The sequence below is a fragment of the Catharus ustulatus genome, chromosome 21 (genome assembly GCF_009819885.2).
Source record: "Catharus ustulatus isolate bCatUst1 chromosome 21, bCatUst1.pri.v2, whole genome shotgun sequence".
In the NCBI taxonomy this organism is placed as follows: Eukaryota; Metazoa; Chordata; class Aves; order Passeriformes; family Turdidae; genus Catharus; species Catharus ustulatus.
In genome coordinates this window covers 10,155,407-10,277,302 of record NC_046241.1, presented here as the reverse complement: position 1 = coordinate 10,277,302, position 121,896 = coordinate 10,155,407, and the positions used below count along the sequence as shown (strand labels likewise).

General features: G+C 48.1%; 2 protein-coding genes across 2 annotated transcripts; one reads left to right on the top strand and one right to left on the bottom strand.

The window, feature by feature from the left end:
• Positions 1-2,694: 2,694 nt before the first annotated feature.
• PSMB7 (proteasome 20S subunit beta 7) lies at positions 2,695-21,628 on the top strand. The gene is made up of 8 exons (XM_033077226.2): positions 2,695-2,807; positions 2,919-3,012; positions 3,137-3,234; positions 3,533-3,673; positions 4,168-4,283; positions 10,970-11,028; positions 20,826-20,977; positions 21,459-21,628. The coding sequence occupies exons 1-8, from the start codon at positions 2,746-2,748 to the stop codon at positions 21,568-21,570; spliced, it is 834 nt and encodes a 277-aa protein (XP_032933117.1). The 5' UTR covers positions 2,695-2,745; the 3' UTR covers positions 21,571-21,628.
• Positions 21,629-22,124: 496 nt separating this feature from the next.
• NEK6 (NIMA related kinase 6) lies at positions 22,125-69,856 on the bottom strand. Its single transcript, XM_033077225.1, has 10 exons — positions 69,777-69,856; positions 50,930-51,051; positions 43,943-44,083; positions 43,044-43,106; positions 41,835-41,945; positions 38,557-38,665; positions 37,209-37,316; positions 30,489-30,583; positions 26,800-26,913; positions 22,125-24,130 (listed from the first exon to the last, which is right to left on the bottom strand). The coding sequence occupies exons 2-10, from the start codon at positions 51,020-51,022 to the stop codon at positions 24,020-24,022; spliced, it is 945 nt and encodes a 314-aa protein (XP_032933116.1). The 5' UTR covers positions 51,023-51,051; positions 69,777-69,856; the 3' UTR covers positions 22,125-24,019.
• Between the last annotated feature and the right edge of the window lie 52,040 nt (positions 69,857-121,896).

The window sequence follows — 121,896 nt, the reverse complement described above, 5'->3', positions numbered from 1 at the left end:
TCTAGAAAGCAAAAAATTGCCTGGTGATTTCCTCTAGTTTCCCTGAAACAGCATGTTTGCCTCTCATACTGCAAGAGCAGGTGCAAGCTTCATAGAGGAAAACCAGACTGAAGATTCTGTTAAACATTCCAAGGTACCCAAAGTCTCATCAAAAGGTCCAAGAATTTCAGATGTCATTTGTCATTCACACTTTGAGAAAGCACTGAACACAAAACTGGGAAACCAGGCAGGTGTCAGCGCAGACACCAAAATACCTGGGAGTTTATACATTGCACACACACTCAGACAGACCTCAGCTCCTGTGCCCACCTGCTGAGATAACACTAAACATTCCTCCTATCCCAAGTAAGTTTCAAAAAATGTGTCTGGAGTGCTATTTAACTTCCCTGTCAGATGTCTTGTAGGATGACAAACCTGGATTGCAGCTTTGTTAAGGCTAAAAACAGATTTCAGGACTGCTTAAATAAAAAATAAAATAAAATAAAATAAAGAAAAGTTTGCATTTTTGAGGCTTGAGTGCAGTTCATCACAGCAAGTTAAGGTGAGCTGTTCCCAGATGTATAACAAGCACCTCTTTATAGAAGGGACCACAACCTTAACAATTAATTGAACCTGGCACTCTCTTCCCCAGTGTTCATTCTGCATACTTTTGGGCTCAGAACAGCTCCATCCTCCAACCCTGCAGGGTGACAGAGGGGGACACCTCCTGTTACAGGGTTTAGGGACACCAAAGGGCTCTAAGGACATCATCAGACCCTTGTGTCTACAGTGGGCACCAACCCAGGAGCAAAGTTCACAACATAACAGCAGTGAAAAAGCCGATGCCAGGTGATCACAGAAGATATTATTTATTAGACCACCAGCTGTATCTGCATCAATGGGACTGGAAACAGGTACCCAGAAAGCTGAGGGAGAAACAAGGATGGGTCTGACTCTCAGCCAGCCAGTACCCAGCAAGAGATGGAGCTGGTGGTGCACAGAGAGGGCTCTGAAGCGTGGGGATGGACCTGCACATCTGCAGAAGGGCCAGGCCTGTGTGCACCTGGGAGGGTGGGAAAAGGCACTCTGTTTCTAGAAGGTAAAACAATAATTGTAGGACATCTGCTTAGTTGTCAAGGACCAAAAGGGAAATAAAGCTGTTGTCCCCTCTAGCTAAAACCTGCTGTTTCCTTTTCCCCAGACTCCCCACCACCAACTGCTCCACAGTTTATATGCCAATCCAATTTTGATGGCTGCAATTCACCCCTGAGACTTCTTATTTTAACTTTATCAAGTGAAGAAAAAAACCAACTGTGTTAGAATGAAAAAAGAGCATCTGGCAGCAGGATATTCTGTCTCTCAGACAACTTCCCAGCTTTACTGGTGTGCAAGAACATGGGATTTCAGTTACCCAAGGGTTGAAAGAAGGGGACAAGAGCGTGCAGAGCGCAGGTTATCTGTGTGTTTACTTCAAGGGTGGTCTTGCCTGGTCTGGTGGCTTTTTCTGCAAGACTGGCACAATCAAGACAGACGATTTCTTCCCCATTGCTGTTTTTATTCTCTCCCATTAGCAAGTATTTTTGAGCATTGGAGGAAAAAGTAGACATTGTCCAGTAGCTTTGCCCACCCACCCCATTTTTGCAGTTCATCTGAACACCCCGATGCAGTAATTTTTCAATAATTAGGAGGGACAGTGCAGAACATGCAGCTCTGGTTGGACACAGGGGACCCCCAGGTTCATTTTCCTGCAAGAAAAAGGGTGTCAAGTAATTAATATTTAATGTTTGGAACAAATGACACTTGTTTTTGTTTTTTTTTTTTTAATCAAGAAGATTTTTAATTTCAGGCACTTATAATATCTCCGAAGCAGCTATGTGTGAACTTTGGAAAAACATCACAGTCTTGCTTTAAAGCACAGCCTGCGTGCAGGTGTGGCTGGAGGTTCTGTCCTTGGTGGGCACATTTGAGCGTTGGTTCGGGACAATGGAGGAAAAGTCAAACTGGAGGCTGAGTGTAGGTCACTCAGCAAGCACTGCATTCATTTTAGTGACACACAGCAGAACGCCTGCAACTTTGAAAATAGGTTATTCATGGGTTTATTTATTTATTTATTTATTTATTTAGACACAGAAGCATTCCATTGCTGTCTCGTCAGGGCCAGTTTGAGGTCAGTTTTGGGAGTGGCTTTGGATCAGTTTGGGGTCGGTTTTGGGTCTGTTTTGGGAGCGGCTTTGGGTCAATTTGGGGTCGGTTTTGGGTCTGTTTTGGGTCAGTTTTGGGTCAGTTTTGGGTCAGTGCTGGGTCGGTTTTGGGTCGGTTTTCGGTCAGTTTTGGGTCAGTTTTGGGTCAGTTTTCGGTTAGTTTTGGGTCGGTTTTCGGTCGGTTTTGGGTCAGTTTTGGGTCGGTTTTGGGTCGGTTTTCGGTCAGTTTTCGGTCAGTTTTGGGGCGGTTTTGGGAGCGGCTTTGGGTCAATTTGGGGTCAGTGTTGGGTCAGTTTTGGGGCGGTTTTCGGTCAGTTTTGGGGCTGTTCCCTCAATGCAGTTTCCCACCGCTTTTACAAGCTCAGCGCCCCCTGGCGGCCGCCCCACCCCTCTGCGCGGCCCCGCCCCTCTGCGCGATCCCGCCCCTCCGCACGACCACGCCCCCTGCGCGGCCCCACCCCTCAGCGCGGCCCCGCCCCTCATCGCCCCGCCCCTGAGCGCGCCGCCCCGCCGCCATTTCGCTGCCCCGGAAGCGCTCGCTCCCCCCGCCCGTGCCCGGCGGAACATGGCGGCCGTGTCCGTGCTGCGCGCGCCCGCCGGCGGCTTCAGCTTCGACAACTGCGCTCGGTGAGGCGGCGGGAGCGGGACAGGGCCGGGGGAGAGCGGAGCTGGGCCAGGCAGCGCCGGGGGGCGGCGGGGGGCCGTTCCGCCCGGCCTCACTCGCCGCCTGTGTTGCAGGAACTCGCTGCTGGAGGCCGAGCTCGCCCAGAAGGGGCTGCGGGTGCCCGCGCCGCGCAAGACCGGCACCACCATCGCCGGCGTCATCTTCAAGGTGAGGCGGGCGGGCCGGGCCGGGCCGGCGGCGGAGGCTCCGCGCTGCTGAGTCACCCCCGGTGTGCCCGGCCCCATCCCCGAGCTGCCCCTGCGGCTTTGGGAATAATTCTCCCTTCCTGCAGGATGGCATCGTCCTCGGAGCGGATACGAGAGCCACTGAGGGCATGGTTGTTGCCGACAAGAACTGTTCGAAAATACACTTCATTTCCCCTAATATCTAGTAAGTATTGCAGTTTTTTGTTGGGTAGTAAATTGTTTATTTTTTACGTTATTGCCTTATGATGCTGATGCTGGGTTTTTTGGCTGTGTTCTTTACTAACAGCAAATATTAAGCTCTGTTTCAAAATGGTATTTTATTAGCAAGGCTTGGGGGTTCATAGTATTCCATTTACACTGAAGCAGGCACTCTTGTTTCCTGCTCTCTGTGTGTCAGTTTTACAATGAGAAAATCTCTGCGTGTTGCATGAAGTATGGAGATTTCTGTCTCCTTTTCCTCATTTGCTCATCACATTCCTCAGCTGCTGCGGTGCTGGAACGGCTGCAGACACTGAGATGACAACTCAGCTCATCTCCTCCAACCTGGAGCTCCACTCCCTGTCCACAGGACGGCTCCCACGAGTTGTCACAGCCAATCGGATGCTCAAGCAGATGCTGTTCAGGTAACTGAGTTGGGTTTCTTTTTTATTAACAGTGCTGGTAAAAACACCAAATGATGCTGTCTCAGCCTGCTTGACCTTCATAACAAGACATCATTAAAGATTTAATAATTGCTCTTTGCTTCTTGGGCTTCTTAACTGGGTTTTAGAGAATTCAACAAAAATAGAAGGGTGTTAGTTTAATACATCATCACACCCATGAAAACCGCTGTGTATCCTTGGGTGAGAAGGCTGGACCAGTAGTAGAGCTTGTAGTGCAAGCTTGTGAATTTGGGAGTTTTCTGTTACTTGTAATAGAATCATTGCCTCAGAAAGTCTGCTGGACACTGAGGTAAACCATATTTTAGTGCTTTTCTGACTTTATTGCTGCCAGCTGGTAAAAGCAGCCTGTTTAGTACAGAGCTGTACCCAGGGGTTGCAGCACAGTTCCCAGAGGCCTGTGTTAAGCAGCCACAGCCGAGTTTTGAGCTGCAGACTCACACAGACGTTGCTCCCAGGTACCAAGGCTACATCGGTGCCGCGCTGGTGCTGGGGGGAGTGGATGTCACGGGCCCCCACCTGTACAGCATCCACCCCCACGGATCCACCGACAAGCTGCCCTACGTCACCATGGGTGAGTGCTGCTCTGCGGGCCAGGGGAGCGGTTACACTGCTGTTTAGAGTGGCTTTAGTTAAATCCTGGTGTTTGCTGGGAGCTGGGTGGGCATCACTACACACATAAAGCTGTACCTGTGTTTATAAGGCAGGTGCACTGTTCTGTTTCCTCAGAAATATAGGCTGGGATAAAACTCAGCTGATATTTGGAATGTTGCTCTGTGTGTTCCATATCTTAAAGCACAAGAATTGGGGGATTCCCAAAATCTTGCTGAAAGAAAAAAAATTCCTCCGAAACTTGATTTGCAGGTTTGTCCTAACTTGTGGTTTGTACAAATTTCACTTGGGGAACTTATGTTTTGTTTGGAAGACTTGGATTATTTTAAACAGAAGCTTGTGTTTGGTAGAGCCATGGAAGGGAAATTCAAATAAATACATAGGAAAACTGATCTGAAGTGTATCAGACTAGTAAACAGTCAGTGCCTGGTGCAGCTTTTATGCTGCTTCTGTGCTGGGAAAACACACATTTGTAGATTCTCATTAATATTTTCTGTTTCTGGCTGGCATCTTTGGCTGAAACACCTGCTCAGGCTGTTGCTGAGGTGGCGGGGGCTGCTGTTTTGCTGCTGGCTCTGGGTAGCGGTGTAGCGGGGCCGTGATGAGCGCCCGCAGTTAGCGGGGCCGGGCCGGGCCGGGCCGGGCGCTGCGGCGGCCGCTGGGTGGCGCCGGCGGCCCGGGCACGGCGGAGCGGGCACCTCACGGCAGCGTGGGGATGAGGGGGATGAGAGGGCTGTGAGGGGCCCGTGGGGGATTTTGAGGGGACTGTGAGGGCTATGAGGGGGCTGTGAGGGATGTGGGAGGGATGTGGGGGCTTTGAGGGAGCTGTGAGGGCCATGAGGGGCCCGTGGGGGATTTTGAGGGGGCTGTGAGGGCTGTGCGGGGGCTGTGGGGGCTATGAGGGATGTGGGGACTTTGGAGGCCTATGAGGGGGATGTGGGGGCTATGAGGGCTATGAGGGATGAGGGGGATGTGGGGGCTATGAGGGATGTGGGGACTTTGGGGGGCTATGAGGGGGATGTGGGGGCTGTGGGAGCTATGAGGGATGAGGGGGCTGTGGGGGCTATGAGGGATGAGGGGGCTGTGGGGGCTATGGCGGCTGTGAGGGGCCTGTGGGGGTTTTGAGGGGGCTGTGAGGGCTATGAGGGGGCTGTGTGGGAGCTGTGAGGGATGAGAGGGCTATAAGGAATGAGAGGGCTGTGGGGGCCATGGGAGGCTATGAGGGCTGTGGGGACAATGGGGTCTGTTAAGTATGAAGGGGATGTGGGGGCTATGGGACCTCTGAGGGCTGTGGGGCCCATGGGGGCTATGAGTGCTCATGAGGGCTGTGGGGACCTGTGGGGGCTATGGGACCTGTGGGGACCGTGGGGGCTATGAGGGCTGATGAGGGCTATGGGACCTGTGGGGGCTATGAGGGATGAGAGGGCTATAAGGAATGAGAGGGCCGTGGGGGCCATGGGAGGCTATGAGGGCTGTGGGGACAATGGGGTCTGTTAAGTATGAAGGGGATGTGGGGGCTATGGGAGGCTATGAGGGCTGTGGGGCCCATGGGGGCTATGAGTGCTCATGAGGGCTGTGGGGACCTGTGGGGACCGTGGGGGCTATGAGGGCTGATGAGGGCTGTGGGGGCTATGGGACCTATGGGGGCTCGTGAGGCCATGATGGCTATGGGAGCCATGGGGCCGGGGACCCGGCCCAAACGGGGCTGTGGGAGCCGTTCCCCTGCTCCACAACACGTGCTCTGCGCTCCGCACATGTTGGTTTTCCTGCCTCGGGTTTAAAAGCTTTAAAACACAGCCTGTCGGGAAATCCTGGCAGCTCTGCTTTCCCTCCTCAAAAATAGCGTGGTAGCAGAGCAAGTTCAAACGAGTGGGAAGTAGAATATCAGAGGATTAAGTTTCATGTAGCTTAAACTTTGGTTTGCTGCGGGCAGTACCAGGTGTGTGGCTGGTGCCCACACGTTCCTTTTAGCCACAGTTGGACAAAGCACTTCTGAGCATCAGGGTCCTTCAGCACACCTGTGACACTGACACTTCCTCCAGTGACTGGGATTTTTAGTAAGAAATTATCTAATGCATATAGGTGAAAGATAGAATCAAGACAGCAGAAAAGCTATGAAAAGTCAAATTGAAGGTAGCAGTTGGAATTTTATTTCAGTCTTACTTAGACTAATCTAGTGGTTTTTGGGGTATTTTATCCCAAATGTTCTAAAGACAGTTTATTTAAATCAAGGTAGGTATGTTTGGTCAGTTAACTTCTGGAAATTTAGCGTTAAATAGGAAAGGTGGTTGAGAAGTTTAGTTTGATTTTGGTGTGCTGGTCTATCTGGATGGACAGAGCAGTGTCCTGCCTTGCAAGAGATACTTAGAAGGTATACAGTGCTTACTCAGGAGTGAAAACATTAAATTAAACTGTTTATGCTGACAAAGGACAAAATTGGATTTCAGCAAACGATGCAAGATCGTCTGATTGCTTGGCTTGTCTAGGAAAGCTTCTGGCCAAGGCTTATAATGAAATGCATGCATAAAATTAAAGCACTCAGTGTGTAGTTGAGCTTTCGGGAGCAGGCAGAGTGTTCAGGAGTCTCTGGTGGCTGGAGCTGCTCCCCTGGTGCCAGTGGTGCTTCATATTCATAAATCAGCTCTTCATGCAGTGGCAGTGTCGTGCTGCAGAGCAAGAACTCCCACTGCTGGGAGCCAGCCCCCAGCCAGGAGCCACGCTGAAAAATGATCCCAGTCCGAGGGGCTGCCGAGATCACGGGATTCTTACCTGGGATGAGCAGCAAATTGAATAACAATGAGTGCGGGTGAATAAATGCCCTGTCAGGGAGCCCTGGCAGTGATGGATGAGGAAGTGCTAAATGTTGCTCTCAAGGCTCTGCACATCCTCTGGTGTGGCAGCAAACAGGTCCTTGGGTGAGGAGATGGACTGTGCTCGGCAGTGAGAACTTGTCTGCAGTGGAGGTTCTGCTGAAAGCACCCAGTGCCTCTGCTTTAGAAAAGCTCCCACAGTTGTAATTCACAGGGAAAATTTTTTGCTATCAATAATTATCTTTCACTTTAAATCAATACTGAAGTGGTACAACTGCTCAAGTGAGGACCAGATGGTATTTTTAAAGTCAGCTTATTACAGTTGCATGCAGAAAATTTAACAACTTGGTTGGGAAAATTCAGGAAATGACCGGTGTTAAAAAGGAGAGAACAGTAAATTCTCTTATCGTTTCATAACTTACCTGCTCCATGCTAATCAGGAGACTGAAAAGCATTTGCCTCTGAGTAGCTCAGCTCCTGTAGTTCTGTAGAATTTGTTTGCACATATTTTTATGTGTGTAGATATTAGATTAATGCTTCCTGAATATTTGGTTCTGAAGTGTAGCTTAGTAAAAATATACACAAAGCAAATCCTTTGGAATTGAGATGGCATTTTTAAAATTGATGTTAAGTGTAAGCATTCTTAGCAGTTAGTGGGTTTTAAAGATCTGAAAGGCTTTTTTCCTGAATGCCATATAATACAAATAAAGTATGACTTTGCCAATTATCCTTTGTTTTAATTATTCTTATTGCTCACATACAGAAGAGACACATGTGGAAAAAACAAATCCAACAAAGAAAATGTTCTATTTCTGCAGAGCTTGGTTTGAAATCTTATCTAAGATAAATACCTGGTGTGGTGTTACTTTGAGCTCAGGTAAAGAGACTATTTAATGACAATATCACAGGGCTTTCCTGGAGGTTTTGATGAATTTGAGGTGGAACTGCTGCTGAATCTGAGCTGGTAGTGACTTAAATCAGTTACCTTGTGTGTGAGGTGGGGAATGCACCCTAAGTTAACGGATGGTGTTTTGCCATTTTTGGATTTTATCCTTCTCCAGACATGATGTTTGGGAATTGTGATGCTTGTTTCTGCATAAAGGCAAAGCATGCTTGTTAAAAATGAATTATTGGTGGGACCGAGTGCACGGACAAGAGAGCAGCTGTTTCCCCACACACAAACAAGTTCTCCATAGACCCTTAATATCCAAGTTTGCTGGGTTTTTATAGGAGCTGCAGTAAGAAAACTGTGCTTGCAGTGTTTACTTAAGTTCCCGGTTTTATTGCCCGCTCTGCTGTGACAATGCAGCTTTCAGGAGGCAGCTGGAACACTGTGGGGGTGTCTGGGTGGCGAGTGCAGTTTGACCAGGAGAGGGAGGTGTGTGCAGCGGGACAGGGAAGTTCTCACCGTGCCCAGGCCGGTCCAGCAGTGCAGGTGGGCTTTGCTGAGCCCTGTGCCCAGGGATGGCTGCATGGGGAGGGTTTTCCACAGCAGGTCCTGCTGCTGTTGTCAAACACGCTTTGTTTTGGTGGAGACACTCAGATGTGTTCCTGAAAACACGGGGCTTGCATCTGCTGCTGGGAACAGTGAGGAATTTTCATTGTGCTATTTAACATCAGGAAAATCTGTTCTTTCAGAGAATGCCTTGCTGTGCTGGGAGGCTTTTGCTAAGTAAATTTTAAATGCAAGCTTGTTTAGGATTTATAAGCACTAGAGAAAAAATGAAGGCAGTCTATTCAGCTTTTCCAGCTTCCTGTTCTGCTAGAACCTCCTTAGGATCTTGGTTTTCAGATGTAGATGTCTACATTTAGGTTTCATTAAGATAAGACTTTAAACAACTCTTTGAAAATTTGCATTATAGGACTGTCTGGATTTATTTATTTAAGGTTGATAGTAGATTTGGCATTTATTTGTGTCTTGGTAACACAGTGAGATAAATAATTAAGTGTAATTTTTTATGTATAAAGGATTTCATGTACTGTAACATAAGATTCCCCCCGCCTCTTTCCTTTTTCTTTTTTTCTTCCTGCCCATAGATTCTTTTGGGAACTTCATTTTAAAAGGGGCTGGAGGAATTCAGCCTGAGCCATGTATGCAATTGTGTTATGGATAGTTTTTTGACTAAATAGCTAGTGTAGTAATTTTGGTCAGATATTACATTTTATGCTTTCTTTCTCGCACATTTCCTAGTCTGTGTACTCTGATTTTGTCAGCCTTTCCCCAGAAATAGGGTTGTTTTCCAACTTTGAGCTTCCCACTCGGCTCATGTGGGCTTCGTGTGGGTATAGCAGGAATGTGGGCTGTGTTTGAGACTACAGCCCAGATTTTTTCCCCTCTCATTAGAAATATTCCTATATAATTCCAGAAGAATTGTCATTTTATTGTTCAGGTTTCTTTATTTGTTTTGGCACACACTTTATTTTAACCTTGTTTGAAGGGTCACTAAAATTCCTTTTATTTGTGGTTTGTTCTGTGATATCAGCTGTCTGCATCAGCAGTTCAGTTTTGCTATTAGTTGCTTTAAAATCTTCTTTATTCTCAGTTTCAGCATTTAAAAAATGGAGTTGTGTATTGCTCCAAGGTGTAAATGAATAGTCATTGCCTGCAATGCAAGTACACACTTAGAGTGTCCTACTGCTTTTAGATGTGATGTATTTGGTACTGTAAAGGTAATGATCCTCAACCACAGCAATATTCTGTAACAGGAATATCTGTCATATTCATCAGGATTACCATGTTCATTGATTTGTGTCTGTAAATCTGCTGTTTCAACCCTTTAAATTTGATCTATAATTGGACCTCCTTAAATGGTTCAGCTAAGGTAGTCTGTATTTTCTCAACAGTGTCACTGTCAGCTTCTCCTTTTTCATTATACATTCAGCAGACTTGATAAAATCAGCAGGACACCTCATTTGAAACTGTTTAATCGCTGCCTTTTGCTTTCACTAAACCATTGAGGTGGTCAAGCGATATACACAAATCATTTTAAATAGGAAATATGGCTTTTTCTGTGACCCAGCTAAACAGATAGCACTATGCAAAACAAGTTAAAAAGTAATAAATGCCAAAAAATCTTCTAATTGGAGTAAAAAATTGCAGGTAACTTTATTCACTCCCCAAAAGTAGTGCTCTCTGAAATATGGGTAGGGCCACCGACAGACAAGAAAATCTTCCTGAAGGCTCACTCTTTCTGAACAAAGCAAGTTTACAGTTGCAAATAGTGCCATCCTGCTTTTTGTGTTAATTCCTGAAAAGCACATTTATAACCCTGCAGTCACAGTGCTCTGGGCTGAGATGGCTCCTGCTCCATCACTGCACTTGCACTTGGTCCTGAGCTCGTGGTTTCATCCCTGGCACTTTGTTCAGCTTTTGTTGTTCGTTATTGTAAAAACAATGGCACAAAGCAGGAGCACAGTGAAGTGTTTAACTACAGGGGACATCTGCTGCTGTTCCCACTGCTGGGCTGCTCATCCCAGGGCTGGGGCCATCTCCTCATTCCTGCTCCCCTCTAAGAGGGGCAGGCATGGAAGTGGGGTGGGAGGGATGGAGGAGCAGGGACTGCAAAGGGTGACATTCCCTTAACTCTTTGTTTCTAACCTCGTTTTTGTATCTGAAGTTCAAAATGGAAGAAGGAAGGGCTGTCAGGATGGGCCTGTGCACTCAGCTGTACCCCCAGGATTAAATCATTCTGACTCGGTGTAGACACTGTACAGTGCAGTGGGAGCTGTGGTGGGCTTCAGTTTGGGTTGTGCTGATGAGATGTACCAGATTTTTCTCTAAAAAAACTTCCACACCTAAATCCACTGGCTAAAGGGGTGTCCTGGTGTTGTCACACAGGTTCTGGATCGCTCGCGGCCATGGCAGTGTTTGAAGATAAATACAAACCCGACATGGAGGTAAGCCTTGGGTTTTAAACCTCCATGTTTCTTCCTTCAGCAATCCTCATGTTTGTAAGAGTTTAGGAGGTTTGAAACTCTCAAAGGTAAATCTAGTTTTGCTGCACTTAAAATGTACTAATGTCAACTTACTGCAAAGCTGTAAAAATTGATGGGTAAAACAAATGCTTCAGCATTAGTAATAAGCAGTTGTGTAATTATTCCTGGCCCCTCTCCTGTCACTATGTAAGCAAGAGGTGTAGGTGTGCAGAGCTAGGGACACGCAGTGGGATCAGGATTCCTGTGATTTGGACAGCATCTGAAGACATTGGACTTCTGGCCTCTGGTATATTTACAGTTGTTATCAGAAATATTGGAATGTGTTTAATAGGCTCCCAAGTGTCTCTGGGAAGGATCCTCACACCAGATGGCTGCTAGAGCCACGAGAGAGAGAGGAAGATTCTGTTTTTCCCTCTCCTCTCGTGCTGCTGTAAGAATGAGAGTCTCCTTTTCCAGCCTCCTGTGTGACTGTGCACTTGGCATGTGTGCCATTCCACTGAAAACACTGCAAATCCCTGCAAGCAACAGCTACAGCACAAAAGTCCTCTTTCCAAGATACAAATGGCAAAGAGCTGTGCTGTGCAACTACAATTCTCATTTATTCTCAGCTAGCTTTCAAACTTGGATTTTAAGTCATTTCTTGTGTAAGAGCAACCGAAAAAGGCACCAAAAACTGGTAAATCTCTAAATTTTCCTATTTAGAAAGGTCATCCTCATTAAACTGTCTTCACACACAACCATAAGTGGCAGCAGATAGTCACTTATAACAAGCATGTAGAAATGCAGCCTACCAATTTGTTGAAATAGATATTTAGATCTGTGAGACTTGCATGCACCTTAACCCTTCCTTTGGTTTTCCTGGATAATCTATTACCTCGTAACAGTTCAGGAATTGTATTAACCAAACCAGCAAGGTTTCATGTGATAAAGCTCAACTGCACTCCCAACCACTTCCTCATGTTCTGTTATGGCTGTAAGAATTTGTATTTACATTCTAAGTCAGACGTGGGGTTTTTTTTTCAGGAAATTATTAAAATAAGAAATATTTCCATTGAAATGAATCCAAATTAAATCTGAAGTATGCTATATATATTTTACATAAAACTTGCTGTGAAATGGCAATGAAGATAAAATTGCTGAAGATTAATTTAATAAAATACATAGAAAATTATTATTTTTCTGTCAAGATCAATGCTCCTTTCTTTTGCACTAATTGTCAGAATAGCTTGCTAGGGCTACTGGAGGGTAGTGGTGTGCTTCAAGACCATCACATCACAGAAAAATGATTCAAAGGCAAACTGTCCTGCACCCTCTGGTATCAACTTGCAAATTAGCATCTGGAATGTAATTAAACAAGCTTAATGAAAGTAGCAGCTGAATACTACTGGAAAAGACAATCAGCTTTTTTGCCTCTGATATATATTCTGTACTATTGAAGCTGATCACCAAACGCATCGTGTGAGCACAGTTAAAAAAAAATTAGCATTTATTTGAAGAATAGGAACTGTTTTTCATTCTGTTATGCTTTTGGCATGCACTGGTGTCCCAGGAGAGCCATGCCACAGCAGATAGTGCACAATATTTATAAATCCATGACAGGCAATAATAGCAACTTGAAAAATTCTTTTGCTAGAATTTCAAGTTGAGAGCTGCCAAAAGCTGAGAGGATCAAATCTGCAGTGGCAGCTGCTGTGCCCTACAGTTAGAATCATAGACTTTGAAGATGCTCAACTAAAAAAAAATAAAAAAATAATAAAATAAAAAAAGACTGCAGGCTTAGCCAATTTTTGCAGGTTTCTAGAGCCCTGGCTCTCTGCCTTTTGAAGATGAGTTGCTGAAGCTTCTCCCAGTGCCTGAGGCATGCTAACACCAGCAGGATGTGTTTTTTTCCATAGACTTAGTGTGTCTTCAGATTTAAGTAGCACATGCTTTATCAGTGCCAACTGTGATGGTCCTTTCCCTGGCTGCAGTGCTGGGAGATGATCTGTACCCAACATCCTTCAGAGGAGCTGTGGAGATGGATGGTGACGTCCCCGAGTGCCACTTGTGCAGCCTGATTTATGGAGGCAGGGTTTGTGGGGAAGGAGTGCTGGCCTCTAGAGGAACCATTATAGATCGCTGAGGATGGGAACACTTTCAGCCCTGAAGGCCTCTAGATGCTTCAAAAATGTAATGCCAAGCACCTAACTACTGTGGAACAATATTAATCTGTCATGTGGGCAGCTATAGATCTACTTTAAAAATCGTAAGTGGGAGAACAGCACATCTAATGGAGTGTTTCGAGCTTAGATCTTTCATTGCAACCAATTTTTCTTCCAATAGAGTCACCACAGGTTTTTAAACCTTACAGTCATTTTGTAAATGCGTTTGTGCCTTCTGGTGTTAAACAATAGCAAAGAAATACTCTGAGTCAGTGGATATGGAAAGCATTGTGAGCTGGGAAAAAAAATGTCTACAGTATTAAATGCTGGGATTCTGGGTTTATCTTTCCTGTGGTGGTTGAATTCCTCAGGAGATGGGGGAGAGGGGATATATTTTCTTCTGGTATTTGATTTCTGGTGTTTGAAAAGTAGAAGCATTTTGTCTGTAGAATTACTTGATGCACAGTGGGGCTGTGTTGTAGACTTCTTGTTTAAGAAAGGAAAGGCTGCTTGTAACTTCATTTCTTTTCTGTATTTCATCAAAACAGCCAGGTTTAATAAAAAGAGACTCCAAAAGGAGGAGAACCAGAAGGTACAGAAAACTGAACTTTTGCAGGGAAAAAATTGTAAATCTTGGAGTAGTGAGTTCAGGAGCAGAACATCTGGAATAAAGGAGATAGGAGATAGTCTGGCAGATAATTAATAATTATTTCTAGGAAAGATCACCACAAAAGTGTGAGATTATATTTACAGTCATTTATTGTACCATTTCTTAAGTGTGGCAGGAAATCAAGTGGTACTGAATGAAAACAAAAATACCCTGGAGGGTAAGAACAGATGAATAAGAAGAGGAGAGGATTGTTCAGAGTGTGTTCCACATGGAGCACAGCCCCTCTCGTGCTGCAGCAGCTGTGCTGTCCCAAAAGCTGCAGCTTGTGTCCCCCCAGAGGGGCTCCCCTGGTGTGCCCTGGTGACTGCTCTGCAGTGGGGGCTTTGGCTGGCCCTGCTGGTGGGACCAATCTGATGAGCAGTGTGGTGGTGTCTGAGGTATTTGAGTGCCCCTAATCCCTGAGTGAATCCCTGAGGCACAGAGTGCTTTCCTTGGGGTGCTCCCTGTGCTCTGGGTTCTTTGTGGTATGGAAATGCAAAGTAGCCTGAGTGCAGCTTTCACTGGGCACCTCTTATTTCAGTGACATAACGCATCAGGCACACTACAGAATATTATGAAAACATGTCACTTCCTTCCATTTGTAAGCAGCTGACACATAGATCCTTCAAATGTTCCTGTGCTCACATTTCCTACTGCCCCTCAATATGGTAGAATTATTTTTATTTATTAAGTACTGACAACAATAGTGAGCTATTTTTGGAATCTGTCACAAGTCTCTAATCTGAGCAGGAGTTGTGTGGCAGCGTTGCCGTGTGCCGGGCTGGGAGCAGTGACAGGCTGCAGATGAGCCCTGTGTTCATTAGTGATGGTGATCAGCTCTGGGCTCAGGTGTGGCAGCCGCGCTGATCCCCAGCTGACACCGCGCCTTTAATGACTCTGTGGGACGGTGACCACTTGCTGGGAGGTTTGTGGGCTCCTCTCTGGCAGCAGACAATGGAGATCAAGCCAGACTATGGGAGTTAGGCTGGAGAGCCTGCCTGAGATACTTGAACCCCTGTTGGTGTCAAACATGAAATTAAGTGAAATGGGGGGGGTGAAATCTGACTTGGTGAGCAAAAATCAGGACTTTGTGTTCCTGTGTGCTGTGTATCTGTGTATTTCATTATCCACTGACAGGAACTGAGGCTGCTGTTAGTGGCATATCTTCACTCCTTGCTGCCAGAGCTTGTGGCACTGCAGTTTTCAGCTTTCCTGACATAGCTGTGTTCGTGTCTCCTGCAGACATGGATTTCCATGGGTAAATATCAGGTATTAGTGCATACAGTCAGCCTGAAAATAAAGGCTTATCATACCTGTTTCTTATTCGTAGGTTAGATCACAATTATCCTGTGGCAGCCTGGTTTCTGCCTGACACGTTGGACAGTTTGTACTGTTTTCATCATCTTTCACAGGACTGTGCCCTGGATCGATTTCCTTTGTGGAGCTGGTGTTAAACAGGAGTTCTGGGCTGATTTGGAATGTGCCAGCTCGGTGTGCTGTGGCATGGCTGGGATTGCAGAGGGCTGTGTTGTGGGTGCTCTCTGAATGAAAGATTTGTGCTGAACTCGGTGGGACACTGCCGGCAGCACCACTCCGAGTTCCCAGAGATACCCAGCAGCACTGCCTTCCAGTTTGCTGTTTGCACACTGTATCAAGGGAAATGAATGTTACCTTTGTGTAAATTGGGCCCTGCTGCATGTCAAAGAGCAACCATTTCTTCACCTTTATGAAAGTAACACTTAAACTTTGTCCGTAATAATGTAGACAGGCTGGCCAGAAGCAGGGCTCTGTGTTAAGAGATCATTTCAGTGCACAGGGTAGGGGGAGGACAGGTAATTATTTTTGATGCATTTCTCAGGAGCAGGTGTTCCAGTTTAAATTGTTCCAGTTTGTATATCTCCCATAACTGCAGAACACAGACAAAATGTACTGGAAAATATTTCACATGGCACGAAGCCCGAGTGCTGCTCCCGCGGCGAGGGCCGGCGGGGCCAGGGGCAATTGCTGTGAGGGAAGGGGAGGAGGAGGAGGAGGGAGCCAGCCTGGGCTTTATGGAGCATTTTGGTGTATTAGGAAGGATATACTACCTGAGGGCCCAAGGCTTCTTTTCCAAATAAAATGCTGACCTTCATTCCCTTCCATTCTTCTGTCAGAGGTAAAGCAATAGTCAGATGAGCAGAGTTTGCTTTATTTGAAGCCAGACATGTTATTGCTTGATATTAATTTTTATATGCAGTAACAGAAAGTAACTTTAACCATAGTCTTTTGCAGGGTTTGCATATGTGGGTGGCTGAGGGTCGGTGTGTTACTGGAGAGCAGCACAGCAGGACCACAGGAGGAGCTGCAGCCTGGCAGGATTTACAGCTGGGTGCTGTTAAACCAGTTCCCATTTTGAGAATCAGTTCCCTAAAAACCCATGAACTTTACTAAGTGATGGATTGAATGAGTTTTTGTAATCATTCTTAGTTCAGAGAATGGGAATAGTATTAAAAGAAATCCCATAGTTGTGAGAAGAGCTTGTAATTTAATTCTGTGCTGTTGGAAATATGGATTGTACTAATCCCCGTGTAGGGAATGACACACAGCAACTAATGTTATTGAATAGTAGTTCCGAATCATATAAGTTTCTTGTCTTGGCAGGTAATTTGGCATAAATTGTTAATGTAAATCCAGGTTAGTGGGGAAGTCATTATTTTACTAAAAAAGATAAACTGCTGATTAATTCAGTATAGAACTCAATTACAAATTGAAAGTGTCTCTGCGGGACGCCGGTACCCTAAAGACAGCAGATGTTGAATTGATACTCCAGCATATTTCACCCTGGTATGAAATATTAACGTGGTTTATTATACTGGTGCTGTATGATATCAGAGAGGGGGTGGGGATGAGCCTGCGCTCACAGGCAGCTTCCTCAGAATGGCAAAAACTGTTTTCTGTGAGAATAATAATTAGGGACTCCTGAGCACTTTATTTGGAAAGTTCTTAGCAGAAAATGGTTAGAAAAATAAACATTTACTGACACTTCAGTCACAATGAACCTGAACACAGAACACATAGGTCTAATTAAAAAAATTAAAAGGAGACAAGTTGTGTCATTCCTTATCCTGAGGCAGCACTGGAAATGCACTTTTTGGGGGGGAGGCTTGTTAAACCTGAGTGGTTTAAATGACACGTGCCTGCCCCTTTCCTGACAGCCTGAGCAAATTGTTCTTGCTGCTGGAGTCTTCCAGCCTTCCCCTACAAGAAATACAAAACCCTTTGCATCTCAGGTTTGTTCTCTTTGGACTTAGAGCAGACTTCAGCATCTCTTCCAGTTACAGACTGATCTCCACCCCAGCCCCTCACTGCCCTGATTCTCTTCCAGACTCTGATTATGCTCCTGTAGGTGCTTATGTCCTTCAAGAGCTATTGCTTCTACCCCCAAATTCCCAACACTCCTTTATGGATTTATTTTTTTATTGTCATTGTCCTTCCTGAAGCTTCTGATTTTTTTCCCCTTCCCTTCTCTTCCCTCACAAGTCTTGGGGATTCTCACTTTTAGTATCAACTTTTTATCTGATAGTATTTGAACAAATCTCATTGTAAAAGACTGTTTATAAGTATTTGCATTTGTTTATTTGTCCATATTATACTGATTGTGCATTGCATTTCAAATCTTTCTAAGAATTGCTTTGGAGAACTGCACTGTGCGTTGCATCTCTAACAGCGTCCTGGTGACCTGCAGCAGAGATTAATTTTATTTTGGGAAGAGAAAAAAAAATCAGTAATTTCCAAAGTTTTAAAATCTGGAAAATACATCTCCTGTGTAACTTGCTCGTGAAGGTACAAAATGTGAGGAAATAATGTTAACAAACATTCCAGCTGCTCCCTTTGCTGCTGGAGCATAACGATGAACTTGTTTACAGGTTATTAGTGTAATACAATGTAGGAAGTAGCTTCATCTCCTGTAGGAAAGTCTCTTTTTTTCCTTCAGTAGCACTTGAAATTTGGAAATTGCTTAAGTGAGAAGAGAAAGTTGATCCAAGTCATATACAAGAATAATGTGTAAAAGTTGCTCCTCGGTGCTGTTTGGGACTCGTGGCAGAGCAGCTGTGAGAGGTAATCCATCAGCTCTGAGTGTCTGCAAACTGCAACTCTCCAGATAACAGGTTTAAAGTAAAGATTTAATACAGGCTCTATCTACTATGATGTTGCAGTGACAGTTTAAAACTCATTCTCTAAATCTCAGCAGACTTTATAGCCAGCAGTGGGCCCATATAAAGCTTAATGGCATTACAACACATAAATCATCTTTTAAAGATGCTACCAGTAGCGCCAATATTAAATGCAGACAATTGTCTGTGTTATAAATAATTTATCAAACAGTGTTTCAGATTAGCCTTCCATGCTGAGTTATTTATTTTAGCCTTTACTGCCCAATTGCTCAGGCAGGCTTTGGCAGCCGTGCTGTGGTCAGTGTAATGAAGGGGGCCGAGTCCCACAGCACAGCTGTGCTGACCATTACTGCGCCGGGCTCGGCCAAGCGCTGCCATTTGTCACCCGCAGGTAAATGGGGCTGCACATTGGAGTCCAGGGACACATTGAGGGCTGTGTGATGGGGACAGACAGATCGCTCCATAAAGCGCTGCCTGTCAGCGCCGCCGCGCCCCGCGCTTCATCACTCGCTGTAATCTCATTTAAGGAGCACTGGGGGCCCCACAGGAGGATATTCCCAGTTAGCTTGGTCTTTGCAACCATAAAGCAGGAAGTGCTCCTTTTATATACTCTGAACTTTAGGGTTTTTTAAGATTAATTATTGTAGTGACTCATTGAGGGCTCTGTACTTGAGACTGTGTCAGCACTTTGCTGCTGCCCCCTGTTTTGTGACTGTAAGTAGCAGTCCTTGCTGCACTCCATGCAGGATCTCTGTAAGCAGTACTTTGGTTTTTGTTGTGACTATTCTGTCCAGCTTTCTAAACAGTAAAAAGAAAGGCAGGGTTTGCTAATGACAGTTACTGTGTGTTCACAGACTGAGCTGCACTGTCAGTGAAGGAGCTGAGGCTGCAGCCTGGGCTCTGTGCAGTGGCTGCCTCAGTGCAGTTACAGCTCAGCTCTTCCCACTGCACTTCACTGGGTACTTTTGGAACTGTTTTGATAAACACTAGGGTGATACAGTACATTTTTAAAAGCAAGTGAGATTTAAATTAGAAGAGTCTGTGAGGTTTATTTGTTCATTTAAAAGGATGGTATTAAAAGGAAGAGTGGAACAAACTCCACCAATCTGCTGTAGTTTTCCTAAGCTGCTTTTCTTATACCTAACACTCACATAGCTTAAAATTGCTCTGGTTTTGCTAAGTTAGTTCTTAAAACAGATCTACACATACTTCTTTGGTTTATTTACTTTCACTATAGTACTAAAATAATCTTAGTCTGCAACAAATCATCAACAGTCTTCTGTCAGTTATGTGAGGAATTACTTATCAGCATTTTATTGCCCAAAACACTGAAGGAAGGGTACAGGAATTATTTTTGCAGCTTGGCTGTATTGTTCTAGTCAGCTTGGTAAGAAGTGTAATTCAGTTTATTTTTTTTATAAAGAGTAAAACTGGGAGTGAAGTTAAGAATTCTGCTGTTCCTGTAGTTGAGTGGAGGCTGTGCCCTGCTGTCATTCCCAGTGCTCAGAGGGGCACCAGGGAGTGCAGAGCAGCCCCAGGGTGGGGGGGAGCTGGGCTAATTCTGGGCTCCTCTTGAGCTGCACTCGGGGCTGGAGCAGCTGCAGGCAGGAGCTGCTGCTCCTGGCACAGACAGGCTGTGAAAATGAGGCACACTGGAAAAAGCTGCATTTATCAAATTCAGCATTGACCCTGTCTCTTGTTCTGGTGTCTGGTGGCAGATTATTCCAAGGTGTGAAATAGCAGCAAAGCAGTGAGCAGTGAGCCTGGGAGCCTCACTGTGCCAGCAGGATCTGCTGGGTGAGCTGAGCAGCCACTGCTGCACACACCTGGGGACAAAAGGGGTCCACACCTCTGTGGCCATGGATGTGTTCCAGTCTATTTCTGTGTGGGAACAGGCAGCTCCAGTCAGTGTTTTCAAATAAGTAACACATCTTTAACAGAAAGTGAGGGGTCTTACATTCTCTGGTTTGTACTTTCTAGGCTACTGAAAAGATTTGTGTATGTATATGATGTATTCATATGTCCATATATGTATTTATTTATAGGGACTCCATGTGTTTTCCTTGCAGTCTGACCCTCTGGCCAGGTGACAGGGGCACAGGCTCAGTGGAGCTGAGGGTGCAGGATGTGTCCTTGCTGCTCTGGGCTCTCCAGGTGCAGAGCATGGGCTGGACTGAGGGGCTCTGTCTGTGAAAACGTGTCCTTGGACACCGTTTAACATGACACATCACAGAAGTTTTGTGGCATTTCTTGGTGCTCCCCAGCCTGGGCTCCATCGGGAGCTGAGGCCCTGTCAGTTCCTGATGGTGCTGAGCTGAGTGTGGGTATTTTTTCCATCAGCTCAGTGTGGAACAGCCCCAGCCCTGTCTGGGAGCTGCAGAGGGAGCCAGTGCTGCTGGAATGACCTGGGGGCTGCCAGTCCCATCAGTTCACATTCCTGAGGCCCTCAGCAGCACCAGCCTGTTACTGGTGAGGGGGGGGAATGTGTTCTTACAGCTCTGGGGTGGTGTCCTAATGGATATTGTGATGAATTTTAATTGTTTCTGTGTAAAAGATACTCCCGAGTGCTGCTGTGTAACAGGGGCACTGTTGCTCTCTGTGTAACAGTAACTGTGCCTTAGTTACATCCATGACTGTGGCAGAAGTTCCCTCTTGTGTTTCACTGCAGTGATACAAACTTAACCCAGTGCAGCAGTGTGACGGCGGTACCTGGTGACTGTTTTATTGTTGGTGTATCATTTATTGTTCCAAGCTCAGAGCACACAGTGCTGGGGAATGCCAGCCCTGGGGCAGTGACAGTTTTCCCTTTGCCAGGAGGAGGAGGCCAAGCAGCTCGTGCGAGACGCCATCGCCGCCGGCATCTACAACGACCTGGGCTCCGGCAGCAACATCGACATCTGTGTCATCAGCAAGAACAAGCTGGATTTCCTCCGGCCCTACGATGTGGCCAACAAGAAGGGGGACAGGTGAGTGATCCTGAAGCTCCTGTGGGGGCTCTGCTCTGCCTGGCAAGGCCTGTTGTCAGTGATGCCAAGTTCTGTCAGTGACCTCCAGTCTGTAGCACTTTCAGTAAACAGTGCAAAGGAGCGGCTGCAGCAGCAGCTGAACAGGGGTGATTACATTGGTAGGATTATCCTGGAGTTGCAAAACCTAAGCAAATCACCTGTTTGGTTTTTAGCACAAATGTCCCCCACCACTTTGAGAGCCCACTGATTTCAATGAAAACCTTGCCAGTTACATGGCACTGTTTCTGTAAACAGTTTCCTGAAGTTGCTGCTTTATCTGAAAGTCTGTCAGTTATTGCAATCAGTACAGATTTTGCAGTAAACAGTTTCTTTACTTTGGACTTTTACAGGAAACCTCTGATGCTGACCAGTTTGAAAATTTTGAATGCAAGTTTTCCTATGCACCATGTTCCAGACTAACTTTCCCTCGTTTCTTTACCAGGGTGGGTAGGTACAAGTGTGAAAAAGGAACAACTGCTGTTCTCACAGAGAATGTGGCACACCTGGAGCTCGAGGTGTTGGATGAGACCGTGCAGACCATGGACACGTCCTGAGCCCTGTGGGTGCTCACACAGCAGCTGCTGCAGAATAAAGAGGCTCTGCCCAATCTCCTCTGTGTGTCTGTACCTGGTGCTGTTGTTGCTGTTTCTCTCTCCCTCCTTTAGAGCAGGTGAGGCCCAGGCAGCCCTGAAGGGCTTTGGCACTGACCCCAAGGGGTCTGAGCAGGTGAGAGCTGTGCTCCCCTCCAGGCACCACCTGGCACTGGGGGCACAAAAGGAGCTGCTTTGTTACCTCACTCCAGGAACAAAACAGCAGGAATGAAAGTGCTCTGCAGAAGTCTAATTTGCTAAGTTTTAATTTAACAGAATGTAAGAAAACAGTGAGCACTGGTGGTTCTGAATTGCTGCCCTTGCCCCCTGCAGCAGACACTGCTCTCCTGTACCTCACTGCAGGGTGTCACTGATCACAGGGGATGGTGATGTTACTGCTGCCCTGTTTGCTGTAGATACAGGGCAGAGCCAGCATCATTTCAAGTCTGAGTGTCTTGTTATTCACCTCCACTTGGACCTTTAATACTGGACTTTTTTTGTTTTTTTAAACAAAGGTATTTATTTTTGAAATATTTTTTTATTTATCTAAAAATGCACAATTGCAAAAAATTACCTTTTGAAATACATTTCTTTATAAGCACTAGGAAATTTTACGTAGCAAGAAAGTGACCAGACTTCTCCAGATACTCATCTTTGAGCTGAGCTTCCCTGGAAGCCATGGCTCCAAGGAAAGCTGCAGTGGAACCAGAGAGGTTCAGGCTGAACCCTGGGAAGTGCTAAAGAAGCTGGTATAAACAACCAAGCTAGGTGGTATGGAAATGGGGGAGCAGTTTGGTGCCCCCACAGCATTCTCCTGCTGATTTAAATTTCCCACAGCCCCCCGTGAGAGCAGCAGCCTCAACTTTCTGCTGAGAAGCCTCAGTAAAATGGCACCTTGCATTCATGATACCAACCATATTCACAGCAATTAATGGCTTTTCTTGGTACCCTATACAAATATTCCCAAATTTTACAGGAACTAGTTGAAGATGGCACTGCAGTTTTCCTTAAAGTAGAGAAAAGTAGGTTAAAAAAATCCACTAAAAGCATATATATGTATGTAACCCCCTAACCCTAATCTTAGTTCAAAAAAGTTAAGGATTGTAAAGCTTTCTTTAAGAAAAGAAAACAGGCACAGGCTGCATTTGAACTGTCACACACAAATCTATACATTTGCACAAGCCCCTGTCCCACGTGGAAGCGGCACCGGAGCAGCACAGGCTGAAGGGTTTCCTCTGGAGCAGCGAGGGCAGCCCTGCTCCTCCTGACAGGCACATGGAATGGAGACACTGGAACGTGAATCCACGGCTCTTCCTAAAGCAGTGAGTATTTCCATTGACAGTAATGAAACAAATCATTGATTCAATGAATGAATTTAGCTGGTTGACAATTTTCATGCAGTTAAAGACGATGACTCCTTCAGATCAGGTTGAGATTTTATAAACATTCACATTCTGTAATGAGCTTTCACAGTTTGAGAAGGGGCTGATCCTAGGCAGAATTCCATACACAAAGCATTTCATTTATTTTTAAAAAAATTTCCAAGTGTTTAAAACACTGCTAAAGTTCCACTGATAGTACCTGATGTACTATTGAACATGTAAAAGTCTCTGCACCAAAACTGAGTTGGCTTTGAAAAACACTGTTTTTAAACAAGAACCTGGAGGTGAAGAAGAACCATTCCAAAAGGGAAAAATGAGGGGAAGGAGCAATTCTCTGTAGGAGCAAGGCTGGTGGGGGTTTGCTTGGCATGTTTGTCTTCTTTTCCCCAGGCTCATGTTTAACCCATCTCTGACAGAGAAATGCATCAGCAAAATACTCTGAAGTTTTGAATTAAAAAAAAAAAAGAAATCATGAAACAAAAGGGTTTCCCACCCCCAACCCTTCCCAGCTCCTAAGTCTGAAGAGGAGGAAATTAATAAAAACATAAATGCCTGCTTTAAAATATACCAAGTAAAAACTGAATTTGCTATTAACCATTTGCAGAAGAGGCAAAGTAGCAGTTATACAAATTACACAAAATCTATGGTAATCCTTACATTAGTATAAAGTGATTTCACTGAAGGAATTATTTCAATATTTCACATTACAGTTAAGATAGAAGGTCTGGCAAACGCTGAGCCCTCGGTAATAGCTGCTATCCTAGATTACACACGACAGTTTTAAGAAAGGACCCTTAAATGATCTACATCCGTAACATTATTTGCCTTAAAAATAAAAAATAAAAAGAATCACTTGCAATACCTCACAGAATCTTCACGTTAAAGCACGACCACCTGTAAGTCCTTGTCAAATAACCTGCAAATGCTGGAGCCTCTGCTGCGAGTGCTCAACCTCCCACCTGTGTGAGCTGGCACCAGGCACGTTCAGCTGAGAAAAAGGATTCAAGTAAGACTGAGCTGTGCTGCTCCCCTCATGTGCTCGTAGTCCACACGTGCATTTGTTTGGCTATTTGGTGCACGTAACCGATGTCAGGCCTCTGGTCTGGGTCGGGGTATATGCACATGCTGACCAGCTCCCGCAGCTGCAACACAGGAAACAGAAAACAGGCACACGGAGTGAATCGCTGCTGCCTGCCTGGAACAGGCTCTGGGAATGGCTGCCCGAGCTCTGCAGCCGTGCCAGAGAGGGAACCTCTTCTGGGCAGAGTCCAGGCATGTGTCTGTGTGCCACCTCCAAAAGAGCCAGGAACAACCTTTGCACCAAATCTGCACTAAAGATTTTACATCCTGAAGGAGGAGCAGCCTGTGCACCCAGGGCAGGGGAGAGCATGGGACAGAAGGAGGCACCAGTGGCACAAGCAGGACACGGAGGGAAGGAAGGAAGAGAGGGAGGAAGGAAGGGATGGAGGGAAGGAAAGGAAGGAAAGGAAGGAAAGGAAGGAAAGGAAGGAAAGGAAGGAAGGAAAGGAAGGAAAGAGGGAGCTCAAGCAGAGCTCTCAGGAGCAGCAGCTGTGCTGCCCTCCCTGCACCAAACCTGCTCAAACCTTTCAGCGTAAGGAGTCTGAGCATCACTTGTGCATCTTAAGCTACTGGACACAGCTATGAGACCCTGGTGCTTCCTAAAAAACCTTTATGAGGAAGAGAAACTGGTCATTGATTATGTTTAATAAATAAAATGCAGAAGGGCTGGAGTCTCCCCACCTCCCAGCCCTCTTTATTGTGCACATGAAAGATTGTAGCTTTTAATTATACAGACACTGAAAGCTGCTCATACCCCTGAGGCACCAGGAAAAACAGCCCTGAGCCTCTGATCTTCTCACATCCTCCCAGTAGCCACAGTGCCAATTATTTTACCAGTAATTAAAAGCACGGCCATAGAGCTATCAAGCACACGGCTTCAGCTGCATTAACGAACGGGCCTGAGCTTTCTGCTCTGGCTGGGTGAGGCCCAGGCCTTGCTCCCAGCCCGGACCTGCTGCCTGGCCCTGCCCCTTTCCCTGGTGACTCTGACCAGCTCAGGGCAGAGACACTGCTGCCTCCATAACCCTGAGACCCCAAAGACTGAACACAGACCAAAACTGACCACAAAACTCCCACAAATAACTGAAAATGCTTCTAGAGCTCTGCCCAGGCCTGTGCTGCCAGTGCCATCTGTCCAAACAGTAGCTGTGCTCCCCCGTGCACGCAGCACTGAGCCACAGCCCGGGCAGTTCTGTCCTCACAGGCATTCACCAGCACCGACAGAACCAGCGGGCTGAGCCTGGGTCAGCACCCCCAGGCAGCATCTCCAGTTACCAGCAAATTTGTTCCCAATATAGAAAACTCATCCTGGCTGGATCCCAGCTGCTCCTCCTTCCAGCAGCGTGCAGTTGCTCACAGGGGGATCCGGACTGATGAGGCACAAAAGGCCACAGAGGAGAGGAACATCCCTGAAGGGAAACTCAAGCAGCAGCTCTGCCCCAAACACTCCCTTGGTTCCTCTTTCTTGTTCCAAGGAAGCACCACGCTGGATGCTGCTCTGTTTGTGCTGTTCCAGTGAGCACCAGCAGCAGCTGAGGAGCTGCAGCCACAGGCACAGCCTCTGCCAGCATCCTGTTAATAGTGCATGAACCATCTGCAGTTCTCTGGGACCCGGCGCCTTTGAGCTCTAAACCATCCTTCTCACCCCGCTTGTATCACTGCACTACACACACTCTTTAGCACTGCCAGAGGGAAGCAAACAGACAGTAATTGTAAAGACAGGAAACACATCTGTCAACTTACACTAATTCCTGCTGCCAACAGGCAGATCCTGAAACGCAAGCCGCAGCAGCACGGCAAAGGGACGCGCGGAGCCGGGCGCTGCTACGGAGCTTGGGGCAAAAAAATTTAACAATTCACTTCTACAGACCAGCTCTCAAAGCTTCGTTTTGCACGAGTTACTTGGCAAGGAAAAACGAAGCAAAAAGTCAAGTGTGGTGCAGGGTCCCTCCCAGGGCGGAGGCCAGGCCGGCTGTGCTCGGTATTTCCCGGCACCCTGCCTCCTCCTCAGGATGCTGAGGTGGAGTGAAACAAAAGAAAAACCCCATAGGATACAGTGAACATTCAGAATTCCATTAGCCATTTCCTTTCTAATACAAGGCAACCAAGGAATGAGGAGGTTAAGGAAAAGCAGCTGCTTTGTCTAGGTGAGGCAGAAAAGTCAAGCTCATCTCAAGAGGCCCTGAGGAAAGGCAGCACGTGTCTGCAGCTGGGCAAGCAGACCTGGGACATGGGGTCCATGCACTGGTTCAGATGCTGCCCCCATCCCTCGTGTTCAGACACACAAGCCTGGACTTTAAAAGCCCCTGTGCAGCTGCTGTAGAAGTGCCTAAATCACTTTTCTTCTTTTCTTAAAATGAATCCTTCCCCACTTTGTCACACACTGAAGACTTCATAAACAAACATATCAGTGCTCTTTTATGGAATGTTTTATGGGAAAGGAAACCAGGAGAGGGCTTTCCCACGGTTCACTGCTGGTTTCTGCCAGCATCACAGACTTTCAGTTTCACAATATTCCCCACATTAAGAAAACTTTTTTTTGCATCTTGATTTAGCTTGTCAGTACTCAGATACCACAAAAGTAATTTGCTCAGACAGGTATCCAGGACCTCCTGACCATCTCCTGTTCTTCCCTAGATGTTGGGGGTTCTCCTCCTGGGCTCCCTTTCCCTGTGCCTGGAGAAACTTCACTGCACCTCCCCATTCCCCTGCAACCACACTCCCAATTTACCTTTTCAGAATAATGTTCAGCTGGAAGAGGTGGGTAGTCACATTGCTCTATTTTTTGGCAAAGAGAAAACAGGTTCATTTTATCTCCATAGAAGGGACTTTGCAGAGCTGCCATCTGAAGAGAAAAAAACAGAAAATGTTTCAGAAATACAAAGGATTTGAGAGCCCTTGAATCTGCCAGTTTGCAAGAGCCAATTCTGCTCTCTGGCAGTGAGCAGAGCAAGGGATGCTGCTGCTCCCCAGCCCAGGCTGCTCCAGGACCCCAAGAGCTCTGCAGCCCCTGCAGGGCTGGGCCAGGCTCTGCCAGGCTTCCCAAGGAGAAAAACCCAAGGAACAGCACGCTCAGACCCCAGCTCATCAGCAAGAACTCAACTGGCTCTAAGACAACTCTGAAACCCTCTCAGACACAATCATCTCTCCCTATCTTTGGACATTTAGCTGCTTAGAATATGAAGAACCTTGTAAGCATGAGCAATGTACTTCATCTTCTAAAAAACCCCAAAACAACCTCGAAACAAATGGATCTCCTGCCAGAAATCTGCTGTTTAGAAAAGAGTATCCCAGGCAGATTTTGTAACAACACTACTGAAAGTGTCCTTCATCAATCTGATCCTTCTCCTCTCTCTGTTTCACCCCAAGGCCAGCTGAAGCTGATGCTTCTCACTGCACATTAAGGGGGTTATTTGATGATTCATGATCTGTTGCTCGTTACCTGTGCACTGAAAGTGTCTGGAGAACTCTGGAGCTCCCAGCAGAACTGAAGAGAGTCAATAACAAATCCTCCAATCTATTACCAAAACTGAAGGATTGTCAGTGATTTGGTGGCAGTTTTGTTTGGGCTGGGTTCCCAGAGGCACTGCAGGAAGGGGCTGCCAGGGGGTCTCACCAAAACCTCCCATCACTGACACAGCTCCAAGTGCTGAGCAGTGCAGGACACACCCTGGGTATAGAACACTCACCTGTCTTTTAAAGAACTTGAAGTTATGATGTTTATACCTCTCTCCCCACCACTACTATCAGGAGTAACACAAAGTTACTCCTCACAAACCCAGAGACCTGAGGGTGAAAAATCTCCTGCCAGGATCCCAGAGAACCCCAGCACTGGGTTTGGAAGATTTTTGAAGGCAAACAGTGAAGTGTCACTGTCACTCCATTACTGTCATGACAGTAGTGGGCAAATCAGGAGGAGAAAAATTACAGAGTCCAATTATAGACTCTCCTCCCAAAAAAGGAGAGATAGCAACCTGCTCTCAGTTTAAACAAACTGGAGAACCCAGCATGGACTGTTCCAGAGAGAGCACTAATGGGGCATTAGGGAAAACACAGCAAGCAAGGGTTAAACAGGGTCTCCAAGATCTCAATACAGGCATCAATAATGCCAGGGAGGTGGAGAGGGGTTTTCCAATTCCCATTGACTTTTCATTCCAGGTTTAGTTAAGTGCTCATGTGCAAGCAGGAAGGAATGAAAAGGACACACTGTGGGGTTTGGGATGGAAAATGCAGGGAATTAAAGTGGAAAGAGAAAGCAGCCAGTTGTCACTAGAGCAGTCAGGGCTGCAGGGCCATGACCACAGGCACTCCAAGTACCTCACTAACTGCAGTTTGTGATGCTACACTGGGGCTTGCTCCTGACATTTTGATTAGAGCAATTACCCCAGGCCAGGCAGATCTCCCTGGAAAACGCCCACCACGCAGCATGACTGGTTCAAACATCCAGAGATGGGAATCCCTGTTAGTGCTTAAATTGATCATCTTGCCAGAACTGCTGAAGTCATTGCTTGTAGCTACATTCTGGGAATTAACAACTTATTTTTATCCCCTCCAAGTTATCTTGCTGACAGATATCTACAGGAAGTGAGGGATGAAGACAGTTACTACTATATTGATAAGATTTAATAAAAATCACTGTATGATTATCAATGTCAAAGTTAAGTGGTGCTATGTGGCATCATGTCCCAAAGCCCTCAATGTTCCCTAAGTGGATTCCAGTGGACACACGTGTCTCTGAAGGCAATTTGTACATTAAATCTCTCTGCAGCTTATCTACACAATCTATCTGGAGAAATATCAGAAGTGACTCATACCCAAACAAGCATCCCTTCCTTACTTCTAAGCCAAATGGAAAAACCTTCTCCTTTCAAGACATTAGAGCAGATAAAACAGTTCCTGCAAAGACACGCAGACCTGATGCTTAATTTTCAAAATTCTAGGAAGTTTAAGAAGTCAAGTGGTTGTTTAACTACTGAACATTAAATTGGTACCTGTCCAGTCCTCCCTGGAATCTGCAATATCTCACAGCTCCTGTTCCCTAAGTTAAGGCTTACCTACGTAGGAAGGAAATTTAAAAACGCTTCACCTGCCAAATCTTTCAGATGTTACTGTAGTACTGCTACTCCTACCAGAGAATTATGTTTAGTGTGCAATTAATTCAGCTTCTTGAAATACAAGGAATACCAAGACTCCTGTGCCATAAGGGGACCATATTGCCTGCAACAAAAACATATCTTAGCACAACGCTAAATATTTCTCTCTGCATAAATCTGGAATCCCATCTCTGGGAGCTCAGCCTGGAGTGAGTCAGAGCAACCCAGCACTGCAGCAGCACCTAGACACTGGGCCCAACCCCAGGGCCAGGGCCCCAGCTCAGAGCCTCACAGATGTCCTGGGAGAATTCCCTGTTACCCACCATGTCCTACAGTGTTTGTTCCACCAGCTGAAGTACACGCTCAGCTACAGCAGCTTTCACATCTGATGTGCTCACAAAATCAATTACATTTCTGTTTATTCTCTAATTTCATGTGATTACCAGAAGTTGTGTTGAGAAGACAAATGTCATCAGTTCCCATAATTTGTTAACCAAAGACGATGTGAGCAATGTTCTTGACTAAATATCCCAGGGATTTTTAATTCTCTGGGTAGGGATAAAAGCTTTCTAAATGCTGGCATGCACTGTCACTTGAATTGGAAGAAGCATCCATCTACAAAAAGATTCTGATTAGATTATAAAGGAGCACAACACTATTTGATACCCTTTGATCCCTGCTAAAGATGAAATCACAAAACCAAAAGCACAGTTACAAAATTGTAACACTTATTTTCAAAATAATGTAATAGCTTTTAAGAAGCACTTGCACACTGGGCAGTTCATCCAAATGTGTCTGCTCTGAGTCTGTGCCTCAAGCTGTAAGACAATGTACAATTAGAGAAACTTCCAGCCATAATGTAACAGTTAGAGACACTGATTTCACATTACATAAAACCTCTGGTTTTCTTTACTGGAAGTTCCCAAAATTAAAATACCACAATTGGTCAGAATTCCATCTAAGAAACCAGTAACTTGCATTCAAATTAATTTGCTATTTTCTAAACAAATGCAGTCAGGAAAAACTCTGACTATGCTGCCCTAAGAGAGCTCCTCCAGCAGGAAGGAGGGATGCAGTGAGCTGGCTTTTCATGGCTTCATCCTCCTCATCTGCTGAATTCCCTTTAGCTGTGACCTAAATGAACTTTGTGTAGTGCTGGGTGGCACAACCCCTCTGTTCATGCTCAGAAGGTGCATGGTGAACACAAAACAAATCAGTTTTTTCCAGGGATTCTCAACAAGTTGAGTATAGGCAGTCTGACCTACCCAATTCCTGTCCCAAACTGTGTGGTTATGGAAAATCCAGGGAAAGAAGAGAAGATACTTGCCTCATACAATAAACAGCCCAAAGACCAGATATCAGACTTAAAGTTATAGCCATTCTCGTGGATTCGCTCTGGGGACATGTAGTAGGGAGTTCCCACTGCAAAAACAAACAAACAAAGCAGGGTTATTGTCTTACAAGTGACTCTGCAGCCTGGGTCCTACACACAGATTCACCAAAGGGCTGATTAGAACCAAATAGATTATCAGACACAGCACAGAATGGTGAACATACTTGAGAATATCTTTCGTGTTTCTGACATTTGGGAAATGTTTTGTTTCCCTTCCAGGCTCCCAAGAGCCTTCAGAGTGTCTTGGATGGACAGAGGCACTGGAAGGGACACCAGACTGCACTGGTGTCATCACTGTGGCTCCAGAGCAGGACCTGGGGGCCAGCACAGCCCTGTCAGAGTGAGCCAGGTCCCAGGGACACCTCTGACAGCTCAGCAGGCACTGCAGGGCCACACTGAGCCCAGCACCAGCCAGGAAAGCAAAACCTGCCTGAAAAAACCAAGATAATCATTCCAAACTCTGAAACTCTGCTCCAGCTTGCAGTTATCTCAGAAGCTGGGGGATTTCTATGTACTTCCACAAGTCTGTATTTTATCAAAAGAAATTTACTCAGTATTTTGGACTGAAGTTACAGGAAATTATTAATAAATTCCTTACCTCAAAAAGGTTCTTTTTTAAATCCTAAGTAAGTTTCAGCTGTGGTACTGAAAATACAAGACATCCTGGCAGTCTCAACTACATCAAATAATCCTCAGATACATCATTTATTAAAACATCCAAGGACTGTATATGCTCTTTTCTCCTGCTTCCACTGCTTGTCCGTCCCCTGTCAATTTTTTTTTTCACTTTGGCATTCCAGTGTATCCTTCTCCTAATTAAAGACCTTTCCTCACAAGATGGCAAATGTTTAATTTGCCTGTAACATTCAGTTTACAATTTCTCCATCTGAAATGCTGCCTGCAGACAGCTGCAGGACTAACAAGCTGAAGGATGTGCTGGAGGTGGAGGAGCAGCCACCACCTTCCCCAGTGCTCCTGCAGAGGGAACTGCACACTGTGGGAAACAAATGAGTTCTGGGGCACAAAGCAACAGCTTGAGAGGCAAAGCCCAGGCCCTGGCACCTGCACAGGTGCCCAGCACAGAGAAGGGAATTTATTTGGGCTCTCAAGATGTTCAGCAAAGATCTGAACTCAGCTCATGTTTTCAGGTCATTCCCTTTAGAAATTACTTCCCTTTCAATGTGAAGAGTACTCTAATGAGAAGTTACATTTGTGCAAATTCTAGAAAAACTACAACACAGGAAAAGTAACACAGGGAGATCACTTTTTTCCCATGCTCAGGAGGCACAGATCAGCCTGGCACAGCCCCAGAGCTGCCTGGGTTCAATCTCCTGTGGAGGAGCCCAGGGCCCTGGCAGGAGTCAAGGATTTTTACTGACTACACAGAGAAACTCCCAGGACAGCAGGAGCAGACAGGATCATTCAGAGGCTTTCCATGGCTCTGTCCCATGTGCATGCAGCATCCACACGATGGACAGTACAGCTCTCCAAGTAATTCCCACACATCTGCCAGCTTTCTGTACAAGAACTGACTTGGCTGGGACAGCACTGACTCATTTTCCTGCTTAAAAATAGGCAGCTGCAGAAGAAACAGTGATTCACTCCAGGAAGTTGTGGAAGACACTTCTGGAAGTCCCCACTGAGCAGCAGTGCAAGATTCTTCCCCTGCTGCTGCTCTGCCAGGAGCTCTGGGAGCTGTGCAGCTCGTGGCTGGCAGGAGGAGCACCAGTGCCAGCCCCACCTGTGCCCCTGAGCTGGGCAGTGCTGGTGCCAGGGACTGCAGCTGGGGCTGCTCAGCTCTTCCAGGTCACCTCACAGCAAATAACAACGTGGGGGCTCCAGAGCAGCTCTGCCCCTCTGTCACTGCAGATCATGCCACGAGCCGTGCCAGCAGTGACAGGGGCAGTGACAGGGGCAGTGACAGGGCAGTGACAGGGCTGTGGCACAGCTCAGTGACAGGGCAGTGACAGGGGCAGTGACACAGCTCTGACAGGGGCAGTGACACAGCTCCCAGCCCCACACTGGGGCACAGGGCTGCTCCAGCCCGTTAATGGCTCCGGGAGCACTCCACGCCTGAGCTCATTTTGTGGAGTCCACCTTGCACATTTACCTATCATTACTGCAGTCTTGTCAGCAAATGTACAAACAAGCAGGTCTCTCGTTTCAAAACTGATGCATTAATTTTTAAATAACTGTCATGATAAAAGACTGACAAGGCCAATTCTCTTTATGGCCTGTCCAACATTACGTGGGAATCTCCTGTAATGAGCATCTTCTAGAGAACTGCACAAGGCTTCCAGTGCAATCAGTCAGGGCTTGCCATTGCATCCCATTAGTCAATTTGACAAGAACAGTCTAATCTGAGACTATTAATCAGAAACTTTCTTCAGCATTTGCCCTGCTGAAAATACAAAATACTGCTCAGATTCAACACTACCCACCAGGTAGGAGAGTAATGCATTTGAAGTTATAAAGGTCACAAAACCATAGGGAAGCTTATGGATAAGGAAGGAGCTTCCTGCTCTGTTCCTGGCAGTTGGAGCCTTCACTTGAACAGGAGCCACTTCAGTGATGCCAGAGCATTCCTGCTCTCCCAGCACTGCCCACGGGCAGCTGCAACATCCAAGGCAGGGAAATGCCAATTATTCCCAGGTAAGATTAGGAGCAGAGTCTCTTATTTCACCAGGAAAACACAAAGGCAAAGGTGGCAAAGTTATTCCAGAAATGCAATTCAAATTCCATTCCTCTCACTTGTGCAAACATGGCTCAGGCTTCCTGAGAAACTCATCCCTAGCTGCTCCTGGGCAGCCAAATGTGATTCATGCTTTCAGGAGGCTCTCTCAGCCTCATTCACTGAGTTTGATGGAGCCCAGACAAGCCTTGCACAGCAGAGGCTCTCCCTCACCTTTGCACAGACTGCACTGGACTGAAATCAGTGCAGAATATTTCCAGATATTTTCACAGTCTATGTACATTGAGGCTTTTTAAATGCCTACATGCAAAACAAAAAGCTGCTCAGTTTTTCAAACAGTAATGAAGATTTTCCAGAACTATCAGTTTAGTGTTAGCATGAGCAACACGAGTGCATGTTCCATGAACACACACACAGCTGAGAAAAATATCTGAGTATGTTTTAGTGCTATCTGGCAGTGCAAACAGCAGGGAAGCAATTCTGCTGGAAAATTAGCCGGGATCTCACCTTGCTCACCCTCTCCATCCAAACTTGTAGGTCACCAAGAAAAACATCCAGCATTATTTAAAAGGAGTCAAGTTCTCAACTACCCCTTCCTAAACTTTTGCATTCTTTGGGGAACATTTCCAACAATGCTCAGGTCTTTTCCCAGGAGAATTTGGGAACTAGCTGAAGTAAAACTGTGGTCAGTGACACTCAAACAGAACTTAAATTCCTTCAAATCTCAGTGTGAGGTGCTCTCACTAATTTTCATGGAGGAAACAAAAAAGGCAGATGAACTCACTCTGCTTACTCTTAGAGAAAAACAATAAATATTTTATGCATGATATTGTAGTTGTTGTTACAAGACATGTTGCCTTAAATTCTTTATTTTTAAAAATTATTATTATTGAATCACACAATCCTACCAAACTCCTTTTAATTCTGTTAGGCTGGGTTGGGGTTTTTTGGTTGGCTGGTTGGGTTTTTCACATGTAAATAATACAATCTACCTGCAGCAATCCTGCATCTCTTTTCTTCCACAAATACTGAACCAGAGGCAAACCAAGAACTCCAAACACACAGGATACTGGCTGGTGACACTTTCACTGGATTCCTTGTGTCCATCTTTTTCTTACCAAGTCCTGATTATCAGCCCCTCCAAGCCCTGGGATTTTGTTTCAGAGGGCAAACTGGCTTGGTAGGCAAAAGAAAAAAAAAAAAAGGCAGACAAATGGTCCATTTATTGAAGAGCTCTTCAGTTCCTCCCTGCCCACCCTCACATCCAAGCAGGAACCAGAAGGAACATGTAACACCCCATGTCCTCCAATCCAGGCCTATTGGCATGTTCTGAACTGGGAAGATTTGATTTACGTGAATCTCCCAAAAGGAAAATCTGCTCCAAGTATATTCTTGTCCAAGAATAAATAATAAATCATCTGCTCCAAAACAAGACTATTCTGTGTAAAACTGGTTTCTTTTGGGGTTTGGTTGGTTGTTCTTCTTATTCTTTTTGTTTCTTCAAAATGCAAAGCCAGTCAGAAGCTCTGGATAATGTCAAGTTTATTTGGCTAAAAATGGACATTATACTAGTTCTCAAAAAAGTTATCCATTGTAGTATTAATGGAAATTCTCTGTATTTATTACAACTCCTATTAAAACAACATCTACCAGCTTCATGTTAAGTTTGCCAAAGTCTAAAAATCAGGGAAAGAAGGTGAACCACCACCATATTGTAAGAAGTAGTAAAATTCACCTCAGCTACACCCAGTACAGCTCTAAAACTGAATTTGCTGGTGAGGCTCGTACAGAAGAGCTCTCCCATGGAAAAGCATCCCTGTGCTCTCTCCAGGGAGAAGGGGCAGTGGCAGCTCAGGTGGTGCCTGTGAACTCCTGCAGCCCCAGCTGGCTCCTCTGCCCGTCCCAGCACCGTGAGAGGCTGGAGGTGTCCGTGCTGCCCCTGTGCCAGGTGTGCCCAAGGAGCTTTCCAGGGCCAGGGCTTTCCCTGCCCCTCGGTCTCTGCGGCGCGCGGAGCTCGGCGCTCGCCGGCATCTCACGAGCTGTGTACAGGCAAATCTTTCATTTTTCTTTCATTACCTCGGCATGTACTGTCACTTAATTTTTATGTATGCAATCCTTCCTGACAAATATGATCTGCTGCCTGGTAATTCATCTGACGTTCATTCTGTTCCTTGCTCTAATTACGGCTCCGTTGCCGCGGCGGCGCCGGGCGCTGCCGAGCCCCTGCTACACCTGTCAGCCGGGTCGGGACTGCCTGATGCCCTTTCATGCCAGTCTGCTGCTAGCAAATACAACCAAAGGCAGAAATGAGATGAATATATTTGCATAAGCTGCACATTCAATTCATGGGTCAGCAGCCAGAGAAATGATGGCTCAGGGCGGTTGCCAGGGCAACGCAGCACCGGGAGTGCCCGGCTCTGGTGCCCCGCTCCGGGCTGGGCTCTCCGTCCCTCACAGCTCCTCCAGCAAATGTCTTCATTAAACCAAACCCAACACCAGCCCATTTCCTGCTGCTACACAACCTCTGTCTCTGGCAAATTATCAAAAAAATAGAAAGAAGCTCCAGGTCTGCGTATTTTCTGATTTTAAAATATTCTTCCTCCCTTGGATCCAAGAACCGCTGGAAATGGTGATGTGTCCATCCCTCCCACACCTCCAGTCTCTCCCACTGCTGCTCCCTCGGTGTCCTGTGCCTCTCACCTGTTTGCAGGACGCTGGTGATGTGAGGAAGGGCAGGGTTTGTGCACCAGGGGCTGAGCTCTCCCTGCTCCAGCTTTCTCAATTAAGAGAGAGCAGCCCTGGTAAAGGTCACAAGCTTGGCTTACATGTGCAGCCAGTTTCCAAGCCCCAATTTATTCTTATTAATATAATAAGTGCAGCAGTCAAACTGGATAAGATCATATAATTAGACATGATCATATTTTGGCCTGTTCAGATGATGTGATTGTAACTTCCTGTGAAGAGGATTTATTTTCATCTATTAAATACAGTGGGATAAATCCTAGGACAGCTTTTGATACAAAGGGAAAGCTGAAATCTCCTATTTTAGGAAAGTAAGCTATAGAAATGACTCCTATTTTTTAAGCACACACAAACAAGGCAGGTATTTTCCTTCCTTGTGCACTGAGAAGCTCAGTGCTGCTGGCCAGAATTAGCAATGAAATTTGTCCACACCTAAGAAAGGATTCAGCAAGACACACTCAGTGAAGGAACTGCACAAACACAAAAAGTGAAACAAATATAGTGTGTTCCAAAGTCAGCTGAGAGACATTAGTTTAAAAGAGCTTAAATATTGCAACAAAAGCCAAAGTTCCTTCACTGCTGTAATACAGAAGCACCTTTGGGACTCAAAAAATTCAGACCCCTTAATAAAAATGGAAAATCAGCCACCTCTCAGGAGGTTAGAGACACAATTATGAAATACTTTATACTGTAAGACTTTAAGAATGAGCTGCATAACTATGCAATTTTCTGTAGCACTAGAATTCATGTTAATGGTAAAAATGAGGAAGACAACCTTGAGATATGTGGAAGATATGAAGAAAAGCTGGATGTTTAAAGCATAGGCCAGATTTCAAGTGAAGTCCCTTTTTGGGACAGATGAGCCATGAGGGCTCCCCCACCTCAGGCAGCCTCAGCTCCAGTCAGGGCAGAGCCCTGACCAGCAAAGGTAAAAGGTTCTGGGGGTAACACTGAATTCCAAAAGTACAGCACAGCCAAAGTGCTACTCAGAGTGGAGAAGCTGCTTTTGCTGTAAAACACACACCAGGCCAGGCCTTCCAGAAAAAAAGAACAGATTTTAGAACAGAAGATACCTGTTAGTGCCCACAAAAGGCATTTAAAACACACATGGCTGGGAATGCAGAGCCATCCCCTGCCTCCCACCAGGGAGGATGACACCCTGTGAGTGACCATCAGAGCTGGCAGTGCACCCAGGCCCTGCTTAACGAGTACCAGCTTACCTAAGGAATGTGCTGCAGTGGTTTTAGAACTAAAAAACCGGCCTAATCCAAGATCTCCCAGCTTCACCACCCCTGTGGCTGTTATAAACACGTTGGCTGGTTTTATGTCTGCAAGAAGAAAAAGGTAAAAGGTCAAAGCCACAAAAGGTTATTTGGTTCTAATGCTGCAATAGAAGCATTGCCTGGAGCGCTCAGGGTACAAAGAGGCTCGAGCAGAACCGTGTTTCTTCAGAGCTTTGATAAGCTCAATCTTCCAAGGCTTCCAGCTCTGCACAGACACAAAAATCAGAGTGCACTTCCCAGCACACAAGAAATACCAATGAGGGAAAATGTAGGAAACAGCTCAACAGAACAGAGGCAGCCTCTCTCACTGCTGGAAATCAAAGGAATGAGCCCAGTTCTCTTTGGGAATGATCACTTTGCACAGGAAGCTGCACTGCCCACCACCATCCCCTCATGCAAGGGTCATTACTGCTCCACACACACAGAAATTCTGGGCTCCACACAGCCCAGCTGGTTCATGGAGGGTAGAATCAACCCCCATTTCCCAAGCAGTCATGTCAGAGCTGAGCTAGAGGCTCTATCCTCATGTCAGAGCAGACTCAGTGTGAGAGGTTCCCCATTTCAGCCACCAATTACAGATCTAATTCAGGTACAACTGATACTCTGCATCAGGGGATGTGTAACAGAGCAAAAATGATATCACATTGCTGACAAATATAGTGAAGAATTGCCTCCTTCAAAGGAGCAGGGAAATAACAAGCAGCCAAGATGGGTGCTGGTGACTTTTGGGAAATTTGCATTTCCTGAGTCCAGTCCTTTCCAAAGCACTTCACTGACACTGAAAGCAGTAGTGTAATTTTTGGATAGAGCTCAAAGTTATAAGATGCTCTGAGACAAGAGATTCAAAAATAATTAATGAAAATAGAGAACAGGTTATGAGAGTGTGGGACATATTTGTATTAATATTTCAGAAAAGCCTGCAAGACAGGAAAACTCTTCTCAACTCTCTAAGGTCACAGTTAATATAATGAAGACTATTTCTTAGAGTTCACTGTATCCAGGAGTCTCAGCATTTTATTTCTGACACTTTTCTAATGGCAAGTTTGACACTTCTACTTAATATCAGTGTCTGGAATACAAAGCAGCTCATCTTCCTAATACCACACTCACTTTGGCCTGAATGCTTTAACAATGAGGCAGAGACAGAAGGAGAAATCCATCTCACAGCTCCAGCCTCTCTAAACATGCATTGGCTGAACATCAGCATAATTGTTTTTGAATGTAGGCGCTTACTAATTGGAACATTATATTATTATTCAGTGAAAAGAGACTGAATTAATGTTACCTCTGTGCATCACCCTGCGGGAGTGCATGTGTTCCACTGCACTGCATAACTGCACAAAATATTTCCACACCGTCCTTTCCGGGATTAACCGTTTCTGCTTTTTAAAATACTGTGGGAGGAAATAAATAAAAGATCAGTGAAAAAGCAACATATTTGACTCGTTCCTGGAATTGTGTTAGTCAGCTGCAGGTTGCTCGTGTCTTCCAGATCTGCAGCTGCATGACTTTTCTTCTGATTAGCTTTTAACTCCTCCTCTCCGTGTGGAAACTTCGATGCAGTTCGCTAATTAACAACTATTACGAAAAATATGCTTAAATAGGTTTGACATTTTTGAATGGACACAATTATGATTAGCATTAATCTCCTTAATTACCTTGCAAAACATATTTAATGCCTCAAAACAACAAATGTCTCAAATATTTTGCCTTAAGAAACAAAAGATCATTAAACCCCCCCTTGTAAACATTCACGATTGCATCGTCTACTAACAAGGACAAGGAAATCTGCTTCCCTTTTTTAAAAGATGGCCAGAGCATCAATGAAGTATCCATGTTTCTTCTGTGATCAGGTAAAATAATATATTCTATTTCATGCATAACAGGAATAGTAAATGAAGTGCACTCTGGTGAGACAGACACCGCTGATGAGCTGGGGGTGCTCAGGAGCGCAGCCGGTCCCGTTCCAGGGACCTCTGGTGCCTCACGGCTCTCAGGATAATGGGCAGCACAAAGCAGCACCATGGAGTGCAGCCTGGCCCTGGCTCCCTGCAATCCTCAAGTCTTCTTCAAGCCACTACAGCAATAAAGAGCCAGCTGCACACTTCAGTGAAGGCCAAGCATTGCAGCCCTTCAGCTGCTCTCCCTCCTGTGCAGGGGGGCACCGCAGCCGCGTCTGGCACCGCACCCAGGCATCCCAAACCTGCAGGGGTCAGATCCTCGCTCCCTGGCTTCTCTGTGAGCCAGCTCTACAGCCAGAGCATGAACAAAACACACTTCAGCACTTGCAGAGGTTTCCCAGTGCCCCATGGCCTGGCACACAGGGTGGCACAGGGAGAGCTGCACACCCTTTGCATCAACTCTGAGAATTCCCATCTGCAGCAGGAGTAAAGCAAGGGAAAGATGCTGCCCCTTCCTGCATCTCCTGCTTTCCCCTCTCAGCACTGACATCTGATGTCCCTTGTCACATTCTCTATTTCATGTGAAATGCTGTTACCAGTTCGTGTTTGACTCAAGCAATGGCAAATTTTCTTTTGCAGATCAGCTGTGAAGGGGCACGACTGTGCAATTCCCCAGGCAGCAAATCTGACAGATTGCAACAGTCTCAACCCAAAACTCGAGAGAGAGCACAGAGGAATTACAGAGGGTGAGGGAGAAAGTGTTATATACACAATAAAATTATTTAGTTCTCATTAAAATATTTAAGAGTGGATATGCAAGACCACTAGTGATAATTTTCTAAATGTCATGTCCAATAAGGTTCGCCTGACATTTACAAGGAAGTCCCAACTCTCCAGTGGGTTTTCCTGCAGCTCTACATCCCTCATAAATAATGCAGGCACCAGGGCGTGACAGAGACAGGCCTGGCTTTATCACCCTCACACCTTCCCAGGGCTGGCACTGCTGCTCCACTGCAAACCCACACAGGAGCTCCAGCCCCAGGGAGGGGAGAGGTGACACAGGGGGGCTGCTGGGGAAACTCCCCTGAGCTGCATTTAGGGGGGAGCTTTTCTTCCCTCTTGGGTTTAGGGCTTGGTATTTTTTTTTTTTTTACCTCTATTAGAAAAAAAAAAAAATTAATTCCTACATTTGCACCAGTTGAAAAACTTCATTCATATGACCTTGAAAAACACAAATGCATCTTCTTCATGCCTGAAATACAGAGGGAACACAGAGCTGTGGGCACTGGAAGCCAGTACAGCTCAGCACCAGGCAAAGCACCAATCTGAGACTCTACCAGTTATGTTTTGGAAAATGTAACTCATGTTATAATGACATAGAAAGTTACTTAAAAAAATTAAATAGCCAACCCTGATAAGCAAATGAACATATTCGTCACTATTTTTAAACTCAAAGCTACAGATTACTAAAAAATACAAATATCTCGTATCATGAGATCTTACAAATCTGTAGGTAAAGCTTTTGTAAGCTAAGATTGCAAACTGAAGCACAGCCCAGGAAGGTCTCACCCAGCCCTAACTCCTGCTCTCACACTCCCTGGGTTTTTTCCATCTTCAATTGCAACCACAAAAAGCCAGGGGTGAGTGGCAAGTTTCCCAGGAAATGGTGGGAAAAGGGCAAAACCCAGCAGAAGCCCCAGGGAAGCAGGGAGGACAAAGGCAGGAGGAGCAGCTGTGCCCCCCAGCTCCCCAGGCTGGGGCAGATCCCCCTCCCAAGGGAGGCCAGCCTGGAGCTCTGGGGCTCTCCCAGCAGGGACTCTGCCAACCCCTGCTCCCAGCACTCACCCAGGGCTCCCCTGGGACACCACTCAGATTCTCCTGGATCCTGTAAATTCAGCCACTGACTATGGACTGAATGGGGAACTTGTTTGACAGCCTTTGGCCTAGTGCCTCATAGCTCTGCTGGCAAAGAAAACAAATCTGTTAATAAGATATTTTAACTGTGACAACAAGGAGGAGGAGAACTTTCCAAACATTAATTTATGATAATTACAGAATAATGATGGCAAAAACCAGGTAAAACATGGAGAGAAGGTTGAGAGTGCTAACAAACATGATATAACACATCTGTTCTCACAAGGGATGTATGTCTAAAGATTAACATGTCAAAGAAAATATAAAAGCAGGTGGTAACAGCTTAACTAAAGCTGGTTTGCAGCAATACAAGTATTCCTAAGAGCAACATAAAAGAGGAACAAGTACTTGAAACATTTCCTCAAACCCAAATCCCCACTGCAAAGTAAGTCAATAGACTTCCTTGAATGTCTTCAGAGTGGCAGACAGGTGATGTGAACAGTGAACCCAGCAGTAATTAAATGTCCCCATCAATCAAGGTTGAGTAAATCAACCTTGCCAGTAGCACACATGTCCCAGCAGATCACAGGCACTTCCCTCTGCAGCAGGGACCCCAAACTCAGGCCATGGCCTGGGGAGTTCCCAGTGCCACCAGACACTTGGGTTCAGGTCTGGAAGCAGCCTATGGGTGTGCAAAACTGCAAGAGGAGAAAAGAATGGTTCTAACCCAGCTGTGCTCAGCACTGCCCCATGTGTGCCTGATCCTGCAGCACCCCCAGCACGGACAGTGGATGATTGAGGTCCTTACCTTAATCATCTGAGACAGATCCCCAGCATCAGCCAGCTCCAGGACTATGTTGAGCTCATTGTCTTCGATGAAAGAATCCAAATACTTAATGATGTTGGGGTGGTTCAGTTGCTGCAGAGGGAGGGAATGCAAGAGGAACATCACAACGTGGTCATGGCCAGCCCCAGGCACAGCACCTGCACCTCCTGTGACCCACAGATACACACTGAGGGTGCACCCACAGCCTGACTCATCTGCTCCATTCAAAATCCTGTGAGAATCAGCATCTCCCACAGGCACAGCAGCCTGGAGATGTCCTCAGCAAAGAGCAATTCCCCCCAAACACAGTGAAATAACCTCTTCTATTGGAAACTTGTTAACGCCAAAAACATTGAAAAGCAATGTCCTGAAGGATGCCTTGCTAAGCAATAACCAATCTTCCCCCTCATTAAATAGAAACAAACTCCCAACTGCTGGGTACAGTACTCAAGGTCTCTTTGCCCCTTAAAAGAACAACAGAACTAAATTAAAACTTTGAAGGAGGACAGTAACAGGGAAATTGCACATCAGTTTGTTATCTGATTATTTATGCTGGCTTCTTCACTAACTCCCTTCTTTCATTTCAGTACAGCTCATTCTTATATTCACAACTGATGCTTGAATTTTTTTCCCTAGGACCCAAAAAAACCACAGATCCTCTTTCTGAATGTAAACCTTGGCATTGTTTTCCTCCATCACTATTGAGCTCATGTTTACCCTTCCCTACAGCCTACAGACTCAGCTACAGCTGCACCAATTTGAACAGAAATCCCTAAAATCACAGGCACAGAAGTAATTATTTAATACTTCTAGAATTAAATTTGACTAGCTAAGCTAATTTTTAGCCTTTTGCAGTCTGTTGCCTTTACTACAAATAGATATTTAAAGTGCAACATGTCTATGTTTTTAATCAACAATTTAAAATAAACTACTAAGGCATTAAAATCACTACTTGTTTTAATCACTTAAACACACTCTGGTTTCAGAGCCTTTATCTAAATTATCATTTTTCATGTGTGATATTTATAAACACACATACATGACATGTTCAGGCAAAACTGCTTTCTCCTTTACTGTGTAAGCTTTATTTGCCAACCTGAAAACTATTTTTTTCACAAAAAAACCAAACAAATCCCCCCCAAAAAGGAACAAAAAGTAAAAAAAGAAAAAAGTTATTATAAAAATTCTTACCTTCAAGAGGTCAATTTCTTTAATGCAATCTTGCCTTGCCTTGGCATCCATCATTTCAAAAATCTTCAAACACAAAAACACAGAAGATAGAAATGAAGCAACAAAAAAGTACTTTATACTTTAACAAGCAGTTGGTGTTTCCTTCCCCAATTTGTACATCCTCTACTGTAATGAATAATCACACAATCCCCAGATCAAAGAAAGATCAATGTTTTCTTTATTTTGAAACCACCACAGGGATAACACTGGGTAAAACTAATTTTAAAACCCATAGGCAATATTCTAAGCAGCACAAAAAATAAAGATACAAGCGTGTGAATTTGCTGCTGTGATTTTCATTGGTTATTATTAATCTCATATAGTAAATAAAGACAAAATGTTTACTTTTCTCTTTTAATCAGAAACAGCTTCCACTGATTTCTCTGTAATAATTAACAATAACTTTGAGCATTAATATTCATTCTTCAGTGATCACTAAGTCACTGGAAACGAGAGTTTGGAGGATGTGTTGAAGGATTAAAGGCAAATTTCTTCAAACAAAATGCTGTTCTGAATACTGCCCAATACTTTTAGCCAAGTTTAAAAATTCTGCACTTCTGACATCCAGGTTTTCACAAATTCTTCTCCAACTCCACCATCAAGCTCCAGCCTTTTTCCCCTCCATGTTCCAGCTGTGCTGGGATGGCAGCTCCCCATGGCACCAGCACAGCCACAGGGCCTGGCTGTTTCACACAGCTCACATCAACTTGGTGAACTCTCTTCATAAAGTCAAGGGTGAAATTTGGAATAAATCTGAGATGGCACCACTGCCATCAATCCTGACTGGGACACAGGGGTGAGGAGGGCAGAGTTACCTGCCTCAGCCACCCTGGAAGCAGACACTGCACTGGGATGCTCACCTGCACCTTCTTCAGTGCCACAGGTTTCCTGTCCAGCAGACAAGTTGCTCTGTAAACCTCGCTGAACTGGCCCCGGCCGATCTTCTTCTCGATCTGGAAATCGGCCAAGGTGCAGCGATACGGGTACGCCGTGAAGTGTCTCTGTCAGAGGAGAGGCAGAGTCAGGGACCTCAGAGACAGCCAGGGACCCCAGAGGTACCCAGGGGACCCCAGAGGCACCCAGGGACCCCCAAGGGCACTCACCCCTCCTGCTCCCAGTGGAGAGCAGCCCCACCACACAGGCATTAACTCCTTCCCACAGCACTAACACAGGCTGCAGGAAGCCAAATGACTTCTTTAAAAAGGGAATTCAAGGCTTGCCTTCCATGTAAGTAACTAATTAATCCCAAACTGCTCTCCCTCGCTGCACAGCCTCCCATCAGCTCTGCCCCAGTCACCGGGGAGATGCTGCTGCTGCAGCCCAGCAGTGCCAGGTAAACAGGCAGGCAGGCAGGGAGGCACAGCCTAACGAGGAGCAGGAGCCCCACGGACTGAGACTGCTCCCCAGAGCCCTCCTGCTCTCCTCTGTAATTAGCACGGCTGCCAAACAATGTTTAAAAAAGAAATTATGAAAATTAATTACTCAAAGTTAGCACACGTGCCAAGCAGAACATTTTCGAGTTTCAGCATCTTGAGCCATTTCAGAGTTTGCACCAAAACCCACAAAAAGAGAAGTTCCTGGCACAGGCTGGGGTGGGGAAGAGTTTCCCAGGGCTGAGCCCCCCTGTGCAGAACCACACCCAGCACGAGTGTTCCAGGGAATGACCATTGCTACCCCTCCATTGCAGCTGCCTGATGCAGCAGGAGAGGGCTGGAACTGAGGTTTGAAATGCAGGGAAAGCTTTCAGTGCAGTTAGCACCTGCAGGTATTTCTGAAGGCAAGTGCCACACAAAGGGAAGCTTGTTTCTCCAAGCAGCTCAGGGCATGGTTCCCTTTCAGAGCACTCTGCAAGTCACCAGCTATTAACTGCAATCAAAGTTTGGGTCAGCTCTCAGTGCTTGTCCTGTGCTTGGAGTTATGCTGCATTCACAAAGAGGAAAAAAACCAACCAAAATTAAAGTCTAAGGATTGATTTCTCCAAGTCTGGCAGTGTACAGTAGCCAATAAAGCAGGAGCATCCTCCCAGTGATGAGGGAACAGGTATCACAGGTACCACATAAAGGACAGAAGGCTACAATTGCTTTGCTTTACTGTTTACATGCATTCTCCTCCAAGTTACTAAATTAGCACCAGAGTAAGGCAACACAGGATGAAAGCAGACAAACAAATATTCCAATTAATCAGCCCCTGCAGCCTTCTCAGTTCAAACCGGTTGTAACCTCTCCTTGCAGGGGTCTGTTAACAGAGCCACTCCTCAGTGCCTGTCACAGTGCAGGGGAGCACTCAGCCCCTCCCAGGCAGTGGAGCACATCAGTCCCTGCACTGCCTGCCCTACAAAGCCAGCCCAGTCTGCACACAGGGATTTGTCCCATTTTCCTGGTTCCCACCAGGAACATCTCTGCTTCCCAACTGTTTCACACACGAGCTGCTAAGGGAGTTCCTTGACCTGTACAGACAAACCACTTTCCCCAGACAAAACAAAGGTGTCAGCACATAAACCTACAAAGCACTCTTTCCTAATTTAAAAATAGAAAGGAATCACAGCATTTCCTTCACTGTGTCCACGTGCCTCCTGAGCTGTTCTTCAGCAGTAAGAAAGTCTGAGTAAGAGCTTTTCTAACTTGGAGTTACCATTCACAACAGAAGCAGCACTTCTAACAACATTTTTTGAGGCAACAACTACAAACCTTTATTTTTCAGAGAGAAATCCACACTGAAATCAAGGACAGTTCCCCCTTGCCTTTCCCAAATTATTGAAGTGTGTGTTTACACCAAGAGTGCTTAAGTGTAAATGAACATTTCAAGCATGTGCCCAGAAATATCTACCAACTTGTGGCCTTGCAAACATAAACAAACGTTAGGCAAGTGTGAGGGGAATGTGCCCCAGCCCCCTTGGAGCCTGCAGTGCTGGGGGTGGTGTGCCCATGCCTGGACACCTCTGCTGATGTGTTCTGGCACGGCCAGGACTGCAGCTGCACATTTACATATGCAATGACCTAGATTTGCATGGGCTAGCACAACCTATCAGACCTAATTAAAGCAAAGAGCTTTCAGAGAGGGCAGGAGATGTTTGATTACAGAACAAATCATCCTCAGGTGAGCCCAAACTGCACCAGAAAGCTCCTACTGGTCCCAGGCCACTTTCCCTTATGTTTACACTGAGCCTTCTCTCACACTTTGCTGTTCCTCAGTGTCCTGAGCACTGCTACAGGGACACACAGAACCCCAGGAAATGCCTGAGCAACATCCCTGACACACACTGCACTCACTGCATGACTGTTCACAGGGGCACTCCATTGTTTTCATGTCCTTTCACAACTCACCACCAGAGTTCTTCAGAAAGCTGGCAAAGAACCAATCCCTACTCATTCAAACAACCTGGGATCTTCATTTCTGTGAACTTCAGAGTTTTCATGTATGGATATAAATTGTGTGTAGTAAGATACCACCACCATCTTCAAACTTGTCCATTAAAAATACATCTTCTCATTTTTAGGACAGATTTAGGCTCAGGTTTCCACAAGGAGAGAAGAAAACCAAAAAGCACCCCAACCATTGGGCACTATGAAAACTGAGCTCTTTGCACATTTCTGTTCCCAGGGAAGGGCCCAGTCTGGGAAGAACTTGTTTTGAGACAAAGGCTGTTCTCTTCATGCACACAAGGAAGTCTCATTCTTCTCCTAGTCCATGAAAAAAAAAGCACCAAAGATTAAAGTCACGGAATTCCTCGTGTGAATAAAAAACCCATTCATTTTTCAGAAGAAATGCAGAGATTATTCCAAGAACAAGCTCTTCTGGACATCTCCTCTGGCATACATGTGCTCTGTGAGATGGAACCACTGGTGTCAGAGCACAAATTCCAAAGCTGCAAAAGCAGGAAAGACAGTCCCTGTCACAGAACTTCAGGGAGAATTTTGCCAGGGCTTTTAGCCTCGAATTTTGAGGTGTTACAAGATTGTCTGCAGAACAGAATTGGTAAGGTTTCATAACACTAAAAAATCCCCAATGAAATAAAAGCCTCAGTTATCCTGCACACACCTGAGCAGAAGTGGGTAAGGAACAAGGATTCTGGGAGTCTCCACATCCCAAATTAATAATTAATAATTAATAATGGAACCCAAACACAGGGAAGGCAGGATTAGGACACTCCTTGGTACAGATCTACTCCCTGGATGTAGTTTGTACTTCAGCACCCCCTGCTCTGGGGGCTGTGGCAGGGCCAGCAGAGGCACCTGAGCAGGCAGGAGCACAAACACCCAACAAAACCTGTAAATGCTGCCCCAAGGCCAGGCAGCCAGGACACTGCACACCCTCAACACATCTGGTGTATTTGCATTTTCTTACTGAGCAACTGTCCAGAATTTTGGGATAGGGAATATGAAGAAAGGCTTTCAATCTCTGGAACAATTAGTGTTTGGCCAATGCATTTTTGGGCCAAGAAGCACAAAAATATCACAAATACTGTCACTGGCCTGTCCCCAGCTTCCCCAGAGGCACAGGGAATCCAAGTCTGGATGGGCTGAGAAAGGGGAATGTTCACTGCTAATTGCACAATACAGAAACCCAGAGACCTAATGTTAATTAATAATAAAGTCAGTTGTTTTACTGCTGATTGGCATGTGGAAAACAGGCAGCAGTCAGCCTTGCACAAAGGGCTGCAGGCATTTAGAGTATTTGTAATCAACCTAAAAACTGTTAAGATTAGTTAACAACAGTTAAAAAGTCAGACAGTACAATCTTCAGATGCCAATAAAAGCTCTTTCCTGTAGAGTCATGAAATGAAATCTTCTTTAGAAGAGTAAAACATACTCGCCCAATTAATTTTCTGAAATCTCATTAAAAAATTTAGCCCGACTAAGTCATACACTTCTGACCTGAATTTTAATTATCTTTACGCTGGATATAAGGTTTTTTCTGATATTTGCAATGCATCATTAATTTTAAAGGAATGATTTCCTTGCTTCTAAAGTGCATACTTCATCTGAGTGACATTTACTGTAACTAATTTCACCTTTAGAAGACATCTGCAGCAGAACTGGGGGAGCTGCAGCCCCTCCCATGGAACATGCACACATTATAAGCAATGATTTACTATCAACATCAGCATTTCAAATCCTTTCAGTATGTCCAAAATTATACACTTGCCTCCATTCAATAATGCCTACCTGAAAAGAATTTTCCATACTTTGAGGCTGAAATTCCAGTGTGAATTTATGAGAACACATTAGAACAGATTGATTAAAGAAAGAACTTCTAAGCTTGCAAGAGATGAGGAAACTTTTAAAATATGGATTATCCTTCAAACAGGTAGCCAAGTAATTATTGAAGAATACATCAGGTTTTTCAATTTGAGCTTCAAAATTAGACTACACAGTCATAAAATATCCTTCACCTGACCTGTTACCTGGAATTTAAAGTTTGCTGAAGAACTTGCCTAAAGTTTCAGCATCCCTGGCAGCATGACTGGGATCTATCCTGATGTCCAGATATTCTGTGCCTGAGAAATACCAGCTTGGAAATAGTAGGACAAGGTGACATTCACAAAGAAATTAAAATTACCATAGAAATAATCTCTTAACAGCTCTGCTGCTAAGATGTGAGTATATAAAAGAGCTATTTAAAAGTGAGTTACTGTGTTTATTTAGTATGAAAACTAAGTGAAAAATTACAACTCTATATTTTTATATCACTGATTTACTCCTAAATAATTTTTATTGCCTACTGCCATAAACACTAAGTAATCTGGAGACTTAAATAATTAACACCTTCACTCTGGAACATTACTAGAAAATGTTCTCTCTTGCTGATAAACTTCCTTGGGGTATTTCTGGCAGGCAAGAGAGCCAAAAGCCAAAACTGTGACTTTATTGGACATTTAAAAAAAAAGTTTGCATTACAGATAACTTTAAGTAAGTGTCCAGCCCTACTCAAAGGTTTCATCTTTTTAACTAAACTACAGCAGTTAGAGACAGAAAGCAAAGCCTGCCACACTTACTGATATTCTGTACTGCTGAGCTATAAAGCAGGAACAGCACCTCTGTCAGAACCAACCACAAAAGGAGCTTTGGGAAGCAGAATAATTCTAGGAAAAGCTTCTGGGAGAGCAGCACATTGCTGCTCTGGCATTCTGGGGGCTGGAAGGAAGGGAAGGTCATTCCAAAGCTCCCTCCTCATCCAAGATTCCAAGAACTCATGTTCTGGTTTTTTTCTGGTTAAGTTTTTATCTCTGCCATTAATGACATTTCTCATAAGACCAGCTTGGTCAATTTTATCTTTCCAAACCTCCCTCCCACAGACGATCACACAGCATTACTCAGATTTTCAGAAGAAAGGAAGGATGCAATTTCAGATTCTTCCAGGTAAAAAGTACCAGAGATTTGAAAAATTATATATAAATATATTCCTGAAAAATGGAAAAGCAGAAATATGTCATCAGCAACCCTATCATGCCACCAGTGTAAGGATTCTAAACACCACCTTTTTTATATGCATTTTTTCCAGTTCCTTGGTAGACTGTATATTTTTGCTATTCAGGTCTTTTTACACTATTTTGACAGCAAAACCAAAGGAAGTCTTCCTGCAATTCTAATTCCACATGAGATTATTCTCAGAACAGTTTACTAGAGCCCTCCATTAACAGAACTTGGGTATTAGCAGAGTTGAGGGGAGGTTCCACTGAACAATGACCACACAGCAAAATGAGCCCACTCAGCATCAGCATCACAGCAGAACACAGATTATTAGCTACTAATTACACTTAACTATGTCATTACAAATTCTAACATGTGCTCCAAGATGCCATGAATGTATCTGCTGCACAGGAACACTTCCTAATCTTGTTCATGAAATAATTACAGGGGCACTATCCTGCCAAATGAGGCAGTAATTAACCCTAATTGCTCAAAATGCAACTGGCTAATTCTAGGAGATTAATCAAGGGGATTCAATTATTATTAAATGACTTAATATGACAAATTGCTACATTAGGAGAGGGGGCTTTGCTCCACACCATGGTACTTTCCCAGCAGTGCATTCAGTGTGCAGAGCCTGTGCTGGGCACTGCCAGAGCTCTCCCAAGGACAACTTCTGGCTCAGGGACCTGGGGCAGCTCTGCAGAACAGCACAGAGCCCCCACCCCTCCCCAGGGCACAGCACACAGCTCTCTTCCTTCTCACAGCCTCCCATGTGCTTTTGGTTTATTCCTTAAAATAACACAGGGCAGAACTGATCAACAGGAAACAGGCTGAGAAGTCAAGCAGCCAAAATTCACAAAATCCAAGTTTCATGATTATGCAGACTGTGGGTTAATCCTGGTTTTAGCTCCTCTCTGCAGAAAGGCAGGAAGAGAGAGGAGCTGCTACAGTGAAACTTTATTATAGTATGGACAAAATACATTGCAGGCTGAGTTCCAGAGACTCACAGGAGCCTACAGCTCCATGCAGAATGAGCTTTTTCTTTTATTTGGTAATTACTTCTTCAGCACTTACTATGAAACTAAAAAAGGAGATAAAACACATTTATTCATTCACACAATCATCTATTTTACTTTCTTTAAAGAATCAAAGACAAGAGAAAGCCAACTCAGTATGTTTTCATAAGATGATTTAAAACCACTTGCTTTAAGCAAAATTCAAACTATTTCCTTTTTCTTATTATAATCAAAAAGTGGGTTCAGCAAAGTCTGGCTGGCTGGCAGAATCCCAAACTGGATATTCCCTAAAACTCCTATAGCTGCACTAAAAACAAAAGGAGGGGGGCAAAGGCAGCTAAATGCTAAGAAACCAGGAGACCTTTCTAGAACGAAGGAAAGAAAAGCCAGAGGGAGATGATCAGAGACGTGCACTTACCTGAGGGTCATGCTGGAAGTCCTGGCCTGGCAGCTTGCACAGAGGGTTGTTCTGGTCCCCTAGATGATGAGGATGGTTGTGCTGCCCTTCCATGGTATCATACCAGACTCTGCCTCTCGGTTCTGCTGAGGCAAAACAAAGGGGAGAGGTTGGAGGGGCACTGGGGGCTCTGGGCTGCAGCAGGAGCTCAGCCCTCCCTTCCCTGGCTGACTCCCAGAGCTGGGGCACAGCCCTGGGCTGGCACAGCCACTGCTGAAGGGCCCAGCCATGGCTCAGAGCCACCCACCCCATGGGGCACCCAGCAGAACCACCAGGATCACAAACACTGATGGAACTGTTCCACAACAAAGAACAGAAAATAGCTTTACTGGGTCAGTGGTGTGTTATCTACCAAAGACACTGGTTTTGTCACCTGTAAAACAGTAGCTGCTGTCACTTCCCCAAGGATTCATGGCCCTCTGTTACTCAGGGGACATCCATAAAGGTCTGCCCATCTCCATTTGTAAAACAAAAATTACAAAGTCCTTCCACACTGTTGCCACATTCTTTGGTCAAAGCCAACAAAAATTCACCCCATCCCCAAATTACAAGTTTTTATGCAGATTGGCAAAACAAAGCAGGCAAGAGCTAGAAACCATTTTGGATTTTAAACAAGACTGAAGTGTTGTAGAAACAACAGACAAACAAGGGAACACTCCATGAATTAATCCCTTTGCTGCAGCTTCAGGCCAGCCCAACACAGGAATCAGAAATGAGAGTCTGCTCCCCATCAAAAATGGTACCAGAACACACAGAAGGGCCAAAATCCTGCCCATCAGGCAGCTGAGCCATTCCAGTGCCAGAACACCACTGGGATCCCAGGTTAACCAGTCAGGCCCCAAACTGCAGTCACAGCATTTACAGAACAGCCACAATAAATACACCCCTGTCCCTTCTCCACAAAGGGCCATACACAGCATTTGGTTATCCCTCACCCTGCCATTCTGAGTTGCACCACTCCTGTCCTTGGCACTGACTGAAGCCTAATGGTGACAAGGGAAGATTTAGTGGCCAACACAAGCATTTGCAGAAACTTGTTTCAAGAGTTTTGGCAAGTATTCACTCAGTGAAAGAACACAACCTGACCTCATTAGTGTATTAATAGTGCATGCCTGGCACTTGGGCAATGACTAAGTCTTAATTTAAAATACAAAGGTATTTAAAATATTTGTGGGAGTGGAGGAGAAAATATGATGCAGAAGAATTTCAGCAGCAAGTAGTGCTTGATTCTTTTAACGGTTGTCTGTGAAATAAACCTGTAGCTCTGGCAGATCTTTCCCAACACCAGCTACCACAGCACAGGGGGAAAGCAGGGAGAGGCTCTTGTGTCTCAAACAAATGAACTTTCACTCTAATGGACAGTCACTGGACAAAAGAGCTGCAGTTCCTGCTACATTAAACAGGTGGACATGTGGGTTGCTCTCAATAAAAACAGTTTTTCAAAGTCAGTACCATGAAACACCAGTGGGGGAAGGAGAATCACTGCTAGTATGAAGAAGTTTGATTTTAAGATTTTTCAGTCTCAAGCATCTGTAGGTTTACTAGTAACCAGGTGAAAATACTTAGATAGAACTATGTCTCAGTACTGACATTATTATAGTGCCCTATGGCATTCCTACCTTTATGTTACACTGCTGGAACTATCTTAATTACTTTATGATTCAAGATTTGTAAAAAGGCTGTTTACATGAAGAGAGTCACATGTTGTGTCTCCTCCAAGTTCACATGCACAGGGCAAGCCCTGGGTCCAGCAGCTGCCTGCACAGCACCCAGCCCTGCCACAGTGCCAGCCCAGCACGGACACAGGCAGTGCCACAGTGCCAGCCCAGCACAGACACACACAGGCAGTGCCACTGGAACACAGCACCCAGCCCTGCCACAGTGCCAGCCCAGCACGGACACAGGCAGTGCCACTGGAACACAACACCCAGCCCTGCCACAGTGCCAGCCCCAGCACAGACACACACAGTGCCACTGAAACAGCCCCAGCCCAGCACAGACACAGGCAGTGCCACAGTGCCAGCCCAGCACAGACACACACACAGGCAGTGCCACTGAAACACCCCAGCCCAGCACAGACACCCCCAGGCAGTGCCACTGAAACACCCCAGCCCAGCACAGACACACACAGGTAGTGCCACTGGAACCCCCAGCCCAGCACAGACACCCCCAGGCAGTGCCACTGAAACACCCCAGCCCAGCACAGACACACACAGGCAGTGCCACTGGAACCCCCAGCCCAGCCCTGATCAGACTGGCACCCCTGGGCCCTGCCTCCCAAAGCACAAACGCTCCAAAGCAGGGCAGGGACTGAGTGCTGACCATGGGAGCAGAGTGACCTGAGCACAGCCCAGTCCAGCACTCCCAAGGGAACTGGCACTGCCAGGAGAGCTCCAGCAGCAATCCCAGGCTGGGAGGGAGCACCAGGGCAGCAACCCCAGCCCAGCAGAGCCCACCTGCCACGGGCAGGACCTGCCACGGGCACTGCTCCTTTGAAGTGCTACAGCTGGAAGCAGAGGAAGGAGTAAGAACAAAATAGCAGCTTTGAAAAGAGATCCAGCAGAGCTCACATGACAGCAGGGCCCGCTGACACCTCGGGACAGCGTGTCCTGCCCCGGGCTGGGAGCTCGGCTATTCCGGGCTTTGGCACCGGGCAGGAGAGCGGACGGGAATCCCCGGAAGGGCTTCAGAGAGCTTCAAATAGCAGCAACAACACAGGCACTGCACTGCACCAGAAAAGGTACAAGGTACACTCTCAACACTGGCCTGTTTTCACTTGACATTGTCTTAGCTCTGCACTTTTCCTTTTATTCCTGCTTCCAAATTTCCTACAGTTCTGCAGTATCAAACATTTCCACACTGAGTCTTGACTATGACTGTAAACCAAAACATCTTTAAATTTCATGAAGCATCACATATCTCTCCAGAAAGTGAATAAAAGAACAGGATCATCATTACCATCACGGGGAAAATTATCCCAGCCCACGCGGGATGAGCAGCTCCTTCTCCCCACTACTGTCACCTCACTGCTCTACAATTATTAGTGGCACTCACAGGTAACCTGGAGTTTTTCCAAATGCAGGGAAAACAAAAACCCTCTTGCACAGTCAGCTCCCCTGCCACATCCTCAGCTGCAATTCCTCTCTGGGTACCCGAGTGTCCTTACAGCTCATCTCTTGCACCTAATCAGCAGAGAGCAAAACACAAAATCCCATCAAACCCCTGATAACTTGCAGGTACCTGACAGGTGGGATTCTCAGGGCAGAACAGCCCAGGGCACTTGGTAGCAAAGGCCAGGATCATTAGTTATGAGACACTCATTAAGGAGCAGAACCTCATCAGCATCCTGGCATGGAGTCCCAGCCGCGCCGGTGCCCCGGGTGCTCCTCGCCGGAGCAGCTGTGACCAGTCTGATCGGGTATCACCATGTGTCTCGGGATGCCTCCAACTCAACTGCAGGCCAAATGATTTGCTCCCAGATGCATAATCAACATGACAGGACCGTGCACCTCTCGAGCAGGCAGCAAAGCAGCAGCTTGTGTTCAGTGTTACAACCATTTTCTGTACCAGCACTTTTCACCTTCCTGCAAGACACAGCAGCTGCTGCGTGTGCCCAGCGCTCACCCTGCTGCTGCCACCACACACAGATATACAGATATACACACACAGAGATATGGAACTGAGTGTTAACCCATAGATGTGCAACATACACACATCTGCTTTCCCCCTCAGTGACTGCACACCTCTTACCCCTCCTTCTGTGGGGGAGCCAAGCAGCTCTGTTTGGTACCTTGTGTAAAACAAACCAAAACAGAACGGCAAGTCATGCATGGTTCCAGAAAGCCACAAGCTGATTAAAACCAGTCCAGTACATGAGTTAACCTACTGCACAAATGTCCATCTTTTCCCACATTTCAGTCCCACAGTCAGGGACTGAAATGCAGCAGTGCACAGGCAGCAGCCCCAGCCAGCTGCATCCACAGGGATGTGCTGCCCTGGGAGCCAGGCTGCAGCAATGCAAACTGTTTTACACAATAAACACAACCACATCAGCACCACCTTCTTCCTCTCTACTGCCCAATAGTATTCTTCCTCTCCCTTGCTCATAAAATAAATCTGCCAGGATACTCTATGAGATTACCTATATATTTAAATGATGATCTGGGCTTATGATTACATTATGGCTGTGGTTCAGGGTATGTGCTCTGGGGAAGGCAGCCCAGTCCTAGGAGAGTATTATTTTCGAGTGACTTTTATTGTCCATTACTTTACACCATTTCTGTCACAGCTATGATGTCTGGTAGGAATAGTTCACAACAGAAATATCTTGGTCGTTAGTATTCTCATTGCAATTTAGTCAGATCAACCTTTAAATCTCATCCATCATACTGAAGAGCTTTGGCAAAGCGAGCACAGTAATATATGCTTCCATGCAAAACCTAATTACAGGCTAGGTTAAAAAGCCTACCCTGTTCCTTCTGCAGTGCAAGGTGACAGGAAATTCTGAGCATCCCTTGGTTTCTCACTCTCCCTTTTTGCTGGTGAAGTGCATAACCCGTTCATTACAGCAGACTGATTCTGTCTGGCACATGACAAACTTACTTGAACCTAACAATTAAACTTCTGACAGCGTTTCCAAAAGCAGAGAGTATTTACTGTAAATGCCTGACAATTTTTTTCCTCTCTCCTCATCTCTCTCAACAGTCACCTTATGATGACTGGAAATTACCATAAGCAAATAGCAGTCTAACATCCAAAAAACCCCTCATGTTAATGTGAAATACACACCTGCCAACACTGAAAAAAATATGAATATGAATGTTAAAGGAAACAACATGAAATGCTTGAGGAGAGAACACTGTGAGGGAACAGTTAGAGAATGTGATTCCGTAAAAAACTGCCCAGCAAGAGCTGCCTGTGCAGGGTGGTGGTCGTGGCATGGCCACCCTGCCCTGTCAGAGGGACTGGGAAAAGGAATTCAAGCAAAAACTGTTAAACACAGTTCAGCAAATCACCCAGAAACAGCTCCTGAATATCAGGCCTAGCATCACCATGAAACTCTGTAGATTCACACACACAAACATTCCAGTGTGAGTTACCTGCAGTTTATACCCCTCTGGAAAGGATGAGGGTCTTTGTAACACACTGACCACTGCAGGGAAGGGTTGTTCAGTCTCACCTCACATTCCAGAGGGTTGGATTTACCCTGAGAGCAGATGGGTTTCTGTTAAGACTTTGTGCAAACCAGATTTTCAACAGCCAGTAAAGGGATGGGCTCCTCCAAGACCCCAAATCCACCAACTGAGAATGTTTTAGTGAAATGGCTGAAAAGCCCTGGAGCTTTTTCATACCATGTCAACAACTGATACTCATTAAACAAATGCTGTGACAGACACCATAATTCACTGTTCCATACCTAGAAGCAAAATGACATTAAGTCAACTATTTAAAGCTATGCAGAGTCATCTCTGTGGATGTCAATAAAACAAATGCTTCCTGCCAATAATTAACTCTATGAAACATCCCACTCTGTTTCAAATCACTACCCACACCCTGCTCAGGTCCATACTCCCATTCTAAGCAAGCAAGATTACAACTTCAAATACTGTCTTGCAGTTTGGGGGAAAATCTAGTTCAACGGTTTGAAAATAGCAAGGTTGGGCACAGTGTGCTTGGCTGGATCTCTGCCACTTGAGCTAATAGAACACTTTTGAGAGAACATCTCAAGTGCCCATCTCTTACCACGTAGTTTACTTCTAATTTTAGTTTTACGCTTTAAAAATTTTTAACTGAGTTAAGGGTTGGTTTTGTTTGGTTGTTTTTTTCCTGTGTTGTAGTACCAGCTCCCTAGAACTTGGTCCTAAACCAAAAACCATAATTGTCTAAGTCTTCTGGACACATTTCAGATGCTCTGCAGACCCATCCATTCCAAGGGATGGTTTCACAGGGCTCCTGTTAAACAGCTCCAGGACCAGTGCCAAGAGCACTTGGTGATTTATATTTGAAGGTAAATGCTCCTTTTCACCAGCTTAACTGGACTGTTCCTACCCCTTCTTTCACTGCACTCAATTTACTAGTACAACAGCCCATGTAAATATTTATGTGTGCTGTTTGTGCAGGATGTAAACATCAAATACATATTCACATCCAAACCTGAGGATGGAGAGCAGTCAGCAGCATTTAAAGGGACACTACTTGCTCTGGAGAGAGGTGATACTGTGACCACGTACAGAAACTGCAGGTTGCATCCTTCCCCAACCAGTTTTCACTTAGATGTGTTTCAGATAAAGCAACAAGCCAAGCTTAATTTATATTCTCACAGTTGCAAATTTGAGCCCTCCAGAAAATTCACTGTATTCATTTTTATCACCTTTGAACCATTAGAGCCAGATGTCTCAGGCCACCCCCACTGCTAACGAAACACATGTCAAAAATAAACACATACCAAACCTACCTGGAATTTCTCTGTATTGCTTACCAAGCATGCAACAACACGCTCACGTTTTAATTTATAATGCAATAAAGCTTTCAAACACGAAGCCAAATTATTTAAGAACACTTCTGTTATCCTTCTTGGAATTCATTCATTTCTGATGAAGGGAAGATTAAATATAGGCTGGAAATATATTCATAACATAAATGCTCAGAGGAACTGCCAGACATTTTCACATCATTAAATGCTAACTGAAATGAGTCCCATCTCCTGAGCCATGAACACACGGTGTCTGCAGCAGCACTGCCACCTCCGTTCCAGGCTGGCTGCTGGCACGGGAGGGAACATCTCACTGCCCCCAGGCAGGGACAATGACAGCTGAAACACAGCTCCACTCTCCAGCAACATCTGAGGAACCCCTGTCAACACAAAGAGTACTTGGGCAGATGGGATGCTCTGAGGCTCTGGTGAAACCCCTCCATCCAAACCAGCCCCTAAATAAATTCCTACCAGACCTAACAAAGAACCCAAACTGCTTCCACAGTGGGTTCCTATCAGACACCTTTGGTACCCACCCATCCCACACAGGAGCACAAATGAACAGACCATCTTAAGCCAGGAAGATAAAAACACAACTAAGATCCAAAGTACAAAAACAAAATTTGGATCAGCTCTGCTGCTACAGTCCCAAACCCTGCATGTGGGATCCATTCAGCCCAGCCCATTCTCAGAAAGTTTAACAAACATACAACTTTGAATCTTAAAGTTTTCTATAAATCTCTATGTACATATGTCATTGGAAACGCCACCACTTAGCACTTATAAATATCTTTTAATTAGAACACTTCCACGCACTCAAGAAGCATTAAGCAAACCTCACAAAAATACTTCTCAAATACTGCTGTAATTTCTGAAATGTTTGAGAAAGGTAGATCAAAGACAAGAGCAAGCCCATGTCAATGGGCTCAAAATCCACAAAAGCTGCTGTAACCAGCTCTGCTCATGCAGCCTCTCTCTACAGCCACGCTGCTGGCTATGAAAGACTCAGATTGTCTCAAATCCAGTGGGAAAATATGGAGGAAAATAGAGATATATATTCCCCCAACTTCAAAACATCAGAACAACAGCTTGAAGTATTTACATTTCCCATAATCAGAAGGAAAAGGAAATGATGCTGAGAATTGTGCAGCCCAGCCAATCCAAAGATTCATGTGATTCAAATCCAAAAGCAACTTCAAAGCCACCTCATAAAACTCTACCCAAAATGTGCAGGCAGCCAGATGTTGGCATCACAGGAAGAGCTTCCACAGCATCTGGATCCTGCAAGCAGCAGCCAAACGGAAGCAGAAACTCTTCTCCACATAAAAATATTTAAGGTTTCTCTACTTACAAAAATAGCTATGCTAGAAATACCATTTGTGCTTTTTCCGCCCCAAAATAACTTCTGCCAAGTAACACTGTATTATCAATATTGCTACTAAATACAAGTCAGATTCCCTGCACATTCCTGACTATCTGGAACCAATGGTACGAGTTTCCCAAAAATGAATGCAGCTCTTGAACTCCCATCCCCACTTCTGTACCCCTGTATGAGCACATCTCCATCTCCCTTCCCACGCTGTCCTCAAAGAACGAGATTCACTCACCAGCACCTCGCAGACCAAGGCCACAGGGTAAAACAAAGATCTGTTCTTTATGATGTCTGCAGAGCTACTTTTATTACTTATTTTGATGACAGACAGGGTTAATGAAGTTCTTGCAGAGAACTCTCCCTTTCCTGGGCTAAATGCCCAAATTCTTTCAGGATTCACAAGACTTGTCTATTTAAATTGGGTCCAATTTTTTTTTTCTCTACAGAAAGGCCTGCACAGAATGTTCTGAAGAGAAGCTGGGAATTAACCTTTCAAGAAAATTATAACTAAATGTGCAAGCTCTGAATAAGAGACAAATCACATTTCACACTGTATTCTGCCCTCTGTAACAATTTTCTATTGCTCTAATAAGCTTCAGTGTTAAAGCATAAACTCAATAGTATCAGATTATTAAAAACCATGAGCTTACTCATGAAACAAGAGTCCTGCCCACCCTGCATTTCTTTCCCAACCTCCCCAACGCTGGCACCTTATTAATCCCTGTGAATAACACACTATTACTCATCAAAAGATATTTTTTCAAGTCCAGCAAAACCCAGGTGCAGCTATGCCTGACCAGGAAGTTGGAAGCCACGTGGCAAAGCAAATGCAAAAGCAGAACAGTCCCTCTTCTTGCACTAGTGATGAAGCAGAAAAGCTAAAATAAGACATTACAGTCACTTCAAAGTGCAAACCAGGGGAACCAAAAGAAATCCCAATAAATCAGTCACAGAGAAGTTATTGCATACCTTAACACACAAAGAACTAAGTGCAAACACAGGTAGAGAACCATCCCCAACACTGTTTACTCTTGGATGGTAAAGTTCTTACACCTGACATAATGTTATAAATTTAGTAATTGACCCACAAGGAAGTAAAGAGCTCAAGAGAGTTAAAAATTACCCTATAAATACCACAAAGATTAACAGGTTTGTAATACCCACCCAAGAAGCGCTTACTCTAAGGAGAATGATTATGAACACACAGCAAGAATATTTACTCCAGGGCCCTGAGCTCAGTATATACAGACTCCACAAAAGGCAGCACTGCTTCTTAATACAGTGACAGCTGGGAGTCACTCCTTGGCTTCCCAGCTGATTCAAGGGTGGCACGCAGACACTCGGTTGTGACTTACTTGCTTCCTTAAAATACAGCCATGTATTTTTAAAATGTTTCTTGGGGGTTTTGTTACAGTTTAATATTCTTGAGACTCTCATTTTTTTACAACTCTGATAGAAGAGCTAATGAAACACTAGCAGCACAAAGGAAGCAGAACTTTCATGAAATAGGAGGGAATTTTTGTGTTCATGTTTGATGTCTGTGTACCCTGAGACCCCACTCTTGGGAGAAGGAAACCTTACAATACCTACAAGCTTTTCTCCCTGTCTCCTCACTGCAATGACAGAGATGTGCCCAAAAAACAGAGCCCACCATGAACCCTCCAAGAGAGGCTTCACCTTCAGGGTGTTCCTATGCAGGAAACAAAATGTTCCAGCAAGGAGAAAACCCACACCTTTTCAGGATGGCAGCAGCAAGTGTCCACAAGGTTAAGAACAGCACAGGACACTTCAGCTGAAATTCCTGAAAGGATCTGATGGAATGTGCTTTGAAGGTCTCATCTATCCTGTAGGTCAGCATTCCCCAATTATTGCACCATCTGCAGCGACTTTCCTCTCCAAGTCCACAATTTAAAAAGCACCAAGTAAAGAAAAAACTCTCCCAAGTCAGAGGGGACAATGGGCTCTAAGGAAAGAAGAAAAATTGGAACTGACATTATCCTGGACCATCTGAGGCAGGAGACAGTGGAGGAGTGGGAAGTGAGCACCACCAAGAGGGGTGAAAAGCTCAGCTGTGCCACCCCCAGCAGCCCAGCTCTCTGCAGCCCCAGCTACCCAGCACCAGCTTTCCTGCCAGCAGGGACTTACACCTCCACTCCAGGCCCACCAGGAGTTTTTAACAGGCTGGTGGATACTGCCCACCTCACAGCAAGGGGGCTTCCAACGACAAAAGTAACCAGAGAACAGGATCTGTCACTGAGCTCTGCAAAATGAAAGACTTGCAAATCCTCCCCAGGGTGTGGAGCAACACCTGCTCTGTCAGCAGGCTGAGCCGGGACAGGGTCATAGTGCGGGTTTTGGTTTTTGGTCCCTGCAATAGCACCCACGTGCTGAGGAGATGGTGATTCATTTGGAGAGTCTGCGTGGAGGAGCAGGATGGCAGCAGCCTCCCCCAGAGGGACAGCACAGCCTGGGGAGTCCCACCACACCCAGCACCCAAGGGTGTCTGTGCTGAAAGGTGGGAGGATGCGCTGAAACAAGACACTGCAACATCCCCGGGAAGGTCCCTCGGGTCTGCTGGCAGAGCTGCCCTGCCTGCTGAGGACACTCTGCAGGCAGGCACTCGTTCTGGAAAGAGCTGTGCAGTGCAAAACGCTCACAGGGGATTCTCTGCCCTTATCTCAGGGCTGGTCTGGGAGAGCTGTGAGCCCACAGCCCACACCTCCTGCCACATTCAGGGCTGGTCTGGGAGAGCTGTGAGCCCACAGCCCACACCTCCCACCACCAGCAGTGCTGCAGCAGGAGCAGTCCCGCTTCCAAAAGGGGCTTCTGCAACAGCAGCAGCATCTCCACACTTGGGAAATCAACATTTCCAGACCATTTCCAACTGATGTTATACAAACAATCCCTCCATCCATCTGCTGAATTCAGCAAAAAGCCTGTCACACCTTGGGTAGAGATGAGCCCACCCAGAGGTGCAGCCACACGGAGCCCCGGGGAGCTGAGGTGAGCAGAGACCACTGCACCCCAGACAGGGAAAACTCAACAGCTTCAAAGAGAGAACTGTTTCACACCAAACCAAACCAGTCAATGCTTTGATGAGATAACATTAACTGCCTTCCTAAATCGAATGCATTGATCTGTCCAGACTGGTGCCCAAGGTCTGTCCAAGGGCAGGGGACAGGCTGGCACCTACTTTGATTCATCATGTGAAGCACAATTCAAAGGTTGGAGTCCAGAAATGGAGACCAAAGTCACCCAAAACAAACAAGCACAAAAAGTTTAAGAACTATAAAATTCCTGTAAATAGCCCAGAGGAGTAAACCAAGAAAGACAGCAAGGAAATCACCATAAAGGAGACAGCGGGACGCCAACAGCAGCAACAACTTTGTCATTGAAACAGAATAATCTCACCACTTCTGCACTTTGTGATCTGACATGTCATAACTATTTTAATAAGTTTATAATTGCCATGGTGAACTAGCTCATAGAACAATAAACCAGCAGATTCAATTTCTAATCCCAAACTTCATGCAGTTCTGTGCAAAACCTCCATTTCTGCCATCTCAAGCAGAAAACACTCAACCTTAAACCTACTCTTTTTCAGACTTAGTTACACCTGGATCTACTAAAAATGTGGATTTGCTGATAGTTTGTAAACTACCTGATTTTCCTGGGTGAAACACAGCACAAGCACAGGACAGACAATACCACCTGATCTTAGCAAACCACAGCAAACTACAACAAGTCATGAACTACCTGCAAAGCCTTTTTTTTTTTTCCCCAAAGATGCAATAAATAATACATCTGACTGCTCAACAAGCATCTGTGAGGTTTCAAGAATGCTTTGGAGTACAAAATTCCCAGGGTCGCATTCACTTACACCACTTGGTTTCAAATAGATACGAGAATGCTGTCGGTTCACTTAAACGTGTAACAGGAAACTCAAATTTGACTAAAAGGTTGGATTACATTACTACAGGGTTTATATGGAAACCTTTTTAGAAGGAAGAAGCTAAGGGTTTTTTTCCTCTCCCATCTGCGACAGACAGCTGCTCGCTGCCTGGAATCTCTGATAGCAGACACTTAAAGTAGAACCAAGCTGAAGTAAATAATTTAGGAATTTAATTTCTGTAATTGTACTGACACTGTAAAATTATTTGCAATTTATTGTATCGTGCCATGTTATAAGCCATGTCACAAACCTTAACACTGGAAGCTACATATACTGTTTTAACAGAATAGAAAATATAGCTTTTTGCTGAAATACAGTAATTTCACGACTATAAGGCGCACCCTTTTGACTAAAATCTCCCCCCAAAACCGGAAGTGCGCCTTATAGTCCGGTGCGCCTTATCTGATCTACAAAGTTGCAACATTTGCCACCCCGGAAGTGAGAGCCCGTCGGCATCGGGGCCGCCCCCGCGCGGGCCGTCCCGCCGGCATCGGGGCCGCCCCCGCGCGGGGCGGACCCGCTGGTATCGGGGCCGCCCCCGCCGGCATCGGGGCCGCCCCCGCGCGGGGCGGACCCGCCGGTATCGGGGCCGCCCCCGCCGGCATCGGGGCCGCCCCCGCCGGCATCGGGGCCGCCCCCGCGCGGGGCGGACCCGCCGGCTTCGGGGCCTCCCCGCCGGCTTCGGGGCCGCCCCCGCGTGGGGCGGACCCGCCGGTATCGGGGCCTCCCCGCCGGCTTCGGGGCCGCCCCCTCGCAGGGCCGTCCCGCCGGCATCGGGGCCGCCCCCGCGCGGGGCGGACCCGCCGGCTTCGGGGCCGCCCCCGCGCGGGGCGGACCCGCCGGTATCGGGGCCGCCCCCGCCGGCATCGGGGCCGCCCCCGCGCGGGGCGGACCCGCCGGTATCGGGGCCGCCCCCGCCGGCATCGGGGCCGCCCCCGCGCGGGGCGGACCCGCCGGCTTCGGGGCCTCCCCGCCGGCTTCGGGGCCGCCCCCGCGCGGGGCGGACCCGCCGGTATCGGGGCCTCCCCGCCGGCTTCGGGGCCGCCCCCTCGCAGGGCCGTCCCGCCGGCATCGGGGCCGCCCCCGCGCGGGGCGGACCCGCCGGCTTCGGGGCCGCCCCCGCGCGGGGCGGACCCGCCGGTATCGGGGCCTCCCCGCCGGCTTCGGGGCCGCCCCCGCGCGGGGCGGACCCGCCGGTATCGGGGCCGCCCCCGCCGGCATCGGGGCCGCCCCCCGCGCGGGGCGGACCCGCCGGTATCGGGGCCGCCCCCGCCGGCATCGGGGCCGCCCCCGCGCGGGGCGGACCCGCCGGCTTCGGGGCCTCCCCGCCGGCTTCGGGGCCGCCCCCGCGCGGGCCGTCCCGCCGGCATCGGGGCCGCCCCCGCGCGGGGCGGACCCGCCGGTATCGGGGCCGCCCCCGCCGGTATCGGGGCCTCCCCGCCGGCTTCGGGGCCGCCCCCGCGCGGGGCGGACCCGCTGGTATCGGGGCCTCCCCGCCGGCTTCGGGGCCGCCCCCGCGCGGGGCGGACGCGCCGGCTTCGGGGCCGCCCCCGCGCGGGCCGTCCCGCCGGCATCGGGGCCGCCCCCGCGCGGGGCGGACCCGCCGGCTTCGGGGCCGCCCCCGCGCGGGGCGGACCCGCTGGTATCGGGGCCTCCCCGCCGGCTTCGGGGCCGCCCCCGCGCGGGGCGGACGCGCCGGCATCGGGGCCGCCCCCGCGCGGGGCGGACGCGCCGGCATCGGGGCCGCCCCCGCGCGGGGCGGACCCGCCGGTATCGGGGCCGCCCCCGCCGGTATCGGCGCCTCCCCGCCGGCATCGGGGCCGCCCCCGCGCGGGGCGGACCCGCCGGCTTCGGGGCCGCCCCCGCGCGGGGCCGGCCCGCCGACATTGGGACGGCTCCCTTGCGGGGGGTGTTAAAGCCGCAGGAATCGGATCGGCTGCTGCGCGGGGGGGGCGAAAGCCGCAGGGATCGGATCGGCTGCTGCGTGGGGGGGGCGAAAGCCGCAGGGATCGGATCGGCTGCTGCGCGGGGGGGGGCGAAAGCCGCAGGGATCGGATCGGCTGCTGCGCGGGCGGGGCGAAAGCCCCCGGAAACACGGCGGCCGCCGCGCGGGGTGGGCGAAAGCCCCCGGAATCACGGCGGCCGCCGCGCGGGGGGGGGCGAAAGCCCCCGGAATCACGGCGGTCGCCGCGCGGGGGGGGCGAAAGCCCCCGGAATCACGGCGGCCGCCGCGCGGGGGGGGCGAAAGCCCCCGGAATCACGGCGGTCGCCGCGCGGGCGGGGCGAAAGCCCCCGGAATCACGGCGGCCGCTGCGCGGGGGGGGGCAAAAGCCCCCGGAAACACGGCGGCCGCCGCGCGGGGGGGGCGAAAGCCCCCGGAATCACGGCGGTCGCCGCGCGGGTGGGGCGAAAACCCCCAGAAGCACGGCGGCCGCTGCGCGGGGGGGGCGAAAGCCCCCGGAATCACGGCGGCCGCCGCGCGGGGGGGGCGAAAACCCCCAGAAGCACGGCGGCCGCCATGCGGAGAGGGGGAAAACCGCCAGAATCGGAGCGGCTGCCACGCGGGGAGGGGGCAAGCAGCTGGAATCGGGGCAGCGGCGGCACGGGGCAAGCCTGCCGGCATTGGGTCACCCGGAGCGCCAGGGAACTCCCGGAACAGCGGGGCCCTGGGGATGCTGCACGGAGCGGCGGTGGGCATAGCCCGGCCCTGCCGGGTACAGGCAGGCCCGGGAGCCAATGGCTGCCGGATTGAGGCGGGGCCTCGACCAGCAAGCGTGCGGGAGGAGCTGGGGGCGGAGCCTCGCTGCAAAAAAAAAACCCGGTGCGCCTTATAGACCGGTGCGCCTTATCTGATCTACAAAGTTGCAAAATGTGCCGGCTCCCGGGGGGTGCGCCTTATAGTCCGGTGCGCCTTATGGTCGTGAAATTACTGTACTTTAAATGTTAGAAAACAATCCAAGAGAGTTCTCAAGTCTGGACAGCAATGGTGCTTACAGCAAGTCCAGATGTTTAAACACTTAGCACAGGCTAGAACTTGAAGTAATCTTGATTCAATTCAAGGTGCATATAAAAAATACGCCAAGACAGAAAAATACTTACCTGCCTGCAAAAAGATCTGACAGCGTCACAGACTTCTGCATTCATAGCACTATTAAAAATAACTTCCTGTGCATTTCTGTTTTTAAACAAAGCTTCACTTCCAGGCTCTAGAACTGCCACTTGGGCACACAGTCAGAACCTCAGTTCCCTCGTCCTGCATAGAAACACACATCTCCTCACCACCCCCAAAACCTGTGAGAAAAATTTTTGAAGTATTTTATGCAGTTTAATTTCCTATTTAATTCAGACACACTGCAGCAATTCCGCAAAGCACTATGACTTTTCAGTCAGACCTAAATCTAGATTCTGCATGCAAGTGTTTTGGCTTCTGGGTTTTTTTCTTCAAAAAGAGAAATACTGACTGGGCAAACATCACCGCTCAGTTTGAACACTTTGAACTCTTCTTTCACCTCCCAGATTTTCCTCCATTTACCTGCAGACACAGCTCTGCAGTGAAACACGGGATTCACAAGTGGAAGGACACAGGGTGCTGCCTGTTCCCAGGGCACACGTGCCAGTCCCTGAGAGCAGGCTTGGACCCCTCCCTGCACAGTGCCACCATGGCAAAGGGCAAGGAAAGCTCCAGCTGCCCTCCCAGCAGCCACACAGAGCCAAGCCTTCCTTAACCAAACTCCTTCTGGCTCCTGGGTTTTACACCAAGTCCCTGAGAGCTGAGGCAGCCCCCAGGATGGGGAATGGCAGCCTGGGAACAGCAGGGAAGCCTCCAGCCCGGGAGTGTGTCACACACAGCAGGCTGTGACTGAGCTCAGCCACTGGGACTGCCTGGAGCTGACACACAGCATCCTCCCAGGGTCCCACCAGCTGCACATAAACTGCTCTGATCTCCTGGAGCGCTCCCGAGCCGCCGGTGGAGAGCAGCAGGGCTGCTGAGCACAATAAACTCAGCTTAACAGAGTTTGGTGACAGAAAAAGCTGCTCTCAAGGCCTCTGCCTTTAACAGGACAGTGCTCACTTTGTCCATTTTAGACAAGCTTTAACTTACAGGCGATTTTGTACTGGGAAAGGCCACTCTGTCCAGCTCATGGCATGTGCCACAGGCCTGTCCAACAGCCAGGAGCAGAGCAGGTCACCGTCCTCCTGCTGCATCTCCAGCATCTTCAGTCACAAGTGCTATCACTGCCATCATAAACTGTATTTCAGCTGAATGACTATTTAGTTTTTGCCTTCAGTATTACAAGATATTTTCCTGCATCTTGTATTTATACTGGCCACAATGACACATACCACATAATTTCCTACAAACAGCCCAGTCAAGCACCTGGGGAGGTGCACACTGGATTAGTCACCATCAGCCCATAAAAGGTTAAACAGACTGGTTCAGTGAGTGTCCAAGAGAAATGCAGGAGTGTGTGTCAGGCAGAATGGCCATTCACAACTTCCCAAACCATAATTTTGTGCTCAAACCATACACAGCATCATGACCACTATTTGGTTATACAAGTGCTGAGCTGCAGTAAAACTGTAAGTTGCAATTAGAAACAGGTTGGTTCAGTGGTGAAGGTGAGCTCAGCTTCTAAAACGAGGTTCCATGTACTTACTGTTCTCATTTGCTGAAGATCACCATGAACAACATCTTTTGCAACAAGAGCCTCTAAGAAAAGCAAGTTAGAATGACAAAAACTAAAGCACAAGTTGGGCTATTAAATTCATTTACCCTAGGGATCCATCTAAACTTTCATTTAGGACAAAGCAAAAGCCCTACAAGCCCCAGATTCCCACTTTCATAACTTGATTTTTAAAATCTTCCTGTACTTTCTCTGCTCCTCCAGTCACAGACCATTTTCTTGCTTTAAATTCAGACTGACTACATTTGGTTTCTCCCACCTACCCAGGGGTTGGTCTGTTCTGCCAGGCTGGTTGTTGTTATACATTTTTCATAGCCTTGAGGTCAAATATCTTTCACACCACATAAAGGAAGAAAAGATGCTAAAATACATCCACTAATTAATCCTTTGCAGATCTAGAAAGCTGCAGGTGCTCAGGAAGGGTACCTGTTGGTAACCACCCCCATTTTACAGCTAAGAGAGCAGAGGCAGAGCAGGAGAAAAACCCAATGGGCATTTCTGGCTCCTACCCCCATTCAAACAAAAGTACTCATTTTACTCCGAGTAAACAACTGCTCATTCAATACACAAAAAACTCTTTCATGCCATTGCAAGAACCCTTCAGACCAACAGGTAGTTGTGAATAAAGCCCAAAAACACTGCAGGAGAAGCGTCAGAATCTCTCACTATTTTCTCCAGTACTGCCTCAATAACTGCAAGAAATGAGAAAAAGCAGTGTAGGCTCAATATTTCCAATGGATATTTCAGTGTTATAGACTGACATAAAACTTTTCAGACAGGATCACAGAGGGCAAGTACTGCAAAAAAAACCCTGTTGCCCGATATGGGCTTGGGGTTTAAGTTTTTAATCTTCATCTGGTGTTCTTCCAGTGAACAGTGAAGAATTAGAAAAGGTATATTAAAAAATCACATTCCAATTATGCATCCATCCTCACAAAATACCTATTTGTCAAGAAATAATTCCAGAGGAATGAGGGGAAAATAAAACAAGTAGAAACATTTTCTAGATCACAGGTGTTAAGAAAGGAAAAGTTTGGTTTTGCTCTGACAATTCCTTAGAGGTGACAGCAGTCACTCACACTCCATCTAGAATCTCACTTCCCACAGAAGATGCTCTTTTTCCATCATAATCAAAGTTTCTCACAGCTCCCCTTTTTTTAGGTCCCTAAGACTCAAAGCCAGAGGAAACAGGCAGCAACAGTCTTATCTAAAAGCAGTTCCTTCTTTTCTGTTGTTGCTTAACAGAATATGACTGTCACAAAGAACGTCTACAGGAAAAAAAAAAAAAGTGAAGTTTGACTCAACGTCAAGAGATGTCTCAAATGTAAACGCTGCAGAATTGATGCAGAAGTTAAACGGTTGCTTACAGTGATTCACAAAAAATGAACTTTTAAAGGAGACACAGAACTGACAGCAAGACAGTCACAATGTGTCAGGAACTTGCATCACCGGACTTCTAATTGCTGCAATATTTCCTATCAAACTACTTCTCCTGCAATAATGCCATAGGCAATCACCATAGGCAGAGATATTCCATGTGTGCGAACAGGCAGACAAACAGATGGGCTCAGAAACGCACCGCTATTCTAACCAAGCGTAAATCACACTTCGCAGGGAGGAACACGCTGGGGAGGAAAAGATGGTATTTGATAGTTCAGCCCTGCCATGTGCTTTCTCCAGAGCCATGTGCAGCCCTGGGCACTGGGGTTACGGGGGGCTCCCGGCTTTGGGGACCGGGGGATGGCCGGAGCGGGGATGGCCGGAGCGGGGGATGGCCGGAGCGGGGATGGCCGGAGCGGGGATGGCCGGAGCGGGGATGGCCGGAGCGCCCTCGGGAGCCCAGCGCAGCAGCCGGGCAGGGTCCCGGGGCCTCCCGCACCGAGGGACGAACGAGCACAGCCGGGCTCGGGGGGAAGCGGGGCCGGAACGGCTCCTCCGGGCGCGTGTGCTCGGCTGCTAAAGAGGAAAAACCCTCCAAACCTCCTAAAGGCTCCGGGCCACAGCGAAGCCACAACCGCTCGTGTTCGCAGCGCGGTCCCAACTTGGCCCGAGTGGCAAGGCCGCCGCTCGGCCCGGCCGCCGGGGCTGTCCCGCCCGCCGCCGCTCCCCGCTCCGGCCGCTCCCCGCTCCCGCCCGGGCACGTGCGGGCCCCGCGGCCCGGCCCCCGCTCCCGCACGGCCCCCGCCGGCCCGCCCGGCTCGATCCCCCCCGCCGCCCCCCGCTCGGTGCCGCGGCCCGGCCGGGGCTGCCCGCGCGGCGCCGGGGCCTGCGGCGGGCGGGCGCACCCCTGGGCCGGTCCGGCGGAGCGCAGGGCCCCGTGTGCTCACCTGAGGCGCGGCGGTGGCGGCGCGGGGGGCGCGGGAGCCCCGCAGGACCGAGCGAGCGGCGCCGCGTCCCGCACGGAACTTCGCCGCGCGCGCGCCCGCCCGCCCCGCGCTCCCGCGCACGCGCCGCCGCCGCCGCCGCTCGGGCGCGCGCGCCGCCGCTGCCACGCAGGCCGGGCGGGGGCCGCGCGCGGGGGGCGGCGCGTGCGCGCTCGGCGCCACCTGCGGCCCCGCACCTGGCGCGGATCGGAGCGGGACACGGAGCGGGACACGGGGCGGGACACGGAGCGGGACCCGGAGTTCCTGCACGGACCGGCCTGAACGCGTTTGGCTCCAAAATCTGTCCGGTTTTTGGGATAGAAAACTCTCAGTCCGGAAGTTAAGACATGTATGAGTACTCGGCATAAATTGGATCTGAACTTGAAATTCAACAGGTTTTTTCACAAGTGAGCACGAACTTGGCAATAAACACAAGGCAAAGCGAGGCTCAGCGTGCGGCGGGGCTGGGGACCGAGGGAATTGCTCCAGTTTTGTCAGTGGTGTCACTAGTGCCAATGGTGCCAGCGGTGTTAGTGCTGTCAGTGGTGCCAGTTGTGTCAGTTTTGTCACTGGTGTGACTGGTGTCACTGGTGTCACTGGTGTCAGACCGGTGCGGAGATGTTTGCTGCTAGGACTGGAAACTCCAGCGCTGGCACAGCGAGCCTGGAGCAGCTCTCAAATGGAACACGCTGTGCCAGCAAAGCACCTTTGCTGCTGTAGCCGTTCCCATGCAGCCCTTTGCTAGTTAAAATACTACTTTAAAATACTTTTTTTTCTTTTTAATCACTCCTGTAAGGCACACAGTGGCACACAATGGCACACAATGGCACACAGTGGCATGCAGTGACGCCCAGCCCCACAGCTCCAGGGATTTGCTGTGCACGTTCCCCAGGAGCAGCAGGAAAGGCCCCACTGCATTCTCTGCCATGTCCCAAGGAAATCCTGCACTCCTCCTGGCGTGTTGCTGCTCTGTCCCCTCTCTTGCCTGATTGCATCACCTACACCTACACCAGAGCTGTGGGGAACCTGCTGCCCGAGACATTTCGGTTCAAACAAGTCACTTTTTCCAGCAGTCTGCACTTACATATTTCAAAATAATTCTGTGTTTTGCAGAACCTCAAAGACAATGGCAGATCTTTGCTCAAATGGCTTTATCCATAGAAACTCACACTTTTAGGAAAGCCTTCTTGCTGAAGCAGTGCCACCTCCAGCATCCAGAGCGAGCAGAAACTGCCGTGGTGGTTTGGGGAGATTTTCACTGTTTCTTCTGGAGATGTGGCTCGGTTTTGGTTTTGTTTAAAGCTGTTTACACCTAGCTAACTGAAATTCACGGTGTTCAGTTTGGGTGAATATAAACAAGATGCAGGGCTTGGGTTTGATACATTTCAGAGCCAGTGAAAGTGGATTCTCTCTCCTAGAGCATTTCTGATGGCGCAGAGTTTCTCTCCGGGGTGCAGATGCCTGCACAGCTCTGCAATGCTTCTCACTAGAGACAGAGCAATAGACACAACAGATGGAAACTAAGAGGCCACCTGGTTTTAAAGCAAATCATATCATCAATCTATCAGTACAAAATCTGAAACATGGGAAAGTGCTTAGAGAAACAAAATTAATTCAATTTTTTCCTCCAAACTCAATTTTCCCAAAGTCTGTTGATGCACCATTTGCAAAAATGCATTTCTTTCTCTTAAAATGAGAATGTCAGTGGATTGAGGTGGAAGAACCTAAGTGCTTTACATCAAAACAACAACAAAAAAATATCTATTGTTAGGCTGCCATAAGTTACCCTCTTTCTATTCAGAAAAGCTGTTTTTAAAAATCTGCTACATTCTTGTGCACAGCTCCAAGATCCAGATTTTTCATAGCTAAATTAGACAGACCAGACAGAATTAATTTAAATTATCAACAGCAATTCAGTTAGGAAAGAAAATTAAATTTCCTCAATTAAGTCTTGACAGAAATAGACTTTCGTTCATATCTGTGCTACAGTTCTGTGTGAAATTCTCTCTCAAACAAGCCCTGAAGTGAGAACTTTCAGATGTTTACTTTACTTCTTCTGTGTTTCAGGGTCTGTAAGAACAGCCACAGATCAAGTCTCCTGAAGTGTAAAAAATGTATTTTATACACACACATCTAAATGAGGGTTGCATCATTCACAGATCCCAGCTAACCATTTCATTTAATTAGTTCATTATTTTATACGGTTCAGGTTGATGTACATCTTAATCTACAGCTCTTAAAGTCCCACTGATTCAATTGTCCAAAGGAATTCTTAGTGGTTACTGTAAGTCTGTAAGGAATGCAGAATTACCTAAATATTTTAAATAACTTATTTTCTAGCCTAAAACAAGAAGAAATAGTTTTTTATGCCTCTAAATCATTTATAGCCAGTACTCACAAGGTTGTAGAGCACCCACGGCCTCCTCAGTATTTACAGCCCAATGTTGTAGCACTGACCTACTGGGAGTGAGGCCACTTCATTATAATTGATCCAACAGAGCCCAGCACAGCGAGGGAGCACTGGAATATCAGGGCTGAGAGTATTACACCAGAACAGTCCTGGTTACTTGTGGGGATGGAGATTCACAACTCCGTTTTGGGAAAACTGGAATGATCTTGACCCAAATCTTTAAGGATTTTAAATCAACATACAGTCAATTTGATTGATTTACTTTATTCTGAGAGCTAAATGCAACTGTCACTGTATCCTTCATCCTCAGTCCATTATCGATAAATTCCTGCCCTTACTGACTTAATATATGCCTATTGACTGATTTATCTTCCATTCCTCATAGCACACAGTGAGCAGACTGCTGGAAGTTATTTTTCAGGGGAGGAAAAACAGCACAAAACAGCAAACACACAAACAAACAAAAAAAACCCCCCAAACTCAAAATAACCTTCTTCCTCATATGTAAACTGTGGAGTTGAAGCAGAGTCAGAGTTCCAGCAGTAGCTGGAGAAGCCGGGCTGTGGATTCCTCCTGCACAGGCAGGGCTGCAGCTCCCTCCACGCAGGCTGAGTTCCACAGAGCGGCTGCAGCCTGCGCGCTCCGGCTCACATTTCCATAAGGTTGGGTCCCAGAGGAAGCATTAATGCTGAAGGAATGCATACCAGCGTGGAACGAGGCGAAAAGGCAGCACAAAATCTCTCCAACAGATTGCTCACAGAAACACCTCTTCTGTACCATATTTAAGATCTGGAGATTGATCTCATGAGCATTTGTGCAGCAGTTTAGTCTCAAACTGATAAGCGTGCTCCGAAAGGAGAGAAACAGAATCAAGGGAGATTAGAAAGTGTTGGTCTGGGGGAAGATAAGGAACCCAGAGCCAGCACGTGATCAGAGAGCGCTCCAGCCCGGCCGCCTGCGGATCTCATCAGGGAACCAGATGTGACCAGTGGCAGAATATCCTCCTCAGCGTGAGATCTGCAGGATGTGATTGCCATCCAGGAAAGGGGAGATGGGAAAGTATGATGGGGAAAATGGCCTTTTTTATAGAGTTTAATTGCTTAGAAGAAAGACGTGTTTTCTTTTAAAGAAGAAGGGATGCTCAGAAACAGGCTCAGGAAGGTGTCTGGAGGAAGAAGCAGAAGGATTTTTCACATGGACAGAAAACTGAACGTTGCTTCCTCTTTTCTGGTGGTTGTGTGCTTGAAATGATGAAGTGGCAGCAAGCAGTTCTATTCATTTCTTTAGTCTGTTGAAACCAGGGTGGGGCAGTGCAGAAAAAGTGGAAGAGGCTGTTGTCCTCTTCTCATTGTGTTTTCATTCATGAATTTGCTCACTGTCCTGCAGGGAGAGGACAGCTGGCAGAGCTGCTCCATCCCAGTGGAGGGAACCCCTCGGCCTTGGCACACTGTCCTTGTCACATCCAGGCTGGCTGCAGAGCTGTCCCTGCCAAGCTGCTGGATGGAACCTTCACCAGCCCAACTGCAGAGAGCTGCTGGGCTGAGCTGCCCTTCGCCTCACAGGGGCCATGGGGCAGCTGTTACTGCTGCTTTTGTGGAAGGACAAGAGGAAGATGGAGCTTTTCAAGCACCCAGTCTTGTGGTTGTTACTCATTTTGGGGCAGGGAGGAGGAGGAAGTTTGCTGGAGTGGGAACACAGTAAGCTATGTGTCCTGCACACATGGGTAGCACTCAGTGTGCTCTCGAGAGAGGAGTTGTGGGTGCCTTGTCTCAGCCCCAGAGGAGGGTTTGGAGATGAAGCTGTGCCCTGGAATCTGTATTGCAGCAGAGCAGAGCAGTGCAGGGAGCAGCGTGCTGGGTGAGACCCCAGCAGCCTGTGTTGCCAAGCAGATGGGCTGCCGTGTTCTCAATCAAGTGCAGTTTTTAAGGTCATGCCTGGATAATGAGCATCACAGCACCCAAGCCTACAGATCATGAATATATGGATGAATATTGACTCGTGTGTTTTCCTTTCTGCAGCTCTGTCCCTGGAGCTGTCCCTCTGCTCCAGCTGTCCGAGTCTGGAGCTGCCATTGACCACTGGTGTTGGAGCTCACCCTGCCCTTGCTGCTGGGCTTTGGAGCACCCTCATTCAGATGCCTCCCTGGCACTGCTCCTGCCAGGGTGTGAATGTGGCTCGCTGGGCTGGAGCTGCAGAGCAGCAGGATAACTGCAGATCCTGGGCTCAGGTGTGAACTCAAACCATATGTTAAGCTGATAGCGAAGATAAACCCTTCTAACTACTTCATTATTGTGTAGGCAAGACACAAGCTTTATTGCTCTGTCTCCCTGTTTTCTTAATGAACTGCCTTAAGTTGATCCCTGTTTATACAGTTTATACAGTTTATACAGTGTGCCTGGTCATTAGTGAGGCTCAAATGGCTCCCCTTGAGCAGCCAGAGAAGAGGAGAGAAGAAAGAAATAGAGAAAAGAGGAGAGAAGCAATTGAAGCCAGATTGAGCAGCTCTGGCTCTAGCAGTCCTGGGCCCTTCCCCTGTTTTTGCTGACATTCCTCCTGGTGACCCTTTCCAAGTGTTCCGGGCGAGTTTCGCAGGAATGCACAGCTCTGTCTCCGTGAGCTCGCCTTGTTATTCCAAAGGAGCTGGCACAGCTCCCCAGCTTTCACAGCCAGATGTTACGAGGGTGACCCTGCCAGACACTGCAGGCATGCACCTTCCCACTCCCAGCCCCTTGCACGGGGAATAGTTTCTGAGGAATCTATTCTGGGTAATACTTTCCTTTTGTGATTTGTTCTCTTCCTTCACTCTGAAGATTCACAGCACCAATGCTCACATCATTTCACAGCTAGGGAAAGTGGGATGAATTTGGCTATAAACTTTAAAGGCAGGACAGATTGGTAACTTCTCGAGTCAGGACCCAAGCTGTGCTGGTGTTGTGCAAAAAACACAGGACAAAAGGAGACTCCTGCCCAGAGAAAGCTGCGGGTGCTTTTCCATTTCAGACTAATCACATGGATCCACAGAGACAAAAGAATGCAAATGACAAACGAAGCACTATTGGTAAGAGAACACGCAGGGATCATACAACATCACCAGCTCTTCTCCACCTTTTCTTTGCCTGTTCCAGGTGTTCCTGCATCCCTGGCCAGCTCTGGGGTGCACACAGCGAGGTGCAGAGCCAGGGCCCATCCTCTGGCACAGCAGCCATGCATCACTGCCCACTGACTGACAGCACGACAGCTTCATGATCACAACCTCGTGTCCTGTGTGCTGTGGGACAGCCCCAGCCATTCCAACCTGCAATCTGCTTTCTCTTCTACTGCTGTTCATCGTTTTGAATCAACTATAAATTCTGTGGGACAAAAACTTTGTCTGTTGTAGGAGCACACTGGATTCCCGACCACAGGTTTCCAAGAGCTACTGCACTACAAATACTTAAAGTGTGTCACAGAACTAATGACTTATCACTTCACTTAATTCATCCAGATGTCAAATGGAGATTGCACTTTACCTCAAAATGAGCTAGGGTGGAGGTGGAAATAATGTCATTTAAATTTAGTACCATCTTATGATGGTAACATTCAAACAAATTACAAATTTAACCTTTCAAATAGTATTTTGAAAGAGAATTAAAATCATTGCAGAGCATAGTTCTTAAAGTTGAAGTGTTTTCTGTTCCTGCACTGAAAGGTGGTGTAGAAATGCAAAGCATTATGTTTATTTATTAATAATCCCACAAAGAAATTTTCATGATCGCCAGTGGGGACTGTCTGACAGGTGACACAGGCGACCTTCTGCCAGGAGTGACATCTCTCCCCTACAATTTACATTCTTTAAATGATTTGCTATCAAATTACTTACAGCACAAATTAGTTTCTCCCCCCACTGTTCACTCTCACAGCACCATATTCAACTGTTTGTTCCACAGGGCCATAAAAATAATAATATGGAAAGTCAGTGCCTCTGCTTCCAACATGGAAACAGTGCATTGGCCGAGAGATCGATTCCTGCACTCATTTTCTCAGGCACTGGGATTTGCATCTGGGGGAGATGCAGGTCATTGGCTGGAAAAGAGCATCCTGGGTTCACATTTTGATTGCACAACCAGATAAACCAAGTGTCCCAATTAGAGGGAAGAAAATAATCAGTATTTGGTGGTACAGGAATGGAGCAGAGTAAGGAACAGCTTTGGAACAGCCAAAGAACAAACCCCAGACATTTACTGGGTGTTAGGGAGAGTGTAACAATCAGTGGCAGGGAAATGGTTAATTAATGGTTAATATATTAAAGGTGCAAAGGGTCTCCTGACCTCTGCCACTGTCAGTTCTGTCAATAGGCCAACAGACGCCAGCAGAATAATTATGGCCTATATTTAGATTATGGATGCGTCGGACAGGGTGAAGGTTGAACATGGAGAACATGGTTGTTTGCAGTTCATTAGTGACAGGAGCAGCCAAGGGTGGGAGGAGGGCACTGAACTGGATTCATCCCACCTGGAGTACTTGTGCTGAGCTGCATAATGTCAGGGAAAGAGATCTGATTAGATGGGGAAACAAAAGCAATAAACAACTGTGTTCAGCCTGTCACACCCAGCGAGCCCAAGGAAGGAAGGAAGGAAGGAAGGAGCAGAGAAAGCAAGAGCAGGCTCTGGCTCTCAGCCATGCTGCTCCTGCTGCAAGGAATGCAGCTGAGACTGGGGTGGAAATGCAGAGCTGGGAGCTCTGTGCATGTGGGGTGTGTTTGCACACACGTGTGTCACACAGAAGAACACGAGGAGCTGTCTGCAGCTGTACCCTGTGCATCCTGTACCAGCCCCAGCCGTGTCCCTGCGAGTGGGGAGGGGGCTGGGGGCTGCCATGGGCTGTTCTCCAGGGACAGGGCGGGTGCACAGCACTGGGGTGACCCTGCTGGCAAAGGCCTTGGGGTGCTGCTGCACAGGTCTCCAGCTACTGATCAGTCAATACAGCTATTAGTAAATGGCAAGTCAGGTAAAGAAGAGGTTGCAGGGAATGTAAAATGGAAACCAGATGCCACAGCATCACATTAATTCTTCAATGCAGACTACAAATGACTGACAGTTTCCTATCATACTGATTACACAGGCCCCCAGTCAAATGGCTGGCAAAGTTTCTTTTGAGACACTGGGGATAATGAATTCAGAAGTTTCTGAACAGCTGCCTTTCATGGATCATTTGGAATTTGCGATGCAAATATGAAAAATCCATGTTAAATGCCCTCAACTAATTGAGTGGAGAACAGCGAATAGAAAAGAATAGATCGCTGACCTTGGTAAAAACAGCACAAAAGCCTTAATCTGCCCAGAGAGACCAAGGGGGAGCTGAGGAGTAGGAGAAAGTAGAAGCCTGTATACTCTCCCTCAAGTTCCTAATTGTGCTTGCCAAGAGATAAATACAGACTTTCCTTCTGGGACTATACAACAGCACCCACCTCCCTTCCCTACAACCCACGGCAGCGGAGAAGGAGTGGGTGGGAGCTGGGGCTCTGACAAACTGCCCGTGTCAAACTCGACAATGCAAGGCAGAATCTGGCACTGGGGGAGAAGAGACAACTGTTAAAGGGTAGCTGTTAGGAGAGGTGAGGAGGTGGGTTGTAACAGCTGAGAAGGCACAAGATAAAAGGAGAAGAAAGGCAGGGCTGGGTGGGAGTGGGGAAGGTGAGGGCAGGACAGCTCAGACCCCTGGGGTGACAACACTGGCTGCTCACAGGCAAGGGTGACATGGAAAATGCAACACTGGCAACACTGAAAACAAGGGACAACTGTGGCTTTCTAGGATCATGTGGTAGAGCTGTTCACCTTGGAAAAACAAATTCATGTTGCCTGCCTGTATATTGCAAATCCCTAACACTTTTCCCTAGCTAGCTAGGTGCATGCTCCCAAGGTATTAATTATTGACCATCAGCAGCCTGGATGAGGGGCAGTTTCTGCTGAGCAGGCTGGACAGATAAGACATTGCTGTCCTGAGGCTCCCTGTATGGCAAACAGCATCAAGGTCCAGTGAAAGAGCAAGTCTCTCCAGTTGTAGTTTTCCAAAATTGGAACGCCACGTCCGCTGGGCTCACATAGCAGCTCTGGCCGGGTCAGCTGTTTCTCACTTTATCATCGAGCTCCTTCGAGGGAGACCAGCTAACTGCTCTCGTGTTGCTGCAGGCACCACCACACCTTTCCCAGGTTGTGTCTGTGAGGAGCAGCAGAACAGAAACACTGGAGACAGAAGAGGCCAATCTATTATTTATACTCAGCTACTCCCCTTGGGCCTGAACAAGCAAAAAGCTCTCTTTAAAGGCTTATAGTTCTTGGTCAGGTTCCAAGAGAGACAAAGGGATGTTGTAAAAAGAGTTTCATATGAGCTTGGTAAAACACTCTCCTAGGGAAGAGGCAGCAGGTTTCCTTTGTGTGGGAAGGCAGGAGGTAGACGATTTTGTTTAAATTTACATTCACAATGAAGGATTTTCCTGTGTGTTTCAATGGCTCTCATTCAAATTTACATTTCTTTGAGCAGTTTTCTGCATTGGTAGGGTTTCTGTGCCATTTCTAAAGCAGCAGCCCCGTTTCATGCCCTCTTAAGTCTGTACCACTCAGGAAGTTGAAAGTGCTGACTCAGCTCTCTGGAGAGCCTGTGAAGCGTCGCTGTCCTCGCTGTTTGCAGTTCTCAGATGTGAATAACCACAGAACAAAAATGTTTCGGTGCCCCTGGCTCAAATGGGCAGATATGGGGCTTTCTTTTAAACCGGAAGGAAACAGGGAGGTGCCAAGGGGTGCTGAAAGAAGAGCAAAGACAACTGAAGCCATCGAGTATCGGGAGGAAAGCGGCGTTGCAGTCAGGTGTTGTGCTAGAGGCCTGGGAAAACACTTGGAACGTGCTTTTGCTCCACTGGTTTCAGCCAAGATTTAAATGCCCAGAAAGGATCTGGAAGGTTGCCAAGACAACAGGGTTTTTGCAAACCGCAATGTTCAGGTTTGGATGGGGATGAGGAACATGTTCAAGTCGTTCTGCAGGAGTCACAAGCCAGCAAGAGAGCACATGCGGTCGGTAATGCCCAGCAGGAACCGACGCAGCCGGCACAAAGTTCTATTATTCTTTTTACTCTGCACAAACCACATGTTTTTCATTAAGTCCAAATTGTAAAAGAAAATATATACATATTAAACCAAATACCAGAGTTGTGTGAACGTGTGTTTGGCAGTTTGCGTTCAGGTTACAAATGCTCGCAGCGTATTTTACAAAAATGCTGTTTTACAAGGTTGCGATCCGCAGTCAATAATGCGAGACGTGCCATACTCTCAACCAGCATTTTGGCCCACACTTCCTCAAAAAGCAAATAAACAAAGTAAACTAAATCATCCTGCACTTCAACAGCTTGCTTGGTTGGGTAGATTAGTGCCTGGGAACAAAAGGGTTCATGGATCAGAGACCTCTTCAGTTTCCTGAATGTTTTAAGCCTGGCGTCCTTGGGACACAAGGCTCCTGCATTCACACCATCCATCTGTCATCTCCCCCACCTCCTCCACCCCCAGCCTTTTAGCTCACGGGCCAATTTTAAATAATTTTATGTAATTTGGCAGGCAGTTGAAGGAGGCTCCAACGCCGAATTCAGTTTGCCAAAGTTTGTAGAAGATCAGCGGACTGGAAAGCGAGGAGCCGAGCGTCCGTGCTGAGCCCTGCGCACGGCCCGGAGCCCCGGCCCAGGAACAGCGGCCCCGTTGTGCCCAGCAGGGCGGTGTCACAGCGCACATCAGGGCACTTGTCACTGCAGCGGCGGCTGGGCTGGCATGTGAGATGCTCTGGCCCTTCCTCTGAGCATGCTGTTCCCTGGCATTGTGCACGGCCTGCATTTCACTGTTGAGAAATCGCTGAGAACAAGCAGTAACTGTGGAGCAGCAATATAAGCGAAGGTGGTGTTTATGCCATAAAATATGCTGTGCTGGTGAGACATGTATAGAAGGAAGCAGGATCTGGGAAGCGATTGTTTTATGAGGGACTGACTTTAAAATGACTCATTTAGCACAGAGCAGCGATTGTGACTTTATTAAAAATCACCATGTTCTGGAGTGAACTCCTTGGCTTGGTTACATGTGCTGCCAACTCCAGCTTCATCAGAAAATAGGTCTTGCTGAATTCCCATGGAAAAGGCCTGGAGTGGGTCCCAGCTCCGTCTCCCTCTGCGGGGATGCTGCTGGCACCCCTCCTGCGGTGCGGCGGGGCCGGAGCCTGATCCTGCGCTGCTGCAATCACAGCTCCTGTTGCTTTTCTAACAGCTTCCTGGGGTTATTTCTGTTCTCTGCATTCTTTAGGTACATTTTGTGCAGTGCTCAGACACAAAGTGCTGGTATTAAATTAAGCAAAAAACGCTCATTTAAGATAAAAATCAGACTTCTCAGAGTTTCAAGATTTCAAACTGCAGCCCCTTCCCCGCCACTGCCAGCGGCTGTGGCACACACCGGGGCAGGATGCTCAGGGAACACAGAACACAGGGAAAGCAAGTGTGGGAGAAACAGGACTTCTTGTACTTCAGTTTCCACAGCCTTTAAGAGGATCCAACAAATTCCAACATAAAACAGACTGCCTCACAGTTTAAGTGTATGGACTTTACATGTCCAATTTAGAACTCCGCATCAAACCACTTTCTTCTGTCCCTTCCCCCCAGAACAGGTTTTAGGGATGGAAATACTGATCTAAACTAAATCCCAGGAGCCTGACAATCCTTCTGCAGAACTTCCCTGAGACCCTGGGATGCTGCCAGCCTCAAGCGATGGAAAGGAAGATTGCCAGGTCACAGGGCATGCCACAGATGGGATTTGACTTCTGAGCAGTCATTTAATTTAGGCCTGGAACGAGATTTATGAGACTCTATCTGAAATCACAGAGAAAGAAAAAGATAGAAGGCTGAGGGGACGAGGCAAGGAGATGTGAATTCAGATGAGATAAACTCCATCTGAAGTGTGTAGAATATTCCTGCGAGGCTTCTAGTTTCCATCTCTGTTTTACAGATTGGGAAACGAGTGCTTTAAGTAAAAAATCCATGAAATCCATTCTAGCAGAGAGAATATTAGCAGAGGGAAGGCTAAGGACATGCAAGTCCTGCTGCCCAGCTTTATGGTCTGGACCTCCTCCTCCACACAATCCCTGTGCAAGGGAGGATGGGCCAAAACCAAAGAAATATTGCATTATTTTCTGTTTGTACCAAACAAGGCCTCCACAACTGGAGATGCACCATGGGGCTGGCCTTGCACACACATTAGGCAGGAGAGGTCCAACCAGCAGCCCCAGAGAAGCTTCCCAGGAAAGTCCCTTCATGCAAATGAGGCCTCAGCTCAGTGAGAGGGACGGATATGTCATTCCTGTTCCCTGGAACAGCTTCACCAGACACCTCTAAGGCATTTTGCTCCTATTTGGGCAGCACCTCACCCAGAACAAGCTGGTCTTCCCAAGTGCTTGTCATTTTTTCTTTGGTCTCCTCCCCTCTCTGACCAAACCAAACCAAACCAAATCAAATCAAACCAAACCAAGGAAAAACCTGTTTCCCCACAGGCTGCACAGAACTGAGAACTCATCTGTGCAGATCATGAGGTTTGCCAGGGCAGAGACCCGGGGTGGCTGTGCCCACCCTGCTGCTCTGCTCCCTTCCCTGTCAGCTGTGGCCCCTGAGGTTCCAAAGCTCAGCCAAGAAATTCAGTTCCTTCCTTCTGTTAGTGGCAGTGACTGGTCACCATGGCAAATTTAATGTAGAGGGAGGAAATTAAAATGGCTCCTTTCCATTTTGGAATAGCCAGAATTCCAGTGGAAGCCAGGTGAGACTCGAATTGGGCCATAGGCAGCAGCGTGCCACCACCCGCCCTGTGAACAGCACAGCTCACGGGTGCTTTCCACAGCAGGGCCACAGAGCTCCCCAGGGGAGAGACACCCGAGCCAGGAGCAGCTGTGCCTGCAGCCAGGGACCACAGCTCGTCTCCTATCTCACTTCAGATCCCTGTGAAGTCCTGCACCTCACCCTGTCCCACAGGGAAACCACCTAAGAGCAGCTGTACACAGGAGTCCTGGCAGTGATGTGTCTTAATCACTGCAAAGCTCTGAAAGCCAGTGGGAGGAGAAACGTGTTCCTACAGCTTCAGATGGTGCTTTCCAGAAGCATCTCTCACTTTTCTGCTGGCAGCTTAGATTCCTATTATTTTGCCTATTTGGCACATCTGGAGAGGAGGGGAAGCTGCCTCCTTCCCTTGCCCCTGACTGGCCACGCTGCTGCCAAGCCCTGCACGCCACTGCAGTGACCAGAGTGTCCCCTTGGACACTGCTCCTTGCTGGGAGCAGCTGCTACCGGTGGGGGTTAACCCTTTCCTCCACATGCCACCAGTGCTGCCTCTGCAGCAGGGGGAGCACTGCAGGCTGGGGCTGTCCGGGTGTCACAGGCTGGGACTGTCCTGGTGTCACAGGCTGGGACTGTCCGGGTGTCACAGGCTGGGACTGTCCTGGTGTCACAGGTTGGGGCTGTCCGGGTGTCACAGGCTGAGACTGTCCTGGTGTCACAGGCTGGGACTGTCCTGGTGTCACAGGCTGGGACTGTTGGGGCTGTCCGGGTGTCACAGGCTGGGGCTGTCTGGGTGTCACAGGCTGGGGCTGTCCAGGTGTCACAGGCTGGGACTGTCGGGGTGTCACAGGCTGAGACTGTCCTGGTGTCACAGGCTGGGACTGTCGGGGTGTCACAGGCTGAGACTGTCCGGGTGTCACAGGCTGGGACTGTCGGGGTGTCACAGGCTGAGACTGTCCGGGTGTCACAGGCTGAGACTGTTGGGGCTGTCCGGGTGTCACAGGCTGGGGCTGTCCGGGTGTCACAGGCTGGGACTGTCCAGGTGTCACAGGCTGGGGCTGTCGTGGTGTCACAGGCTGGGACTGTCGGGGTGTCACAGGCTGGGACTGTCCTGGTGTCACAAGCTGGGGCTGTCCGGGGGACACAGGCTGGGACTGTCCTGGTGTCACAGGCTGGGACTGTCCTGGTGTCACAGGCTGGGACTGTTGGGGCTGTCCGGGTGTCACAGGCTGGGGCTGTCCTGGTGTCACAGGCTGGGACTGTCCGGGTGTCACAGGCTGGGGCTGTCCGGGTGTCACAGGCTGGGACTGTCCGAGTGTCACAGGCTGGGGCTGTCCGGGGGACACAGGCTGGGGCTGTTGGGACTGTCCGGGTGTCACAGGCTGGGGCTGTCCTGGTGTCACAGGCTGGGGCTGTCAGGGTGTCACAGACTGGGGCTGTCCTGGTGTCACAGGCTGGGGCTGTCGGGGTGTCACAGGCCGGGGCTCTCCGTGGCTGCAGGCTGGGGAAGCCCCTGTGCTGTGCCAGCCCAGCAGTGCCTCTCCACAGCATTCCTGCCCGGGCAGCGTTCCCTGCTCTGCATTCACTCACCAGGAAATGTTTGAGCTTCACGGAGCTGGGAAGTTCTTTCTGCTGCTGGGTGTGAACCAGGGCAGGGCAGGGGGGCAGAAGAGAAGCCGGAGCTGGGGGTGTTCACCCAGACCCTGTGCACATCCAGCCCCAGGTGACACGGGGCTAAAACCTTCTCGGTGCAAACAAGTGGCACTGACAGCCCAGCCCAAAAGCCAGCACAAAGCCTGGCTGGAGCTGGACCCCATGGGGTGGCAGGATGCAGAGCCCAGAGCTCACACCAGCTGCCTGTTTCCTCAGGGAGCTGAGCCGGAGCTCTGGCCAATGTGCCTGATTTCCCTCTCATTTATTTTAGATTTTCAGCAAGACATTTCCACAGCTACTCCCGATTTACACCAGTGGGAATAAGTGATGGTCCAGGCCCCTCCTCCCAGAAGCCTGGCTGGAGTTCCTCAGATTTCTTCCTTGCAGAAAGCATTGAGGGTCCATTTTTTCCCTGTTAAATCATCCGATTTTTTTGGCTTCCCTTTTGAGAGGAATTCTTTCTTTCTTTTGAATTAATTTTGCTCAGTTCCAGCACTGACCCATGTTTATGAAAGGGGCTTATGAGCTGTAATGTTAACTAGCCTCAGTTTGCTGATTCAGCAGCAGAGTAAATAGGTAATTACACTCTGCCATATGTGTCTCTAATTCCAAATAGGTGGTGTCCAAAAGGCGCTGTGCATTACCAGTGGATGACTGGAGTTGGGACTGTAAAAATGAGTAAATTGGTCCCCAAGGCCAGAAAAAGCTCTGTCAAATCCCACTGTTTATATCATACTGAGTGGCTGACTTGTGGTTATTTTGTAATTTAATACTGCTAAATGTCAACGGGAAATCCTTTCAACTGCAGTTTGATACCTAGTGACAGAAAATCATTCAAGACTTAGACAAAGCAGCAAGCTCAGAGAGGAGCATTTTTTTCTTTTAATCTTTGCATAAAGAGTGATCCTGCAGCAGCTGCCCTGCCCTGCCCTGGGGTGGGGGGTGGACAGGGCAAACACACTGCTGTCCCCAAAGGTGCCCCTGTGCTCTGCTGGGTCTGCAGCAGTGACTGCAGGGGCTGGGCAGGGCTGCCTGTGCTCCCAGTGCCTCCCCTAGCCAGCCCAGCTGCACAAGTTTCCTTAGTCCTTGTCTTGCAAAGCCCAGTGTATGAGCTCAACTCTTCTGGTGGCATGTTTGTTTTTTTTAAAAAAAAGAAAACCCAGAATTCCTGCATTATCCAAATACTTTCTGTAAACAAATCCAAACGCTCAAGCAAGGGCTGCTCAAGCTCTGCGGGAGAAGAAGCTGCAGGGGAGATTGCAAATGACCTGCAGAGTGTCTCCAGATGCTGAACTGAGTCTCTGTTAACAGGCTGTGTTATAGAAATGTCCAAACTCTCCCAAAGCAGCCAGTGCACTCATTCCCAGTGCTGTCCTGCCCCAGGGAGCTCTCTGAAGTGAGACAGAAAACTGGAGACACCTATTCTGGTGCTTCCAGCTGCTGGTCACCTCGTCAGGAACAGTCATCTCCTTTTCCCTGGAAGCAGAGCACCACAGTGGCACACTGGCAAGGAGGAGGGGACTTGGCTCAGAGCTGGCTGGGCACAGCCCAGGGGCACCTGCCATCAGCTCTGGGCTTTGGCAGGACTCGGTGCCATGGGGGAGCGCTGGCCTGTGGCACACACGGCCTGGGGGATTCTGACACAGCCCAGACATGCAAGTAAAGAGTTTTCTTCTTCCCAACGTGCAAGTGTGGAGCTCTGCTCGGCCCCAGCTCAGGCTGTGTCCCCGCTGCTCTTTGTGCTGGGCAGCAGCACCGTGTTTCCCAGGGCTGCTGTCCAAGCGGGGTCTGTCGCACCTGATGTGCTCTGCTCAGTCTGTCTGCTGCAGATCCCTCATCTCTGGGGGCTGAGCAGAGTAATTAGAGGGCTGAGAGCTGGACAAAGCCTGTCTGCTGGATGGCTAATTTACAAATGCTCAGACTGTCCACAGTCCTAAGCCAAAGAGGAAGCTTAATTAGAGGCACAGGAGAAATTCATCTGGGAGAAAATTAAGGCAGAGAGAAGCCCCACCCCATCAGAGGCAGAAGGACACCCTCAGTGCAGCCTGCTCCTTCAGGGAGTCCTGCTGGCACGGGGCAGGACCAGGGCTTTGCTTGGAAGCAAAGGGCAAGTGGTGGCCCTGTGCCTAGAAGCAAAAAGGGCAGTGCCATTGCCCATGGAGTCTCACTCCCTCCTGCTTTGGGGAGCTCTGACAGGATGTGCTGTTCAGCTCAAGCATCTCTCCAGGGCTGCAGGGCCCGGCCTTATGTTGGCAATTCCAGCTCAGGCTAATGGGGTCTGCGGGGAAGCTGTTTCACACTCACTTCTGCTGTTCAACACTGCTGCCTGCAAACTGGGGGGAGCTGCACAAGCTGCTCTGGCAATATGTTTGCACAGATCCCACAGGATCCTCAGTGACCCCTCAGGATCCAGTCTGCCTCCTCAGCTCTAGAAAACGAGTGAGTGAACAGCTCCAACCTTTCTGTGCCAGGCTGGGGTACAGCAGTGTCACAGGGCAGGAGCCACCAGGCTCTGAGTGACTTCAGGGCAACACAATCCAGGCCAGGCTAGAGCTTGTCACAGCACCAGGAGTGCCAGCAGCTTGTGTCACAGAGCCTGTCAGGAGTGCCAGCAGCTTGTGTCACAGCCTCTGGGGCTGTGCCAGTAGTTCCCCAAAAATCTGGAGAAGCCCTGTGATGTAGGAAATTCTCCTCTCGCTGTCTCCTGTCCCAGTCATGGGGATGGAGCTGTTTTGTGGCTGAGGCAGTCAAAGGCTGGGCACAGAGTCTGTGATCTGCTCCAGCCATTTGCTCTGGGGCTTTAAGCAAATACTTTTTGGCCCAGCTTCTTGCATGCACCTGACAGAGACAGAAGCCAATGTTTAATGCATTCCTGCTCTCTACTTCCCACTCTGTGAGCTGGGCTGATGCTATCTCAGCCCTTCCCAGGACAGTGTGTGTCTGCAATAGTGCATGTGATGCATGCTGAGATCTGCAGGTGAAGCAAACAGGATAATGCAATGGAGCAATCTCTGTGCTAGCCCAGCATGAAGAACCTGGTGTCATCTTCAGTGATAATTTGAGTGATCCAACATAATTTCTGAGTGCTAAGCACTGCCTGTCCCAGGCTCCCCACTGAAAACCAGGTCTTTGTGAGCCTGTGGGCACCTCCCAGGTAGATGGAGTGCTCAGGGCAGGACTGGCTACAGCACATCCCACCACCAGCTTCTGCTGCTGCTGCCTGAAGCCAGAGAGGCACAGGAGAAGCAGGGAATTCCTAGTCTCTAGCCTAGTCTCTAGGAATTACAATTCATGTGGCTCCTTCTTTCCCCATGGCCTCATTTGGCCCCAACCCCAAATTCCACAGCACCCACACTGTGCTGCATCGTGGTGCTTTGCCCTGCCCGAGGCTGTTGTGCATTGCATGCCCACAGCCCCTGCACATGCAGACAAGGCTGGGGGAGCTCAGACAGGATGTGCAGGGGATTTCCCAGCTTGTTCCCCATCACAGATTTCTACTCTTGGGATGAACATGGAGGGGAAAGTCTGGTTTGCACACTAGTTCCTGTAAAGCAAGGTGGCTGCTCTGTACAGGGGGAACAGCCTCGCTCTGATGGCCCCAAGGCGAGGTAACTGCTGAGCTGCTCACCCCTAAGGCTTCCTACAGCCAGATGCAGCCCTCTGGGTGCTGAAGGGACCGTGACACTGGGGGGTGTGGCTTCCCTCTGCTCTACAAATTTACAGCTAAAGCCACCTAGTCCTGGTTTGTTAGGTGAGGGCTCTGGGATGACCAGATCTCCTAAGTGAGGTCCATTTTTCCCTGCATCCTTGGGCGCTCCAAAGGGACTGCTGACTCATGGATTTGGGGACCAAATGGCACAAAGGGACTGCCTGGGCACACAGAGTGGCACTGGGCACTTCACACTGAGCAAAAAGGGGAACAGGGAACAACAGAGGAAGAAGAACAGCTTTGACAGAGTGAGACTGACCAAGACAGTCATTTCAGAAAAACTGGGATAGCTGCCCTGGCCAGGGAAGTACCAGGTCCTGGCTCCAGGGACAAGGAGAGATGAACTCCAGAGCTGCAGGGCCCATGCAGACAGGGACATTCTCTCTGCCCGGGGGTAAATGGTGTCTCGGGGAGGAGGCCCCGGTGAGGGGACAGGGGACATGTGGCTGTGCTTTGGCAGGCCAGATCTGCCCTGTCACCCCAGCCTGAAGTGACACCTGCCAAGCCCTTCCACTCGGCTGGGAGAGATTAAAGGATGAAGTGGCTGGCAGTTAAGGCTCAGTTCATTAGAAAGAGTCCTGTTAATTGGGTATTAACTGGCCTCTGCTGGGGATCAGGGACACATGGGCTGGGAATACAGGAGCTGCAGTGTGATGCTTGTCAGACATTTGAACTTTGGCAGGCTGGTGTAGCTGGCATGGGGAGGGCAGCCCAGCCCTCAGCTGGCACAGTCAGGCTGTGCCCCTCGGAGATTCACGGCTTCTATTGTCTCGGCCAGACTAATCCCTCTGACTGGGATGCTGGGCTGGTGTTTCCTCCCCATCCCAGATTGTCTATCACACCTCTTGGGCTTTTCTCAGTTTAAAAATACATGTTTGGGCCTTAATCTGTGCTGCTTTAGGGCACAAAGACCAGGCTGGCCCCGAGATCACCTGACGTCAAGTCCTGAAACAAAGCCCTTAGGGCAGAGTCCTCATACTCTGGCACTAAAGTCTCAATTCCTGTCGCCTGGAAACATAACAGGATTGTCTCCGTTTAGTGGGATTATGTCTGAAAAAGCCTTTTGTTACTGCCACTCTCTGCTCCGGGGTTGACAGCTGAATCAAACCAGATGGGAGTCCCACGGTCAGAAGGAGGAAATGGTGCAGGGCTCCTGGCCCTGACACGGGCTGACCTTGGACAAGCCCCTCCATGCCCTACACTCAGCCTGTCCCCCCAGGCAGGGCTGAGCAAAGGCCCCCAGGGATCCAAAGCTGCAGCTGTGCCAGGGAGCTGTGAGCAGGGCAGGGGCTCCTGCCAGTTGTGTCCCTCCTTGACCCCAGCAGCGACTCTCGTGTGCCAGAACTCGTCCTGCAGTGTGAGCTCGGGGGACAGGCAGGGGACTCCTGGCGATACAGTGGGTCCCAGTCACAGGGGGCTGAGGGAGCCTGGGGAGTGCTGAGATTGGATGGGAAACACGAGGTTTCCCAGCTATGATTCCTGTCTCCCTGCTGTGTCAAACCCCTCCCAGCAGCACCCTGAGCTCCAGGCCAGGCCCCTGCGTTCCCAGGGCTGGTGGCATCAAACTGCCCAGAGCAGTACCCGTGGAGGAGGAGGAGGGTGCTGAGGGGCTCTCACCACCAGGCTGCACCCAGCCCCTCCCCTGACACTTGCAGAGCTGCAGCATTGACAGAAGCCTCTCTACCTCTAAGGCATGAGATATGCTATACACAGCAAGAAGGTTTGCCTAATTAACTCCGATTGTATATGACATTGTCATGTTGATTTACTAAATATACGCGGGAAATCTCTTTATTTCACCAGCTGATTGGTGACATAATCTGGGGCTGGAAGGAGCAGCCTTGACACCAATTCCCTCTGGTTATGTTACCTGTCTTTTCCACCTGCAATCGCATCAATGAAGCCCACAAGGAACTTCAATAACTAATTTATTCATTTTGCTTCTGATTTATAGTAAAAAGGAAAGGATGTCAGGATACACTTGTCTAGAATGACAATCAAGCCCAGAACCCCTCCAAGCTCACGCCTTCTCAAGGAGTAGAAGGCTTCACCTTAGCAGCATGTGCACTGTGCTGATCACAATTACCAACACTTCTGTGTTACTGCAGACTCTCACCAGCTGCAGAAAGTTTCCAGGTAACACAAGCCTGGAAAAGTCAATTGCCTTGTTCCCTTATCTGCTAAAGGTATGGCATTCCTGACTGACACATGGCACGTTCAGCCATGCTCCTCATGTCCCCACTTGCCCCAGAACAATTCTCCAGGTTTACCAGGATGTTTTGTACAGTGCTCTGCTGTCCACAGAGCTCTGGGACAACTTGTATGAGCAGCAGGCACAGGAGAAGACTCAAGTTGATGCAAAAGAACCCACAACTGTCTGTGGATGAGTCCCAGTAAGCTGCAGTATGGCTCAAGGACTTCCTCTTATTCAACCTTATTTGCACCAAAGTACAGATATTCAACCCGTATTTGCTGTCTAAAGAAAATGGACTCCAAAACAGCTCTGCAATCTCACACTGAACTTCCCTCTCATGCGACATGGGAAATTTTCAGAAGTTTGTATTGGCAGGAAACTGTTTCCAGAATCTGACCATGTGCCAGGAGGTCAAGGCTTTCCTCCCAGATGGAGAGCAGAGGAATAATTACTGCTCTCCTCTTTGGAGGCCCCAGTGAAATCTCTTTCCAGAGGAGATCCTGGGTCTCTGGTGATGTTCTGAGAAGCAGCAGTTGTCAGTGAGTGGTGCCTGCAAAGCGCTGCTGAGATTGCCCAGGTTTGCACTAACAGGGCTGGTCTGTGCACTGTGCAGCTCCTGCAGAACCTGACGTGAACTTTTCCAGGCTAACAGAGACCAGGAGCTCTCAGCACAGCAGTGGAAGGAGCACTGCTGTGCACTATTCATCCCACCCTGGCTCAGCACATCCCAGGCTGCTACAGTGGCATTTCCCATATCCCACAACTCTGCTTTGATTCATTTCCCACACTGGGAGGTGTTTTTAAGGCTTAGCCCACAATGAAGCAGTAGTTCTCGGGGGCTGGCAATGTCAGTGGCCTTATACTGGCAGAGGTACCCTGGGAGACCAAGAATGCCTCCTTCAGCAGTTCTCTGAGCTGCTCCAATTTCTGCCTGGAACAACTAAAGTTACAGAGCAAACCCACTTCCTCCCGCACACAGACTGTCCTCATCAATGCAGCCCTCCTGATCACAGTGAAACCAGAGCCTCATTTGGCAGAGCAATCAGGGGAGCAGGGTGAGCTGCTCAAGGGGACGTGCAGATACTCTGCGGCAGGCGTGGAGCCCAGCTCAGCAGCAGGGGAAGCGGGGGACAGGGAACACGCAACTCCATTGGAGGAGAGCCTAGTTAAGACCCGTCTGTGTCAGCCCAAAGCTTAATCTGGATTGATGCAAACTGCACAAAGTATCATTAGAGACTGTCTGGGGAAGTCACAGAGCTTCTCTGCTCCCTTCTTGTCTTCTGCAATAATAGAGATATTTCTGTTTACAAAGGTGGACTTGATCCTCAGAATTTCCTCTGCAGATCTCTAGTATTTGCATGTGTCACCCTGTTTTCCCTGGCTCATTAATCACTCCTTGTGCTTGTCAAAGTGCAGCAGCCCCTGCTGTGCTCCCACAACCTGCTAGAGGGGCCCCAGGCTGAGTGTTTGTGCTGCTGCAGTAGAGCTGTGCTATGGCACTTGGGCACACAGCCGTGCCCACCGTGCCCCCACAGCCCCTGGGCAGCTCAGGGCACAGCCACATGGCTCATGGCTGCTTTCCTGGCTATGGAACAAAAAGCTTTCCCTAAACTCCAAACAAACATCTTCCCCCATCCCAGGGGCCAGTCTGCTGTCCAGCCTTCCCTGTGCCTCCACTGAGCCTGGGACAGGGCAGCCACCCCGAGAGTGGGAGACCTGTGGGCAGGGCAGGAGAGCGTGTCAGCAACGTGTCAGGATTGCTCCTGAGCCAAGCATACACAGGTCCAGCTGCAGGTCCAGCCTCTGCAAGGGCTGTGCTCAGGCCTGGCTCGAGCACAGTGAGGTTTCTGCAGTGTGCAGCATCTCTGGCTGATTAGGAGCAAAGCCCATCTCCTCCTTCCTGCCTTTCCCATCAGCTGGAGCACACAGCTTACAGGAACAGCTCCTTGTTTTCTTGTCTCCCATTTTTAATGAGCAATCTCTGTGATTGGCATGAGGAGCTGAGTCCTGGTAGAGCTGGGGAAATTCAATATTGCTAAGACCAGGACAGGAAACAGTAATGTGTTCCTGCAGTCACAACTCCACATTAAGTAATTTGTGTATTAAACTGAAGATGACACTATGAAATGCTGAAATTATCTGGGTCTATTCCAGCTTACAGGGCAAAATAAACTTAAAGGGGTCAGTCTGGTAATTCTAGGACACCCATCACCTTGTTATCAAGCTTTGATGTGTATTTAGGCATTTTGCAGAGCTGATCTATTGGGGAGAAGGCAGCACCAAGGGAGGTTCAGTCACAAAACCTTGTGCAGAGCGAGGAAGGTGCTGCAGCCCCCTTGGTGAGCCCCAGGGCCATGGTTCATGGGGTCCCTGATGCTCAGGACAGTGGGACCTCTGCTCCAAAACTCACCTGCTATGCTCAGTCTTAACTACTGAAGCTGCAAGAGCTGCCACATGGCCCCAGACAAGGAAGCTCTGCAAGATCCCTGCTGTACCGAGCAAAGCAGGGATGTCTGGGGCAGGAGACGTTTCTCTGGGCTCTGAAGGGAAAATCCCGCAGGCTGAGGTGGTTCTTTCCATTTGAAGATTGTTAACAAAAATGTCCCTGCGTGTGCTGCTCTGCAGAGCTCGGGGAGAGGCTTCAGCAAAGCCAGGTCTCTCAGAGGTTGCCAGACTGCCTATTTTTAGTCCCGTGGGAAGAACTCCAAGGTAGTGCCAGTCAGGGCTGAGTGACACCCAGGAGGGCAGCTGGGCTCTGACCCAGGCGTGGAAAAAGTGAACTGTGCCTCATCTCCAGTGTCACAGCCGTGGAGCTGAGAGCTCCTGCAGCAGAGACTGGCACTGCTGCCTTTCCTCACTCTGCCCTGCTTTGCTCTGCACCCACCCTGAGACCAGGCTGGGACCTGGGCAGGGGCTCTGAGTGTTCCCGTGTCTGTGCAGGGCTGTGAGACTCACTGAGGCTTCTGTTCTACCTCCCCCACTTAAACTGCTCTCCAGTGAAAATCACAATTTGAAGGACAGTCTGAAATTTAAGCTTAATGTAAAGGTACTTCAGAAGTTCTATTGAAAGGTAAATGAAACCCTGAAAAACTCTCATTGAGTCCCATTAACAGTTAACAAATTTACCAAAGGAGTCAATAACAAGTTATTGATTTGTATGCTCAGTAGCAGAGCTTTGAAAAGAAAAAACCAAGACCATAGAAATCTGGGAGGGCATTGCCAGAATCACACTTCAGCACAAACAAATACTGGAAGATATTTCATTTAAGGTTTTCCAATGCCAAGTTAAAAGAGGAAATACAAAAAATCTGTTGTCTCCAGAAATGCAACTGAACTGTCATAATCCTATGGATTGTTTCAGGTAGAAACACCTGAAATGCATTTTGCACAGCATATGATAATTTCTTTCCCACTGTTCATCAGGAAATTGCAACAAAAGCTTTGCAAATACACACTCATGCATGTCTGTGAAAGGGAGGAGTAGGCTGGTGGAGCAACTCTGCCCTCCTCACCAACCCACTTAACGATGTGCTTAAATATAAGCTGCTGCTTAGTCACATACCCACAGATACACACACTTCCAATCATATTTCGTTCATCCCAAACTTAGTATTTCTATTAAAAACCTCTGCAAATGCAGAAAGCCAAGACATACCCCCAGTACTGAACGGCAATTAAGCAATTTGCTTTCCTCTAAAACTCGTCTTCTATAATCTTCATCAAGAAAACCAAGCAAAACAAAAGCAAATTAATATAGATATGCCTGCTCAAAGTAAATAATTGTTAGAGAAATCTCCCTGCTGGGGAGGGCTTAATTTTCTTTTCTTACTGTTTACAGAGCCACTGCCAAAGAAAGGACATGTTTCATTTTCTCCAGTTCAGTGGGGTGATCTAATGGACCGCAGTGGATTCACTAAAGCTCCAGAGCATGGTATAAATGGGCAGCAGCCATTAGACTATGCAAGAACAAGACAAATCAACCCTTTCTAGCTCCAGGTCCTCTACATGGCCCATGGGATGGAGCTAATGCAAGAAGTAGGCAAAGAGAAAGCCAAGGATGCAGTCCCTTAATGACAGGAGCTGCCTTCCCTCGGGGACAGAACGTTCCCTGCGTGCAAGGCAGAGGGACCCGTGAGGGGACATGGTGGCAGGGAGCACAGTTAGGGGGGCTCTGTGGTGAAGGTAGCAGGGGAAGGGGATTTTCCACATCACATCTTATAGGGAAGGGGTTTGAGGAGCCTGTGGCAGTTTCCCTGGCCCACAGAAGGGACAGCACTGTTTTCAGCTGAGGCTGTGGGTGTTCAGGACAGAGACAGCCCCACAGCCCAGCCCCAGGCTGCTCTGTGCTGTCCTCCACAGTACAGTCACCAGTCAGGGCAGCTCAAATCCCCTTTGACTCGTTCCTCTGGGGCAGCTCTGCATTTATTTGACTGACTTTGGGGAGCAGTCCTTGGCATAAGTGATGAGGATAAGAAATTTTCAAAGTCACCTGAGTCAGCATCACTCACTCACCAGCCCAACCTGTCCCTCCTACACAAGGCACTCAGACTGGCACTGCTTACAGGCTCTTCCAGTCTAGGCACCAGGAACAACCTGTGGTCAATGTGACCCTCAGCCCAAAAGGGCAGAACTGCAGTCTGAACTATCTGTGATACATGGAATCAGAGTCTGAGAGAGCTGTTCAGAACAGAAGTGAAAGTCCTGCTCTGACACTGCACTGTGTTCCGGGAGCAGGCACAGAGCAGGAGGGGATCAGTCACTGCTGTGCCCTCGTGCTCTGGCCAGCGCAGTCACAGGCTCAAACAATGCCACTTCCTGGGAGGAATGACTCAGATTCTAGTGCCCAGCCCACTTCCCAGCCCCATGCAGCTTCCCCAGTTCCACTCCATTTCCAGCACTGCTCCAATGCTGTGTCCCTCTGAACCCTGTGGACACACCTGTCCTGGTTTGCCAGAGGGTTCCAGTCACACTTTCCCCCCACATCTCTTTCCACAGCCTTGCTTGGTTTCTCTGCTGTAAAAATGACAGCACCAGCCTTGCCACAAGGTACGTGAAGAGGAGTTGCTCCCCTAAATGAGAGAAAAAACGCTGGATGAAGATCCAAGGAGAAGGCAGGCAGCACATCCTGCATTCCCAGGGGATGCTGGAAGATGAGCATGAAGATCTGCAGTGCACTTGTTGCTGTTGGGGGTGTGTGTCTGTGCTGACACTCAGACAGGACAAGAGAGCTTTGCTGTTCCCACTGTTTGCTCCATTTGGGCTCAGCACTGGGAGTGGACTGGGTGCTGGTGCCTGTCTCCTGCTTTCCTCCCTGCAGTTCAGTGTCCTGATGCGGCACTGTGCACAGCTTTGGAAAGACAAGTGCACTTGAGAGTGTGAGCCACTGCAAGGCATTTACAGCTAATGGGGAATGGCAGGGAGAGAATAAATATGCATTTTTCAAAAGCCAGTATAAAAAAAGTGTAGAATTAAGCCAGTGAAACAGAAATTACAGCTGGAGCCCGTGATCCAGGCAGAACAACTGAGCAGCTGGAGGCCTTGTCCTTGAGGTGCTGGGGTGGTTTGTTCTTTAGACAGGTATTTGCCACTTGCACTTTTCCAGATCTGTTTCAAGTCTTGCTGCAGTCTTGTTACAGTCTTGTCTCAAAACAATGTTCCCCTCTTCTTACACCAACATAAAATTTAGAAAAAGAGAGTCATAAAATACAGAGTAGCCACACAAGCAATTGGAGGTATGGCAGCTCCTACCCACTGGGTATAATTTTTAACAACCCAAACCAGCTCCAGAATAAAGCACAGAAAATGTCAGCCCTTTGTATGAAAGGGCTTTTGAAAAAGCCAAGCTGATTGCAATTTGCCAGAGGCATTAAGACAGCATATGTCACCGTGCCTGGGAGCTGAGAGGAGCAGAGCTGGCTGCAGTGCCCGGGATAACGGAGCCACTGCTGCGGGTCCAGCGAGCTCTGCCTGCCACCCCGCTCCTGGTAGCAGTTTCCAGCATGCTGGCACTCGGTACAGGCCACCTGCAAGCCAGATCTGCTCTGTCGGAGGAAACTGGGACCTCTTTTGGTTGCCCAGCTGCAGCTCAGCTCATTTGCACGAGGCAGGCTGCCACACGAGAGCTGCTCGAGCAAGCACCAGGAGGGAAACCAATCTGCTGCCTCCACACACAAGATGGGGAGGAGGGGGCAGCCCTGCCCTGCTTCCCAGGGAGCACAGGGGGTTGCTGTGGCAGGCAGGAGGAGGCAGGGGCTGTCTCCTCACCAATCACCCTCTCTATTGCCGTCTCTTCCCACGCCTGGCCTTTCAGCAGATACAGCTTCCTTCTCTTTACTCATACATTCCTGCTCTCTTGCCAGAGCTCAGTCTCAGACCTAACAGCAGAGATGGCTGAGCTGTCCACGCTCACACATTCCCCTGCATCCTCTTTCCTGCTCCAGCTGCAAGGTGTCAGCTCAACCTGCAGAGAAACAGCAACATTGCCCCTCCAGCCTCCAAGAGAGCAGAGCTGTTCAAGGCTATTTATGTTTCAATAAAATCGGTGAAAATACAACCATAGCAAAGAGCAAGAGACCTCTGTCCTCTGGAGAGAAAAATTAGCCATTCCCACATCCATCAGCCTGTTTTCTTACCAGAACCAGTGGCCAGGTGGGATGGACAGGAATGAGTCAGATGCAGGACTGGTCATAAAGTGAGTAGGAAATGAGAAGTACTGTCTGTGCAAAATGTGCTTATCAGAGGGCTGGAATGAAAATGTTCATTTTCTTAGGGAATGTTTTTAGTGGAAATGTTCCAAGTATTTTTGTTAAGAAAAGGGCCTAATGCGTCAGTTTTTTCACTGTTACTTTTTTCATTACAGAGAAAAGTTTTTTAACCATGTAGAGGCTGCTATTTGAGGGATAAAATGTTCTTCTGACATTAGCCTGCAGCGAACATCCCAGGAACGCTGCTTTACTGGTAGGAATGATCACTGCCCAGCAAGTCCTAAACCACCCTGAAAGAATGTTCCATAAAGGGAATTATGGGCTCATAAACCAGGTTTTGCACCTGATGCCATGAGTTATGCTCCCCTGGTTTGGGAAGGGAAATGCTACCACGTGTACTGCATGTCAAACCAGAGCAATGCAAACTTCAATTGTACAGGCTGGCAGCTTCCTGTCACAAACAAACTGCAGACCAAGAGCTCCTCATTACTACCTCAGTCATTTCAAAGCGTAAATGTAATTATCATGATCTGATCAGGGACAACAGAGAAAGAGGCATAATTTGCTGACAACAGTATCTGCAATAATTAATCTCCCAGATCTTGTCTTACAGGGTCATGGACGTCTTGAAATGGGAAATGGGATGTTTAAATCGAGTCCCTTTAATCATCTGCACCAGCCAGGGTGACTCAAGGACTCCTGCCCCAAGTCTGGTGTGTCCAGAGGGGACAGGCAGGGCTTGGCTGCTCCCAAGCAGGGTCCCCTTTGCTTCCCCTTTCTTTCCAGGGACCAGGACTCAGCAAATCTAGAGGAAAAGCCCTGCTTTCACTTAAGAAGGATGTGTAAAGCCTTTACAGACGTCAGTCCAACCAGTATTTATCATCTGGGGAAGTTGAGCATGAAGGCTGCAGCCCTGAACTGAAATGCCATCCAATTCAGCCCCCAGCTCTGGATTTACAAGGGGTGGGCGTGGGGACGTTTCAGCTCTACTGAAGACTGAGGAGACACCAGATAAGGTGTAGGATCAGTAACCAGACAGCGTCTGCAGCAGGCTTGTGGGCAGGGAGGAGTCAGGCACAACAGACAGGGCACCAGCAGGGTTTAGAGAAGCCAAGCCAGGCATTAACCCTGCCCTGTGATGTGCTGGAGGAGCTCAGCACCCAAAGCCTCACTAGTCCATGGACTTGCTGACACTGCCCACAACAAAGCAGTGATGGCCGTGGGAATAGCTGGATGCTGTGCTGAAGATGCCTTCACTCCCTCACAAAAATTAAGGATGTGTCTCACATCCTCCCTGTGCTCTGTCTGACAGCAAAGGGCTACATTTCCACCACCCAGCTTGCCTCAGGAGGGAAGGGATGGCATGAGCAGGGACACGTGTGTTCCCAGGTCTGCCACGTGCGGCCGGTCCTCACGGCATCCAGGCAGGGTGGTGCAGCAGGAGATGGGGCAATGTAAAAATGAACGTCACAGAGCAGTATTTCTTTCGTGGGGAAAAAATACCCTGCTAACTTGAAAGGCAGCTGAAACAGAGATTAAAAAGGGAGCCTGAAAGAGGCAAATGGAGCCAGAATGCAGCTGCATTTGGAGGCATCATTTCCAGTGCTGAGCTCTGGCCCCTGGGCTGAGATTGCCTCACTTTGCTCCCTGGAATGAGGCCTGTCAAAACTCTCCTACCTTTGATCACCTTTTGCAGGAAAATTATGTACACATTAGATGCTCATTAACATTTATGTAAGTCATCTGCTGCAGTAGCAGTTTATCTTGTCTGCTACTTGCGTGTGGGGAAAAAAAGGAAAACTCACAAAAGGCCTGCACAGAAAAGCCCCAGGACCACAGCACTGGAGTGATGGTGCTGCAAGGTCCGTGTGATCCCTCAGCACCAGCCTCCCCCTGTGCTCCCACAGTAATTCCCACAGAGGCAGCTCCCAGGGAGCTCCCCAGCCCAAGCCTCAGCACTGCTGTACCAGGTGAAGTGGTTAACTGGATGCACTCTGCTTTTAGAAAATGGTTGGGTGAGCACAGCTGTCACCAAACAACAGCAGCAGAGCCTGAACAAATGCATTCAGGGGAAATCACATAATAGAGGTGGGAAGTGTCCTGTGATCCATTTAACTGTGCCTGCTCCCACGAGAACACGGCAGAGGCTGCTGGGTTTGGTTAAGCAGCACGAGCTGCACACACAGCGGGTGGGACGCGCTCACACCGGGCAGGGCAGGGCAGGGCAGGACCAGCACGGACCGTGCTCATGGGCTTGGGAGCCGGTCTGCAGAGAGGGATGGGCTCTGGGCTCTGCACAGCACTCATTGCACTGAGCTTGTTGCTCCACAGAGCCTGTTGAGCAGAGGAAATCTCACCAAAGCACTGTGTGGCGTTCACACTGAGCCAGGTGAGTCTCACAGGCTCCCCTGCTCACCTGGCTCAGACAGACTCAGACTACTCTTCCCACTGCTGGCTTAATAATTAAGGAGTTGTTCTTACCAGGTTAAGGACACATCTCTCTTTACAGAGCAGACGGCTCAGTTTACCCCTAATTGCACTCTAGGTAAGAGGTTAAGAGGAGAAAGGATCTTATTATCTGGGTAAGCTGAAAAAAAAATCCCCAACCAGGAGGGCCAGTGCAGCTGTTCCTGCTTCTCCAAGGGCAGGACTCTGTGTCTGGAGCCTCCCCAGAGCCTCATCCCTACCCCAGAGAATTAATTATCTGCTCTTTGTGCCCGGGCAGAGAGTGGAGAGAGATGATTCCCTTGTGTTAGGAGAGGAATTGTAAGACAGACGAATTAGGGCTCGCTCAGTGTTCCAAGTCAATCCCGGCCCAGCCCGGCACGGCTCAGGTCTGTGCAAGGTGTGCGGAGTCCTGCACGTGTGCACACCCCCGAGCTGTGCTGAAACAAGGCAGGGCTGTTCCTGCAAGGGCCTGACACCTCTCAGACCGATCCCAGCGAGCAGCTGAGGCTGCAGGACAACCCCCGGGTCCGGCCGTGCTCGGCAGCGAGTGCTGGAGGTGTCCGAGGCCCCGCGGGGCAGGCGCTGCTTCCACAGCTCCCTGCAAGGACAGACCGGGGAGGCAGGCGGCAGTGCCCGGGCAGTGCCTGGGCTGCAGTGCAGTGCTGAGGTGAGCTCTGCAGCCCTGCTCAGCCCCCCTAACAAACAGGGGCACACAGGCTGCAGTGCAGTGCTCAGGTGAGCTCTGCAGCCCTGCTCAGACCCCTAACAAACAGGGGCACACAGGCTGCAGTGCAGTGCTGAGGTGAGCTCTGCAGCCCTGCTCAGACCCCTAACAAACAGGGGCACACAGGCTGCAGTGCAGCACTCAGGTGAGCTCTGCAGCCCCACAACTCGTCCGAGGTGCCGTCGTGTGTGCCCAGCTCAGGGGCGTGGGGCAGTCCCAGCGCACCCAGTCCGGATCCCTGCAGGATTCACTCAGTCAGCATTGACCCCAAGACACACAGAACACTTGGTACAAACCACCAGGACAGTTGTCCCACGTGGCAGAAAGAGGGCTGAGGTACAGAGTTTCAGAAGAAGCAGGTTCAGGGATGCTGAATTTCTGCAGTTGAATCTGATAGGAAATGGGCAGTACAAGACCCCCATCGCTCAGCAGTAATTCCAAAGCAATGTGGACCCCATTGGGAGGTGCTCTGGATTCATTTCCTTGCAGATGTACTTTGATTTCCTGTGCCACTCAGAAAACATGGTTATCTTCTCCAGGTAGGGCTGCTTCTGGACACAGCTAAGAGATGCAGGAATGCACTCTCTGGGAAGCACAGTGCTTTTCCATTTCCTGAGTGCACCACTCCATTCTGCAGCAATTTCTCCTTCTCTGTTAACAATGTAAAGCTTTGGCAGATTACCCAACTTAAAAATAATTTAAACTGCACTTATAAAATATTTCATGAAACATTTCTAAAAACATTGCCACTTTCACTCCCCAGCCATGACAGCAGCAGCTGAAAGGAGGAGAGCGCCGTGAAATTTCTCTCTTAAACTCAGATCTCTTGAAATTTCTGCTGCTTCAAGCTGCTATTTCTATTCTGTATTCACTTAAAAGGTGTGGAAAATAGGCATATTCAATATCAGATTTTGTTGTTTTAAAACTCGTGGAAGTAAATACTTTGATCTAATCACATGTAAATTATGTGTCACTGTTAAAATATGGGACTGCATGTAAATCTCAGATACAAAAGAAGTCATCACCGTCTCCATGTAGAATGAAAAGAAATATAGAATATTAAAATCAGGAGGTTCAACTTTATTAGCATAACAGCTACAGTTGATATTCATGTGCGCCAAAAATGCATTCACAGCAAAATAACTCAGAAAGAAGAAAAGCCCTGATTCAGCACAGTAATTTAACTCATATTTAGCTTTGAGCATGTGCTTAAGTTCAGCTGGGCTTAAGTCCAGATGAAAAAGTGTCCTCTGATAGACAAGGCAAAGTCAGTAAAAGTTGAACAAATGATTGCAGACTGAGCAAAAAATCCATAATAGTTTTAATCTAAGTTATGTCTTTGTTTAAAGTAAGTCTGTTGTTACAAACCTCTCTGTCTGGTCCTAAACAAAGCTCTCCAAGGCAGATAAATTTATAGTAAACACTCATCTTGAAGGATGAGGGACAAAAGCTTTCGGGCTGCATCAATCTTCCACTGACAGCCAAAGAGAGAGAGAGCTGGGAACACCAGCAGAAGCCAAGTGGAGCAAACTGGTGTCCGTGGAGAGCTGAACAGGAGCTGCTCTTCCTCTGTTTTGTATGAAAAAATGCAGGAGGAGCCTGAGTTCCCAGCTCAGAGGTGTGCACAGAGGCACACTGCCACTGCTCAGGTGTGCAGAGAGGCACACTGCCCTGCTCAGGTGTGCAGAGAGGCACACTGCCCTGCTCAGAGGTGTGCACAGAGGCACACTGCCCTGCTCAGGTGTGCAGAGAGGCACACTGCCCTGCTCAGAGGTGTGCACAGAGGCACACTGCCATGGCTGAGGTGTGTACAGAGGCACACTGCCATGGCTCAGGTGTGCAGAGAGGCACAGTGCCACTGCTCAGGTGTGCAGAGAGGCACACTGCCCTGCTCAGAGGTGTGCACAGAGGCACACTGCCCTGCTCAGAGGTGTGCACAGAGGCACACTGCCCTGCTCAGAGGCGTGCAGAGGGGCACACTGCCCTGCTCAGGTGTGCAGAGAGGCACACTGCTCTGCTCAGAGGTGTGCAGAGAGGCACACTGCCATGGCTGAGGTGTGCAGAGAGGCACACTGCCCTGCTCAGGTGTGCAGAGAGGCACACTGCCCTGCTCAGAGGTGTGTACAGAGGCACACTGCCCTGCTCAGGTGTGCAGAGAGGCACACTGCCCTGCTCAGAGGTGTGCAAAAACGCACACTGCCATGGCTCAGGTGTGTACAGAGGCACACTGCCCTGCTCAGGTGTGCAGAGGCACACTGCCCTGCTCAGAGGTGTGCAGAGAGGCACAGTGCCACTGCTCAGGTGTGCACAGAGGCACACTGCCCTGCTCAGAGGTGTGCAGAGAGGCACACTGCCCTGCTCAGGTATGCACAGAGGCACACTGACACTGCTCAGGTGTGCACAGAGGCACACTGCCCTGCTCAGAGGTGTGCAGAGAGGCACACTGCCATGGCTGAGGTGTGCTGCAGCAGGGGATGGCCGTGTCCCTCCCCTCCAGGCCAGGGGAAGGCGCTCCCCCTGCAGCAGGGGGTGCCCAGGGGCAGAGGCTGGTGCGGGGGTGGCCGTGGGCCGAGGCTCCCCGGAGAGCCGGCAGTGCCTTCAGGCTGCTCCCGGATTTGCCAGCTCACTGAGCAGTGACAGCGCGTTACGGACCATCAGGGCACTGAATCCACGGCTCAGGAGGGGGAGAGGAGAGGGCTCCTCTCTGCCTCTCTGTCCATCACCGTGTGTGTGTGTGTGTGTGTGTGTCTGTCTGTCTGTCTGTCTGATCCACCTCCAGCCCATGGAAGCAGGGAAGGGCTTGGTGCCTTGCCTGGGTGAGCCCATGGCCCAGTAACTGCCATGCTTGAAGAGACAGGACTATGCTACAGGCTGAGTAGGATAAAAATGATGGGGAATGGTTTTCAGCTCTGTTAAGGGGAAGAAACTTGTATTACCTTTCAAGTTCCAGCACTCGGCTCCCAAAGAGACAAGGATGGAGTCTCAGCTCACACACATGCCAAGGACAACAGACACCTGGACTGCCTGGGGCTGCTGGGCTGCAGTGGGCAATTCTGGGACAAGAGGGGAGAACTCTCGTGAGCAGTGGCTCTGCTGATAACAACAGAGCTGCACATTAAACTATGATCCTGGCAGGGCAACAGCAAATTCTTATTCACTATGCACACAACACCTACAGAAGGAAAATACACTGTCAGTGGAGGCAAAGACCTTAGGATAAAAATTACAACTGAAGAGAATTGTTCTCAAATTGAGGAAGAAACACACCTGAATAATCTGGGCAGTGGACTGTGCCTCTTGTGAGTGCAGGTGTCAGCAGCAGGGTAAAACATTTCGTCCTGTCTCAAAAGACTTGATGCCCTAAAAGCTCTCAACTCCAAAAAACCCTCTTTGGTGACATGAATTCAGCCATTTCCCAGCAATCTTCCTTTCCAAAGCAACAGCCAGACACCCTCTTTCAAGGCACTGCAGAGCATTGCTGGCCCCGTGCACACAGGAGGAGATCACTGCTTCCTCTCGCTGCACATTAGGTGACTTCACTCTGTTTGCTGTGAGCTTTTGCAAAAGGTTCCTTTCATCAGCTGCCTTTGAGGTTCTTTGAAAAATGGAAATAATTAGGCATGTGTATTTTCATTGGCACAGAGAGGCTGAAGCCTGATCTGAAAGGCTTTGCCTCTGCAAGAAAATAATAGGTCCAATTAAATGTACTTTATTCTGTGAAGTTCAAACGCCATAGCTTTGGGGGCAAGAATTACGTGCAGAACATGGATAAGGTGTATATAGGACTGGGGTTAAAGATACTCTGCTTGGGTTTACAGAGTAACAGTGCTGGTGATTAATGGAGATGCAAAGGGTGCAAGACTGACACTCCTGTCCAGGGGGACAAGGAAAAGTCCTGGGTCCCTGGCTCTAAGTCCACTAGAGCCGAGTGATTCCATCTGCACTGCAATATCCAGCAGCCCGCTGCAGCCATGGACAGAGCTGTGATAAAAACACACTGGCCCTGAAGGGAGCTCCATCAGACCCCTAATTATCACTCCTGATTCCTTTTTCAGTTCATACTTGCAAGAAGTTTCTAAAGTTTCAAAGGAATATAAGTCTTATCAAAGTATTTCTAATTGCACATAAATGACAGGTACTGACTCATTTATCTTGGGCTGCAGGGAAGGGGCAGCAGAGCTCTCCACAAAGCAGTGCAAAGGTCTAATATTGCATTCAGAACTCACAGAGAAATCAAACCTTCATATAAATGTTAACTGAGAGCAAAATTGCAGTTAAAAAACAGATAAGATGCTCTAAAAGTAATTAAAAACATGTGAGACAAATCAACATGCTCCTCTGCTTATGGGTCTGGGCTCTCTGGGGGCTAACGCTTGTCTCTGCTGCCTGCAATGGCTTTCTGTCTGTATGCTTGGACAAAAGACACTTTATTACAGTAATTTATCACCCCATAAAAGTGGCTTTCTTGTATTGCTGAATAATTTTGAAAGAAATATGTTTTAAAAATTAAAAATGCAGTCGGTGTACACACACTCAGGTCTGCTGGGAGACATTTCTGCAACTACTGTAACTGCCTGGGTAGTTTTAATACCTCCACCTTCTATTATTTAAAGTATGATGATATTTTTCCCTTCTCTGAGCTTTGTCAGCTATAAATAAAATATAAGGGTTGAATTGTACAGGGTATCTGTAAGCACTTCCATTATTGATACTTAATGTTACTTGGAGGGGGTAGTGAGACCCTGGTGCTTCTCATTTCACCTAAACCCTAAGGCCCCAGTGAGAAGAGAGGTGGGTGCATGTTTGAGAGGTCATTTTCTCTGTCTATGCTGCCATTTTTTGTCCTCCATGTGGCACCTTCCAGCATGAAAATGAGACCTATCTACAGATACTGAATGAGACACTAAACAAGGATGTTTGGGGTGATTGTGACTGCCTGATGGGACCCAGAACCAGCAGGAAAGGATTCCTAGGATAATTTCATGGGTCAGTAGATGTGCAGACAAGGTCTAGAACTGGGTCCATGACCCTGAAATAACAAAAACTTGTTCTGCATTTTATTCTCCTAGATCTGAAGTGTTCTTTGCCTGCTGAGCTGCAGCTGCTTTCTCTCCAGCTCCAGAAAAAAGGAAATCCTTTTCTTGGCACACTCTTGTCATCCAAGGTGTTGCCCTTGTTTTTAGCACCACATCAGTCTGTGGCTTCTCCAAAGCAGTAAATTGCAGGATGACATAAGGAAGACGAACATACTGAGATGGGATTAGTAACAAACACTCACATCAAACTGCTGCAGAAGCAGAAGGGTTGTGTGACCTGGAGTCAGTCTGAAAGAAAAGGAATGTGTTAGCAATGCTGCTCTCAAGGCAGAGCTGTAATTTGGTTTTGCAGGTTCCAATGTCTCTGTTCCTCACTGTGCTGTCCCCACCCGTCCCAGCTCAGCATCCTTAGGCAGGACATTTGCCCCAAGGTGAGAGTCCCTATAAATACTTTATTTATGGCTGACTCACATCCTTGTTCCTCAGGAAAGCTGTGGCAAACCAAACCTCTCGTACATTTTTCTGCCCACTGATGCTGCTATTTCAAGAAAATTTTTGCTGTTAAAACAGACTTTTCAATGGGGTAAGGGCTACCCACTCCATAGGAATCTTCATCTCCACAACCCCTTGGGATTTGCAAAGTAGCAGAAACTGGGCTTGGAACGAACACATGGAAGTAATCCTGATGGATAAACTGGCATGAATCCTGCCCTTTGTGTCATTTCTTCAATGCTTTTAAGGATCATGTGGCAAGTTCCAGCCCATCCAGCCAGGTACAATACCACAGCTGGAGAACAGCTGGGAAGGGGAGCCAGTGTGAGACAGCTGTCCACATTTCCACAGGTCACACAGGGAAAGGGACCGCTCAGAGCAGCACTGCTTTGAAAACAGGGAATTTCCCTATGAGCTAATGAGCACTTTGGTGTCTATTGAAGCCCAGTGAGGTCAGAGTAACCAGACTGCTGGGCCCTGGAAAACCTAGCATTTCCCTGATGATCAATAAACACCCTGAGCTGAGTGTCCCCTTCATGTCCTGTTTTCCATCTTGCCTCAGACCTGGTGAGGACTGTGTCAGACACCCTGTGCCAGCCAACTCTAACTGCAACCAGTCTGATGCCTCTCCAAACCACAATGTGATAAAATTAGATCATTACTCACATCACCCTCTTTGCTGACAATTATCGGAGGGATGCAACAGTATCTCCCCATTTCATTTTCTAAGAAGTGACTTCAAGACCCAGAGAGTGAGACAGTGACTCATGCTCAGAGGTTTCTTCACTAGCTTTTATTTAAGTAGAGCTAACAATGAGAACTGCTCTCTCTGCACAGAGACCTAAAGACTGAACACACATGTTCACACTTCAAGAACAGCCACACAAACCCCAGGCAGTGTGTAAATCCAAATCGCTGATCTACATTTTAAAACTAAAGGGGCTGCTAGGCAAATTTCAGGCACTACTGAAAGCAGGAGAGGGGGAGCCTGCATCCAGCCACGAGCATAAGGGAGAGTCCCTTATCTCACAGATGGGCTCCTTGTGTGTGACACAGCCTTGAACAGTTGCAGTGGGAAACCCTCAGCAAACCAGGACAGAGACCAGGCAGGATGCTCCCAGGAGCTTCGGGAGACGCTCCTGTATGGCACTGACAGGCTGTGGTGGAGGTACAGAGCTGTGTGTGGCCACAGCAGAGCTTCATCCAGCCAGTGCCCCATCTCCAGCAGCAGCCAAGGACAGATGCCCAGAGCAGGGTTTAAAGTTAGGCACTGTCTGCTAGGGCTGACCCAGGTCAGCTGTTCGTTCAGGGGTTCATGCTGGGAAAGACGCGCCGGGTTGAGCTGGAATTTCCCACACAGCCATGGCAGCATTCCTGATTTCCCAAAGTGCCACAACACCCCCAGCCCCACTGCTCACCCTCCCTGCAGCCTCCTGTGTGAGTCCCTACCAAGCACTGCTATCCTTCCAGGCATTCCCAGCCAGTCCAATAGCACAGATACTTTGCAAACCTGCCCTGATTATGCTTCATGTTACAGTCCCAGTTTTACACTGCTCAAAAGGCATTAATAAATAATGAATTGGAGTGGTTGGCCTGTTATATATATAAGCAGCATGTGTTCAAAATGGTTACCAGCACATCAGTGCAAGTTACCATAGATAATGATAAGCTACAATTAAAAGCAATCTATTGCTCTGCTGGACTGTGTAACAGTATGTAATAAAAGATTAATCACTTATTAAAATAGCTACAAGTATTTCATTAACCTTTATGCATTATTTCTAATGGGGCTTGCCTACACTGCAGTCACTGCAGTGACTAAGTGGGCTCAGTGGCAGGAGTGCTGCGCAGGATTTAGCAGCCCAGCTCTGTGCAGCTGCTGCACTCAGAGCGTGCTGGTGCTCAGCCCCTTGTGTTTACCCAGCTCCTGGCTGGGCTCTGCCCTCGCTGAGCCCAGCAGGGCACAAACAACAGGTTCCACTGAGTGTCACCACTGAGAGATGGCTGTGCACTGCACAGCCCTGCACCACACTGCTCTGGCTGCTGCTCCCTGGGAAGTGCCCATTCCCAGAGCTGGCATCCCCAAGTGCAAGGGCTGGCTGTGTTCCTGCACACTGCAGACATGCTGCCTGTGCATGCTGCTCATTCTCCAGCGACCAGCTGAGCTCTTGCCACCTGGTTTCCTTCCCATAATAGAACTCAGATAGTTCTGTTTTCTGGAGAGGGGCTCTCCAAAGAGCCCTGAATGTCTGTGCTCACCTTCACTTCGTGTCAGTGTCACCTGGAACACCCATTCTGCCATTTGCACCTGGGGAGCTCATTCCACATACTGTGGTCATCTTCTGTTATCAGCTGGACCTGGATTTACATGGGCACAGGAAACTCAGGAAAATCTCTCCCTGTGCACACGCTATTAGCTCTGCTGATTACTCCCAGCAGTACTTACCACTGGATAAGAGAGGCTTTCAGAACTGAAGTACTTCAAGCACTGTGTTTCCTTCAGAGAAACCCGTCTGCTTCTTCAACACCTTGCTACTTGAAGCTCTCTGTGCCCATGACAGCCTATCATGAGACTGCAGAAACTAAATCAACTCAAAAATGATGTGTGCAACTGAAAAGTGGCTACCAGGAATGCTTTTTAAGTGTGTAAAATAACTCAGTGGCTTGTTGAAAGCCATCAGGAGGCATGCTTGAGAAATAGTGTTTGGAGACAGCAGAAAATAGCTCTTCATTCCGAAGGACAGCGAAATATCTTCAGTTCTTTCTTCCTCTCCTATGCAAATATTATCCTTTAATGTGGCTGGTCCAAGGGTCATAAAGGACACACCATTCTCCATCAGATGAAAGCATAATCTCTTCACTGTGCTCCTCATCACGCTTCCTCTGTGCAGGAGGGAGTCTGAATTCTTCCTTAACTTCTCCGATTCTGCTATGTTTAAGCCCAGCATTACACCCTACTTGGCTCTCCAGTTCTTCCAGCTCTCAGACAGAATCATCTGAGGCATTTCCTAGGCTGCAACCCTCCTTTTTGTCATATTAGTGGGACCTATTCACACATAAGGGACCTCCATTATGCTTGATCTGAAAGATACGTGACATGTGGAACAACATACTTTGAAACATTCATGCAGCAGTTCCATAACCTCAGCCAGAGTTCACAGGTTGTACATAGAGAGATTCCCTAAATCACTCCACTGAAACACACTGCTCAGCAAAGCCACTTCTGTGCCTGGGTGCAGTTCGTGCCTGTTGATACCTTTTGCTTTTGAAAGCTGGCACTGTCTGATACATCAAGGCTGGAAGAGGAAGAAGCATTTTGCTCACAAAGGTTTGAAATCCCCATCAGTTTGCACCTGTGCCTTTCAAGCCAAACAAAGCTCTTGGATTGCTGGATGTTAGCACAACAATGAAAAGTGTTGCTTAAGCCTGTGGTGCCCTCGCCCCAATTCCGCAGCAGCCAGGTGGGAGCTCCCACATTGCCAGCAGCAGTGCCAGGGAGAGAAGAGCCGGTGGAGCTGCCCAGGGAGCTGCCCATGGCAGCAGGGGCTGCCCTCTGACCCTGCAGCACGGGGCAATTCGTGCCTCAGCTGCCAGGTTTGGGTACCCAGAACCACTGGCTGTTTGTAAACTCAGTGTTCTACACCAGTGATGAGACAATCCAGACAGAGACACCAAATACTTTTTTTTTGCCCTGATAGTTTTTGACCCATACATTAATTTTGCTGAATTCAAAGTATAATTTGTATAAAGAAGATTCTCCTTTTTTTTTTGTTATCTTAAGACTCCTGCTTTGCAGAACACTGTCTCTCTGCAAGACTTGTCCCAGCAGTGGGAACTGCTGCAGTGCTGAAACGGGGGAAGGTTAATGAAGATTCAGGAGGTAGCTATGATTCCTTAAAACTTTCCTTGGGTATATGTCTCCCTTGGTAATAAAAAGGGGCTCTCTGCTGTGGACATTATAGAGAGGGTGTGGAGCACAAGGAAATTTATGAACTCTTTCTGGAGTGCAAGTGCCTTTCAGTTCTGGTATGTACAAACTTACATCTTCTGCTCAATTTGACAAGAAAGCAGAGTTTCACTAAATTGTCCCTGCATTTGCTCCATCCCACTTACTGCTTTCACATGCAGAAAGCAATCTTCTTCTTTTCAAGGATCCAAAGAAGGCAGGTCTCAAAAGAGAGCATTCCTGCCCAGGGCTGCATCCAGAGCTCTGCACTTGACTCAATTAATAACGGGTGTCCCTGAACCCACTGTTCACAGGATGAATGAAATATTTTTCACCCTTTGTTTGCCTCCGTTCTTGGCACTTCTACAAACTATGAAAAGCTGAAAAATCTGCAGCTTGCCAAGAACTGTTAATATGAAAATGTAACCTTTCCTCTCTGGTCTGGCAGGCATATGTGTCAAACAACATCTCAAGTCTGATCTTGGACAACACCTGAGCTTTTCCATAAAACATGGAGCAGAGCTGGGGCTCCACACATATGCTGTACAGCTTTCCCTCCTCGTGCAGCATCAGGAGAAGTCAGGCACTGCAGCTCAGCTCAGCCTTCCTGTGTATGGCTTTCACACCTGCCTAGTTTGCCCTGTGCTCCTGATAAAGAGTATTCTTCCCAATGTTAAATATTTTGTCTCTCTTCAGCCATGCCAAAGCTGAGTGCAGCTCCCCACAGGGCAGGACACACTCCTGTGTAACTGGGTGTGTTAAGTCAGATACCAGGTCTGGTTTTAAGAAGTGCTGAGCACTCACAGCTCCTGTTGCAGCCAGGAAGTGCCTTATGTTCACTGAAACCACAAACCCTGCAAGTCTAGATCTCCATGTCCCCATTCCTGAGTTCTGAAGCCAAGCCCACTGTATTCCCAAGTACTCCAGACTCTGAGCTGATGTAAATGAGCGGGGCTGCACCGAGGTCAGCTGGACCCACAGACTGGCACTGGTGCCCTGATCCCAGCTCTGGCAAGGACACCAAGGAGCTGGTCACTGTCAGGCCCATATTAGTGCTTCAAATGTATAAAATACTGCATGCAAGCTGAGATGAGATGGCTTGGATGGGATAGGGATTATCAGGAAGCCAGGCTGGGCAAGCAATTGCGTGATGTGCACGCCTTGTCCCGTGGCCTGAAAAGCAGATCCCTGCTGGAACACCCAGCAGCAGCAGGGCAGAGCAGGGCTGGACACACCAGCCTTGACAGGCTGTAACAGGAGCTGTGCACCCAGCTGCACGTGCTGGAAAACTCTCCTTGACACCACCACAGTCTGCTCTCTTGGAGCCCTGGAATGGTTTCAGCATTTCTCAGACAGTATCATATCAAATGACTGGAAGTATTTTCAAAGAGGTGTTTGCTTCCCATTTTGTTTGAGTTAATAAAAAGTGACAGAGTTGGACAGAAAGCAAAGCACATGTGTTTCTGGAAAGAAAAAAAATCCAGTCAACAAAAAATGTTACCAACTGGAGACCAGTGCAATCAGGATGGCTTGAAAACATCTGCAAGCCAAAGAATGAGGGAAGGGAATGGAAAAAGAAGGAATGAGGAGGGGAGAAGGCAGCTCTGCAAACCTCAGGCTGCCCTCCATGTCCTGCCCTCGCTGCCTTCTCCTGCAGATGCTGATTTAGCTGTGACTGAGTGTAACAAGCAGATAAGGTCAGCGTGGCACAGGAACCTGCTGCACTTCAGCAGCAGCACTCGGCTCCTGGGGAACAGACACAGTCTCCAGGCTAGGAAGGAGAATCAATCTCCAAGGTTGACATTCTGGTACCTTTTAGCAGCACTAAATAAAAGATGGTGGCAAGAGGAGAAGAGGACTATTTTATTTACTTGTAAGTGCCAGAAAACAGTTTTTTGTTTTTTTCTAAGGTCAAGCATGTGTTTATAGCTTAGAGCTAATTAAAATGCTAAATTACCTCCAGCAACTGCAGAGAAAAATTGTAAGTTAATTACATGTGACCAAAAAAAATTTAAGTTTCTTAGTTCATTTTGAGATAAATAAATGAAACCACTAAGATTTGTTGCACTGGTGGCTTTTCATAACAGGAAATAGTAATAACACATTTTTGTCTGTAGGAACTTCCTCTGGTTCCCCTCTTGGCACCAAGGGAACTATAGGAAGCTGCCTGAAACAGGCACAAAAGCCTTTCTGTGGCAGGAAGCCAGTTCCGTTCACTTTGTGTCTCCTGCTGAGGGTACTGGGAGCCCCTGAAAGGCTGCTGGCACTTGGCTGAACAGGAAAGGAAAGGTCTGTGTCCAGCAGCTCTGCATTCCCAACTCAGACACACAAGGGAATGAAAAGAGGAAAAGCAATGCCCAGATTTCCTCTCCCAGGCTGTGTTTTCAAGGCAATGCAGCAGTGTCCCTGGAGGAGCAGGGTGAGGCAGTCTGATCCCCAACCAGTGCAGACAGGTACTGCCCTCTGCACCACGACAGCCTTCTTCAAACTAACATTACAAGGCAGACAACCTCTGTGGCAACAAAATGAAAGCTGAACTCATCACCAGTCAAGTCCTTTGGTATGTCACATAAGGCCCCACTAAAGTGTCCACATGCCAGCCTTGCACATCCCTGCCTGAAGCTGCAGCCACTCCAGCTGCCCTCCTGGCCCTGGTCTGCCAGGGGGCCCAGCTGCAGGCCCAGAGCAGGGGCTGCTGCACTCCAGGTTTGCCCCTTGTGGGTCAGTGCTGCTGAAGTTCTGTCTGCCAGTCACCATCCTGCCTCTGAGTACACAGAGCTCTGCAATGCCCTGTCACTGCTGTGTAGGGCCAGGGCTGCCTGGGCACAGCAAACAGGACCTACAGTGCAAAGAGCAGCAAGGGTCACACTGCAGATACTCTGGGGCACCTGGAGGGGCACATCTGACACTGCCCTGCCAAGTCTGTGCCACTCCAAGGGGCCTCCCATGTGCCAGAGCAATAGAGAGGTTCCTGAGTGGTCACTATTAGCCACTGGAGTATGTACCTCACTCAGACACACTGTTAAAATACATCTTTCTAATTTGGAAAAGCAGATTTTGCCATCCTCCCCCTCTTCAAGCTCAGAATTGTTAACCAACGCTGCAGTTCAGAGGTATGAACACGGCTGTCCTAATAATGTGTCTCTCTAGATTCTTGTCATGCTGCCCTGGTGATATTCAGCGTGATAATGAAGGCAGCAGGGAAGGAAGAACAGAGAAAATAGCAAACAACCTGGGAATAATGTGGAGTTGCCATGAAGAGTCACAGATTTGCTTACTGGAATTTAGAGCAGTTTGATTTTTTCTCCAAAGTCCTGCTTGCTGTAGCAGAAGCCCATACGTAGCAGCAGAACCACTCAGTGAAGCTCAGCACTGCAGGGGCAGCTCAGGTACAGATGAAAAGGTTTGTCCTGGGCACTTTGTCAGCTCAAAGATGCTCTTAGCCTACAAGATCCAGATGGAATGAGAGGATACAAACAGCCCCAGGGCTGACATCACCTCACAGCCTCCAGACATTCCTAGTTAAAATGCAGGAATGACCTCTCCTTTCCAACCATCCCTGGAAAGCACCTGGGCTGCCAGTCACTGAAGAGATCAAGGGTCAAGAGAGCAGAATGGAAAAATAGCTCCTCCAGTTTGCTGCAAGGCCTCAGGAGGTTACTGCAGCTGGGAGTGAGGGAAAGAGAGAGGGGATGGAGCAAATGAGAGAGGCAGGACCTGCCTGTACTGGAAGGTGCAGGGGTAGGAGGGCCCAGAATAGCTCCATCCATGCACTCTGGACTTGCCCTTTGTTCTCTGACCCCAGCTGCCTCTTGCCTGCCCTCGCTCCTCACCCCAGCACCGGCAGCACTCCCAGCACTCCCAGCACTCCCAGCCCTGTGCTCTCTCCCTTGCAGCACTCCCAGCACTCCCAACCCTGTGCTTTCTCCCTTGCAGCATTCCCAGCACTCCCAGCCCTGTGCTCTCTCCATTGCAGCACTCCCAGCACTCCCAGCACTCCCAGCCCTGTGCTTTCTCCCTTGCAGCATTCCCAGCTCTCTCAGCCCTGTGCTCTCTCCCTTGCAGCACTCCCAGCACTCCCAGCCCTGTGCTCTCTCCCTTGCAGCACTCCCAGCACTCCCAGCCCTGTGCTCTCTCCATTTCAGTGTTCCCAGCACTCCCAGCCCTGTGCTCTCTCCATTTCAGTGTTCCCAGCACTCCCAGCTCTGTGCCCTCTCCCTTGCAGCACTCCCAGCCCTGTGCTCTCTCTGTTGCTCCCCAGCAGCCAGAGGAATCAGCTGTGACAAGGACTGCACTGAGATCAGCAAGGGATCCAGACTTCTCTGTTCCTCCAAAACTGCAATGTGCTGGAATGAAGTTAGCTTTTTCCTTCCTGCTCATTTAGCTGAACTTTAATGTTATGGTCAAGGTGGCAAAACTTCACTTAACCAGACCTAAAGCAGTAAGAGCCTTTTGCTGGTTTCCACAGAACTCTACACATAAATTTATCAATTTGTGAGATGATTTTTTTTGTCTTGACATTTGTTTTTTATCTTTCTTAATAGACACAATGTTTAATTCACTGTAACTAAAGACACTGGGATTTTAGTGAGTTTTCTGTCAGTTCCCATAACTCATTTTGATGGGAACCCATTGGATTTTAATGGAAACCTATTAGGTGAACATATTGTGATCATTAATGAACTTGATGTGCAATTATACAGGGAACCACCTAAAGGTAATTAAAACCTATCAAGACCACTAGGGAATAAAGAGAAAGGAAGTTACTCTTGTTTAAGACAATTAGTGTAGACAATGATCTGAAAACAAAATGAATGATCCCTGATGAAGAAAAGCTGTGTAGGTGGCTACCCTGGAAGACATAGGCCATGCAAACATGGATTTCTTTAGAAGACAACAATTACTGCAGTTTTTTCTACTGCAAGTAGTGCTTTCACGGGAAGTTTAGCCTTTTCCTTCCTATTGCTTAACTCTGACATTTTGCTACTGTCTGGTTCTCTGGGTCTGGGGCAGAAGAGCACAGATTGTTCTGGCACCTCCGTGCTTGCAGATCCAGGCAGAGAAAAGCAAAGTAGTATTAATGCTTGTTGTTTCAGAAGGATCTGCTGGTGACACCGTGCCTGGATTGTGCACCCACCCCCATTTTCTCTGTGTCCTGAACACATTTGCTTTAGTCCCTATTCACCAGCGTCAACAGCAAGGCTGCTTCCCCATCCACTGGCAAAGGCTTTCGCCAAGATTTTAGAATTCAACAATGAAACAGGCCTGCAACTAAAACATTTATCTGGCAGTTTTCCCTCTTTAAGTCAAAGTGTTATGTTGGCACACGGCACTGTGGGTGGCGATTTGCCAGGGAAAAGCATGTGTTGGAAAACCTTGCTCAATATTACAGCAATCTCGTGCTCGCAAGCCTCGAACGAGTCGAGGAGGAGCCTCTGCCAGGGGCTCCCGGCATCCGCCCCTTCCCAGGGCAGGCACAGAGCAGGGCTGTGCCTCCAGCCACGGACAAATGAGGTGTTGCTGGCCACAGCCTGGCGTGTTCCATGTCCTGCTGAGGAGGAGTGGGAGAGCTGGGGGCTGTAGGGTGACTGCCTGCAGTACAAGTCAGCTGGTCAGCAGCAGGTTTTGTGAAGGATCGCACAGAAAGACATTGTTTTGTATTTTTTAAACAGTGCCCTGCGGGTCCTTAAGTTTCTTTGGGACCAGCCCAAATGTTGGACAGCTCTGGTAGGCTTTTTATATGGGGCAGATAATCCTCACTAAAGCAGAAAGAAAGACCAGAGGGACTTGACTGTAGTACAGAAAAACATATTGAGGAGGCAACAGTAACTTAATATGCAAGAGAGGCCTGGATTCAGAAGTCAGTTGCATCATTAATTTAGCAACACTCAAGCCATGGAGCAAGAGCTGAGCTGCCAAGTGTGTGCACTGGGCATTGTGCTCCTGCCAAGTTACATCTTAGAGGAGCCAAGGAATGAGCCAGGACAAAAACAAGAGGATGGAATGGAGTAGTACTGAGCCAAACAAAATCAGGACTCGGCTTCCCCTGGCCTCAGCTGCCCAGGTACGTGGCCAAGGATGGGACCAGGAGGACAGGGCAGTGAAAGCTGTGCCCATCCCATTTGCCAGGGCAGAGCCTGTTGCCACAGCGGAGCTCAGTGCCAGCAGAACTGTTCCCCTGGCAAACCCACAGCTAAAATATCTCTCTGGCCATCCAGCTGAAGTTCAGCCCTTTGGGGCACTTCTAAGCAGGAGGTCTGTGAGACACAAAGTCTGGTGCTGAAGGAAGGGCTCTGACTCAGCCCTGGCTTCTGAGGCTGGTGCTGGGGGTCACTGGGTGAGACAGGGAGCTCTGCTTCCAGCCAGCATGGTCAGAGCAGAGCCTCTTCCCAGTGAGAACAACACACCTGTGTTATGAGACAGCTACAGACAAAGCTGTTACCAGAGCTGGCAGCTAAGTTAGACATCAAAAAGCCACAAAATAGGTTACCACTCATTCTGCTTTTTCAGCATTACGTACACCTGTATTTCAAAGTCTTCAGACAAAGCCTTATCCTGCTGCCTCATTTTGCTCCCCTCCTGCTCCCTCCTCCATCCCCACAACAGCCTTGAGGCCAGATGTTCACCAAGCACATGGCTCTGTGAATCCCACCAGACAATGGCAAACTGCACCTCCTCTGTCATCTGATTTTTCTCCCTTAGCTATACTGAGTGACAAAAACACTTTTTCACATCAATCTTTTTATTATAAAATTGTGCAATGCCTCCAGGGTTTGTTTGAGACTCTGGCTGTTGTGCTGGGGCAAGAGATGCCTCTGTGATCACCAGGAGTTACAGCATCCCTTGAAAAGTGCAGTTTGAATTCCTGAGTTTGGATTGTAATTTCTCATTACTCTTTAAAAATGAAAGCAACAGGCTTCAATCCTGTCCTGTGTCCATGCAGCTGCAACGCTAGAATTGGCTTTGAATTACCTGGATGTAGAAGATGCAGGACAGGTGAGTGTCCACAGTTCTGGGCGCAGTCTCCCAGCACTGCAAGCCCTTGAGCCAAGCCCTACGAGCAGGGCAGCAACAGGAAGTGACAGGTTGAGCTGCTACAGCTATTATAGAGTGTGGTTAGAGCAAAAGCAATTTCATTTCCCTTTACTGAGGTTTCCAGGTAAAGCCACTCTGGGTTTTCCAGGACTTTCATCTTGCTCTGTTTCCAACTGCGGGCAGGGCAGATGCCGCACAGGAAATCCCAGCGCTGGGCAGCTCCTCCTGCCCAGCACAGCCTGCTCCCCTGAGCTGCAGAGCAAACACTGGAATCTAGCACACCTCAGTGGAAGTCAGCAGAAGAGCCCCCTTGTCGGGGCTCCCGTGCTTGGAGCACTTTCTGCTCCAGCTGCCAGGCAGAGCAGGAGCCTTTCAGGAGACTGAGAGATATTGGAGGGCAACCACTCTGGAAGAAAGGATCACAGAATAAAACAGCCCTGCAGCAGGTACTCAAAATTTCTGTGCAAGCAGAGGAACACCTCACTTCCTCTGAAAAACAACATAAAATAAAAAAATTGTGTGTAGAGCAGGAGGAGAAAAACATGTGGCTGTGATTCATACATCAACCTTTTGTTAATAAGCCTTTATATTTCTATCTGTTCCACCTCACTGATGTCTGGAGCTGCTGTGTTTTCACACATCTTGCAATGCATACAGGATGTTTAAAAAAATAATAAAGATAATACAGTAATATTGTGCCAGTGCCAGTAACACAAGTCATCCTTCAAACTGCTCCCCTCCTGACAGAAGTGCATGCAATGTACGTGCCTGAAATCCTCCTCAGGAATCCTAGCCTGTTTCGTCTTTAGCCTCCATTTCAAATGAAGCAGGAGATGGGAATAAAATCCTTTCATTTTCTGCACTTCTTGCCTTTTGTCTCCATGGTGTGGCTGCCCTTGCCCCTGCTGTAGCTGATCCCATTCTTTTGCTCCATGTACCAGTTGGGATTTTTGACCTTTGGAAGAAAATAGCAGTTCCACCAGCAGCAGGTTCTCAGTTCAGAAATACTTCTTCCATAAGGGACACCACTCCATTCTCCTTTCTCTTTCCCCAGACCACCAGCAAAAGCTTCAATTACCTTTTCTTGCCACCCCTGCAAGCCATTTAACCCTCTGCTTTGCCCTGGGCAAGCTCAGTAACTGATCTGCCATTGCTCTGTATCTGTGTCTCCTCAGCTATGTGAAGCAACACAGATCAGAGGAGCAGACACAGCAGAACTTGAGGTAGGAGGTGGGATCTGGAGTGGTTTCACCTTTTTGCCTTTGTTTCGTAGGTCTCTCTTCAGCCCAGCTGCTTCTGATGGAGGCCATGAAAAGAACTTGAAAATGCCCACTGAAAGGAGGGAATAACACGGGATCCAGGATTTCATATTGTATTTGTTGCTCCAATATAACCTATCTAAACATTAATATTGTCCTTGGATAGATTTACATGATTTTTGGGGTTTGCACTCCCATCCCAAACTTGTCACAGTCACTCCAGGCTGTCACAGGCCCTTCCTGTAGGGTGGGTGTCCAACCCACTGTCTGTCTGTCTGCAGCCACCCAAAGCAGTGCCACACTGAGTCCCAGCTTCCCAAGACACAACTTCCCTGTGCCAATGGAACACACAGATGTACCTGTATATCACATTAGCACTGTGATAGCCTATTTTCATCCCAATCCTCACACTTACTCCTGCCTCTAAATTGTTCTTTATAAAGACGTCTGCAGGGACCTTGTTATTTTTATTGCTGTAATAAGGCAGCTCTACAGGAGAGAAGGAAAGTGTTTAGGAAGATAGTAAAGCCCTGAGGCTGTGTGGATGTCAGGGAAGGCCTGTTGCAGAGACCAAGCAACCTGGGCTCTCACCTTGGTGAGCACTGCCCAACTTGGCTTGCAAAATGCGTGCCAGACAATAAAATACAAAGGGTGGAGGTGCCCAGCTCAAGGATTAACCTGCACCAGGATCTCTGCCCCAGAAAGGAGGAAAACACAGATACAGCCCCTCCTCAGAGGTTGCTTTGGGGTGTGCTCCTCCTTCCACCTCCAGGGACCAGGCACCTTCAGCCACAACAATGTGAATCCTGGGGAAACACTCCAAAAAAGCAATTTACAGCAGAACTTTTACACATCCCAAGTTCAAAGCACAAGCTCGTCAGGCAGATGATTAATGGTGTTAGCCAAGGTGTGCACTCAGCAGCCCTGGTAGAGGACAATGGATAGATCAATAGACAGACAGACAGACAGACAGGTAAAGTGTCCCATGGACCTGGAGGAGAGTAAGCAGCACGTTTACAGGTGAGAAGTGCCTGTCAGTAAAGAGAACCAGTACACTCACCAAAACAGCCATTGATCCCTCAGGGACACTGCCTACTCCAAATGCAAATCCTCCAACATGCAGGACAAAATTCGATTTAATTTCCAAATCATGCAGTGAAAATGCAGAGAGAGATAATGCTAAAGGTAAAGCAAGAGTAAGAGACTTCAAGGGTTACAGCTGAAGCGAAAATAAACACTAAATAAATTGGGTGACAAGAGCTGTGCCTGCCCTCCCCACAGCCACTCTGGCTGAGCAGAGATGCTCCAAATGCTTTTGACCAAATGTCAAAAATCAGGAAATGCTATTTCATCAAGAACAGAAGAGCTCCCTGGGAATGTGGGCAGCTCAACAAAGCTTGAAATAGGAATACTTCTGAACAATTTGTTCCTACATTCTGAACTCTATATCCCTATATATTTTATTGTTATATATCATCTCTGACACTTGGAAATTATTGCCAAGAAATGCTTCAGTATTAGAGATTCGTAATGGTTTGATAATGCTACTTTGCAGGTTTTTTCCCAACTGAAATATTTCAGATATTTTGACTAATATAACATTTCAACATTTTGATTTTAATCACAACTTAGGACCAAAAAAAAATAAATCAAAAATACCAGAATGTCTTGGGGGACTGATATTTTGCTTTCCAAAAAGCCTTATTGCTGAAGAGAAACTGAAAAGTTAGTGTCTTGGGAAGTGATTCAGTGCTGCAACAGCATCTCTGACATGAGAGCACACTGCACTAATAGATGAGGCTGTTGGATGATGCTAATGTGGAAACTGGAGCTCCAGCAAACCGTTCATCTCCCTGGTGAGCAGCTGAGCTCAGTAGCTCACAACTGTTTGCTTTATACGCTCCCTTGTTGTTGCCATGAGGCCAAGAACACATATTCAGTTCCCTCAGCATTCCTGCAAGACTTAATACCCATTCCAGGTTCCCTCTTGGCACAGAGAATTTGCTGCCTTGATCCAAAAGTGAAAGCCTCTTTTCTTGTCTCAATCCCATTGCTTTCAGCAAAGTGGCAACTCGCTTTTCCAAACGTGCTGGGATTGAAAAAAAGAGCTCCCCACTCCATACCTGTGTGACCCACAGAGGCTGGGCCTGGAAGATTTGCAAGGGGAGCTGTTCTGCCACCATTATCTCACATTTCCTTTGTAGATCTTACAAGGCAGTGATTGATCTGCCCATTGCAATGGGTTTGACTAACATTTCATTACCTGTCCCCACTGAAAATGTTGTTTGATTTAGGTTCAAAGAGCTCATTATGTAGGGCTTTTTTTCCTCAGGAAAAAAAAATGAAATGCAGAATAAGGGAGTATCAAGTCCTGAGCTAATTACAATTTGCCAGGGTTTGGTTGGTGTATGAGTGTGTCTGAGATTTTGCTCATTACCAGTTGTATAATATGATTTCTACTGCACAGTTAATTAGTACCCAAAAAATAACCTAAGGAATTTACACAAGCCTAGTTGGAGGACAAGAAATAAATCACTGAGGAGTAGGTCTGGGGAACGTCCCCAGTGAGGACACTTTCACTATTGATGTAAGACACTCAGAGCTTTAACTTTCAAAACAGACATTTTGGGAGAAGCTCTGAAGCATCTCAAGGAGAATCTCTGTGCCATTTTCAGTTGAACTCCAACCCATTCTACAAGCTCAGTGCTTTTATGTGGCTGATGTCAGCAATCTCCAAACAGGCCCCAGCCCAGGCTGGGGACCCTGGTGTCCAGTGCCTTGGCACAGGCACCGAGGTGACGTTCAGCCTGGCTGCAGGCTCCCTCTCATCACAGCACTTGGCTTCCAAGAGTCCCCTTCTTTCAACAGTTCTTTCCAAACACCTCAAGCTGACTCAGAGAAACTTGACTTAAGCATTAGCACAGACGCCTCTTTCTTCCACACCACAGTATTTACCCTGAGACAGTGGGAAATGTCATTGATCCTTTGAGTTCAAGAGAGCCAAGACAGAGCAGCTGACAGATCTGCTGCCCCACCATCAACCAGGCTCCTCTTGGTTACACACAGACACCTGAATTCCCTCCCCAGCTGTGCAGTGGGACTGAAGAACAATCATCTCATTCCTAAAAGGTTTTATCTTGGCTGCTGCTGCTCAGCACTGCAGGAACGAGACATACTGGAAAGACGCCACTTTGGTTTGAGGGAGATGGGGTTCACTGTGTGTGTGGGTTTTGGTGCATTTGGTTTGTTCGCCAAGGTCACTGAGCTGTTCTCACCTTTGGGCTGAACCTGAAAGGACCCTCTGCATATTCCTTCTAAACCAGTTCATTCAGTCCTACTTTCTGCCCTTCTCAATTCAAGATCTTTTTGCCCTTTCAAACACATGCAGTTGTTCTATCATGAGTTCTACCAGCCAGAACAGAAAATAAAATTTACTATGTACACAAGCAGACTCTCAGCGAGCCTCTTCCAGCAGCTTGGCAAGAAATAAAGCCTACTGGGAAGTATTAAAACCAATGACCATCCCAGACTCTTTAAAAAGAAGTTAGATACCAGTAACCCAATATGTAGCTGTAAAATGTCTTGCTCTGTCTAGGTCTGTGTTTGTCATCATATCAAAGCCTAGAAGTGGTCTCCACTTTGCCTGTATTGGAATTCTTCATTATTCACCACTCCTCCCAAATCTGATGTGATCTGCAAACTAGGAAATCTTGCTTTCTATGTCCTCAGCCAAGTCTTTCATACACTGTAACTATCAGAAAGACCAGGATCTGCCAGTGCAGTCTCCTACAGTACACGCTCCTTTATTAACTTGTCTTTCATCTTGAAAGGCTTCTATTTATTCCTCCTTTCCCCACTCTGCTCCTGTCCTCCGGCCAATTTTCAATCAGTGAGCCAATTCTTCCCCTTTCCAACTCCCCACCTTTAGACATTAACCTCCGACGCGGGACCCTGTCAAACACCGTCTGAAGATCCAAGCCTCTCCTGACTCCTGCTTAGCCTCTTGTCTATGCCGACAGGAGTGTATGTTCTAAAAAAAGAAATTTCCAAAAGTTAGCGAGGCAGAAAAGGTCCTTTCCGGAAACCATACTGGCTATCTTTGGTCAAGCTGTGCGTTTCTCAACAGGCCACCTTTCATCTATTAAAACATTTTCTAAGACTTGTCTTCACCTGAAGGGAAACGAACTTCCCTGCAAGACCCTGGTGCACATCTGGGTCGTTCCTTAAATAATGGTGGGAGGCTGTCCGCCTTCCACCTTTGAGGAATCTCCTGCAAAACACTTCAGCTCTGTGAAGTGCCTGTGAAAACCTTTCCAATTTAGACCCACAGTTCCTTTAACCTCTTTAATAAGAGAGCCATGGAGTAGGGGGTTTGGTACCAACCATCCACTTCACACCCTTCAGCTCCCTGAAAGCTTCATTTTCTGTGCTCTCTTATCCTTTGAGGAATAAAGTCTGGTTTCCACCTTTCTACTTACAACTTTGGTCCAGGCAGCTTCTCTCTGACTCAGGTGTATTCTCTCTGCCAGTAGCCAAGCCTGATATTTCTACTTGGCTTTTCTCTACTCTACAACCAATAGATTAAAACAAAATTAGTTTCTGTCTTTGCAGCCAGCCCTTTTCTTCCTGCTGACGAGCAGACTCTGGCAGC

Bases quoted from the DNA above. Each gene is read 5' to 3' on its own strand.
- PSMB7 (XM_033077226.2), top strand. From the start codon at position 2,746: ATGGCGGCCGTGTCCGTGCTGCGCGCGCCCGCCGGCGGCTTCAGCTTC. The intron at 2,808-2,918 runs GTGAGGCGGCGG...CCTGTGTTGCAG, and splicing joins AGCTTCGACAACTGCGCTCG to GAACTCGCTGCTGGAGGCCG. The intron at 3,235-3,532 runs GTAAGTATTGCA...CACATTCCTCAG, and splicing joins TTCATTTCCCCTAATATCTA to CTGCTGCGGTGCTGGAACGG.
- NEK6 (XM_033077225.1), bottom strand. From the start codon at position 51,022: ATGGAAGGGCAGCACAACCATCCTCATCATCTAGGGGACCAGAACAAC. The intron at 30,584-37,208 runs GTAAGCTGGTAC...TTGTTTTTGCAG, and splicing joins CACTGCAGCACATTCCTTAG to TGGGAACTCCCTACTACATG. The intron at 24,131-26,799 runs GTAAATTGGGAG...CCTGTGTTGCAG, and splicing joins CTGAACATTATTCTGAAAAG to CTGCGGGAGCTGGTCAGCAT.